This window comes from Nicotiana sylvestris, chromosome 12 (genome assembly GCF_000393655.2).
Source record: "Nicotiana sylvestris chromosome 12, ASM39365v2, whole genome shotgun sequence".
In the NCBI taxonomy this organism is placed as follows: domain Eukaryota; kingdom Viridiplantae; phylum Streptophyta; class Magnoliopsida; order Solanales; family Solanaceae; genus Nicotiana; species Nicotiana sylvestris.
This window is the reverse complement of record NC_091068.1, coordinates 1,068,158-1,212,336: the sequence shown is the minus strand read 5'-3', so window position 1 is coordinate 1,212,336 and position 144,179 is coordinate 1,068,158. Positions and strand designations below refer to the sequence as shown.

Sequence of the window (144,179 nt, the reverse complement as noted above, 5' to 3'; positions counted from 1 at the left end):
AGGATCATCATCTGACCTTTGCACTTGTTTTGTCGTCCAACAGTTTTGCATGTGACGATATGTGCATCTGTAGTAACTTCTGCAAAACATATGCGAACTTGGTATCAGAACATAGGACTGGTAGGCAGGGGCAGAGCTAGAAGCCCGGCTACGGGTTCGGTCAAACCTTGTAGCTTTTGCTCAAACATAGCATTTGTGTTAAAAAATTCATTAAATAAGTACACATAAGCATATAATTGTTTTTAGTGCATTTTATATATAGAACATGAGAAGAAATTGACTTATTACCTAGGATATTTAGCACCAAGAATGTCTTTCTGACCATACTTTCTCCAGCTATATCCATCATCAGTAGGACCTTCAAATCCAGTCTCGGCGCTGACTTTGACTTGTTCAGTCCATGTGGGCTGTGATTTTCTGCAACATACATCAAGAACCAGGTTAAGTTGACCTATTCGCAGTTTCATTTTATATGACGCTGTTTGACTGGATGCGACATAACAAAAGTACCCTTAAAACTTGTGAGTCTAAACATGTGATGATATTTCTGTGGCTATAGGAGCATGTCCTAAAGAGTAAAACGAGAAGTGTAAAGTTAAAGAGTTTCTAAGTACAGAAAAGTGGAGTATCATGTTTTATAACGGAATTTGATCTACCTCTTTTTCGAAATATTTATGAGCTCCTGTTGATCTTTGAAACTCCTTTTCTTGTCATCACTCCTAGGACTTCCATCAACTGAAACCGAAGATTCGATCGCGCCACATGTTTGTGGCAGAGGCTGTGGAGATTGAACGGCCGATCCACTGCATTTGAGAATTAACAGAGATTGCTCATAAGAAGAAAGTATCTTCTGCAGAAGCAATTCTTGATTTTCAGAAATTGAAGGCATTGACCTCAAGTAAGCTCTAAGTTGCTTTGTGTGTTCAATACCTTGAGTTAGCTCATTGATAAGTGTATTGTATTCCCAATTGAAAGCACAATCCATTTTAAAAGAAGGAATTGGAAAAGAAAAAGGGGAGCTATTATGTAGCGTAGAAAAGTGGACGCGGCCCCAAGTTTCCCAACAACAGCTTAGCTTAGTAGCTCAACTCTTTCTACTGACGAGGCGTGTTGAGTTTCTTAGTAAGTGGACTCGAACTTGAAGTATACAGGGTTACAGGGAATTTAGACACGATGTGAACCTACTTATGAGTGGAATGTCAGTGACAAGCAAATTACGGTGGCAAGCATTACTTAGGGAAAACACGATGTGAATCTATTTATGAGTGGAATGTCGATGACAAGCAAATTACTCGGGGAAACGAGCACAATCTTGGAATATGGAAAAAAATTTGTTTTTTTGTGGGATTTAGTAACTTATTTATGAAATTTGATGGAGAAGTTGGGTGCATGAGATGGTGGATTTTGTAGGAGATGAGTAATGAAAACAAGAAGATAGTAACATTTGAATTTAAAAGGGAAGGATATATAATGTAAATAATGAGAAGTGAACAAAAAAGGCATGTGGAAAAAAGGGAGAGTTGACTGCTAAAAACGAGTTTTTCTACGTGGAATGGTCGTTGGTCAAATAAGAAAGTCCAAATGTTGAGTGCTGACCAATTCAAACTAACAGTACCTATTAGTTCTCTTCCACTTATCTCAAACGAGTATAGACTATACTTCTTTTCTTTTTTTTTTAATTTTTTATCTGGTACTCACATTGGGGTCCGACTAATCCGGATTCGCGCCGGAAAGTCCCACATTAGGGCCACTTATCTCAAACGAGTATAGACTATACTTTTTTTTTATTTCTCACCCGGTATTCGGTACCCACATTGGGGCCTGACTAATCCGGATTCGCGCCGGGAAGTCCCACATTGGGGGATAAAGCGCTCCCTAACAAAGGCGACTCCATACGCAGGGGTTCGAACTCGAGACCTCTGGTTAAAGACGAAGGAGTACTTACCACTCCAGCACTATACTTTGTGATAAGATACTCAGAGCTAAAATTTTCGTTAATGGGAGTCAAAGTATAAAGGAAATACTCGAAGACGTCTATTCACAATTTGAGTCGTAACATTATAAATTTAAATTCTCATCAAATAAATTTCCTAGAGATTGAAATTATACTTATATCAGTATTTAAAGATGTGACGGCATAAGGTACAGGTTATCTATTCAAAGGCAAGAAGCTCCACAATTTTTTGTAAATTTTTAATATTTCTATAAAATATCTATCTCTCTCTCTCTCTCTATATATATATATATATATATATATATTGTACATGTGGAATAAATACGAATCAAACTCTCTTACGACATTAGCACGATGCATTCCTTGCGTAACGCTGTGAATCTAGAAACAGAGAAAAGTCCATTATATTGGCTGACCAATTCAAACCTCCCTTTTTGTCTATGATTTGGCCATTGTGACATTAATGATTGAGAAAATTAAATCTTGATATTTTGCTTTCCAAAGAGAAATAAAGCAACAATGGGTAGAAATCAAGCTGAGAGAATGAAACTTCAACATCTCTTAGCTACATGCAAAAAAAAATGTTAGAAGACAAAGGCATTGTCATTTAAAATGAGACTCTTGACTAAAGGCTAAATTAGCAAAATCATTAGCTATTGAATTAACCTCCTCGTTAGAGGTGGACTTATGCGTAGTATTGAGGGGTCACTAAACCCCGTAAAATTTCTCGTGTTTTGGTATGTTAGGGCCAAAAAACTAAAATACAGGCCAATTTTTAAACTTTTGTGTGTTATCACGTCATTTGCATGAATCCGGGATACCAGATCCGAATCGCCTAAAATTTAAGGGCGATAAAAAATGACCTATTAAATTATAGTTATGGCTTCAGCATGATCGTTTCTTATTTATTTGGCATTTTAGGGCAAAAAAACTGGAATGGGGCTCGATTTTCAAATTTTCTTGTGCATAGTCCACGTCATCTGCACGAAGTCGGGCTACCGAATGCGAATCACCTATATCTTGCGGGGCCATAAAAAAGACATAATGAACAATAGTCATGATTTCGGCATGACCGTTCCTCTTTTTTGGCATTTTAAGGTCAAACAACTGGAATTCGAGTCGATTTTCAAATTTTCGTGTGCAATAATCCATGCCAACTGCATGAATTCGGACTACCGGATTCGAATCACCTAAAATTATGGGGGGCCATAAAATGACCTAATGAACAATAATCATGGCTTCAACATGACTGTTCCTCATTTTTTTGGTATTTTAGGGCAAAAAAATTGGAATTCTGGTTGATTTCCAATTTTTCGTGTGCTATAGTCCATGCCAACTACATGAATACGGGCTACAGGATCCGAATCACCTACATAACGACCCGACCGACCGTTTTGAGTATTACAACCCCGATCCCCCATTTACTGCTCAACTTATGCATTACACTTGGTATGTGACTTGCCGGGGTAATTGATTCTAGTTCGATGAGGTTTCCGAATGAATTGAGACACTTAGTCTCAATGATGAAAGCTTAAAGATGAAATAAATGACCGGATGGTGAAATATGTATAAACGACCCCGGAATAGAATTTTGATAATTTCAATAGCTTTGTATGGTGATTTTGGACTTAGGAGCGTGTCCGAAAAATTATTTGGAAGTCCGTAGTTAAATTAGGCTTGAAATGGTGAAAATAAAAAATTTAAGTTTGGAAGTTTGACCAGGGAGTTGACTTTTTGATATCGGGATCAAAATCTAATTCTGAAAATTTGAATAGCTCCGTTATGTCATTTATGACTTATGTGCAAAATTTGAGGTCAATCAGACTTGATTTTATATGTTTCGACATCGAATGTAGAAATTGAAATTTCTTAGTTTCATTAAGCTTGAATTGGGGTGTGATTCGTGGTTTTAGCATTGTTTGATGTGATTTGAGATTTCGACTAAGTTTCTATGATGTTATAGGATTTGTTGGTGTATTTGATTGAGGTCCCGGAGGCCTCGAGTGAGTTTCGGATGGTTAACGGATCAAAGTTTGGACTTGAAGTTTGCTGAAATGTAGTGTTCTGGTTTCCTTATAAGCGATTGCGTGGGAAGTCCCACGATCGCGTAGGCTTATGATGGCAACTGGAAAATTGTGATATGCGATCGCGTAGATTTGACAGGGTTTTGCTATGCGAACACGTGACTAAGGCCACGTTCGCGTAGTGAAAACGAGGCAAAAGCTGGCCAAGCGCTTAACCCTTAGCGATCGTGGATAATTCCGCGATCGCGTAGGTCTGGAAAGTTGGTTATTCGCGATCGTGTGCATTCATCCGCGATCGCATAGTGTTAAATTCTAGGCAGCCTTCTTTTGTTCTTCACGATCGCGTGCCTTTGGCCGCGATCGTAAGAAGAAAAGCATGGGCAGAAAGTTTAAGTTCTAAAAATAGGACTTCATCCTATTTTTCATTTTTGACGATTTGGAGCTCGGGGAGAGGCGATTTTCGGGAGATTTTCAAGAAAAATATCGGGATAAGTGTTCTTAACTCACTTTTGGTTAAATTACCTGAATCCATCGTTGTTTTTAACATTTAATTGATGAATTAAGTTGGAAACTTGTGGAAACACTTAAGGTTAAGATTGAGGATTTGAGGACTGAATTGTTGTCGGAATTAAGTAATTTTGGTATGGTTAGACTCGTCATTGAATAGACGTTCACATTTTATAACTTTTATCGGATTCCGAGATGTGGGGCCATTGTCAATTTTTCGGTTGAATTTTGGATTTTCTTGGAAAATGTAATATTTTTCATATGGAGTTGATTCCTATAATTTTTGTTGACTGTATCAAATTATTTTGGCTAGATTCGAGCCATTCGGAGTCGAATAATCGAAGAAAAGGCCTACTAGTGAATTAAATTGACGCAAATCGAGATAAGTGATTTGTCTAACCTTGTGTAGGGGAAATTCCCCTTAGGATTGGTATTATTATGATAATTGTAATATGTTGAAGGCTATGTATGCGAGGTGACTAGTGTGTACACGGGCTAAATATGGAAAATTCTAGCTTTAAATTGTGTATCTCTCTGTCGCATATTGATTAATTTATTTATTCAAGTTATATTCATCGTCGTTATTCTATTTTTACATGTCTACATGTCTTATCTCTTAATTGAAACTTGTACAACATGTTTAATTGAATTACATGCTTATTTGATCTTGTACTCATTATTTAACTGTAGGAATCTTTGCTTGAAATTTGTTATCCTTGAAATATCATTGTTCAATCGTTCTATTTTAGTTTTTGCGACATATTTACTTTTGGTACTGCGATGCGGTACCTCGAGAGATCCCCCTGTTGAGCATATTTACTTTTGGAGGCAGTACCTTAGGAGATCCCCCTGTTGAGCATAATTACTTTTGGGACTATGAGGCGGTATCTCGGGAGATCCCCCCTGTTGACCATATTTACTTTCGGGACTACGAGGCGGTACCTCGGGAGATCCCCCTGTCTTGCATATTTATTTTTGGGACTACAAGATGGTATCTCGGGAGCGCCACATGTTGTTTATTCCTATGTGCTGTGTTATTACTTTTCTGTAATTTCTCACTTACAAATTCTCAGTCTTTTCATTATAATATTATATCTTCTGCCTTGTTTCTTATTCCAGTATGATCCTGACCTCGTCACTACTTTACCGAGGTTAGGCTTGGCACTTACTAGATAATGTTGTGGTGTATTCATACTACGCTTCTGCACATCTTTTTTGTGCAGATCCAGGTACTCCCTAGTAGACCAGGTATTAGTGAGCTAGTCCGTGCGTGGAGACTTCAAGGTACATATTTCAGTGTCCGCAGACCTCGGAGTCCCCCTCTATCTTTACTATGTTGTTTCTCTATCCCCATTAGACTCTGATATATAGATATATTCGGTACTACTTCTTAAAAACTTGTGACTTGTAATTTACCGGATTTTGGGAACTTCTATATGTATTGAGTTGTTGGGTTTTAAGAGTATTTATTGTTATTTTAATTTATTCCACATCTTGAGAGGCTTACCTAGTCTTAGGAACTAGGTGCACTCATAATATCCTAGAGAGGAAAATTTAGATCATGACAAGTTGGTATCAGAGCTCTAGGTTCATAGGTGTTATGAGTCACAAGTAGGTTTAGTAGAGTCTCGCGGATCAATACAGAGACGTCCATACTTATTTTCGGGGGGGATATAAAATTGTTAGGAAAATATCACTTCTTTGATTCCTTATCGTGCGAAATTATTGACTTCGAAATTCTAAACTATTGTCTTTTTATTCTCTCACAGATGGTGAGGACACACACAACTGGATCCGATGATCAGACACCTGAGCCCCTTGTTGGAGCCGCGAGAGGCCGGGGTCGGGGCAGAGGCCGAATTAGAGGCCGAGGACGACCACGTGATGCAACCAGAGCACCTGCACGAGCTGCTACAGAGGAGCCACCAATAGCTCTAGTTGGAGAGCAGGCACATGATACGCCTGTTACTACCCCTACACTTTAGGAGACTTTTGCCCAGGTTTTGAGCATGTTTAACACTCTAGCTCAAGCATGATTGATTTCACTTGCTCTTGTCACATTTCAGGCCGGAGGAGGAGCACCTACTCTCGCCGCCCATACCCCAGAGCCGCGGGTTTAGGTTGATCATGTTCTAGGGGTCATACCAGTGCAGTCAGTCGTCCCGGTATAGCCCGAGATTAGAGAAGCAGTTTTTGAAGAGGAGCAACTCAGGCTCGAGGGGTACAATAGGTACCACCCTTCTACTTTCAGTGGCTTAGCGTCAGAGGATGCCTAGGGATTTCTTGAGGAGTGCCACCATATCCTCTATACCATGGGTAATATGGAGACTAGTGGGGGTTGTTTTCACTGTATTCCAGCTTAGGGGAGCGACTTATCAGTGGTGGCATGAATACGAATTGGATAGTCCTACCGAGGCAGCTTCACTCACTTGGACTTAGTTCTCAGATATGTTCTTGAGGGAGTATGTTGCCCAGAGTCTCAGAGATGCATGGCACACAAAGTTTGAGCTAGTGTTTTGGATAGCGTGCGGCGACAAATAGCGACGAGAGCTCGCTTCACTGAGGCGAGAGGCGTGCAGCGAAGCACTCACCTTTTTTATGTGAAGCGACAATTTATACAAAAACATAAAATATTATATACATATAACTAAAAACTCAATAACAATAATATATTAATAAATATATCATTCAAAAATTATTTGAAACAAAAATTAATTCTACTCTATAAGACTATAAGTCTATAATTGAAAAAACAGAGCAACAAATCAGAGCAAACAACAGATATAGAGCAAAGAAAAATAGAGCAAAGAAAGAAAGAAAGAAAGAAAGAAACAACAGAGCTACTGCCTCTACTCGATGTCCAAAAATATAACCCAAAAATAAAATAAAGCTCTGGTCGAGAAACAGAGCAGAGAAAGAAAGAAAGAAGAAGAAAGAAACAACAGAGCTACTGCCTCTGCTCGATGTCCAAAAATAGGACCGAAAAATAAAATAAAGCTCTGGTCGAGAAACAGATCAGAGAAAGAAAGAAAGAAAGAAGAAGAAAAATAGAGCTGAAAGAGATGATGGAAGAAAGAAAAACAAAGCTGAAAGAGAAGAAAAACAGAGCTAAAATAAGAAGAAAACAACGATCACTGAAGAAAGAAGAAGAAAAAGAAAAAAGAAGAAGACAACAATAGTGGTCGACCAAAGCTGAAATAGAAGAAGAAGAAAGGAGAAGAAGAAGAAGAAGAAAAGAAAAGAAAAGAAAGTAACATACCTGAAGTGGTCGTTGATGGCTGATGATGGAAGAAGAAGAAGAAGATGTGAAACCCAAGCCCTAATTTTGTCGCTGAAGGAGAAGAAGTGATCGCTGCTCGTAAGAAGTGAAACCCAAGCCCTAATTTTGGGTTTTAGTAAAAATCACTGCCTTTTCTTGAGTTATTTTCAAATAGCGACGCCTCGCATCGCCTCCCACATTGCAAAGCCTCTCGCTACATAGGCAGAGGCGCTCGCTTTTCTTCCTCGCATCGCAACAGCCCAAAAATGGCGACACTGTCTCGCTAGCGTTACTAAATGCTTTTAGCGCTGTAGCGCCCGCTATTTATAGCATTGGTTTGAGCAATTGCGCCAGGGTTCTATGACTATCTCGGAGTATGCAATCCGGTTCAGTGATATAACCAGGCATACACCAGCCTTTGTTGCTACGGTTAGAGAGAGGGTTCGTCGATTTATCAATGAGCTCAACCCTAATATCAAATACAGTATGGCCCAAGGGTTGGAGATGGATATCACATACCAGTAGGTAGGGAAAATCACTAGGAGATAGGAGGGCATGCGGGTCCAGGAAATAGAAGAGAGGGTGGCTAAGAGGCATTGAGATTCCGGCATATATAACAGTTCCCGTGCCCCAACTGCAACCTGTCATGATAGAGGTTATGTGAGTCATCCTATACATTTAGCACTTCCAGCTTCCAGCGGTATTCCGGCTATTCCTAGACCTCAGGTTCCTTATTATGCACCGCCATTATCTAGTGTACCTTCTGCACGGGGTGCTTTTAGTGGTCAGTTCAGCCGATTAGGCCCGAGCCAGTCTCAGCAGCCACGTCCTCCGAGGGCCTTTTTTGAGTGTGGTGACATTCAACATATGATAAGCGATTGCCCCAAACTTAGGAGGGGTGCACCTCCACAGATTTCTCAGGCCCCACGTATTCCATAAGGCCCTCAAGCTTCTTAGACCATAGTTATTGTACCGGTTTCCGCTCTACCTGCACAGCCAGCTCGAGGTGGAGGTCGGGCAAGTAGAGGCCGCCTTAGAAGGGGAGGCTAGACCTGATATTATGCTCTTCCAGCTAGGATTGAGGCAATTGCATCTAACTCAGTTATCACATGAATTATTCCGGTTTGCCATAGAAATGCATCAGCCTTATTTGATTCGGGCTCCACCTATTCCTATGTATTATCTTATTTTGCTCCATATTTGGGAGTATCTTGTGATTCTCTAAGTTCTCCTGTATATGTGTCTACACCAGTGAGAGATTCCATTATTGTTTACCGTGTGTATCGGTCGTGTTTAAATATTATTAAAGATTTTAAGACTAGAGCCGATCTATTGTTACTTAGTATGGTAGATTTTGATATTATTTTGGCCATGGACTGGTTGTCGCCCTATCATGCTATTCTCGATTGTCATGCTAAGACTGTGATGCTGGATATGACAGGTATACCATGTTTATTATGGAGAGGTGCCTTAGATTATGTTCTCAGCAGAGTAATTTCATATTTAAAGTCCCAACGAATGGTTGAGAAGGGGTGTTTATCATATTTGGCTTTTGTGAGAGATGTTGATGCTGAGACTCCTACTGTTGACTCTGTTCTGGTAGTGCGAGACTTTTCGGATTTGTTTCATGCAGATCTGCTGATATGCCACCCGACAGGGATATTGACTTTGGCATTGATTTGTTACCGGGCATTCAACCCATTTCTTTTCCACCATATCGTATGGCCCCAGCAGAACTGAAAGAATTAAAGGAGTAATTGCAAGAACTGCTTGATAAGGGTTTTATTTGGCCCAGTGTATCACCTTAGGGTTCCCTACTCTTGTTTGTAAAGAATAAATATGGCTCTACGCGTATGTGTATTGATTATCGACAACTGAACAAGGTTACAGTGAAGAACAAGTACCCATTGCCTCGCATTGATGGCCTATTTGATCAACTACAAGGTTCCAAAATGTTCTCAGAAATTGATTTGCGGTTAGGGTATCATCAGTTGAAGATTCGGGAGCCAGATATTCCAAAGACTGCTTTCAGGACTCGGTATGGTCATTACGAGTTCCTTGTAATGTCATTTGGGCTGAGCGATGCCCCAACAATATATATGCACCTGATGAACATTATATTTCAGCCTTATCTTGACTCATTCGTCATTGTCTTTATTAACGACATTATGGTGTACTCCCGGAGCCAAAAGGATCATGAACAGCATTTGAGGACTGTACTTCCGACTTTGAGAGAAAAAAAGTTATATGCAAAATTTCCAAAGTGTGAATTCTAGCTTGATTCAGTGGGATTTTTGGGTCATATAGTATCGAACAAGGGGATCCAGGTGGATCCGAAGAAAATTGAAGCAGTGCAGAGTTGGCCTAGACCCTCATCAGCTACTGAGATATGTAGTTTCCTGTGTTTGGCAGGGTATTATCGCCAATTTGTAGAGGGTTTCTCTTCTATTGCTTCACCTATGACCAGATTGAACCAGAAGGGTAATCCGTTCAGGTGGACCGAGGAGTGTGAGGAGAGCTTTCAAAAGCTCAAGACAACTTTGACTACATCCCAAATATTGGTATTGACTACAGGTTCGGGGTCTTATACTGTATACTGTGATGCGTCGCGTATTGGTCTCGGTGTGGTGTTGATGCAGGACGGAAGGGTGATTGCCTATGCATCTAGACAGCTGAAGGTGCATGAGAAGAACCATCATGTCCACGACCTTGAGTTAGTAGTTATTGCTCATGCCTTGAAGATTTAGCAGCATTATTTGTACGGTGTCCATTGTGAGGTCTATATCGACCATCAGAGTCTACAACATCTGTTCAAACAGAAGGATCTTAATTTGCGATAGCGGAGGTGGTTAGGGTTACTCAAAAATTATGATATTACCATCTTGTATCATCCGGGGAAGGCCAATATGGTGGCCGATGCTTTGAGTCGAAAGGCGGAGAGTTTGGGCAGTTTAGCATATTTACCGGTAGTAGAGAGGCCATTAGCATTGGAGGTTCAGGCCTTAGCCAACCAATTTCTTAGATTGGATGTCTCGGAGCCCAGTTGAGTTCTGGCATGTGTGGTTTCTCAATCCTCCTTATATGACCGCATCAGAGAACGCCAGTATGATGATCCCCATTTTCTTGTCCTAAAGACACAGTTCAGCACGGTGATGCCATAGATATTATTTCTGGGTTAATGGGGTAGTGAGGATGCATGGTCGGATTTATGTTCCCAATGTAGATGGTCTGTGTGAGTTGATTCTCCAGGAAGCTCACTGTTTGCGGTATTCCTTTTATCTGAGCGCTACAAAGATGTATCAGGACTTGAGGGAGCACTATTGGTGGAGAAAAATGAAGAAAGATATAGTTAGGTTTGTAGCTCGGTGTTTAAATTGTCAACAAGTGAAGTATGAGCATTAGAGACCGGGCGGATTGCTTCAGAGACTTGAAATTTCAAAGTGGAAGTGGGAGCGTATTACCATGGACATTGTAGTTGGACTCCCATGGACTTTGAGGAGGTTTGATGTTGTTTCGGTGATTGTAGATCAGTTGACCAAGTCCGACATTTTATTCCAGTCAGTACTACTTATTTTGCGGAGCGGTTGGCTGAGATTTTATCCGCGAGATTGTTTGCCTTCATGGTGTGTCGGTATCCATCATCTTAGATCTGGGCATGCAGTTTACCTCATAGTTTTAAAGAGCGGTGCATTGAGAATTGGGCGCACAGGTTCAATTGAGTACAACATTCTATCCTCAGATAGACCGATAGTCCGAGCGCACTATTCAGATATTGGAGGATATGCTCCGTGTTTGTGTGATGGTGTTTGGGGGTTCTTGGGATCAGTTTCTGCCACTCATGCAGTTTTCTTACAATGACAACTACCAATCGAGCATTCAGATGGCTCCGTATGAGGCTTTATATGGGAGACGGTGTCGGTCTCTGGTGGGTTGGTTCGAGTCGGGTGAGGCTAGGCTATTGGATACTTTCTTGGTGTAGGATACTTTGGAAAAGGTTAAATTGATTCAGGATTGACTTTGCACGGTGCAGTCTAGATAGAAAAGTTATACCGACCGGAAGGTCCGTGATGTTTCTTACATGGTTGGGGAGAAGGTTCTGCTCAATGTTTCACCCATGAAAGGTGTGTTGAGGTTTGGGAAGAAAGGCACGTTGAGTCCTAGGTATATTGGGCCTTTTGAAATACTTAAGAAGATTGGAGAGGTGGCTTATGAACTTGCTTTGCCACCTAGTCTATCGGGTGTTCATCCAGTGTTTCATGTATTTATGCTCCAAAAGTATGTCGGAGATCCGTCTCACGTCTTGGATTTTCGCACAGTTGATAACCAGGGATTTTGATACATTTTATACTCCTTCTTGCTTATGTTTCGATTAGAAATTTGTACAAAATAGTCCCAAAAGGCTCACAAGTTATGCTTGATTGCAGGTTTGATCCACAAAGTGACAAGATGTCAAAGATCAGCTCAAAAAAGAGTGAAACTTGCACAAGTACCAAGACAAGACAAAGCTCAGGCAAAACAGGCCCAATGAGGCCGCACACCATTCTGTGCGGTCCGCACAAGTGAGGTTCAGAGAGATTGATTTCTATGACAACAGGCAATGCGGCTGCATGAGATTTAATGCGGTCCGCATTGGAGTCACTGCGGCCACACTCGATTTAGTGCGGTCCGCAGAACCAAGGATCAGAGAAGTGCCAATTCGGAGATTAAAGCTAATGCGGTCCGCGCTCCATTTCATGCGGACCGCACTAGAAGCCACCACAGCCGCACTCTATTCTGTGCGGTCCGCATTGCTCGAGTTCAGAGATTTGGATTTTCAAGTTCAAAGCCCTAGTGCGGCCGCACGTGATTTTGTGCGGTCCGCACTAGCCCCGCCGGGGTATTTTTGTCCAGATTTTTTAGCTTAGTATAAATAGCTTCTTTTCCCATTTTAGGTCATCAGATAGATTTTGTACTGAGCTGCGCTCGTGACTTCGATAGTTTTGGCTATTTTGAGCAATTTTAGCTTCATTTCAACATTGAATCTTCTAGTTTATCTTAGCAATTAATTAATATGAGTTTTCCTTCATCTATTTTTTGGTTTTCTTCTCTAATTATGAGTAGCTAGACCCATAAGCTAGGGTTGTGGCTCAACCTTAGTGTGGGTAATTGATGGGTCTTGTATTTTGATGCTTGATTGTCTATGGGTGTTTGATATTTGGACTAATGTCATGTTTAATTGCTGAATTAGTGGTTACAAACACTAGTTTGTGTCTAGCTGACTTTGGCTCTTCTTGAGAAAGAGAGTCTAAGTCTCTGAAATTGATCCAACAAGGAATTAGGGCGTACTCAAGAGATTGATACCCCAATTAAAGGGTTAAACCTAGAGATAGTAATACCCGACTTGAACCTTGATTGCTTGTGCAAATTTGCATACCCAATTGGTCTTGAGAAAGTCAATTCGCGCAAAATCACTCGAACCACCGAGAGGTGTAGAGTGGGTAAAATCGTGCAACGGTTATATCATACTCCCCAAATATGTTAATCATGCCTTAGACTCAAGTACCCGTCAATTGACCACCAAGGCGAAAGTCACTACCCTAGTACCTTTTAACCATTTGAACAACTCGCAATAGTTTACTCTTAGCTTCTTCTAGTTTAATTTAGCATTGTAGTTTGATAAAATTAGAAGTAAAACAAAAACCCAAAAAATATTTAGAAGTGTAATTTGGAACACATACACAACTCTCAATTAGATAGAAACTCAACTCCAATTTCTAGCTCCCTGTGGAAATCGACCCCGACCTTAATTGGGTAAAAGTTGCTTCGACCCTTTCTCGCTACTCAATAGTAGTGCAGGGTTGGCCTCGATCAACTTTTTGGCGCCGTTGCCGAGGAGCTAACGGTTTTGGCTATCTATTTAACTAGTTTTGTGTATTGTTCTTCTTTCCTTCTTTGTTACGAATTTGTGTGTGTCACAACTTCAGGTACCAAATGGCAGCAAACAACACCAATGACCCTCTTGGAAATGTGATTACGGGGGATGAGGTAGATGACGTCGGAGATGATGAGGTGCCTCTGGTACCTAAAGGACAACGCAAAGTCCTCCAGGCCAATGCTAATGAAAATGACAATATTCCAGACCCTCCTCCGCCACCTCCAAGAGTGGCTCCTAGAGTGCTTCCGAACTAAGGCTATGCAAGTGCTATTGTTCCACTTCGAATCCGGGCGAGCAATTTTCAAATAACCAATGTGATGTTGACCTTACTAGAGCAGCGTGGGTATTTCTCGTGCGCTGTAAATCAAAATGCTTACAAACATCTCAAGGGGTTCATAGATACATGTTGGGGGAGTAAGCAAACTAACGTGTTCGAGGATGCTCTCCGGTTGAGACTCTTCCCATTTTCACTTAGAGGGAAAGCACTTGATTGGCTTGAGTGACTTCCTAACCATTCCATCACTACTTGGGATGAGTTGGCAGATAAGTTCATTGCAGAAATTTCTCACCGGGGCATATGGCTACATTGAGAGATGAGATCTTGGCGTTCAAGCAAGAGCCCACAAAACCTTTGCATGAGATTTGGGAGCGTTATAGAACAATGGTGAAGGAATGCCCCAACAATGATATGACCGAGGCGATGATCCAACAGACTTTCTACAGGGGTATTAACACCACAAACCAATGCATAGTGAACCAACTTACTGGGGGCAACTTCATGAAGCTGTCTTATGATGAGGCTTGTGACATTTTTGACGAGATGGCTAACACTTCTTCCGCTTGGCAAAGTAGAGCCAATGTGCCCCAGGGTGACCCCACGGTTATTCATTTGCATAAGGATTTACATGATCATGGGTAGGCTATAGCTGAGTTGACAATTATAATGAACCAACTAGCAAAGGCACAGTTGCAACAAGTTCAAAATCCTCGCCAAGTGAATGCCATGGAGGGTGTTAACATGCTTGTCAACAAAAGAAGACAAAGAGGTCAACAGAACCAAGGGAATTCAGAGCAATTTGACAATGATTGTGGTGGATTTCAAAATGATGGTTATGATGAACAAAATGAAGAGGAGCAATACGTGAAATTATCAAGGCCAAAGAGGCAATTCTTCCAACCAACAACAATGGAGACCCCAAGACAATTGGGGTAATCAACAACAAGGCAATGGTAATTGGGGGAACAACAACCAAAACAACAACTGGGGAAATCAGAACAACAATCAAAACAACCAAGGAAATTGGAATGGTAATAACAACAATTGGGGTAGTAATAACAGTCAAGGTGGATGGAACAATGGAAACCAAGGAAACCGAGGGCAAGGCTTTCAAGGCCCCCAATGTACCAACAGCCGAACAATCCACCCCCATTTCCATCTTAAGGTCCTAGTTCTTCAAGCAATGATATGGGTAGAATTGAAATGATGTTCGAATAGATGATGAAAAAGAATGCGGACTCGGATGCTCAGTTGGCTTCCCACAATACCTCTATCAGAAACTTGGAGGTGCAGTTAGGCCAAATCTCATAGTCTTTAAATACTCGCCCTAAGGGTGCTCTACCAAGTGATACGGTAGTGAACCCTAAGGGTGGGAACAATCATGTTATGGCGGTAACAACAAGAAGTGGGAGAGGCGGTGATGTGCATGCCTCCAAACAAAAGCAAATTGTGGATGATGATGTTGAGTTTCAAGAAGATGAAGTTCCTTTGGTTGTTGAAAATGTGATTGATGAAAATGTGAATGAAGAATTGTGGATTGATATTCAATATGTCGAGGTGGAAACTCAAAATGATGTGAACCCATCTAGGGAATACATAATAGACATGTCGGAGTTGGTTGTGCCTAAAGCTAAGGCTCTTTTGCCAAGGCCACCTCCGCCTTATCCTCAAAGGCTCGCAAAGCAGAAAAATGAAAATCAGTTTAAAAAGTTCATTGACATAATGAAGAGCTTATCCATCAATGTGCCTTTGGTGGAGGCTCTTGAACAAATGTCAGGCTATGCTAAATTCATGAGGGACTTGGTAACAAAGAAGCGGTTTATGGATTGTGAAACTATAAAGATGACTCACCAAGTTAGTGAAATAGTACATTCAATGGCCCCGAAGCTTGAAGATCCCGGTGCTTTCACCATTCCTTGCACCATTGGGAGTGCAGATTTTGCTAAAGCTCTATGTGATTTGGGGGCTAGTATCAATTTGATGCCTTATTCCGTTTTCAAGCCTTTCGGTATTGGGCAGCCGAGGCCAACTTCCATGAGATTACAAATGGCAGATAGAACGATGAAGATACTATTGGGTATTATTGATGATGTGCTTGTCCGGGTGGACAAATTTATCTTTCCAGCTGACTTTGTGATCTTGGATTGTGAGGTCGATTATGAAGTTCCTATCATTTTGGGGAGAGCTTTCCTTGTTACGGGGAAGGCCTTAGTTGATGTGGAAGCAGGGGAACTCACCTTCCGGGTGGGTGACGAGAAAGTGGTCTTTCATGTGTGCAAATCAATGAAGCAGCCCAACAGTACCGAGGTGTGCTCTTTTGTAGACCTCGTCACAGCAGTGATAATTGATTACACCAGTGCATTGATCAATGTAGAGGACTCGTTAGAGGCCGTATTATTGAATCTTGATATTAATGAGGATGCAAGCCGAGTGGAGTGCGTGAATGCTTTACATGGAATGAGCTCTTACTCTTATGAGCCTAGGAAATTATCTTTGGACCTCGAGAATAGAAAGACTCCACCAACAAAACCTTCAATTGAGGAGCCTCCAGTGTTGGAGTTGAAACCACAACCTCCATACATCAGGTATGAGTTCTTAGGCACAAATTCTACTTTGCCAGTTATTCTTTCCTCTTGTCTTACTAACATGCAGGTTGATGCCACATTGGCGGTGCTTCAAAAGCAAAAAAAGGCAATTGGATGGACTTTAGCTAATATTCAGCGAATAAGCCCCACATTCTGTATGCACAAGATTATTCTGGAAGATGATGCAAAGTTCTCCTTGGAGCATCAAAGGAGGTTGAACGAGGCAATGCAAGAAGTTGTAAAAAGGAGGTGATCAAGTGGTTGGATGTCGGGGTTGTGTACCCCATCTCTGATAGCTCGTGGACTTCACCGGTGCAATGTGTACCGAAGAAGGCTGGCATGACCGTGGTTGCAAATTCACTAAATGAGTTGATTCCTACTAGAACTGTCACCGGTTGGAGGGTATGCATGGATTACCGCAAGTTGAATAATGTGACCTGGAAGGATCACTTTCCGTTGCCTTTTCTTGATCAGATGTTAGACCGACTCGCTGGGCGTGCCTTCTACTATTTCTTGGATGGGTATTCTGGGTACAACCAAATCTTGATTGCTCTGAAAGATCAGAGAAAGACCACATTCACTTGTCCATATGGCACCTTTGCCTTTTCTAGGATGCCTTTTGGGTTGTGTAATGCACCGGCTACATTTCAATGGTGTATGATGGCCATTTTCACCGATATGGTGGAACATATTTTGGAGGTATTCATGGACGACTTTAGTGTTGTGGGGGACTCATTTGATGAATGCTTGAAGAATCTTGATAAAGTTTTGGCCCGTTGTGAAGAAACTAATCTTGTTCTCAATTGGGAAAAATGCCACTTTATGGTGGAAGAGGGCATAGTTCTTGGGCATAAAATTTCAAAGCATGGTATTGAGGTAGACAAAGCAAAAATTGATGTGATTTTAAGGCTCCCTCCCCTTACATTTGTCAAGGGAGTCCGAAGTTTTCTTGGGCATGCAGGGTTCTACCGAAGATTTATCAAAGACTTTTCGAAGGTGGTGAATCCCTTGTGCAAGTTGTTGGAAAAATATGCTAAGTTCGTGTTTGATGAAAAATGTATGCAAGCCTTTGAACTTATCAAGCATAAGTTGACCACCACTCCTATCATTACCGCACCTAATTGGAGCTTGCCCTTTGAGCTCATGTGTGATGCGAGCAATGTTGCGGTTGGGGCAGTTTTGGGTCAAAGAGTGAACAAATATTTCATCCGGTGTACTATGCGAGCAAGACAATGAATGATGCTCAAGTGAACTACACGGTGATCGAGAAAGAACTTTTGGCTATTGTGTTCGCAATGGAAAAATTCTGTCCGTATCTTATGGGTGCTAAGGTTATTATTCATACCGACCATGCCGCACTCCGGTACTTAATGACGAAGAAGGATTCCAAAGCTAGACTGATGCGATGGGTCTTGTTACTTCAAGAGTTTGATTTGGAAATTGTGGACCGAAAGGGTAGTGAGAACCAAGTGGCGGACCACTTGTCCCGCTTGGAGGAAGAGGGGAGGCCTCGTGAAGGCCTAGAGATAAATGATTCATTTCCCGACGAACAACTCCTGTCGGTGTCGATGAATGATATGCCATGGTTTGCCGATGTTGCTAATTTCCTTGTGACTGGTATAATCTCGTGTGAGCTCTCTTCTAACCAAAGGAAGAAGCTCAAGCGAGATAGTTTGGATTTCTATTGGGATGAGCTATACTTGTTCAAGATTTGCGCGGATGGTGTGATCCGAAGGTGTGTCCCGGAGGAAAAGCAATTGAGTACCTTGGAGGCTTGTCATTCCTCTCCCTATGGTGGCCATCATGGCGGGGCGAGGACGGCTTCCAAAGTTCTTAGTTGTGGGTTTTATTGGCCAACTTTGTACAAAGATGCAAGTGAACTTGTGAAGAGGTGTGATGAATGTCAAAGAGCGGGTGGAATTTCGAAGAAAGAAGAGATGCCTCTCAATACCATTCTTGAGGTTGATATTTTTGATGTGTGGGGCAATGATTTTATGGGCCCGTTTCTTAGCTCGTGTGGGAACACATACATTCTTGTGGATGTGGACTATGTTTCAAAGTGGGTTGAAGCCGTGGCTCTTCCCAACAATGAGGCCCGGAGTGTTGTTGCATTTCTCAAGAAGAGCATTTTTACAAGGTTTGGTATTCCTCGTGCAATCATAAGTGATGGGGGGTCTTATTTTTGCAATAGAGCTTTTGACACTTTGTTTGCAAAGTATTGTGTCAATCACAAAGTTTCTAGTCCATATCATCCTCAAGCAAGTGGTCAAGTTGAAGTCTCCAACAGGGAAATCAAAAGCATATTATCAAAGACGGTCAATGCAAATAGGACTGACTGGTCAAAGAAGTTGGATGCCGCTCTATGGGCTTATAGGACTACTTACAAGACTCTGATTGGTATGTCTCCATATCGGTTGGTGTTTGGAAAAGCTTGCCATCTACCGGTCGAGTTAGAGCACAATGCCATGTGGGATTTGAGGAAGCTAAATCTTGAATGGGATGTTGCAGCCAATCTTCGTGTGAAGCAGCTCAATGAACTTGATGAATTCAGATTCTATGCCTACTCCAGTTCGTCCTTGTACAAGGACAAGATGAACTACCTTCATGATAAATATGCTCGTAGTAAGGAGTTCAAAATAGGTGATTTGGTTCTCTTGTTCAACTCTCGGTTACGTCTGTTTCTGGGAAAGCTTAAGTCTAAATAGAGTGGACCTTTTGAAGTGGTGTGTGTGATCCTGTTTGGTGCACTTGATTTAAAGAACAAAAATGGGGAAGTTTTCGGAGTGAATGGGCATAGGGTCAAACACTACTTGGGAAAAATTGATGACAGCCACGTGGTGGCACTTCTTCATCTCAAATGATTTGATGGTAACCTGCATCGTGCCACGACGTTAAATCAGGCACTCCTTGGGAGGCAACCCATGTGTTTTTCTTCTTGTTTTTATTTGATTTTCATTGTAGTATAGGATTTATTTTTGGACTAACTGGTTGTGAGATGCTATAAGATTGTGTTGATGTAGTGCAGGACATAGTGGAAAAAGTGTTCAGGTCTCTGAAGTTTTCAATGCGGACCGCACTGATGAAGGACGAAAAGTCCAGCTCTCTGAAGTTTGCCACCGCGGCCGCATTACATTTTGTGCGGTCCGCGGTGGACCACTGCGGCCACACGGCATTTTGTGCGGACCGCAGTAGGTTGCCTTCTCAAACTTGAAAAATGCTATGTGGTGCGGACCACAATCCATTTTGTGCGGTCCGCATTGAGTTGGTAAGCTGGGCCCCAGGTCCTTTTCTATAAATAGGGCCTGAGGTCCTCCTTTTACACTTTTCGACTCTTTGCTCTCAGAACTCATAAAAGCACTGTCCATCTTTCCTTTTGCTCGTAATTCACTGTTTGGACTCGTTTACCTTCAGTTCATCTAACATCTGGTACCATTAACTTCTTTTTAATTGTTTAATTTTGTTAATTTCTTTTAATTTTTATTTTTCTTGCTTCCCTTCTGTTCTGCCCGTACTTCTTTGATTGGTAAAATTAGGTTACTTAATTTCTTGATTATAGTAGGATTAGGTAGTTAGAAACACTGGGCAAACACATAGGAACCTTTCTCAGGTGTAAAATTAGACTTAAAATTAAAATACATTGAACCCTAAGTTAGTGTTGCTTCTGGGCACTCAGTGCGGACCGTAGTCGATTCTGTGCGGTCCGCGGTGCTTTAGTGCGGTCCGCAATGGCATTTTGTGCGGACCGCAGATGAGTGTCTGTAATCTGATCTTCAGGGACTGCGGCCGTACTACATTTTGTGCGGTTCACATTGGTCCTTGTGCGTCCGCACTACATTTTGTGCAGTCTGCATTGCCTAGATACAGAGAGTGGTTAGTCTGAACCCCACCTCTATGCGGACCGCATTGCTATTTTGTGTGGTCCGCATTAGCCTTTGTGCGACTGCACTCCATTTTGTGCGGTCCGCACTGTCTGCAACCTTTTCTGCAACTCTGATCTTACTTACTTGTACTGATACTAACAAGCTTAATGGATGTTGTTTGCAGACAATGGTGAAACAAAGAGGCAAGGGCTCTAAACAATCAGGCAGAGGAGAATCCTCCCGGGGAGGGAAACAGAAAATGATAAGCTGACTCCTCAAGCCCGACAAAACATTAAAAACATGAGGAAGATGATTAAAGATGCTGATAGGGCCATTGACATGTCTGGGAGTGAGTACGAGCCCTCCCGGGAGATATCTTCAGACTCTCTGCCAGAATACATCCCTGACTGGCCGAAGTGGAACAGGCTAAGAGACACTCCTCCACCTTCCCCCGCTGCCCAAGCATCAGTAAATGTATCTTCTGGGTCGTCTAAGGGCTCAACTGAAGGCAGTGGGGATGAATACTCCACATCTCCCACAGCTTCATTATCCGGAGAGAGTGCAGTAGGAGAAGGGGGTGAGCTCCATGTTGGTGGGGTAGAACGAACTAGAATCCTGGAGGTGTGGCAAGACCGGTTTGTGAGCGAGGTAGCTTATCACAAATTTAGGGAATGATGGCCGGTGAGGAAGTTGATCCTGGAGAGGAGCTTTGTTGATAGAGACGTATTACCTCACAACCCTAATGTGAGAAGGCAGTTTAGAGAGAGAGTGGGCTGGGAGTATTTCTTAAGCAACTGTGAGGATGCAAACGAGCACCTGGTCAGGGAATTCTATACCAATGTTGCCCACATCAAAAATGGCACAAAAGTGACCAAGGTGCGAAATTTGAAGGTGTTTTTTGACTGGAAAACAATAATAATTACCTCGGCTTTGATGAGGAGGATGAGGCACTGTATATGGAAAAGATTGAACTGGGAGAGGAGGTTTGTCCCTGGTTGGCACAATATCTAGCAATCTCAGGTACCACCCCCGATTGGCTAAATGCGGGAGTGAAAATTTTGAGAAGAAGTCTGAATTTTGAAGCCAAAGGGTGGGAAACATTTGTGTGCAGCAGATTGGACCCCACGACTCATGACAACTCCCTCCCTCTTCATCGGGCAGTTTTGGTGGCATCGATCATGGTGAGGTACCCGATTAATGTCGAAAAGGTAATGTCTCGGGTAATTACGTAGGTAGTTAGTAAGGGTGACAGAAACTACCCCTTCCCCAGCTTCTTGACCATGTACTTCAGGGACCTCAAAGTTGAAAAGAGGCCATTTGATGTTAAAGTGAAAGAAAAGGCCCCATTTTCATGGTACAGTATGCATGGTGATGACAACCCAAAGAGCAAGAACTTCAAGGGAACAACTACTGCTCCAACTGGCCAGTCTGAAGAGCCAATTGTGGTAGTGGCTCCTACTCAGCCTGCTTCCACCTCCGCAGACATTCCTCCTGGTCCATCCACTTCAGCAGATCCCGAGATATACCCTCTTCCCAAGCCTACCCAGTGACTGCACATCGACTGAGCTAGGCTCTTCTCAGCATCAACAACTGAATGCAGACAGCTTTATCTAAGTTGTCTATCCTCACTACTACAGTGGAACCTCAGTCGACACCTCCGCCTCCGCCTCCACCTCTGTAGGTCTCGCAGTCTATCGAGGATGCCCTCAAGGAGATTCTGGCTAACCAGAAGAAAATCCTTGACACCCAAAAAGTGCTCACGGATGCTGTTGATTCACACATCAAGGCTCTCAAGGAGCTTGCTAAGGAGCACAAGAAGTTGAGGAAGACGCGGGCTTCCAAGGAGTCCGTAAAGGAGCTGAGGGCTGAGGTTGATAGGATGAAGGCAGATCATCTGCCTTTGGACTTATTGCTACAGGACCCGGTGCCAATTGCTCATCCTCAGCCTGAGTAGTCCTAGAGGCCTCCCTAGAGGAAGAAGATGATTCTCCGAGCAGACGATGCAGTCATCCAGTTGGCAGACCCACCGGGGACCTCCTCCAGTCAGCCACATGATGCACCTCAGGAGCCTGTCCAGGTCCAGGCCTAGGTCCCAACAGTAGATCAGCAGGCCATAGGGAACCAGTTTGAGGTTCCCGAGCATATTGAGGACCCAGGGACCACTCAGGAGCCCATGCAGATAGACGGGCCATAGGGAGTCTCTATATCCTTTTCCCCTTTTCTTTTTGGTGCTTATTTGGTTTAGTTGGCATTGGGGACAATGCCAGCTTTCATTTGAAGGGGTAGGCCCTACTTTTATGGATTTGGATTATTGTATATATTTGACAGTTTTTATGCTTTCTTTATTTTTCATCTTTGGATTGTATATAATTTTAAAATTTCGTTACATTTCTCATACTTTTATTTTACTTTGGGTCTGTATATAAAGTTATGTTACATTGTACATATTTATCCCATCTATTGTATATTTAATTAAATCCCCTCTTGTAAATATTCATTTTACTTTCCGCATTTTTCCTTTCCGTAACTCCTTATTTATGTTCGTAGCTTCTTATTTTGAATGTTTGCAATAAGCCTTTAGTTTTCTTAATGCCACGGTTCTTTCCAAAGGTGGAGTTTGTGTGAATCGGGTGGATCTTCCCAATGATGGATGACGTGACAACCCTCTTAAGGGTTTGGGTCCATCTTTCTTTTTGCTTTTAGTAGTTAGTAGTTAAGGGTACCTCAAGCACAACTTCACTTGGGCCTAGCACATTTGCCTTTGATCTCATGGTCAAAAATAAATTGTTGTGTTTAGGATGGTGAAAGTCGTGACCTTGAGTCTCTTTTGTTGACCGATAATCATCAAGTGGTTTTTCGGGACCATTGTGTGCTCAAATCTTATCTAAGTTCGTTGTGGGCCCCCGACTCTATGTATTTAGTGATCCTGTAGCTTGTGTGGTAAGAAATCGCATTGCATGTCCAAGTCCCGAGCCATTGGTCTAGAACTTGCCCTGAATATTTGTTAAGGCGAAATCCTAAGTGAACTTTGACTTGAGACATAATTATAGGCTCTCCTTGGTCCAAATGATAGCTTAAACACTTCCATAACCTACCAATGATAAGATCCCTAGTCAACCCTTTTGATCCTTAGATCTTTTTCCTTCAAAGAACCATGATACAAGCCTTTACCCGTTCTAAAAGATACCCTCTCTTGGCACCCGATCTTTCCTTTAGCACATGGCAAAAGTATAAGTTTAGGGGAGACGAGGATGGCAACAAAGTGGTCAAAAGGTACAAAATGAAGAAAAGGAAAAGCAATAAAAAAGAAAGAAAAGCAAAAAGACAAAAGAATGCTCAAAGTAGAATTGAATAAAAAGGGATTCAAGAAAAGCAAAGAATGAAAGGTGTGGAAAGTTGAGAAAGGAGAAAAGATTTGAAATGCATAAGAAAGAGTGATAGTGTGTCTCTCTAACCCCTTAGAAAGAAGTGAAAAGACTAAAAAAGTCAAATGAATTTGAGCCAAAATGAAACAAAAGAAGTGCTTAAGGGAAGGTGGAACCAACTTAGACCAAACATTACCTACCCTAAACCAGAAAGCCTTCACTATGTCTCCACAAAAGCCCTATATGATCTTGAGTTGAATGAAACTTACATTAGTGGTGACTCACATAAAAGGCAAGCATATGGTACTTAGAGCTAGACTTGTGACTCACATTAGAGTGATTTTCTATTAACCTCGTTCTGAGTGCAACTATTCTAAAGTTGAGGTTTGCTTAGGGAGAGTAGAGGATGTGTGAGTTTGGGTTTCACGATGACCAAAGTAATAGAAAGAGTTATTTGATGTGTTGATTCAACTCTTGATGCTCATGTGTCGCACTTAATCCATGGTGTTTAAAAGGGTAAACTTTGTTAATAATTCATTTGTATTAAGGACAATTGTTAGTCCCAATTAATGCTAGATGAAGTCACTTTAGGACAACTGAATTTTCCTAGATTTTCCCTTAAGGGGTGACTCTTATTTTGTTTGCTTGAGGATAAGCAAAAGCTTAAGTTTGGGGGAGTTGATAACCAGGGATTTTGATACATTTTATACTCTTTCTTGCTTATGTTTTGATTAGAAATTTGTACAAAATAGTCCCAAAAGTCTCACTAGTTGTGCTTGATTGCAGGTTTGATCAACAAAGTGATAAAATGTCAAAGATCAGCTCAAAAAGGAGTAAAACTTGCACAAGTACCAAGACAAGACAAAGCTCAGGCAAAATAGGCCCAATGAGGCCGCACACCATTTTGTGTGGTCCGCACAAGTAAGGTTCAGAGAGGTTAATTTCTAGGACAACAGGCAATGCGGCTGCATGAGATTTAATGTGGTCTGCATTGGAGTCACTGTGGCCGCACTCAATTTAGTGCGGTCCGTAGAACCAAGGATCAGAGAAGTGCCAGTTTGAAGATTAAAGCCAATGCGGTCCGCGCTCTATTTCATGTGGACCGCACTAGAAGCCACCGCATCCACACTCTATTCTGTGGGGTCCGTATTGCTCGAGTTCAGAGAGTTGGATTTTCAAGTTCAGAGCCCTAGTGCGGTCGCACGTGATTTTGTGCGGTCCGCACTAGCCCCGTCGGGGTATTTTTGTCCAGATTTTTTAGCTTAGTATAAATAGTTTTTTTCCCATTTTTAGGTCATCAGATAGATTTTGTACTGAGCTGCGCTCGTGATTTCAATAGTTTTGGCTATTTTGAGCAATTTTAGATTTATTTCAACATTGAATCTTCTAGTTTATCTTAGCAATTAATTAATATGAGTTTTTCTTCATCTATTTCTTGGATTTCTTCTCTAATTATGAGTAGCTAGACCCATAAGCTAGGGTTGTGACTCAACCCTAGTGTGGGTAATTGATGGGTCTTGTATTTTGATGCTTGATTGTCTATGAGTGTTTGATATTTGGACTAATGTCATGTTTAATTGCTGAATTAGTGGTTGCAAACACTAGTTTGTGTCTAGCTGACTTTGGCTCTTCTTGAGAAAGAAAGTCTAAGTCTCTGAAATTGATCCAACAAGGAATTGGGGCGTACTCAAGAGATTGATACCCCAATTAAAGGGTTAAACCTAGAGATAGTAATACCCGACTTGAACCTTGATTGCTTGTGCAAATTTGCATACCCAATTGGTCTTGAGAAAGTCAATTTGGGCAAAATCACTCGTACCACCAAGAGGTGTAGAGTGGATAAAATCGTGCAACGGTTATATCATACTCCCAAAATATATCAATCATGCCTTAGACTCAAGTACCCGTCAATTGACCACCCAGGCAAAAGTCACTACCCTAATGCCTTTTAACCATTTGAACAACTCGCTATAGTTTACTCTTAGCTTCTTCTAGTTTAATTTAGCATTGTAGTTTGATAAAATTAGAAGTAACACAAAAACCCAAAAAATGTTTAGAAGTGTAATTTGGAACACATACACAACTCTCAATTAGATAGAAACTCAACTCCAACTTCTAGCTCCCTATGGAAATCGATCCCGACCTTAATCAGGTAAAAGCTGCTTCAACCCTCTCTCACTACTCAATAGTAGTGCAAGGTTGGCCTCAATTAATAGTGCAGTTGGATGGTAATTTGACTAATGATGTGGAGCCAATGGCCATTTTAGACCGACAGATTCAAAAGTTGATATCAAAGAATATAGCTTCAGTGAAGGTGCAATGGAGAGGCCAGTCAGCCGGAGAAGCTACCTTGGAGACTGAGCGGGAGATATGGAGAAATATCCACACCAATTTGAGATTCCAGGTATGATTCTAAACCCATTCGAGGACGAACATTTGTTTAAGAAGGGGAGAATGTAACGATCCGGCCGGTCATTTTGAGTATTACAGCCGTGTTCCCCCATTTACTGCTCAATTTATCCTTTACGGTTATTATGTGAATTGCTGGGGTAATTGGTTCAAGTCCTATGAGGTTTCAGAATGAATTGAGACACTTAGTCTCAAGGATGAAATCTTAAGCCGATTTAAATGGCTGGATATTGAAATATGTGTAAACGACCCTAGAATAGAATTTTGATGATTCCAACAGCTCCGTATGGTTATTTTGGACTTAGGAGCGTGTCCTATGGGTGTTTAACGGGTGGACCGGGCCAGGCCGGATAGGGAATTTTAGTACCCGTACGGGTTATGGTCCGGGCCGGTTATGGGTTGGGGCCTACCGGGTTTAATGGGTTCGGGTTCATTTGGGTAAAAATTGAATCGTAAGGGTTACGGGTTGATGGGGCCGGTCCGGTCCGGGTTTCGTGTTATTTTTAATTTTTTTGTATTTTGTATAACTATTGCAAGTTATATTAATACAAAGTAAAAATATAAAGAATACAAGGAAGATGGGAAAAAATTTCACTTATAAATTGCAAGTGCTACATTTATTTCAAAATTTAAACTTATAAATTGAAAGGTTTACATTTAACAACAAGTAAATTAACCAAAAAAGAGTAAATTCAAAGGTTTTGCATTAATTTAGTAAGTTCTTCATAATCTATATGAACTGAATGACCTTCTTCTGGAGTGTTAAATTCGGATGGGTTACCATGTGTTAATATATCTCCAAGTTCCTCGTCTTCTGGCCTATCAACCTCTTCACGCCCTTGATTTCTTCGTTCCGATCTAATCCAATCTCTGAAACATACTAAAACTTCCAAAGCATTGCTTCCCAATGAGTGACGGGTGTCTCCAAGTTGTTGTCTTGCTTGGATAAATGCACTCTCTGATGCAATAGTTGAAATTGGCACATTCAGCACATCCCGAGCCATAGCGAAAAGAACAGGAAATTGCTTTCCATTCTCATGCCACCATCCCAACGGTGAAAATTCCTTTGTGCGAGGCTCTTTTTTCTTTTACAAGTAGAATTGAAGTTCATCAATGCTCCTGTTACTGGTTTGAGTGTTAGACAATGTAGAAAAAATATTAAAACTATCAAGGCCTTCTTCATCATCTATAGTAGCAGAAGTGGTACAATGTATAGTGGGATTAACATTGCCTACAGTAAGAGCAGCATCATCAATTAAATTTGCATAATAATTATATAATTGTTGTAAATATTCATTTAGCTTGTTCATACAAGTATATAAATCTGGGGTTTCAGTTGGTCCAATCTCCATATAAGTATATAAAGCATTTCATCAAGAGGTGGTTTCAAATGCAGTTTTAATATTGAAATTGCGGCATTATTATTAGAAGCATTATCAAAAGACATACACAATACTTTTTGCTTGAGATTATAAAATTCAACAACTTCACAACAGTACTACTTATAAACGTAGCAGTATGACTCTGATCTTCATCATATTTAAAAGCGATAATACGTTTTTGCATAAAAGTAGTATCATATATCCAATGACATGTAATTGTCAAATAATCATTTCCATTAACAACATGGCCAATATAAGAAGTTAGAGAAACTTTACAAGGAAGGTGGCTAAACAAATAATGTATGTATGTTTGATATTGTCCATGAAGTCTAAAGATATTAGATCTACAAGTACTTCTAGGGATACCTTTAAATAAAGGATTGTAAATCCTTTGAATATACATAATAAGATATGATGAAGAAGCAAAAGAAAAAGGTAGACAACCCAAAGCAATCATTTTTGCTAACTTCTTACGATCCTTCATTTTATCATATTTCACAAGACCTCCATTAGTAGGGTTTAGAGTTGATTGATTTCCATCTCCATCAGATCCCTATTCTATAGGATGCTCCATTCTCATCTGTCTACTAAGTGTCCCAGTCCCCCTAATTGTCCTCCAGTCTTATGTTTAAAAGTATCATTACAAAGTTTGCATTTAACTCTATCATTATTCGGTATGTCTTCAAAAAAATTCCAAACCTTACTTCTTTTTCTACTATTACTAGTCGGGGCCACAGGTGGTCTACTAGTAGCACCACGACCACCACCCCTGCTAGCAGCTCCAACACTACTAGGTGTAAGTGGTATCTCATCTTCCATTTCTAATTCATTATCTTCTATACCAAAATCTTCCTGGAATTGTTCATAATCTATATTATTATCAGGTAATGTTTCATGAAGGAGAGGTATTTAAATTACTACGAGATGCTGAAGCTGAAGTATTACCTCTTTTTTTATTTTCCCGATTAGTAACCTTGTTACAAACTATTTTTGCAGCATTAAACATATTGTAAAAATTTAACTACTAGCAACAAATAAATATGCAAATAAAACAGTAAATAAGAGAAAGAGTTGGAGGGAGTGCACCGAATTCAGCAATAAATTGAGCTCTTGATGATTTCGCAACTCCAATGTTACCACGAAGAAACGTCAATTGTTCCAATTTTGAAGTTCAATTGTTCAAACTTCAAATAAATACTACGATAAATTAAATTCCAAAAAATAGCCAAATAGTTGATTTCACTTTAATAGGTGAAGAATGAAGATTGAAGAATGAGAGAATATGAGAATTGAGTGAAGAAATGAGGAGGGAGGGGGAGGGGGGGGGTATTTATAGTTTTTCAAAGGGGGTTAATTTTAAAAAAAAACCCAAAATTGGGCTATTTGTGCAATTCAGCTTTTGGGCAATGGCCATATTCTGAAAGGGACCATTGCCGACGGTTAGAAATCTGGGCCCAATTTTTTTTATAAAAATTTTACCGTTAAACTGGTCGGGGCGCCCCGGGCCGGGCCGATTAATCGGTTGAAGAACATTGTTCATTGACCGGGTTTGATCGGTTCGGGTAACCGGCAGTTTGAAGGTAAATGGTGCAAACCGCCCTACACCCTTAGCCCAGCCCAACCCAGCCCCCTTCTACCAGTTTGGGTCGATTTCGGTTTTAACCGGTCTGGGCCAGTCTGGAACCGGGATGACCCGGCGCGTTTAACACCCTTAGCGTGTCCGGAAAATTATTTGGAAGTTCGTAGTTAAATTAGGCTTGAAATGGTGGAAATAGGAAATTTAAGTTTGGAAGTTTGACCGGGGAGTTGACTTTTTGATATCGGGATCGAAATCTGATTCTATAAATTTGAATAGATCTGTTATGCCATTTATGACTTGTGTGCAAAATTTGAGGTCAATCAGACTTGATTTGATAGGTTTCAGAATCAAATGTAGAAATTGAAATTTCTTAGTTTCATTAAACTTGAATTGGGGTGTGATTCGTGATTTTAGAATTGTTTGATGTGATTTGAGTTTTCGACTAAGTTCGTATGATGCTATATGACTTGTTGTGTGTATTTTATTGAGGTCCCAGGGACCTTGGGGTGAGTTTCAGATGGTTAACGGATTAAATTTTTGACTTGAAGTTTGCTGAAATCTGGTGTTCTGGTTTCCTTATATGCGACCGCTTGGGAATTCCCGTGATGCATAGGCTTATTTTGGCAGCTGGAAAATTGTTCTATGCAATAGCATGAGCAAGTCCACGATCGTGTAGGTTTGATAGGGTTGTGCTACGCGAACGAGTGGCTAAGGCTGCGTTCGCGAAGAGAAAACGAGGCAAAAGTTGGCCACGTGCTTAACCCTTCGCGTGGATAATTCCGCGATCGCATAGGTCTGGAAAGCTGGTTATCCGTTCCGCAATTTGTAGTGTTAAATTCTGGGAAGCCTTATTTTGTTCTTCACGATTGCGTGTCTTTGGCCGCGATCACATAGAAGAAAAGCCTGGGCAGAAAGTTTAAGTTCTGAAAATGGGACTTCGTCCCATTTTTCATTTTTGATGATTTGGAGCTCGGGTAGACAAAATATTCGGGAGATTTTCAAGGAATACATCGAGATAAATATTCTTAATTTAATTTTGGTTAAATTACACGAATCCATCGTTGTTTTAAACCTTTAATTGATGAATTAAGTTGGAATGTTGTGGAAATCCTTAAGGTTAAGATTGAGGATTTGAGGGCCGAATTGTTGTTGAAATTGAGTAATTTTTATATGGTTAGACTCGTCATTGAATGGGCATTCATATTTTGTAACTTTTGTTTGATTCCAAGACGTGGGCCTCACTGCTGATTTTTGGGTTGAATTTCAGATTTTATTGGAAAATGTAATATTTTTAATATGGAATTGATTCTTATAATTTATGTTGACTGTATCGAATTCTTTTTGCTAGATTCGAGTCATTCGGAGTCGGATAATCGAGGAAAAGGCCTACTAGTAGATTAAATTGACGCGGGTCGAAGTAAGTGACTTGTCTAACCTTGTGTGGGGGAAATTCCCTTTAGGATTGGTATTATTATGATAATTGTAATGTGTTGAAGGCCGTGTATGCGAGGTGACGAGTGTGTACATGGGCTAAATATGAAAAATTCTGGCTTTAAATTATGTATCCCTCTGTCGCATATTGATTAGTTTATTTATTCAAGTTATATTTATCATCGTTATTCTATTTTTGCGTGTATACATGTCTTATCTCTTAATTGAAACTTTTATAACATGTTTAATTGAATTTCCTGCTTATTTAATCTTTTACTCATCATTTAACCGTAGGAATCTTTGATTAAAATTTTCTATCCCTGAAATATCATTGTTTAATCGTTCTGTTTTAGTTTTCGCGACATATTTACTTTTGGGACTATGAGGTGGTAACTCGAGAGATCCCCCTATTGAGCATATTTACTTTTAGGACTACGAGGCGGTACCTCGGGAGATCCACCTGTTTTGCATATTTATTTTTGGGACTACGAGACGGTATCTCGGGAGCGTCCCCTGTTGTTTGTTCCTATGTGTTGTGTTATTACTTTTCTGTAATTTCTCACTTATAAATTCTCAGTCTTTTCATTATACTATTATATCTTCTGCCTTGTTTCTTATTATTCCAAAAGGGTCATGACCTGACCTCGTCACTACTCTACCGAGGTTAGGCTTGGGACTTACTAGGTACCGTTGTGGTGTACTCATACTACGCTTCTGCACATCTTTTTGTGCAGATCCAGGTGCTCCCTATCAGACCAGGTATCAGTGAGCTAGTTCGTGCATGGAGACTTCAAGGTACATCTGCCAGCGTCTGCAGACCTCAGAGTCCCCCTCTATCTTTACTATGTTGTTTCTTTATCTTCATTTGACTATGATGTATAGAGATATTCGGTACTACTTCTTTAGAGCTTGTGACTTGTAGTTTACCGGGTTTAGGAACTTCTATATGTACTAGTGATTTGGTTTTAAGAGTAATTATTGTTATTTTAAATTGTTTCGCATCTTGATAGGCTTACCTAAAGAACAATAGCCATGGATTTGGCACTCGTTTTAGGTCATTTAGGGCCAAATGACTGGAATTCAAGTCGATTTCTAAATTTTTGTGTGCTATAGTAGTCCATGCCATCTACATGAATTTGGGCTACCAGATCTGAATCATCTAAAATTTTGTGCGACCATCAAAAATGGCCTAATAAATAATAGTCATAGTTTCGACATGATCGTTCCTCGTTTTTGGGTATTTTAGGGCCAAACAACTAGAATTCGAGTTGATTTCTAAATTTTCGTATGCTATAGTCCATGCCATCTGCAAGATCGAGGTTACAGGATCAAAATCGTCTAAAATCTTGCAGGGCCATAAAAAATTACGTAATGAACAATAATCATGGTTTTGTCATGATTGTTCCTCTTTTTTGGCATTTTAGGGCCAAAAAACTAGAATTTGAACCGGTTTCTAAATTTTTGTGTGTTATAGTACACGCAATCTGCATGAATCAGGGCTATCGGATCCTAATCGTCTAAAATTTTACGGGGCCATAAAAAATGACCTAATGAACATTGGTCATGGCTTAGGCATGACCGTTCCTCTTTTTAGGCATTTTAGGGCAGATAAAAGGAATTCCAGCCGATTTTCAAATTTTTCATGGGTTATAATAGCCCAAACCATTCACATGAATCCGGGCTACCGGATCCAAATCAAATAAAATTTTGGGGGACCATAAAAAAACTTAATGAACAATAGCCATGGCTTCGTCATGGCCGTTATTTATTTTTTGTCATTTTAGGGACAAAAATTGAAATTCGAGCCGAATTTCAAATTTTCGTGTGCTATAGACCACAACATTTGCATGAATCCAGGCTACCAGATCCAAATTGCATAAAATTATGCGGGGCCACAGAAAATAAACTAAAAAAAATAATCATGGTTTCGGCATGACCGTTTCTCATTTTTTGGCATTTTAGGGCCAAAAAACTAGAATTCGGGTCGATTTCGAAATTTTCGTGCGCTACAGTCTATGCCATCTGCATGAATCTGGCCTATCTGATCCAAATCGCCTAAAATTTAGCGGGACATAACAAATGATCTAATGAACAACAGTCATGGTTTCGGCATGACCATTCCTTTTTTTTTGGCATTTTTGGGCAAAAAACTGGAATTCAAGCCTATTTCTAAATTTTTGTGTGCTATATTCCACGACATCCACATGAACCTGGGCTATCGAATCTGAATCGCCTAAAATTATTTGGGGCTATAAAAAGTGATCTAATACAATAGTCATGAATTCGGCATAGCCGGTCCTCATTTATGTGTGTTATAGTACACGCCATCTGCATGAATCCGGGCTACCGGATTCTAATTGTCTAAAATTTTGCGTGGCCATAAAAAATGATCTAATGAACATTGTTCATGGCTTCAGCATGACCGTTCCTCTTTTTAGGCATTTTAGGGAAAATAAAAGGAATTCCAGCGGATTTTCAAACTTTTCATGGGTTATAATAGTCCACACCATTCGCATGAATCCGGGCTACCGAATCCAAATCGAATAAAATTTTGGGGGACCATAAAAAAAACTTAATGAACAATAGCCATGGCTTCGGCATGTCCGTTCTTCGTTTTTTGTCATTTTACGGCCAAAAATTGAAATTCGAGTCGATTTTCAAATTTTCGTGTGCTATAGATCACAACATTTGCATGAATCCAGGCTACCAGATCCGAATTGTATAAAATTATGCGGGACCACAGAAAATAAACTAAAGAAAAATAGTCATGATTTCGGCATGACCGTTCCTCATTTTTTGGCATTTTAGGGCCAAAAAACTAGAATTCGGGTCGATTTCGAAATTTTCGTGCACTACAGTCCATGCCATCTGCATGAATCTGGCCTATCTAATCCGAATCGCCTAAAATTTAGCGGGACATAACAAATAATCTAATGAACAACAGTCATGGTTTCGGCATGACCATTCCTCCTTTTTTGGCATTTTAGGGCAAAAAAATGAAATTCGAGCCAATTTCTAAATTTTTGTGTGTTATATTCCACGACATCCACATGAACCTGGGCTACTGAATCCGAATTGCCTAAAATTATTTGGGGCTATAAAAAGTGATCTAATACAATAGTCATGAATTCGGCATAGCCGGTCTTCATTTTTTACATTTTAGGGCCAAAATACGGGAATTCGGATGGACTTTTAAATTTTTGTATACTGTGGTCCACTCCATCTGCATGAATTCGGGCTACCGGATCTGAACCGCCTAAAATTTTGTGGGGACAAAAAAAATAATCTAATCAACAATAGTCACGGCTTCGCCATGACCGTTCCTCATTTTTTTGGCATTTTAGAACCAAAAAAGTGAAATTCGGGCCAGTTTCTAAATCTTTTGTATGCGCCTACTCCATTTACACAAATCCGGGCTACCGGATCCGAATCTCCTAATAATTTAGGGGGCCATAAAATATGACCTAATGAACAATTGTCATGGATTCGGCATGACCGTTTCTCCTTTTTGGCATTTAGGGCCAAAACTAGAATTCGAGCCGATTTCAAAAAATTTGTGTGCTATAGTCCATGCTTTCTGCATGAACCGGACTACTAAATTCGAATTGCCTACATTTTTGTGGGGTTATCAAAAATGACCTAATGAACAATAGTAATGACTTCTACATGACTGTTCCTCAATTTTAGCATTTTAGGGCCAAAATTACAAGCCGACTTCCAAATGTTCATGTGCTATTGCCCATGCCATCAGTATGAATCCAGAATACCGCATCCGAATCACCTAAATATTTGGAGGGCCATAAAAGATGACCTAATAAACAATTGTTAAGACTTTGGCATGACCATTCCTCATTTTTTTTTGGCATTTTAGGGCAAAAAACTAGAATTCAAGCTAATTTCCAAATTTTCGTGTGCTAGTCCATGCCATTTGCATGAATCTGGGTTACGAATCCAAATCACCTAACATTTTGAGGGGCCATCCAAAATGACCTAATAAATAATAGTCATGGATTCGGCATAACCTTTCCTCATTTTGGCATTTTAGGGCCAAAAAACTGAAATTGGGGTCGATTTCTAAATTTTTTGTGTGTTATAGTCCACGACATCTGCAGGCTATCAGGTCTGAATTGCCTAAAATTTTGTGGGTCATAAAAATGACCTAATGAACATAGTCATGACTTCGGCATGACCGTTTCTCATTTTTTAATATTTTCGGGCCAAATGACCTAAAATGCAAAAACAATAAGTAACGGTCATGCTGAGGTGGTGAATATCATTCTTTAGGTCAGTTTTGATTGTCCGACAAAATTTTAAGCAATCTTTGTCAGGTCGTCCGGCCTCATTCATAGGGCATGGGCTATAAAACAAAAAAATTTAGAAATCGGGCGGAGATCCAGTTTTTATGGCCCTAAAATGCCAAAGAACAGCTAACGGTCATGGCAAGTAGTGACTATTGTTCCTTAGGTGTGGGCTATAGCACACAAAAATCTAAAAATCGGACGAAATTCCACTTTTATGGCCCTAAAATGCCAAAAATGAGTAACAGTCATGGCGAGGCAATGACTATTATTTTTAGGTAGTTTTTAATGGGCTGACAAAATTTTAGGCGGGCCAGGTCCACTTGTCCGGGCCCATGCATTGGGCGTGAGCAATAGCATACGAAAATTTGAGAATCAGGCGTAATTCCAATTTTACGGTCATAAAATAAAAAAAATGGGTAACGATTATGACGGGGCGATGACTATTGTTCCCTTGGTTGTTTTTGATAATCTAGCAAAATTTTGGGAATCACGCGGAATTTTAGTTTTATTGCCCTAAAATGCAAAAAATGAGTAACGGTCATGACGAGGCAGTGACTATTGCTCCTTAGGATGTTTTTATGTGACGAAAATTTTTTAGGCGATCCGTGTTACACCTCATTTTTTTGTACATGAAAGTACGTCGTAAGTCAATTGATGTAAGCTCGGAAATGAGATACTTTTTGAAAGTATATAAAGTGATTTAATGATGTTACGCCCGTTTTCGCAAGCCTTTAAGAGTTAGCATTTAGGGACAAATGTTTCGGGGGGGGGAGTTGGACGTTACACCCCGTACTTCAGATGTCACTATCATTATAAGATTAATTAATGTAAGCTCAAAAAGGACGGAATCCTTCTACAAGGATAAGAAAGGTTTATCGAAGACTTAAGTAAGCTAAGATGAATATGAGACTTGTTAATCATGATTTAAATGAGTTTAAAGCCATAATATGACAATTATATGATGTTTGGATATAAAATATAAAGTTTGGGAAAAATCGGATTTAACTTACAGAAAATCGAGTTAAGATTTGCCTTGTAACGAGCCTTTTTCAGAAATTAAATTAGTAAGCTTTATGATTTCACTTTGGGACATATATCATACCAAAATGAAGGTATTGAAATCTAGTTTCCAATGGTCTAAACCATTTATTCAGACGATATCGGTGTAGAGAAATATGGATTTTTAAGGCTATATATATATATATATATGTGTGTGTGTGTGTGTGTGTGCGCGCGCGCTATTATGGCTAGAAAATGGGGAAGATAACTTTATTATGATATTGTTTCTGTTTTTATGCATGTATATATGTTGATCAAGTGAATTGATGAAAGAAACATATGAAACTTTAGATTGGAAGTGAAGATTAGCTTAAGTCTCCTCTATGGTGTTGTATTGCCATTGAGGGATGTTATAAGCTAAATATAACTTGGATTTCGACTTGAAGCTACTGTAGGAGGTATGTATATTGTGTTCTTGTATGTGCTTAAGGTTATCTTGACATTTATTAAGTTAAATGGATGGACTAGACATGAACTAGTGAATAAAGTTGCTAATTGAGGATAATTGGAGTTGTGGATCATTTTCTTTATTATAAATATATAGTATAAGGCTGGAATCATTGATGAATGATTTTATTATAATGTTAATGATACTGTTAAGTTAAAGTAAGAAGTATATAAGGGGTGATACGGGGTGTATGGAATTCAATTGGAGCTTGTCGTTCGTCGTGAAGTAGTTGTGATCGGTTGTTGTTATATGGCGTCTTCTTATTGATAATTATGTGTTGCTGGATTTCTCTGGTCATTTTAGTTGGTATATGTTATTGGAGGAGGCTCTTGTTATAGGGAGATACTACCCAAATTTACATAAACGAGCTACTAGTTTAAGTTGCACACTTAGCCTTTACTCAACATTGATTTTGAATCTCCTTATGCTATGGTAGATTGAGTTCGGTTTTTTTGAAGAATTTCTTGGAAGGTATTAAGGACTCAATGGAGTTAAGGTATGTTAAGGATATCTCTTCTTATCTTTTGTCATGATCCAGATGATACAAACGAAACGAGGAAACGCGAAACTTTCACAAAAGACTTTATTCTCAGAAGTATTGAGGGTGCCTATGTTCTTGATTCCCCATGTGACCTAGTATTATATCATCTGTTCATGGGTCTCAGAAAATGCGTAAGTTGATAAATTTTATTTCATGATATTAATTGAAGGCATAATGATCTTATAACATCCCGAAAGATCTTATTGACTTACTTTTTATGCATTGCATTCATTTTGTACATGCGCATTGACCCATGACCAGATGGCATTATATACACTTATATTATATGTATATGGGATATGAAAAAAGGTTATGGTTCTATACACACACTACCACCTGATCAGTTGGTATACATTGATGATTACACCCACAGTGGCCAAGATAATATGATGGGATGCCCTTAGAGGCTTGATGATGTTATGTACGCATATACCTATGCATGGTATGCCATTTATCCGCATATGCATGATATCACAAATGTTTCATGATTCACAGATATATTAGACTTACAGGTTGAGTTCCTTACTCCATGTTTCTTCCATGTCTTTTATATACTTCTTTCATGCCTTACACGATGCATTTCATGCCCGCAAGTCCCGATAGAAAGGCTGACAATCCTCCAAGTAGGCTATTAGCTCAGCGGAAGGTGTTGGCGCACTCCATTTGCTCCAGAGTTGCCGATTTGGTCAGCATGATTTGGACATGTATTGATTGGTATGGCGGGGCCTTGTCCCTACCTTTATGACATTTATGTAATCTTAAAGGATTGTAGACAAATGTCATGTATATGGATACTTGTATGGCCTTGTCCACCTATGTTTTGAGTATACAAATGATCATGTCGGACTTATAGGCCCGTATGTCACATGTATAAGTTTCTGTATCATGTTGGATTGTCCTATGTCTAGTATTCTCTTTTGTTTTATTCTGGTTATCTCATGACGCCCCTTTTAGCCCATTTACCCATTATGGTATGATAAGAATGACATGTTACATTTTCACTCAGTTGAGTAAGGCATCGGGTTCCCGTCGCAGCCCTGCAGTTTCAGTCGTGACAAAAATTATTTCAGAGTAGTTCTGTCCTAGGGAGTCTACAAGTCGTGTCTAGTAGAGTCTTGTTTATAGGTGTGTTGCACATCACACTTATAAGCAGGAGGCTAAAGGGCATTTAGGACTGTCACTCTTTCTTCTTACTCTAGATTGTGTGGTAGAGCTCAATTGTAAGAGTTCAAACTCCTAAATTTTATATTATTTGTAATACAACGATACCTACATCCAGAAAGATAGTAGGTAAGAGATTGAATGTGGTTGTGGAAAAGTTGAGTGATAGGAACTCAATTTTGCATCATGCTTATGATGAGTAAATGTGAGGTCTTCAGCAGATCATGTATGTACTAAGATGTGTAAGCTTCTTGATAAGGAGCCCCAAGGCAGGAATATATATCCACTCATTTTTTTAAAAAGAATAAAAGAATCGGAAGGTAGACAAAAGTTTCAGTAAGTAAAAGAAGCAAGATGAAGAAGGGTATAAGGTACCTTGTTACTGAAGATTATCAGTATTTACAATTCAGGCAGAGAGATATAAGCATTTTGAGTTATCTTCAATAGTAACATAGGTATATACAATTGACCATACCCATCTCAAATATGCCATACGGGAGCCAACAAATATAGTTTAAGAGGTTAGAGTAACCCAAAAATGGTGGATGGATTGTTATCATTAGCTAACATTTCTAAAGGATAGTGCAAAATATGGTAATAGTTCTCCTTACGAAACATCCAGATGGTGCACTCTAGAATTGTATAGTCAGATATGAATACTAGAATGTTCAGAAATTTCATAAGATAGGTAGTGGAATCCTAGAAGGAATAAATATTTAACTTAGTATGACTCCCGCCCCTAGAAAAAAAAAATATTAGGCGACCCGAAGAGCCAGTAAGATGAAGCAAGGGGAGCTAAAAGCTAAAGAATATTTTGTTGAAGTTTTCAGAATAAGATGATGGACAAAAATATTAGCTGGATAATAAGAAGAGAGTTAATGAAGCATTATGAGTAAGATGTGATAAATGGGTGATAACGATAAATCAAAATATGACAGGATGACATAGACTATAGTCAAGTGAAGGCAAAGACAGGAGGAGACATACCTTGAAACAATACAAGAATATAAGCCATAAAGTCATATCCTCATTTCGAAAAACAAGTTGTCACCTCTAATGTGATTACCATAAGGAAAAGGTAGACCCCGGAGTAATAGAAATCAGTATGGGCTAGTGAACAAGATACACTAAACATGAATTAAGGATGAAAAGATTTTTTAATAGTCGACATCATGAGAATTTTAGAGATCTCATTCCGACAATAATAGAATGGACAACAAAAGAATAACCTTTAAAGTTCATTCAGGAAGACGCTTCTTTAAAGCAAGCATGCTGAGCAAAGTTAAGCTTAAGGGACTAAGTGTGCCAGTTACACTACGTATTACCCTTGTGCGTAAGAAATTAAATTATCCCTGGTATAGAAGGGTTACCACAAGGCGAGTAAGATGTCAATGAAGATGTGAACAAAAAGGCCAAAGATGAAGAGGGAACTATGGAACAATAAAGGAAGAATGCGGTAAAAAGGTGAAAGGAATGAGATTGCATTTATTCAGATCCTACATATATGATATGACTAGAACATTATGCAAGCATGACACCGGGGAGAGGTAGTATGGGTTCTGCACCCGATGATATTGATAAATAAGTGGGAATAAACACTTGATACATAAGGAGCCAGTACGAGAGGTAAGTTAAGACAAAGGACATAACCCAAGAGGGGTTACGCAAAATATAAATATGAGAATGGACCAATGAGTAGTCTGTAGTTGATTCAGGAAGAGCCTAGTTATGGCTAGACAGGAGGTCAGAGATAAATAAACAGATCATGCAAGATAAACATATGAAAGTCCAACATAGGGAATTCAGTCTTGCAGATACAAGATCACAATCGATGAAAATTTTTCAGATAGAAGTTGGGGTAGTTAAAGGTACCGTTTAAGTTTTACGAAAATAAAAGAGAGTGCCACTAAGTAGACAATCAAAATTTGAGTTCAAAAGTAACCCTACGAGCACAAAGGCACTGAGGTATATAACTAAGGATATTTGTAGGCGAGCAAGAACAATGAAAATCCCTTCGGGTATACAATATAACAAGCTCTCAACTTTACAAGAGCCAGAAGGTCTCCTTAATGTAATGGCCCGACCGGTAGTTTTGAGTATTACAACCTTTTTCCCCATTAATTGCTCATTTTGTGTTAAAGTTGTTATATGACTTGCCGGGGTAATTGGTTTGGGTTCGTTGAGGTTTCAGAATGAATTGAGACAGTCTCAAAGATGAAAGCTTAAGTTGAAATAATTGACCAGATGATGAAATATGTGTAAACGACCTCGTAATGGAATTTTGATTGTTTCAATAGCTCTGTATGGTGATTTCAGACTTAGGAGTGTGTCCGGATATTTACTTTGAAGTCAGTAGTTAAATTAGGCTTGAAATGACGAAAATAAGAAGTTTAAGTTTGAAAGCTTGATCGGGGAGTTGAATATTTGATATAGGGGTCGAAACCCGATTTTGGAAATTAGAATAGCTTCGTGATGTCATTTATGACTTATGTGCAAAATTTGAGGTCAATCCAAATTGATTTGATAGGTTTCGGCATCGAAGGTAAAAAGTTGGAATTCGTTAGTTTTCGTTAAACTTGAATTGGGGTGTGATTCGTATTTTTAGCATTGTTTGATGTGATTTGAGGTTTTGACTAAGTTCGTATGATATTTTAGGATTTGTTGGTATATTTGGTTGCAGTCCTGAGGGCCTCGGGTGGAATCCGGATGGTTAACGGATCAAAAATTGGGCTTAAGGGAAATGTGAAATTTTGGTCTTCTGGTGCAATCGCACCCGCGGATTTTTGGCCGTTGGTGCAAGCTCGCAGAAGCGAGTTTGTCATCAAAGAAGCGTGAGGTCCGCAGAAGTGGACTATGCCTCACAGAAGTGCAATCGCAGAAGCGACACACGCATCGCAGAAGCGGAAACTAGGACGGGGCAGCCTCGTCACAGAAGCGGACGCTTCATTGCAGAAGCGGACTTCTCTTCCGTAGAAGTGAAGGGAGTTACAGAAGAGGTTGCTTCACCGCAATAGCGATACCGCAAATGCGACTAAAATTCCCACAGAAGCGGGAACCCCTGGATAGTACAAAAAACATAGGGGTTCCGAGCTTTTGCCATTTTTGGGCATTTCCAACACGGATTAAGGCAATTTTTGAGCGAGAATTCACGGAAAAATTTGAGGTAAGTCACTTGTGATCATTTCTATTCCTTAATATTGAATTCATCGAATAATTTGACTAGATTACGTGTTTTTGATGTGTAAATCGGGATTTTGGACCTAGGGATTTGAAAGTAAGATTTGAGGATTTGAAGGTCGAGTTGATGTCGGTATTTAGTAAAATTTGTATGGCTGAACTCGTGGTTGAATGGGCGTTCATATTTTGTAACTTTTGTCGGGTTCCGATACGTGGGCCCCACGGGCGATTTTTGAGTGCAATTTTGAATTTTTATTGGAAAATGTAGAATGTCTTATGGAATTAATTCCCATAACAAGTATTGAATGAATCAAATTTATTGTGACTATATTCGAGGCGTTCGAAGGCCGATTCGCGAGGTAAGGGCATATCAAAATAAAGAATTACGCGGTTTGAGTAAGTAATAATTCTAATTTTGATTATGAGGGTATGAAACCCCCAGACTTTGTGTTATGTGGTCAATTTTGAGGTGACGCACATGCTAGATGACGGCCGTGTGGGCGTGCACCATAGAAATTATGACTTGGTCAAATTCCATGGAGCGGTGTAGTCAAATAATCTTGACATTGTCCATGTACTTTCATGTGTTAAAGAAAATGAGCTGAGAATCATGCTAAAAATCATGTTGAGGCTATATCTCAGTATTATTGAGACCCACAGAGATTATATTGTTGTCGAATTATTTGTTTAAATTGAAATTTCATACTCAGTCATATTCCTTATTTGCATATCATATCTCAGTCTCCGTCACTATTTATTGATACATTATATCATTTCTGTTGGGACTGAATTTCATGATTATTGAGAGCCCAAGAGACTAGAGAGATTTATGATTGAGTGAGGCCGAGGGCCTGATTGTGAGATATTGATACTATAGCACGTGAGTTGTCCGTGCAACACGTGAGTTTTCTGTGCAGATCAAGATATTATACTATAGCACGTGAGTTGTCCGTGCAACACGTAAGTTATCCGTGCAGATTATAGCTCTTGGGCTGAAGGAACCCCTCCGAAATTTGTACATCCCCAGTGAGCGCAAGTACCTACTAAGTGTGAGTCCGAGTGTAGAGCGAGTGGAAGGACTGAGCGACAGTTACTCTGAGAGGATGCATTGATTTCATTGTTGTTGTACTACAGTTGTCATATATCCCTGTTTTGGAAATTTTTTAAGAGATATTATCTTCTGTTCAGTCGAACTTGATATGAAATTACTGTTTGGGCCTTAATTGTTGAACTTGCAAGCATGCCTACTTTCTTATGTTGGAAATTGTTGTAATTGGACTTAGCCGTGAAACTCGTTACTATATTCAATTCTTATTTAGTATTGTTACTTGCTGAGTTGGTTGTACTCATACTACACCCTGCACCTCATGTGCAGATCCAGGTGCTTCCGGATATGGAGACTGTTAGATCTCAGAGTGTTATTAGTTGGAGACTATCAAGGTAGTTGTTTGGCATCCGCTGACCTTGACTCTCTTCCCTTCAGTTAATGCATTGTTCTATATTTTCAGAAAGTGTCTTTATCAGTCGGACTTTGTTATCACTTAGATGCTCATGTACTCAATGACACAGGGTTTTGGGAGTGTATTTGTATTAGTATTTACGACATTTTCTATTAAATCTAACTATTATGTTTTCAAACTTAAAAGATTATTGTGATTTATTGAGGTTATCGGCTTGCCTAGTATTGAGATAAGCATCATCACGACATGTGGGATTTTAGGTCGTGACACATAAGTACTACAAAGAAAGACTAGCTGAGGAAATAAGGAAGGAGGCTTCAACTTAAGCATAGTGACATAAAGAAGAAATGGTCTTGTAACAACAGTCTCACAACAACATTGTATGCACTCCATAAAAAAGTGGAAACCTATCGTGGCTAATGAACAGGAAGAAGAAAAAAATCAAAAGGTGATATTCAAGATCATATAGGTTGCACGGAATTCCAATATATGTGGGCACTAAGATAAGCCAAGTAATCATGTAACAAGTGGCAGAATGACCAGGAAAAGTCATTGCTTACATTTAAAGACAAATGACAACGCACAAAAGCAAATCTATGGTGCTAGCTATTTAAAGGAAGATTGCGATTAGTATAAATATATATGTGTAGGTCGCAAGCTAAAGTATTATAGAGAGATAAAGTTTTAGGTAGATAGGAGTAAGGATATGTAAAGGAGAGTGAGAAGGTGACGAGAACAGGTAAGGCCTCGAGATTAAGACTATCAAAATAGGAGAGTTGATGGTTTTTATAAGTTATAGAAAGCTCAGTATAGCATTGATGAATGCAAAGGGGTCTAAGAATAGTATCATTTAGAAGAGATGGAATGCCCTAGTAGTAGAATAAGGGTTTAATAGTGATAGATAAGAGGATGACGTTTAGGCCTTTGATTGAGTAACAATTTTGAGAAAAAAAATGTCATGAATTGCATGGGATTAGAACCTATATGATGAATCATGTTGGGATGCTATGAAATAAGGTTATTGAAGTATAGCATCATCTGTAGGTGGATCAGGAAAATCACTTTAGATGTTCCCTGATGAGGCGTGAGATCTGGTAATAGTGGATTACGTAAGAGGCCTTAAGTTATCAGTGGAAGATATACATCAACATTAAGATGAATCAATGACAGATGGATAAAAATTCCAAAGTATGAGAGGAGGTTGTGATTCCATTCTTTAGATGAACAATAATAAGAAGCATTAAAGGACTTAGATTTATACATATAATAAATCGAAGTAAGAGTTAGGGTATAGTATAACCTACCTATATATATGGTAAAGCTAAAAGGATAGATAACCAAGGCTATGAAACAAGATATATCAATAGTCGTAAGTTCGAGAAAGTACCAAGAGAAGGACTTCAATACATCTATAGATTCCTAGAGGGACAACTTTTCATAGTTCTGTATATGTTCACAAAGTGAGGCCTAGAGATTGGCTAAAATCCGGGTCCGGTCTCCCACGCCTATGCAGAGAGCGCGGGCGATATCATACGAAAATCTGGGAATCGGGCAGAATTCCAATTTAATGGCCCTAAAGCGCCAAAAATAGAGTAACGATCATGCAATGCGGTGAATATTGTTCCTTAGGTCATTTTTTATGGTCTGGCAAAATTTTAGGCGATCCAGATCCGATCGTCCGGGCCCATGAGAAGGTGTGGGCTATAGCACACATAAATCTGGGAATTGGACAAAATTTCAGTTTTATGGCCCTAAAATACCAAAAACTAGTAACAGTCATAGAGATATAGAGACAAAATTTCAGTTTTAGGTCATTTTTATGGTCTGAATTTTTTTTAGGCAATCCAGGTCTGGTATTCAGGACCATACAGAAGGCGTGAGTTATAGCACATGAAAATCTGTGAATTTGGCAGAATTCCAGTTTTATGGCCCTAAAATGCCAAAAATGAGTAACAGTCATGGTGAGGCGGTGACTATTGTTCCTTAGGTCATTTTTTATGGTCCAAAAAGTTTTTAGGCGAAATGAGTCTGGCCACATCGGCCCATGCATAAGGCGTGGGCAAGCACATAAAAATCTGAAAATTGGGTAGAATTGCAGTTATATGGCCCTAAAGTGCGAAAAACGAGTAACAGTCATGGAGAGGCAGTGACTATTGTTCCTTAGGGTCATTTTTTATGGTCCAAAAAAATTTAAGGCGAATCGAGTCTGGTCGCCCGAGCCCATGCAGAAGACGTAGGCTAAAGAACACGAAAATTTGGGAATCGAAAAAATTACTAGTGTTATGGCCCTAAAACGCCAAAAAAAGAGTAACGATCAAGGTGTTATTCTTCCTTAAGTCATTTTTTATAGTACGACAAAAATTTAAATGATTCGGGTCCGGTCACCCAGGTTCATGCAGAAGACATGGGCTACAGCACACGAAAATTTAGGAATCGGGCGAAATTCTAGTTATGTAGCCCTAAAATGCCAAAAACGAGTAACGGTCATGGAGAGGCAATGACTATTATTCCTTAGGTCATTGTTCATGGTCTGTCAAAATTTTACATGATCCGAGTCTGGTCGCCCAGTCCCATACAAAAGGCGTAAGTTATAGCACACGAATGTGGTGAATCAATTAGATTTCTAGTTTTATGGCCCTAAAACGCCAAAAAGGAGTAAAGGTCATGGCGATGAGGTGATAATTGTTCCTTATGTCGTTTTTGATGGTCTGGCAAAAGTTTAGGTGATCTAGTCTAGTCGCCCTAGTCTATACAAAAGGAGTGGGCTATAGCACACGAAAATCTAGGAATCATGCAAAAATTCCAATTTTATGGCCCTAAAATACCAAAAAATATATAACGGTCGTGGAGAGACAATGAATATTTCTCCTTAGGTCATTTTTTATGGTCTACCAAAATTTTAGGCGATCTGAATTCGGTTGCCCGGGCACATGCAGAAGGTGTGTGCTATAGAATACGAAAATCTGAGAATCGAGCGAAAATTCAATTTTTATGGCCCTTAAACATCAAAAAAGGTCATGGAGAGGCGGTGACTATTGTTCCTTAAGTCGATTTTGATGTCCGAAAAAATTAAAGGCAATCTGGGTTAGGTCGCCCGAGCCTATGTAGAGAGCATGGGCTATAACATACGAAAATTTGAGAATCAGATGGAATTCAAGTTTTATGGCCATAAAATACCAACAAAAAAATGTGTATCCGTCATGGCGAGGTGGTGACTATTGTTCTTTAGGTTGTTTTTGATGGTCTGAAAAATTTTTAGGCGATCCGAATTCGGTTACCCGGGCCTATGCAGAAGGCGTTGGCTATAGCGCACAAAAATTTAGAAATCGTTCGAAATTCCAGTTTTATGGCAATAAAATGCCAAAAAATGAGTAACGGTTATGATGAGGTGGTGACTATAGTTCCTTAGATCAATTTTATGGTCTTGCAAAATTTTAGGCGATCCGTGTCAGATTGCCTTTGTCCATGTAGAACGTGTGGGCTATATCATACGAAAATTTGAGAATCGAGCGAAATACCAGTTTTATAGCCCTGAAACGACAAAAAATAAGTAATGATCATAGCAAGGCATTAGTATTATTATTGTCGCACCTCCTTTTTCCCGAGGGATATGGAGTTTTTTCAATTTAAGTGACATTATTGAAATGTGATTTTTTTTTTTTTAAGAGTCGCCACTCAGAATTATTGAATTACGATGTTCCGAGTTACCATTTATTTTAAATGCCAAATCAAGGAAATTTGACTCTAAATTATGGTCCACGAGCACAAACGGCCGAGTAATGATTCTGTTAACCCGGGAGAAGGTGTTAGACATTCCCGGGTTTCGTGGTTCTAGCACAATCACTTTAATAATTATACCTGGCTTAACTAATTTTGGATATTTTATGTTCTAGGAAACTTTATGCATTTTTGTCTTAAACAGCTTTTAATTTCTTGATTATTCGTAATTATAGGATTATCTTGAAGCGAGTTACGCGTACGTGTACTCATTTTGTTTGGCGCATTAAAAATCATATCACGCATGCGTGTACACAATTGATAGCACTTTTATTATTATTAAGATTGTTCAGTGAAAGTCGCGCGAACGAGTACCTTGAATTATTTGTGAACTCATAATTGTGTCGCGCGATGATTTGATTAATTTAGAGCACACTTGAAATATACTACCGTGTTCATGAATTATTTTTTCTAAACTAATTTGAAAATTGTTGTAAAGTCAAGAGTTATAAAATGTATTTGTGTAGAACTAGAAGTATGGAATTTAATTACTAGAATTATTTACAAAATTAATTACTTTACTAAGTTATGAAAAGTATTTGCAATCATGCATTATGGAAGACATATGAGCTAGCTTATGAATTTTACTACCATGGGCCATAGTACTTAAACAATTCGACCCAAAAATTCCTGAAGGCCCCATTTTTCTAATTTTAAAGTCAGAAAATTCCATGGCCATTCTTCCTTAACATCAAAATTATTATAAAAATAGCACGGTCTAGACAGATTTCGGACTGGCCATTTAAAAATAGCTAGCGTTTGTAAAGTCATTAAAAAATAGTCACTATTTTGCTGTAACATGGACTGGTCCAGCATAATATACTGGAGATCGTTGCACCTGTGTATGAACTTCCAGCATATTATGCTGGAACTCCAGCACGCGGAAAATTCCAGCATAATATACTGGAGATTGGAGTATCTGTGTATGAATTTTCAGCATATTCTGCTGGATCGGTATATTATACTAGAACTCCAGTATATTATGTTGGAGTTCCAGTATACTTACACTGGAACTCCATTATAATATGTTGGAGTTCCAGTATACTTATGCCGGAACTCCAGTATATTATGATGGAGTATTTTTCGGATTTTGAACAGTATTTTTGTTCAAATTTATTTTTACATGAAAAGTAGTTAAATTTCGATTACTTTTGAAACTGTGGTTATTTTTGAATTTCTCCCAAAATTATTTCATGGCACATCAACGTTCGCATGGCCAATTCCCTTTATACATTACTGCCTTTTGCACCTTGATTTACTCTAACATGGATTTTTCCTTTTCTAAAATTATATTAAACAAATAATGACAGTGAAAGTTTCATGCCTTACTAATTCATGGAACTAAATATTCTATAAAACTCATCCACCAAAAATAGTTAGAAAATGTTAGAAAAACTAACCAAGAACAGAAAAACTATTATTGTTTATGAATTAAAAGGAAACAAATATATTCTTACGAAAACTTTAAACTAACAAAAAATGACAAACTAATTTATGCCAACTATGAACAAGAAAAGAAACATGCTCAAATAATCGGTAAGTATGAACATAAAATTTTACTCAAATACCCATCATAATAAAAAAAAATCCAAACTTATATATTAATCAAGGATAAAGTAAGAAATGAACCTCGATAGAGCTTCTCACGAAATCGAATGAAATGAAGAAAGGAAATCTGACCAGAGTCTGGCTCGCCGGAGACCTCAACGAAGACGGAGAGACAAAGTCAGAACCTTGTTACGTTTAATAGGATACTTCAAGGGTGTTTTTAGGCTCTAATTTGGGGCATTTTCGAGTCTTAAACGGGGTGATGAATTGCTGGATTTTTCGAAAGAAAGGAAAGAAAGAATGACACGAATAGAAATTCCCTTAGCATAGAAGAAGGAAAAAAATTCTTTCAATTCCCTCCTCTCCTTTTTTCTCTCCTCTTTCTCCTCACATTTTTTCTTCTATTTATAGAAAAAAATTCGGAATTATTTCAGATTTTTTTTTTAAATTAATTTTTTTTAATTAAAAGATTCCCACTTCCCATTTTTCTTCTTTTTTTTTTAAGAAAAATATTCCCCACCTTCCTTTACTTTTATTTTTTAATTTCCCACTTTTTTACTTTTCTTTTTTTATTTTCCAATTATTTTACTTTTCTTTTTTTAATTTCCACTTTCTTTTACTTTGTTTTTAAAATTTTCACCTACCTTTACTTTTATTTAATTTTCATTTTTCAAATTTTCACATTCTTTTACTCTCTTTTTTTTTATTTTCCACTTTCTTTTAATTTTTTTTTAAACAATTTCCACCTTGCTTTTACTTTTATTTTTTAATTCCATACTTCTACTTTTCCTATTTTTTATTCCCATCCGAAAATTTAAAAAGACTATTTGTTTTGGGTTTTTAATTTACTTTATTGTAAAATAAAGATAAAAATAATATTAATAGCAATAATTATTTTTTAAATTATTGTTAATTTTTACCCTATATAAAAATGGTTTTAAAAATCTAAAAAATATATATAAAATTTCTAAAAATATTTACATAGTAGAAGGTGATAAAAAGTTAAATATAGTAAAAAATTAGGTGCTCACAGATGCCCTTTTTCGCTTGAAAACATAAAGAGTTTTAAGGCAAAGGCTAGGTGAGCCATGTGATTAAATTTTTGACCAAACTGTTATTCAAAAGGAAAAGAAATAAAAGATAGGGAGCAACCGAGTCCTAGTTTTGGACAACCCACATATCCCGAGTTATAAGAGAATCAGGTTGCGTGTAGTTCAAGGAGAATGGTGGAATGATGAGTTGAGGAGTCGAGTGAGATTCCGTCGAAACTCCGGTCTGCGGTCCTGCTATTATATCAAAATAAAAAAAGAAACTAAACAAGCCTATCAGTTATGGATTACAAGATGCATATCCATGAGTCTTCTGAAACTTGATCTTGAGTTTTGACTGGTTCTTCATGCAGACTCTGATTTTAACATTGATGTTCGCTAGCTGTAGGTGTTAGTTCATTGTTCTATAGCTTCTTCTAATTAAAACGGGACTCCAATGCTCGTGTCTTCAGTCATGTCTTGAGCATTCTACATCTTTTCATCTGCTTTTGCATTTTGGATTCACTAATTTTTTCTTTTCTTTTATTTTGAATTGAGACTTCTTCTTTTGGTCATCTTGAACCCTGTGCCTCGAGGTACAACCTACTCAGACACCAAAACAAGCAAACAAACGAGATTTTTCTGCCCCATTTTGCACTAGAAAAAATTCATGAGTTATTGTAACAAAATTCTAAACTACTTCTTTATTGAAAGCAATAAAATATCGGGAATGATGTACCCCAAAAAGATCACGATATTTTTTTTGTACTTTTTTTGGATGGTGTTCCTTTATTGTCAAAAAGATGTCTCAACTAAGGATTGGTGTGTCGTATGTTGGAAACATATGGCCAGAGAATGGTATACCCTATATTGGAAATGATATCAAAGAGTGGTGTACCCTGAGTTTAAGATTAGATCAACTATGGAGTGATGTACCCTATGTTGAAACATAGTTAAGGATTGGTGTACCATATATTGGTACGAAGATCAGGGAGTGGTGTACCCTGCATTTAAACTCACATCAACTAGGGAGTACATTATATTGGAAAATGGAGACTAGGGAATGGAGACCCTATGTCTAAAATAAAATCAACTAGGAATGGATACCCTATGTTAGGAAAGAGACTAGGGAGTGGAGATCCGATATCTGAAATAAAATCAACTAGAGAGTGGAGACCTTATGTTGGAAAAGAGACTAGGGAGAGGAGATCTTATATCTGAAATAACCTCAACTAGGGAGTGGAGACCCTATATTAGAAAAGGATACTAGGGAGTGGAGACTCTAATGTCTAAAAATAACATCAACTAGGGAGTGTAGACCCTATGTTGGAAAAATAATAGTAGGGAGTGGAGACCCTATGTCTAATATAACATCAACTAGGGAGTGAAGATCCTATGTTGGAAAAGAGACTAGGGAGTGGAGACCCTATGTCTAAAATAAAATCAACTAGGGAGTGGAGACCCTATGTTAAAAAAGGAGACTAGGGAGTGAAGACCCTATGTCTAAAAATAAAATCAACTAAGGAGTGGAGATCCTATATTGGAAAAGGAGACTAGGAGTGAAAACCCTATGTCTAAAATAACATTAACTAGGGAGTAAAGACCATATGTTAGAGAAGAGACTAGAGAGTGGAGACTCTATGTCAAAAATAAAATCAACCAGGGAGTGCCGACCCTATGTTGGAAAAGAGACTAGGGAGTGCAGACCATATATTTAAAATAACATCAACTAGGGAGTCAAGACCCTATGTTAGAGAAGAGACTGGGGAGTAGAGACCCTATGTCTAAAAGTACATCAACTAGGGAGTGGAGATCTTATGTTGGAAAAGTGACTAGGGAGTGAAGACTCTATGTCTAAAATAAAAATCAACTAGGGAGTGGAGACCCTACGTTAGGAAAGAGACTAGGGAGTGGATACCCTATGTCTAAAATAAAATCAACTAAGGAGTGAAGACCTTATGTTAGAAAAGTGACTAGGGAGTGGAGACCCTATGTCTAAAATAAAATCGACTAGGGAGAGGAGACCCAATGTTGGTAAAGAGACTAGGGTGTTGAGACCCTATGTCTAAAATAACATCAACTAGGGAGTGGAAACCCTATGTTGGGAAAGTGACTAGGGAGTGGAGACCCTATGTTGGAGAAGAGACTAGGGATTGGAGACCCTATGTCTAAAATAACATTAACTAGGGAGTAAAGACCCTATGTGGGAAAAGTGACTAGGGAGTAAAGACCTTATGTCTAAAATAAAAATCAACTAGGGAGTGGAGACCCTTTGTCTAAAATAAAATCAAATAGGTAGTGGAGACCCTATGTTGGAAAAGTGACTAGGGAATGGAGACCCTATGTCTAAGATAAAATCAACCAGGGAGTAGAGACCCTATGTTGGAAAATGCAGCTAGGGATTGGAGACCTTATACTACCATGATTTTGAACTTTCTTTCTTTTCTTTCTTCTTTTTATTAAGAGCATCAATAAAATGCAGGGAAGAAATTTTGAAGGAGTCTTCCCTTTTTGTAGTTGTTGCTCCAGAAGAGCTGTTTCTAGCTCCCATACAGTTGTTTCTTTGTTGCAGCTGCTTCTTGTAAGGTTGCTTTTGGATTGCACCTTCTTCCTATTTTTCAAACAAAGAATAATTGTTAGTTTGAAATGGTGGTTGGTTTTGTGGCCTTGAGTGTTTCAGTCACTTGATCTCGGCCGGCTCCTTTGATGATAATTTCAACTACAACTGATTGTCTCCTGAATACCGAGTGCACTTCTCATCCCAGAGAACCTTTGGATTTTCCAAACTTTTTCAGGACGGTTGGTCACGTAGGACTTAACCTTTTTATTTTGCCTTTGTAGGCCTTTCACTTTTGACTTCTTTCTTCCAATTTTAATTTTAGAGCATTAGGGAATCCTTGGTTTTCAAACCTTGCCAAGACGGTTAGCCACGTGGGACAACCTTTTCAACTTCATTTCGCCCTTGTAGGCACTTCAATTTGATTTTCTTCTTTCGAGAGTTTTTGATTTCGACGCATCGACCGCCATGGCCAGTCGGGGGTCGACTTGATGCCCCTACCGAGGTTGGGTTCCTCTTTTTATTTTATTAGCTTGTATCAAACGAAAGCCCTGTAAATCAGTCTTGCCATCCCTTCTTTGTCTTAGTTTCGAAATAGAGTTAGACCGAAAGGGATTCAAAGAAAAACAAATAATGAAATGGACAAAGAATTAAGACAAAAGGTGTCCCTTTCAGGGAGCGGAAAGAAGGACTTATCTGGGAGTATATAACTTCAATGAACATGACTTGCCTTTTGGACTGGATGCCTGATCAATGTAAACCGTCCGACTCTCAGAAATTCATCACAACTTTTGCCTCGAAATCGAGAAATCTTGCCCAGTACTGTGTCGATGCCAATGGCTGTGAGGACCCTCTTTATCGATTAGTGGCGCCTTTTGTGGGTTTTCACCAGCTGACCTCTCTCATTTCTCTTCTCACCATCACCTTATAGTACTCTTTGCGAGTTTTCACTAACAAGACTCTCATTTTTTAATTTTCTATTCAACAACGCCTTACGGTGCCCGTAAGGATTTTCACCAATAAAACTCTCTCATTTATTTATCTCATTTGGTTGTATCATATCCAAGTGATTGTAAATGAGAACCAACCAAACACACCAATAAGTGAGAACCAGCAATCTCACAAGGCCAAAAATGGAACCAAACTTGATCCGAATTATACCCAAGGCCCCCAGGACCTCAACCAAATATACCAATAAGTCCTAAATCATCCTACGAACACGCTCGAAATATTAAATCACATCAAACAACACTAGAACCATGAATCACACCTCGATTCAAGCCTAAGGAATTTATGAACTCCGAATTTCAAAACTAATGTTGATTCATACCAAAATTACTCCGATTGACTTCAAATTTTGCACACAAGTCATAAATAACATTACGTAGCTATTCCAACTTCTGGAATCGGATTTCGACCCCGATATCAATAAAGTCAACTCTCGGTCAAGTTTCCAAACCTTCCATTTTCCAACTTTTGCTAATTCACGCCGAAACAATCTACGGACCTCCAAATCAACATTCGGACACATTCCTAAGTCTAAAATTACCATACGGAGCTATTGGAGTCGTCAAAACTCTATTCCGCGGTCGTCTACATAAAAGTCAAACTATGGTCAACTCTCACTATTTAAACCTTCAACTAGGGACTATGTGTCCCATTTCACTCCAAAACCAAAACCAAATACCCCGGCAAATTCTGAAACCACAATATAACATAAAAGAAGTAATAAACAGGGGATCAGGGCTAAAATACTCATAACGACCAACCGGGTCGTTATAGGTCGGTTCTTACATCTATTTAACCTCATATGCTAATTAATCTGATATTCGTCTCGTTTTGAGCTCTTGTGATAGTAAGCAAGCACAATAATACAAGCCCAGCCAAGCCGTCTGTAGTTTGATAAAATTCATGAATATTCAATTACCTGTTGCAAGAATATACTTGAATTCACTCAGCAGCTTGATGTCAAATGACTAGAAGTTCAGCCCTGGAAACGCAGTAAACCATTGTTACAAATATCATAGCTAGTTCCTAATCTGTGGATAGTTAGTTCAACGACAACAACAAACTCACTGTAATCTTACAAGTAGAGTCTAGACATGGTAGAGTGTACGCAGATTTTACCGCCGCTTGTAAGGGTAGAGAGGATGTTTCCGATAAACTTTCAGCTCAAAGAAAGATGAAAAAGAAGCAATAGCAGCAAGCAGTAGCAACAACACGATAATAGATTAACGGTAGCTAGTTCTGTTGCTAAATTTTACAATCATGTTTATACTAATAGAGTAACTTCATCGACCTCAATAGAGTAACTTGGTGATAACATCCAAACTATTCGTCCTTTTGGAGAGTGTTAGTCGTTTTGGTCCAAATGGAAAAATCAAATCTAGCTCCAAATGATCCGTTGAACTCAGCCCCAACTGAAGAACTTGTTGTGGAAGTGTTGGCCGAGTCTATATCAGTGCGATCTGAGTCTGAATGGTGCAAGTTGAGAAATATTCCAGTATCACTAAGGTATGATTCTGAATGTTGCAAATTGTGAACTATTCCAAAACTATTCATTTGGCTGTTGCTTGAGACTGAGAAGTAGTTTGATTTAGGGGTTGTAGGAGAGACAAAAGAGTTACCTATTAGTTTGTCATCAGAATGGGAATTCAAGAAATGTTGATTTCTGTCTGTTAAAGAGAATGTTGGTTGTAGTATAGAACTAGTAGCTTGTTGACAAGTATGGTAGCCTTTGCATGTGATCTTAAATACATAAGGATCATCATCTGACCTTTGTATATATTTTGTTGCTTGACAGTTTTGCTTGTACTTATGTGCACAATTGTAGTAACTTCTGCAAAACATATGTAAAGTTGGCCTTAGCATATGGGGACTTTGTTTTCTAAAATTCCTAGAGAAGTATATACTCTTGATTTCTTAATAATGTACAATAATAGCAACAACAATAATAATATATCCAGTGTAATTTTACAAGTGGGGTCTGGAGAGGGGTGAGAGTATGCAACCTTACCCCTACCTTGTATAGGTAGAGAGACTATTTTTGATAGACATTCGACTCAAAGCAAGTATGCATAGTCAGAATAGTACGGAGAAAGGATATGTAGTAGTGGAAGAGTCAAAGTAGCAGTAACAACAGCAAGATAACGGCAAAACCGAAACAAATACAACATTATCAAATAATAATATAACTCTAACAATAAAAAAAATACGAGAATAAAAATACTACTGCTGGGATGAAAAGAAAGACGTTCGACTCCCTACTACCCTGTCCCATGTTTTCTTAATAATGTACTGCTTGTAATTAGTAAAGCAGAATGACCAAAAGAGGATCCGAACTTTTTGATATTTAAGAGTTGAAAAGAAGATAAACATCATCATCATTATTAGTGCATATAATATTTAGAACATGAAAAGTTCCACTTTAAAGATATATAGTCTTTATAACAACATCATTATATAACAGTCATTTACTATAAAAGCTAAGTTTCTTTTGGAATCAATTTTCATGTTATGTTATAATATATGATTTTTATAACAACATTTCGCTATAACAACCAAAATGATCTGGAACAAACGAGCTTGTTATAAAAAGCTTTGATTGTATATGTAAGGTTACAGACCCCTTAATCAGGGGCGGATCTATGTACATGGTTCGGGGTGGTACGCCACCCGCAAGTTTCGGCGAAAACTTTATGTATATATGTAAATATGTATAACAAATAGGATATATATTTAAAGTGCCACCCCATAAAACAAAAGTGGCAAAGGTGCCAATGGCAAAGGTTTGCCTTAATTTAAAATGTAAATTATTTAGTGGAATATTGAAATAAAATGAACTTTAATATAGCAGAAACGATATAAAGGATTGTACAACCTATAGTTTTTATGTGAAATTGAATTATTACCTTGGATATTTAGCTCCAAAAGTATTTTTATGTCCATACTTTCTCCAGCTATATCCATCATCAATAGGACCTTCAGATCCACTCTCTGCGCTGACTCTGACTTGTTCAGTCCACGTGGGCTTTGACTTTTTGCTACACCCATTCAAGAACCATGTCAGTTTACCTAGAAAAATTAATTAATACTTTCTCTATTTCATTTCATATATATATATATATATATATATATATATATAACGGTGTTTAATTAGATATGAAATTCAAGAAATAAAGGACTTTTGGCACATAGTAAAAATATTCTTTAAGACTTGTTCTTTTAAACATGTCATGGAATTTCTTTGGCGATAACATCATTTCATTAAGGGGGCGTCAACAAATTATGCAGGAATTAATAATGTGAGATTGAAATACAGAGATTAGCACAAAGATTATATATTTCTTTTTAGATGTTTAGTAAATGTTTTATTGCAATTTAGTTTACAATGTATAATTTAAATATGTGCTTACTTTTTAAATAAAATAAAAAGTTTCTTTCTATTAGGAGGGTTAATTTTGTCATTTATTGTGTTTAATCGCATTCATATTTCATATTCCATATTCTATCTCACTTAAAATAATATATAAATTCCCGAATAACTTTTGTCCTGTATTATTTGTGAGAAAATCAAAAGTAACAATCAGAAATGACCTCTGAGGATAAAATGAGAAACTTAAATTAAAAATTTATTTAATAAAAATATGTCTTTCTTTTTTAAACGGAACGAAAGATAGAATGTCATATATAAAATATAGTATTATATTTACCTCCTCTTTGAATTATCTATGAGGTCCGGATGATGTATGAAACTCCTTTTCATGTCATCATTCCTAGGACTTCCATTGGCAAAAAATGGAGATTCAATTGAACCAATTGTTGATGGTAGAGGCAGTGAGGATTGGAATGTTGAGCCACTCCATTTGAGAATTAACAAAGATTGCTCATAAGAATAAATAATCTTCTGCAAAAGAACCTCTTGAGTTGTTTCAGAAGTGGAAGCTACAGTTCTCAAGTAAGTTCTAAGTTGCTTAGTGTGTTCCATGCCTTGAGTTAGCTCATTGATGAGTGAGTTGTATTCCGGGTTGATAGAAAAGTCCATTTTAAAAAGAAAGATTTGGGTCGGTTTTACTATCAGAATGCCTCTGAGATAGTGGTTGGCCTTTCGAATGCCTTCTTCCCGACTTTTCTGAGAAGCCCTATACGACTATACAGGAGGACAGGGGATGTTCACCTTTGAAAACTTAGCTACTTAAGTCTCTTTCGGTTGGCGTGGTGCTTTGATCTTCTTATTTATATCAAGTCTTAATAATAACAACATACCTAGTGAAATTTTACAAGTGGGGTCTGGAGAAGGCGGGGTGTACGCGGATCTTACTCCTACCTTGTGAGAGGTAGAGAGAGTCTGTTTTCCACAAGATTGTAGGGAATTTAGACACAACGGGAATTTACTTATGAGTAGTATGTCATTGATAAGCAAATTACCAGCAAAAACGAGCACAATCATGGAATGATGAAGAGAGTGATGTAGCTAGTTTATCTAAGGTTCTAGGGTTCCATAAATGTATATGGAAAACGAAAAAACTTGCCTTTTTGTTGGTTCAAAAGCTTAAGAAGATTTTTGGAGTCGTGGAAGCAGCAACTAATGTTTGCATTAGGGTATGCTGTTTACATTACATCTCTTGGAGTTACGACCTTTATCCCGATCCTGCTTGAATATTGGATGCTCTGAGTACCGAATTGCCCTTTTTATAGAGAAGTTGGGTGCATGAAATGATGGATTTTGTAAGAGTTTTTGTAGGAGATTAGTGAGGGAAGCAGAAACTGTTTCAGCGGATCTTGAATATAGAAGGAAGACTTTAAGAGAGTAATATCCCGTTTGGCCAAGTTGTAAAAATCAGCTTATTTTGAGAAGTATTTTTTTTTAAAAGTGCTTTCTCAAAAGTACTTTTGGTGAGAAGCAGTTTGTGTTTGGCTAATTAGTTTGAAAAACACTTCTGAGCAGTAATTAGTGTTTGACCAAGCTTTAAAAAACTGTTCTAAGTGTATTTTTCTCAAAAGTGATTTCGGAGAGAAACTATTTTTTTCTGCTTCTCAAAAATTGCTTTTGTTTCTCCTCAAAATTATTTTTTTTCCTTTCAAAAGCTTGGCTAAACACCTTAATTTTCGATCAAACGTACTTTTGGCAAAAAAAAAAAAAATTAGCCAAACGGGCTATGAGAAGTGAACAAGAAGGCATGTAGACAGAAAAATTGACCAATTCAAAATATTAAATGCTGACCAATTCAACATCTGTCATTCGGCGTCCTTTCCTTCTATTGGTGAGATTAGACCACAGCTGCTTACCCAAGAGCCCGATTGAGTTAGCTTAATTTAAGTTGTTTTTTAATACCAAATACAGATATATAAACACTTTTTAAGCTTGTTTGGAGGGTTGTTACGCATCGTTTCATAATGTATCGTATCGTATTGTATTGTATTGTACTGTACTGTGTCGTTTGATAAATACAATATTTGGATAAATTGTGTCGTTTCCTATCGTTTCATGATATCACGCACTAACAATATGAAGAATAAACTTGTAATATTATAAAGAAATATTATGATACATGATAAAATTACTATATAAAAAGATAGGGTAAATGATAAAATAAAATTATTTAATAATAATAAAGGATGACAGTGAGAGAAAAAGACAAGGTAATGACGCGACCACACTAAATCGATCGTTACATAAAGTGGCACATTTCGTCGTTATGTAATGACGGATTTAACAATACGATACAATAAAATTTAAGTAACAATCAAAACAAACATCGTATTTAAAGTAACAATACGATACAATACATGAATAAATTGAGCTAGTTTTGTAAATGATTAATTATAATGTATAGATAAAAGTGTTGAAGTTGAAACTAAATGATAATATATTTGAATTTGATATATACACACACACTGGGACGGAGCTAGTCAATCGAGTACGGGTTCAGCCGAACCTAGTCGCTTTGGTCCAATCTATATATTTATCTTTAAAAAGTTCGTTGAATATGTACAAATTATTAATTTAGAACCCAGTAACTTAAAAAGACTAGAACTAGGGATGTCAATAGATATTTAAAAACCGACAAAATCATACCACACCGAACCGATTTTTAGATCTCTTTAAATAAAATTGTTGGTTTTTATATAAATGTATAACCATGCTGACAATTAGGATAGGTTTTTTATTTTATGAAAATAAACCGAAAAAATACCGAATCGTACTGAATAAATTTACATGGGAAAATATTTTTATATATTGAGTTTAAAAATAATAAAATATTATTTTTTTCTTGGAGCCTTGGAATTATGAAAACAGTTACAAGCCAACAAGTAAATAAATCCAAAACTCTAATTCCCAAACCTATTATACTATTCCTATTGAACTAAATTATTTTCAGATTATTAACTAGCAAGACACAAGGTATTCTAGCAATTACAAATAGTAAACTACAATTTATTAATTATGTTTCCTTTCGTACGATCTAAATTTATATTTTTTGAATATTTAATCTTTTATAGACTTTATTCTTAAGTCTCAGCTTGCTTAATATCTTCCATTCGTGTGACTTTTGTCTTTGCTTATCTTTCATATTTTCTTAATTCATCAGCTTTTAAATAGTAAAAATATCTAGAGAGTTTTGCAAAATCCTATAAAAGTACGAATGTTATTGCATTCTGCGACTACTAGTGACTTTTAAATGACAAAAATTATCGAAAATTAACCGAATTGTGCCGATACTGATACCGAAGAAAAACAGACATGATTAGTACGGTTTCTAAAAGCCCCCCCCCCCCCCACCTTAAGTGTACTTATCAAGTCAATAAATCATGAATATACAGTCATTTTGCACATAATTTTTTCCACTTAAATAAGATTAAGTTAAAAGAAAATGTAAGAACATTTAACATTCATAGTCAGAATATATTCGCTACCATAGAAATTAAAAAAATGAAATAATTGTTTTAATTCAATTATTAGTCATGAAAGGACTCACTTTAAATTGTTTAATATTACCCATTGAAATACTTTTAATAATATATCTTTGTAACTCTTAAATTAAATGTATTTGATGTATGTATAGGATTCAATTAAATAAATTGCCGATTCTCTTGAATATTACGACCTAAATACTTATTTACAAAATAACATTTTCACTTATTATGAGATTAAGTTAAAAGAAAATGCAAGATCATTTTAAGTTTTAGAAAAACACAGTAACAACTAACAATCATAGTCATGTTATAAATAGAATTTTATTTATGGTGAATGTGTATATATAGAGATATTCTAGGGTTTATTACTTGGTGGCTAAGTCACCCTCTCCCTATAAATAGGTGGTTCTATTCCATTATAAATCATCCCAAAATTCAATAAGAATTTTCTCTCCCTATTTTTCTCTGCTGGGAATGAGCATAATGATTGTCAATTGTTCCATGAACTTCCTTCATAATTTGATTTTAAATACAAGCAAAGACGATAAATTGTGATTGTAACTCTAATGGAGTTTGAAAGAAATTATAACCACCCAAAGTGGTAAAATTTTTATGCCTTGCCCTGATCAAATTCATGTATGATTGTAGGCAAAGAATTAAAAACCTGTCCCATTGAATTTGCTCCATTCTCATTCCCTTAAGAGAATGTGATAGCAGTATGTAATAAGTATGAAAGAAAATAAAATTATTATTATGAATATATCAATGAATGTGTACGTGGCAATAGATTAAATTATAATCGTCATCATGGTGACAATGAGAACAATAAGGATTCTCAAAATAATCCTTCACTTTGTGAAAGTAATATTTGTCATCAATTTGACATGAGATTTTGTAAAACACATATAGATAATTATGGTTCATTCATGATGTGAATGTGACAACATCGGATTTATGAATACATATTCATTTTTGAAAGAATATGAACGTGCTAGTAGTACTGAATATACCACACTCACCTCTAGAAGGAGGTTTGAGATGATGTAAGAAAATAATGTCATTATATGGCATAGATGGCCATTGGTCACGTACTTATTGTACGCCAAAATATTTTGGCATTGTGATTATTAAAAGACAAGGTAATGCAAGAAACAGATCTTGCATATAATTTTGACCTTAACCATAATGGTATAACTTTCTCCTTGAAAGAGATATATGACTATATGGATGTTGATGAATATGTGATAGTATAAAATTAATTGAGAGCTCTGGAAGAGCCAATTACCACTATTTTAGAGAAATAAAATTGATTATCAATAAGATATTGTGTTGTAGTAAGTCTCAAAGAAACTCATTTAGTTTCTAAAGTATTCACGAAAGTCGTTGGTTATATTGAGACTATAAATAAAGGAAAGATTTAATATCTTCTATTACTACAACTGTAGCGGGGTAATATGCATGTGAAAAGTTACCCGCTTTATTTTCCAGTTTGTACTACATAAATAAACGAATACCACAATAAAGTGGATGTTTATTGATATTAAAATCCATATTATAATAAACTTGGAGTTTATCGATAATTGCACATGTCATGGTGTAAATCTAAACTTTATCAATATTGATAATTTATTCAGTTGGCATAATTGGTTTAGCCATGTTAATTTAAGTATGATGTGCAAAAATAAAAGAGAATTCACATGTGTAAATATTAAAGAACTAGAAAGTTTTTTATGAATTCGCTTATGTTGCTTGTTCTCATTAATTAATAGACCAACTAAAATTGAGATTGAATCTCATGAATGCTGGAAATATCAAAGGTGAATATGGGCTCATTCATCTGCCATGTATACCACATAAATTGCATCTATGAGATGGCTACATGTACAATTGTATTAACCCGTAACCTGGTGTTTGCGAGGTAACTTGCTCAATAATTTAATTTAGAGCATATTCCAGATTTTATATTCAAGAAGTTCATCTTGATAAGTTGGTTTACATCGCAGTTGGTTTAGCAAAATAATTTATTGAGTGCCTCTACTTAATAGCTAAATTATTGCTTATGAGAACAAAGTTATCTATATAAGTTTGATGTAGGTTATATACGAAAGTATATTACATTCTCCCCTTACAAGTAGTTCAGGGTCAGGAACCAAATAATACCATATTATTATTATTGATGTGCGGGGTATATTTTGATTAATACCATAACCCACAAAAATGGATTCTCAAAGTTTAGGAAACAAGTTAGTTTTCCTAACATGAGGGGGAGATATGATAAACAATTGAGAAAAAGTTACATGGAATGAATTATTATTTATAGATCTAGATCCTCGAATAAGATAATTGAATAAGATAATATGAACTTGAAGTTCATAAAAAGATAATTAATTTGCAATATACTGCAAAGCATGGTAAACGCATTTGCTAACCCAAAGAAAGTTATATTCTCACTAAAAATGTTTCTATTAGAATAAGTCCTAGAAGGACAAAGTCTATGGTACGCTTAACGCGCATAGACAAATCGGTTTCAAATAAAATTCTTCATAAAGAAGATGAGCAAATGATCAAAATGATCATAATAAAGGAGGCTAGTGATCTAGAAGATCACATGACATAACACTTCAGAAAATCTCATGAGAGGTTCAGGTACCTGAATATATGAATGGGGAGATCTCTATGTTATGTTTATTAGAAAATAAGTGGGTTGGAACTGATATAAAATGTTTGCCGACGACATCTATGATAGGCTAAATATAGATGAGGATCTTAAGTCTGTCGCCTACAAACACCAAAATATTGGCCAAATGGAAGAGACACAATTCGAATAGAAGTGGTTTCATATGAAAGACATATAATTTTGTCTATGCTATTCAAATACTTGAAAGTATAAAGTCAATGATGTGTGCAATCACCTTTATATATCTTATATGTCTAGCATGACACAAAAAACTTGATATTGTCACGACCCAATCCCCGAACCCGATCGTGATGGCGCCTCTCGCGGACACAAGGCCAGCCAGACCAAAACGGAACACCTCTTTTAAACAGTTAATCATCATAAATAGTAGTAACATATAATACAATATTCATAGACTGCGGAATTTAACGATAATAACAGCAGGAACCATCCCGACACATCCCAAACCGGGGTGTCACAAGTCATGAGCTACTACAGAATCTGCTATAGGTCTACAAAGTACGGAATCTGATATAACAGTCTGAAAAAAACATAAATGATAGAGGATAAGAGAGACAAGGGGATGCGGACGTCAACAACTACCTCGTAACTCCAAATCATTGCCTAGCCTGGACGGAATCAGCGCTCAGGTGCGGACTCTACTATACCTGAATTTGCACACACGGTGCAGGGAGTAATGTGAGTACTCCGACTCAGTGAGTAATAATTATAAATAATGGCTAAAAGTATGAAAACACGTAAAGGCACAAAGCAATTCCATATCAAGCAGTAAAATCACTTAAAACAGTAAATCAGTGAAGAAATCAAATGATATTCCTTTTTAAAACAAGTAAAACAGGTAATTAACAAGTAAAAATCCGCCTCTCGAGCACAGTATCAATCGCTCAGCATAGTATCAGCCTCTCGGGCTCACTCTCAATACAGTATCAGCCCCTCAGGCTACCTCACAATCACTCAGCATAATGGCCAGGCATTGTTACCTAACCAAATTGCATCGTACAGTGTCATTGTTACCACTGTTTCAAATCACATGGGTACCCGCGCTCACTGTGGGTGTGCAGACTCCGGAGGGGCCCCTTACGGCCCAAGCGCTATATCAAGCCACCTCGTGGCATCATCACTCAACATATCCTCACATCACTCAAGCCACCGCATGGCATAAATAGTATCTCAGGCCCTCGGCCTCATATCACTCAGCATATCCTCACATATGGCCCTCGTGCTCACTCAGTCCAGAAATCATCATAATCCCCTTGAGCATTAGTAAAACAATAGTTCTTAGCCCAAAACATGATGTAGAAATATCATTTAAGTTTCAAATCTGAGTAAAAGTGGCTGAGTTTGTAAAAAACAGTAGATATAAACATGACTGAGTTCAAATAATAAGTCAAGCAATAAGAAAACAGTTATAAAAATCCCCGAAGGGGTTCAAATAGTTGGCACGAAGCCCAAATATGGCAATCAGCCCAAATCATGATGATAACAAATGAATTTCAGTCAAATATTCGGTAAAATCATCAATCGGGATGGACCAAGTCACAATCCCCAGTAGTGAAAGACCCCACGCTCATCATCCAACGCATATCTTGCCTCAATATAGCAATACGATGTGCAATCCGGGGTTTCAAACCCTCAGGACATCATTTACAACCATTACTCACCTCGAACTAGCTAATTCTCTAGCTCGCGACGCCTTTGCCCCTCGAATTGGCCTCCACGCGCGTCGAATCTATCCAAAATCAGAACGAATACGTCACAATATGATAAGGGAACAAATCCCAAGCCAAAACATTCGAAAAATATCAAAAATCTCGAAATTAGCAAAACCCGAGCCCCGGGACCACGTCTCGGAATCGGGTAAAATTTAAATTTTCAGAATCCTCATACCCTCACGAGTCTAACAATACCAAAATTATCCAATTCGGATACCATTTGGTCCTTCAAATCATCATTTTACATTTTTTAAAAGGTTTTACAATTTTCTTCCCAAATTCCATCTCAAATCACGAATTAAATGATGAATTCAGCGACAAATTCATGTATTCTAGCCAAATCTAAGTTAAAATCACTTACCCCGATGAATTTCTTGAAAAACATTCGAAAAATCGCCAAAATCCGAGCTCTCTAGGTCAAAATATCAAATAAAACCCAAAACCTCGTACTTATATAGAGTACCCTTCTGGTCTTCTCACCGCGGCCCTGCCCATTTTTGTGCGGTCCGCGCGAGTTCAGAGACTGTGAAACTACAAGTCAAATCATGCGGCCGCGTCCCACTTCATGCGGCCCGCGTCTCACTCATGCGGCCGCACCCTATGGTCACGCGGTCCGCGTCAGTGAAGTTCAGAGAAGCTGCCAAACCCATTCATGCGGCCGCACAACATCTTTGTGCGGTCCGCGCCAGTCTTCATGCGGCCGCATACCGTCTTTGTGCGGTCCGCATCACCGCGCGGTCCGCGCGAAGCCTACCGCGGTCGCGCCCCTGCAGTCCTCTTGGACCTGCTACAGCTGCTGCAATTTTTCTGTTATATTTTTCAACTCCCAACTTCCCGTTAGCCATCCGAAATCACCCTGAGTCCTCCCGGGACCTCAATCAAAAGCACCAACGCATCCTAAAACATCCTCCAAGTTCGTTCCAATCCTCAAAACACCTCAGACAACATCAAAACCCTCAAATTTCATCGAATTCAAGCCTAAGAACTCTTGAATTATGCTTTCGATCAAAAAGTCTATCAAATTTTGTCTGAATGACCTGAAATTTTGCACACACATCCCAAATAACACAATGAAACTATTGCAAATCTCGGAATTCCATTCCGATCCCTATATCAAAATCTCGCCTATCAACCGGAATTTGCCAAAATATCAATTTCGCCAATTCAAGCCTAAATCTTCTCTACAACTCCAAAACCCGTTCCGATCGCTCTCCTAAGTCATAAATCACCTCCGAAAGCTAACCGACTCATCGAAACTCACTTCAGAACCTTCTAACACATAAGTCAACATCCGATTGACTTTTCCAACTTAAAACTTCTTAAAAGAGACTAAGTGTCTCATTTCTTACCAAATCCTCTCCGAACTTGAACTAATAAACTCGATCACACAAAACAAGGATAACGAAGTGTAAAGAAGCTGAAATGGGGGAAATGGAGCGGTAACTCATGACGACTGGCTGGGTCGTCACATCCTCCCCAACTTAAACAAACGTTCATCCTTGAACGAGCCAAGAAACATACCTGAAGCCTCAAACAGATGAGGATATCCGCTCCGTATCTCCCGCTCGGTCTCCCAGGTAGCCTCCTCCACGGGCTGACCTCTCCACTGCACCTTCACTGAAGCTATATCCTTTGACCTCAACTTCCGAACCTGGCGACCCAAAATAGCTACTGGCTCCACATCAAAGGTCAAATCATCATCCAACTGAACCGTGTTGTAGTCCAAAACATGAGACGGATCCCCACTATACTTCCGGAGCATAGAAACATGAAATATAGGATGCACACTCGACAGGCTGGGTGGCAAAGCAAGCTCATAAGCCACCTCCCCAATCCTCTGAAGCACCTTGAAAGTCCCAATTAACCGAGGACTCAACTTGCCTTTCTTCCCAAATCTCATAACACCCTTCATGGGCGATACCTTCAGCAAGACCTTCTCACCGGCCATGTAGGACACATCTCGAACCTTCCGGTCCGCATAACTCTTCTGACATGACTGCGTTGTTCGAAGCCTCTCCTGAATCACCTTCACCTTCTCTAAGGCATCCTAAACCAAATCTGTCCCCAATAGTCTAGCCTCGTCGGGCTCGAACCAACCAACCGGAGATCTACACCGCCTCCCGTACAAAGCCTCATATGGAGCCATCTGAATACTCGACTGGTAGCTGTTGTTATAAGCAAACTCTGCAAGTGGTAGAAACGTATCCCATGAACCTCCAAAGTCAATAACACAAGCACACAACATGTCCTCCAATATTTGAATAGTACGCTCGAACTGTCCGTCCGTCTAAGGATGAAACATTGTGATCAACTCTACCTGAGTACCCAACTCTCTCTGCACGGCTCTCCAAAACTGCAAATTAAACTGAGTACCTCTATCTGAGATGATGGAGACAGGAACGCCATGCAACCGAACAATCTCCCGGATATAAATCCCTGCCAACCGCTCTGACGAATAGGTAGTACACACAGGAATGAAGTGCGCAGACTTGGTCAGCTGATCCACAATCACCCAAATAGCATCGAACTTCTTCAAAGTCCGAGGAAGTCCAACCACAAAGTCCATAGTGATTCTTTCCCATTCCACTCGGGAATAACCATCTGCTGAAACAAGTCACTCGGTCTCTAATGCTCATACTTCACCTGCTGACAGTTGAGACACCGAGCTACAAATCCCACAATATCTTTCTTCATTCTTCTCCACCAAGAGTACTGCCTCAAATCCTGATACATCTTCGCGGCACCCGGATGAATGGAATACCGCGAGCTATGGGCCTCCTCCGGAATCAGCTCTCTAAGCCCATCCACATTGGGCACACAAATCCGGCCCTGCATCCTCAACACACCATCATCACCGACGGTCATATCTTTGGCATTATCATGCTGGACTATGTCCCTAAGGACAAGCAAATGCGGATCATCATATTGGCGCTCTCTGATGCGATCATATAAAGAAGACCGAGAAACCACACAAGCCAACACCCGACTAGGCTCCAAAATATCCAACCTCACAAACCGATTGGCCAAGGCCTGAACATCAACCGCAAGAGGTCTCTCCCCAACTGGAATATATGCCAAACTCCCCATACTCATTGCCTTTCAGCTCAAAGCATCGTCCACCACATTGGCCTTTCCCGGATGGTACAATATAGTGATATCATAATCCTTAAGCAACTCCAACCATCTCCGCTGCCTCAAATTAAGATCCTTTTGTTTGAACAAATGCTGAAGACTGCGATGATCAGTGAAACACCTCACAAGATACGCCATACAAGTAATGCCTCCAAATCTTCAATGCGTGAACTATGGCAGCCAACTCCAAATCATGAACGGGGTAGTTCTTCTCATGGGGCTTCAACTGCCGAGAAGCATAAGCAATAACTCTACCCTCCTTCATCAACACACAACCAATCCCAACTCTTGAAGCATCACAATACACAGTATATGAACCTGAAGCTGATGGCAAAACCAACACTGGAGTTGTGGTCAAGGCTGTCTTGAGCTTCTGAAAGCTCTCCTCATACTCGTCCGACCATATGAATGGAGCACCATAATAGCCTGCTAACCCAAGAAAGCTACGAATCTCTGTGGCTGAGGACGGTCTGGGCCAACTCTAAACCGCCTCTATCTTCTTCGGATCAACCTGTATACCCTCGTTGGACACCACGTGCCCCAAGAAAGCCACTAAACTGAGCCAAAACTCACACTTGGAGAATTTTGCTTAAAGTTTCTCCTCCTTCAGTCTCTGCAACACAACTCTCAAATGCTCCGCGTGCTCCTCCTGACTACGCGAGTACACCAGAATATCATCAATGAATACAATAACGAATGAATCTAGATAAGGCCGAAATACACTGTTCATCAAATGCATGAATGTTGCTGGGGCATTGGTTAGCCCGAAGGACATAACAAGAAACTCATAATGACCATATCTGGTCCTGAAAGTAGTCTTAAGAATATCTGAATCCCTGATCTTCAACTGGTGATAACCCAAACGGAGATCAATCTTGGAGAACACCCTCGCTCCCTGAAGCTGATCAAATAAATCATCAATGCGAGGCAAAGGATATTTGTTCTTGATTGTTACTTTGTTCAATTGCCTATAATCAATGCACAATCTCATCGTGCCATCCTTCTTCTTCACAAACAAAACCGGTGCACCCCAAAGGGACAAACTAGGCCGAATGAACCCCTTATCTAAGAGTTCCTGAAGCTGTTCTTTCAATTCTTTCAACTCTGCTGGTGCCATACGATATGGCGGAATAAAAATGGGTTGAGTGCCCGGCACCATATCAATACCAAAATCAATATCCCTGTCCGGTGGCATGCCCGGCAGGTCTGCAGGAAAAACATCGGGAAAATCCCTCACAACTGGGACAGAATCAATACTAGGAGTCTCAGCTCCAACATCCCTCACAAATGCTAGATATGAAAGGCAACCCTTCCTAACCATACGTTGGGCCTTCAAGAAAGAGATCACTCTGCTAGGGGTATAATCAGTCACACCACGCCACTCGATCCACGGTACACCCAGCATAGACAAAGTGACTGTCTTAGCATGACTGTCTAGAATAGCACGACACGGAGATAGCCAATCCATGTCCAAAATGACATCAAAATCCACCATGCTCAATAGCAATAGATCTACTCGGGTCTCCAGACCCCCAATAGTCACCACACATAACCGGTACACACAGCCTACAACAATAGTATCGCCCACTAGGGTAGACACATGAACAGGTAAAGCAAGAAACTCGCGGGGCGTACCCAAATAACGAGCAAAGTATGATGACATATAAGAAAAGGTGGAACCGGGATCAAATAATACAGAGGCATCTCTGTGGTAGACTGAAATACCTGTAATGACAGCATCTGAAGCCATAACATCTGGCCTGCCAGGAAATGCATAGAAACGGGCCTGACCGCCCCCTGATCGACCTCCTCCTCTGGGGCGACCCCTAGCTGCATGACCTCCACCCCTAGCTGGATAGGCGGGTGGTGAGGTAACTGGAGTAGTAGTCGAGGGTTGACCTTTCTACTGATATGAACTAGCCATACGACGAGGACACTGCCTCCACACATGTCCAAACTCTCCACATTCATAACAACTCCCAGGTGCTAGATAAGGGGACTGAAGGGAACCTCTCACACCGGAGTGACCAGCTGATGCAGTCGGCATAAAAAATCCCTGAGCTGACGGGGCACGAGATGAACTCTGGGCTGGAAGGGCACTGAGTGATGACTGGCCCCGCTGAGATCCATGATGACCATGACTCGAAGATGCCCCGCGATACTCTAGGCGGGCTGACTGAGCATGTCTGAAAGAACGGCCTCTACCATGCTGAAACTGGCCCCTCGAAGAAGCACCACTATAACTGCCAGATCCTCGAGGCTTCTTGGCCTCCCTCTCCTCTCGATCCTAATGGCGAACCGTCTCAATCTCGCAAGCAATATCGACCACCTCCTCGAACGTAGCACCCAACACCCTCTCTCGGGTCATAAGAATATGGAGGTGATAGTTAAGGCCATCAACAAATCTCCTGATCCTCTCACGATCTGTTGGAACCATCTAAATGGCATGACAAGCCAACTCAGAAAACCTTGACTCATACTGTGACACAGTCATATCCCCCTATCGCAACCACTCAAACTGTCTACGCAGCTCTTCTCTGCGGGACTGCAGCACATACTTCTCCAAGAAGAGAGTAGAGAACTGTTGCCAAATACGGGGCGCTGCTCCAACCGGCCTATGCCTCTCATATGCCTCCCACCATGTGAAGGCAGCCCCAGTAAACTGAAAGGTAGTAAATGCCACACCACTAGTCTCAAGAATCCCTGTTGTACAGAGCATCCGCTGACACTTATCAAGAAAACCCTGGGCATCCTCACCCTCGGCACCACTGAATGACGGAGGCTGGAGTCTACCAAACCTCTCAAGACGATGCTGCTCATCATCCAGCATAACTGGCACAATAAACTCCTGAGCTGGTGTAATCGGCTGAGCTGGAGGTGCCCCCGGTGTCTGTAGTCCCTGCACTACTTGCTCAGGTGTGCGAGCAGCGGGGGTCTGATTGCCTCCTCCGGCCTGTGAAGTAGTTGCTGATGTAGTGGCTGAAACTACCTAAGCCAGGCCAATGCAAACTGATAAGATCTGTGCCAAGGCCTCTTGAAGACCCGGAACCACGATAGGCGCAACTGGTGCCTGAACTGGTGCTGCTGGAGCATCCATAGTTAGAGCTTGATCTGGAGCTGGGGCAGCCGGGGCATCAACAGGTGTTGCCCTCGCTGCTCTACCTCTGCCACGTCCACGACCGCGTCCACGACCTCTGGTGGCCTCAGTGGGTGGCACTGGTGGTCGCCCACCTCGTCCGGTAGTTCGCGTCCTCACTATCTGTGAGAGAATGGAATATCAGAAGTTTAGTACTCGGACCAACAAGTTCGCACGACAAGAGTTTCAAGAATATGAAATTTTTCCTAAAGGTTCTGCACCCTCTCGAGGATAAATACAGACGTCTCCGTACCGATCCGCGAGACTCTACTAAACCTGCTCATGATGCGTGAGACCTAAGTAACCTAGACTCTGATACAAACTTGTCACGACCCAATCCCCAAACCCGGTCGTGATGGCGCCTCTCGCGGAGACAAGGCCAGCCAGACCAAAATGGAACACCTCTTTTAAATAGTTAATCATCATAAACAGTAGTAACATATAATATAATATTCATAGACTGCGGAATTTAACGATAATAACAGCAGGAACCATCCCGACACATCCCAAACCGGAGTATCACAAGTCATGAGCTACTACAGAATTTGCTATAGGTCTACAAAGTACGGAATATGACACAACAGTCTGAAGAAAACATAAATGATAGAGGATAAGAGAGACAAGGGGCTGCGGACGTCAACAGCTACCTCGTAACTCCAAATCATTGCCTAGCCTGGACGGAATCAGCGCTCAGGTGCGGACTCTGCTATACCTGAATTTGCACACACGGTGCAGGGAGTAATATGAGTACTCCGACTCAGTGAGTAATAATTATAAATAATGGCTGAAAGTATGAAAACACGTAAAGGCACAAAGCAATTCCATATCAAGCAGTAAAATCACTTAAAGTAGTAAATCAGTGAAGAAATCAAATGATATTCCTTTTTAAAACAAGTAAAACAGGTAATTAACAAGTAGAAATCCGCCTCTCGAGCACAGTATCTATCGCTCGACATAGTATCAGCCTCTCGGGCTCACTTTCAGTACAGTAGCAGCCCCTCGGGCTACCTCACAATCACTCAACATAATGGTCAGCCATTGTTACCTGACCAAATTGCATCGTACAGTGTCATTGTTACCACTGTTTCAAATCACATGGGTACCCGCGCTCACTGTGGGTGTACAGACTCCGGAGGGGCCCCTTACGGCCCAAGCGCTATATCAAGCCACCTCGTGGCATCATCACTCAGCATATCCTCACATCACTCAAGCCACCGCATGGCATAAATAGTATCTCAGGCCAAAACATGATGTAGAAATATCATTTAAGTTTCAAATCTGAGTAAAATTGGCTGAGTTTGTAAAACAGTAATTATCAACAGGACTGAATTCAAATAATAAGTCAAGCAGTAAGGAAACAGTTATAAAAATCCCCGAAGGGGTTCAAATAGTTGGCACGAAGCCTAAATATGTCAATCAACCCAAATCAGGATGATAACAAATGAATTTCAGTCAAATATTCGGTAAAATCATCAATCGGGATGGACCAAGTCATAATCCCCAGTAGTGAATGACCCCATGCTCATCATCCAACGCGTATCTTTCCTCAATATAGCATGATGTGCAATCCGGGGTTTCAAACCCTCAGGACATCATTTACAACCATTACTCACCTCGAACTGGCTAATTCTCTAGCTCGCGACGCCTTTGCCCCTCGAATTGGCCTCCACGCGCGTCGAATCTATCCAAAATCAGAACGAATATGTCACAATATGCTAAGGGAACAAAGCCCAAGCGAAAACATTCGAAAAATATCAAAAATCTCGAAATTAGCAAAACTCGAGCCCTGGGCCCACGTCTCAGAATCTGGTAAAATTTACGTTTTTAGAATCCTCATACCCTCATGAGTCTAACCATATCAAAATTATCCGATTCCGATACCATTTGGTCCTTCAAATCATCATTTTACATTTTTGAAAAGTTTCACAATTTTCTTCCCAAATTCCATCTCAAATCACGAATTAAATGATGAATTCAGTGATAGATTCATGTATTATAGCCAAATCTGAGTTAAAATCACTTACTCCAATGAATTTCTTGAAAAACCTTCGAAACATCACCAAAATCCGAGCTCTCTAGGTCAAAATATCAAATAAAACCCAAAACCTCGTATTTATATAGAGTATCCTTCAGGTCTTCTCACCACGGTCGCGCCCATTTTTGTGCGGTCCGCGCGAGTTCAGAGACTGTGAAACTACAAGTCAACTCATGCGGACGCGTCCAACTTCATGCGGCCCGCATCTCACTCATGCGGCCGCACCCTATGATCACGCGGTCCGCGTCAGTGAAGTTCAGAGAAGTTGCCAAACCCATTCATGCGACCGCACAACAACTTTGTGAGGTCCGCGCCAGTCTTCATGCGGCCGCATTTCGTCTTTGTGCGGTCCGCATCACCGCGCGGTCCGTGCGAAGCCTACCGCGGCCGCGTCCCTGCAGTCCTCTTGGACCTGCTACAGCTGCTGCAATTTTTCTATTATATTTTTCAACTCCCAACTTCCCGTTAGCCATCCGAAATCACCCCGAGTCCCCCCGGGACCTCAACCAAAAGCACCAACGCATCCTAAAACATCCTCCAAACTCATTCCAATCCTCAAAACACCTCAAACAACATCAAAATCCTCAAATTTCATCGAATTCAAGCCTAAGAACTCCAAGAACTCTTGAATTATGCTTTTGATCAAAAAGTCTATCAAATTTCGTCCGAATGACCTGAAATTTTGCACACACATCCCAAATGACACAATGAAGCTACTGCAACTCTCGGAATTCCATTCCGACCCCTATATCAAAATCTAGCCTATCAACCAGAATTTGCCTAAATATCAATTTCGCCAATTCAAGTCTAAATCTTCTCTACAACTCCAAAATCAATTCCGCTCGCGCTCCTAAGTCACAAATCAGCTCCCAAAGCTAACTGAACCATCGGAACTCACTTCCAAGCCTTCTAACACATAAGTCAATATCCGGTTGACTTTTCCAACTTAAGCCTTCTTAAAAGAGACTAAGTGTCTCATTTCTTACCAAATCCTCTCCGAACTCGAACTAATAAACTCGATCACATAAAACACGGATAACGAAGCATAAAGAAGCTGAAATAGGGGAAATAGAGCGGTAACTCATGAGACGACTGGTCGGGTCGTCACAGATATGTATCTAATTAAAGTCTATTATATGACTTATATGACTTAAACTTATATGACAATCCTTGAAGGTTTAAATCGCTTGAAGCATATTCAATTCTTGGTCGTGAAGTACCATATCCTAAGTGCTATTTGCGCACATATGTATCTTGCTATAACTATAAGAATGATAATGTGATAGCGAGAATTTTCAAGGTGCAACATATTCATTGGAGTTAATATGGTTGATTTATTCACCAAATCTCTGCCGACATCAACCTTCAAGAAGCTAGTGCACAAGATGGGAATGCGAAGGCTCAAGGATGTGAATTGATGCTCTCATCAGGCGGAGTTAATACGCGTTGTACTCTTTTTTCCTCACAAGGTTTTGTCTCACTGAGTTTTCCTTGTAAGGTTTTTAATGAGGCAACCAAAAGACGTATTGTCAGATATGTGTACTATTTTTCCTTCTCTAGAATTTTTTTCCCACTGGGTTTTATTTTAGTTAAGGTTTTAACGAGGCACATTATCTGTTGAATAGAAATTCAAAGGGGAGTGTTATAAATAGAATTTTATTTATGGTATATATCTATATTTAGAGAGATTCTAGGGTTTATTACTTGGTGGCTAAGTCACCTTCTCCCTATAAATAGATGGTTCTATTCCATTGTAAATCATCCCAAAATTCAATAAGAATTATCTCTCCCTACTTTTCTCTACAACTAGTATTATCACCCGCGCGAATGCGCCGACACTAACCATGTTAATATATTTGAGTTATTTGGATTATATGAAAATAATCTTAAAACTTAAATTTTCTCTATTAAATATAGATAATCAATGGATATTAATTAAGAAACACTACATGAAAAAGATTAACCATTTCTCCAATTCTAGATATAATTCTATTTTCTTTTTTGATACTTTTCTCGCCGGTGTCATTGGATCCTAAAATTAGTCGGGAAGAAAAATAATAACTCATATCTATGACAAAACAATCAAATATTGAGACTATGGAGGACTATTTGGATACGGCTTGACTCTTTTATTACTACTTGAACTCTTATTTTGTGTGTTGATATCTTTCAAAAATTATTTCTATTTAAAAATTTCAGTTTCTAAAACATTACTTTTAAATAATAATTTATTTTATAATAATGTAAGTGAAAATATTAGCCTTAATTCAAAACTCATTTAAGTTGGCTATCTAAAAAATTAAAAAATTATTTAGCCAGTAAATTTGTTTTCCAGTATGACTCCATTTTGATATTTGACATTAACCATATTAAATATCCGTGTTATTTGAATGATATGTAAATAACCTTAAATTTTAAACCTTCTAGATAATCGTTAGATATCAATTACGAAACAGTACATGAAAAAAGACTAACATTTTCTCAAATCTCGTAGTGATAATTTTATTTTTGCATCATTCTCATTAGTGTCATTGGAACCTAAAAATAGCCAAAAAGTGAAATAATAACTCGTATTTATGTCAAAGCACAAAGGTTGACACAATATGAACGATTCTTTGATTACGACATGACTCTTTTATTGCGACTTGAACTCTTATTTGGTATGTTGTTATCTTTTAAAAAATATTTTTATTTTGATATATATATTATCTTTATAATGATGCAAGTGAAGACATTATCCTTAATTTAAAATTTACTTTAGTCGGCTATCTAAGAATTTAAATGATTCTTTAGCCGGTGAAATTTTATTTCAATATAATGTCGTTTTGAGTTTATCGATATCTCTAGCCACAGATTTTATAGAGGTGGATCTAGGGTGTATACTTTATGAATTCAATTTTTAAGGTTTTAGCATTGAATTCATTATATTTTTAGAGTTATGTGTTCATATCTACTATTTTTATAATTTTAAGAATTTTTTACATATAAATTTTTGCTCAGTGTGAAAAGTTATGGGTTCAATTGAACCTGTTGTCAACACTCTACATCTGCCTCTGCCTATATATATATACAAATTTTTTGTTCTTTGAATCATTAAATGTTAAATTAGTTGACTGTTATTATATAACATTGCATATATTGCCTTGAAATTGCCAAGTAGTTTTTTTTTCGACACCATACTTAGCTTAATCTCAATGCAAACTACTCAGATTGCATTTATATTCAAATTCAGATATCATATCAATTTGTTAGTAATAGTAATTTTTTAAAAATGATACACAATGTAAATTAAAAAAATATTCTAAGATATCCTTGTCTTATAATCTATGTAATTAAGTTGAAAAAAATATTTAAAATCGATGATATTAACTTCCAAATTTTTTATACTTAACATAGATGAAACAGAAGAAGAAATTCGGTGCCATCTCTTATTTCTGGTTTTTAGATTTCTCATACATTTTTTCTATATTTATTTTCTTTTATCTTATTTTTTATGTCTTTCTTTTTTCTTTTTTCTTTTTTATTTACAAAAAATAATTTATTTCTCTATAAAAGGAAGAGTTTAAATAGAAATTGTCTACAAGAACTTTATTTATATTTTTAGTCTTTAGTTGAAATTCTTCATATTTTTCTTTTGCCTTTATATAATCAACCAAAATAAGTGCTCGCTTTACCACTTAAATGAAAAAATTGAAGAATGTGTAATTTATATATAATCCATATATAATATATGTATAATCGTGTGTTGCTAGTATATCATCTATGGATATTAGTAATAAAAAGTAAATAATAAATCTGGCTAGATATTTATGTAAATATTCCATAAGATTTTGATTTCTTAATTTTATCCATGATATGACTTCTATTATAATAATTTAAAAATTCTATTAAAATTCAAAAATATCTTATCCTTTTATTTTTAAAATTACATAATATTTTAAAAGATAATCCCATTTTGAAATAATTTGTTTACATTTTAAAAAAATATTTCATATCAAACCGATTTTTTTAAAATATACTTTTGTTACAAATGAAAATTGCTATAGAAACTATCAATAAGAAACCGATGTCCCTCTTGTTGAATTCGAGAAAAATAAATTTAAATAATCTAGTGATTCAAAACTGATATTCTTCAACAAAAAAATATTAAACCCTTGCAATGTTGGCTTGGTTGCAGGTAAATGAAGAGCTTTTAGCTTATACCCTTCAATTTTTAGTAGGTGCTAAATTAAAATTTATGATAGCAAATGTATAGCCAAAATTTTGTTATTTGTTCGATGTCCATTTATACAAATTGACTCTTCAAACAAACGTTTTTCAAAAAGCAAAAAAAAATAATATTTTTGAATATTGACTGATTTTTGAATATTGAGTGATGTTTCTTTCTCCAACATATAGTTTTACTTCATTATATATGTAAGTAAATTTTTATTTGATTTTTAAACTCTTTTTTGTTATATGGATAACCATAGACGTGTACCCTATATGTTACATCTATTTTAAAAGAAATTCAATTTATTCAAATCTAGCTATATTATTTTAAAGAACTATAATTATAGGATTTTAAATGTGAAAGAGTTTTATAGTTATATGGAATAGTTTTTTTTCACAGGCGTAGTAGTATTTAAATAATAAGAAAAGATAACAAAAGTTCCTAGCATGATTGCATATGATCATTAACCAAATTAAGTATAACAACTTGACCACAATGCAATTATTGTAACGACTCGACCGGTCATTTTGAGTTTTTGCACTTTGCTCGCCAATTCTCGGGCATGACTTGCCCCGTGTGATGTATTATGACTTATGTAAATTGTTGGTTTTGGTTTTCAGGGTAATCAGAATGAACTTGGAAGAACAGTTCCCAGTTTGAAGCTCAAAATTTGAAAGGTTTAACCAATAATTGACTTGCTTGTATATGATCTCGGATCGAATTTTTTATGATTTGGTTAGCTCCATTAGGTGATTTAGCACTTAGGAGCGTGATCAGAATGCATTTTGGAAGTCCGTGGAAGATTTAGGCTTGAATTGGCGTTTTCCTGGTTAATAGATGAGATTTTGATATAGAGATCGGAATTAAATTCCGGAAGTTGCAGTAGTTCCGTTGTGTCATTTGGGGTGTATGTATGTGCGCAAAATTTCAGGTCATTCGGACGTGGTTTGGTTGGGTTTTTGATCAAAAGCGTATTTCGTAAATTTTTAGAAACTTAGGCTTGAATCCGAGGTGTTTTGGTTGATTTGATGTGGTTTGAAGTGTTTTAATGATCGGAACAAGTTCGAATAAGGTATTAGGATATGTTTGTACTTTTGGTTGAAGTCCCGGGGGCCACGGGGTAATTTTAGATGGTTATCGGAGAGGTTGGAGTTTTATTGCAGCAGCTGATATTGTTGCTTCTAGTATTTTTGCATCTGCGAATTGGGTACCAAAAATGCGGTGCCGCAGATGCGGGTGGTTTATCTCAGAAGCGAAAAGGGTCAGATGTGCGGCGACCGCAGAAGCGGTATGGTGATCGCATCGGCGATGTCGCAGATGCAGAAGTTTTGTCGCAGAACCGGTGTGGGCTAAGTAAGTGAATTCCGCAGAAGTGGAGGTTTAGACCGCAAATGCGGTACTGCAGAAGAGGATCTTTGACCGCGGATGCGGAAAGGCCTGGGCAGACCATATATGTTATTTCATTTCGCGAGTTTGAGTTATTCCACCATTGTTGACTTCGACCTTGGAGCTTTTTGGGCGATTTTGAAGAGAGAAATTAAGAGACTTCGTTAAGGTAAGAATTTTTGGACCTAAGAACACATTTCTATGGTAGTATTTCATGGATTAAGATTGAAATTAAAGGAATTAAAGGGCTAAAAATAGAGGGTTAGGGCTTAAGATTAAAAGGCCTTAAATTGAGGATTTGCGGAGTCATTTGAACTCCGATTTTGGTATTCTTGATATGCATGGACTCGTGGGGAGATGATGAATCTATTGATGTAAAATTTTCTGAGTTTCGAGAAGTAGGCCCAGGGCTCGGGTTTTGCTAATATCGAGATTTGTGCCCTTTATTGATCGTTTTCGCTTGGGCTTTGTTCCCTTAGCATATTTTGATGTTCTCATTTTGATTTTGGATAGATTCGATGCGTGTGGAGGCCGATTTGAGGAGCAAAGGCGTCGCGGCTAGAGTTTGAATCGGATCGAGGTAAGTAATGATTGTAAATACTGTCCTGAGGGTTTGAAACCCCAAATTATACATTATTATGTTATTTTGAGGTGGCACACACGCAAGATGACGAGCGTGGAGTTGTGCACCATTGGGGATTGTGACTTGGTCCATCCCGTACGATTGTTAAGTCGCGTATTTGATTTGAAACCTTATGATATTCCATGTTCTAGAGATTGATATTATGTTTTGGGTTGTATGCCATGTTTGGGGCCTTGTGCCGACCTGTTGAGACCCTTAAGGGCATTTTTACTATTTTTTTCCTCACTCTATTTGTTTTGAAAGCATATCCTTAGTCATGTTTTTACCTGGTTATTGTTTAAATCTAGTTTTATCACTATATTTCTTAAAAAAATGTGAACACTGTTTGGGTTGGGTTCCCTGTTTTACTGATGGTCCGAGTGATCGTGAGTTGATGACTGAGATAGACCGAGGGTATGATTATGAGGTTGATGACTGAGATAGACTGAGAGTCTAATTGTGAGGTTAATGACTGAGAGAGCCCGAGGGCCTGGTTGTGAGGATTATATTTCTATGGATCGGGCTGCACGCCACAGCAATATATATATATATATATATATAGATCGGGCTGCACGCCGCAGCGATATAGCACTTGGGCTGTAGGAGCCCCTCCGGAGTCTGCACACCCCCAGTGAGCGCCGTCGACGAGATATATGGATGGGGCTGCACGCCGCAGTTGTTACTATATGGTACCTATTGAGCGTGAGTGCTGAGTGTAAGTACTGATTGGTAAGAGTTGAGTCACGAGTGACTGAGAGGCTAGCCCGAGGGGCGATAGATATATATACATGCACCTGAGTGATGCTTTTCCTGAGAGGCATGTTTATGAACTTATTGATTTTTACTCCTCTTTAAGTAAGTTTCTATCGAATATGTTGATTTATTGACTGCATTCACTCATCTTTATACGAGCCTCTGTCGAAAATGTTGAATAAATATTTTTAAACAACTTTCATTTAAGTTGGGGTTTATGAGATGTTCAGAACTTAATCACTGATTTGGCTTTTTGTTATTTCTACTGAGGTTTTCTTGTTATGAGGTATTTATGACTCCTGCTTTGCCCGAGGGGCCGATTATGGTTTTTATCTCCTTTATTAAAAATGGTATTGAACCCCTACCGAAACCGTTGGAAGGTATTTTAAATGATTTTTACCAAAAGTTGGATTTTAAACGAGACGATTGACTCGTACTCTGATTTGAAAGCTTGTTGTACTTATTAAGTTTAACATAAATATGGATTCATTGTTTCCTACTGCTCAGTATTTATTTACTCTTATTAATTACTGGGATGGAGTACTCACATTACTCCCTGCACCTCGTGTGTAGATTCAGATATTTTGGCACCCGGTAGCGGGTGTTGGTTGCTCAGACACGGAGTCATCAGGGTTTGCAAGGTGGTTGCACGACGTTTGCAGCACTGCTTCCTTCCTCTCATTTCATTTCTGTACTTAGTACATTTTGACCGTTTTTGTAGTATTCAGACCTTGGTAGATGCTCATGGCTAGTGACACCCTGATGTCGGGCTTGTATGTTATTTCCGCACTATTCATTCAGACTTATGTTATGAGATATTGTTTAATTAAAGGCTTAAAAATGACTTTTAATGATTAAAAGGTTAATATGGGTGTTGTGTCGGCTGGCCTTGTCTTCACGAGAGGCACCATCACGACCGGGTCGGTTTGGGGTCGTGACAAGTTGGTATTAGAGCCTAGGTTACATAGGTCTCACGAGTCATGAGCAGGTTATTAGAGTCTCGTTGATCGGTACGGAAACGTCTGTATTTATCCTCGAGAGACTGTAGAACCTTTAGGAAAAACTTCACGTTCTTGAATTTTTATCGTGCGTTCTTTGATTCAGCTAGAATGTAACTCTTTGAATTTCTATGCGCGCATGAGCGCTCAGTATCGGATGTGCATCGATGTCTTGTGATTCCCTGATCGAGGGGCGAGATGTGATCTCTGTGAGTTGATGTTGGTCCAGTCTAGAGGACTAGATGTCGGATCTTTGCCTATGGCTTGAGCACTGAGGTGCTGATCGTGTGAGCAAGTATTTTTGAACTTATATGTTCGTTATTGCCCATATTAGTGGAAATAACGGCTGGATGGCTATGTGATGAGTATGTTAGTACTGCGAGGTATCCATATGATTTGGAAGCGACGAGAAAGGTCTGCCGGAGGTAGAAGAACTATTAGGTGCTAGAATTCCATCTGGATTCGGGGTATAGCCCCGAGTTATGGGCATGTGAAGAATCTTTTCATATTTCCTAGTAGGAGTGAAGTAAATTTCATGTTGCGGTATGAGTTCAGACTCAGGAAGACTGAGTAACTGCGTAAAGTTCATTACGGTGGAAGGCATGCGGAAAGGTTAGTTCGAGGTGAAGCAGGTGGGTTATCTCCTGCGGAGTGTTCGGAAGTTGGTGCGATCTTATGTTGTTTGTTGGAAGATCTCATTTGCAAGTGCAAGATATGTGTTGTAATTTAAATTGGGTCACTTAAGAGAGTGAGTGTAACTGTTGCGAGAGTGAATGCGAGACTTGCAGGAGATTTAAAGTACTAGATGATCTGTGTTTTCACAAGCTTACAGAGGATTTGAGTTTAATCTCACTATGGTATTATAGCGGCAATAGAGTATATGTGTTATGAGTTATGAGTGTGTTTTGATCTTTGGCTTCGAGCCAAGTGGGGGAGTCTGCTTTTGATTAGTTGATTGCATGATTATGTGCTATGTTGGTTCCAATTTGAGACATTCGGGTGAATTGGTTATGGCCTACGGAGGTTGAGACCAATGATGGCTCGAGTAGAGGAGAATTTTGACGAAGGTTATATTATGTTTCATAGGTGTGTGAGAATCACGGGATGTCTTGAATTGTTGTTGGCAAGAATGCTTGGTATATAGAGCACGAAGTTGCTTGGTTGTACTAGAATGAGTGTACAGTTTGCGGTGTGAGAGTGCAAATGAGGCACGGGTTATTTGGTTCGTTTGGTCAAGTTAATTTCAGTTTGCATAGAGTGAATAGCTCTCGAGAATGGTTCTAATGGGTTCAAGATTTTACATGTATCAGTTGGGTATCTTCAAGTGGTATAGGTGGCTAGAATCGAAGCTTTCATTGGAGGATGTCAAGACTTGTGGTAATTTCTATATCAATTATGGAGTTCTATGTATCAGTATCAGGAAGGTAAAGGTAACGGATTTAGATTCGCAGGAAGTCTCTTCAGAGTAAAGCGTTTGAATGTGGTGCTCCCGGGAATAATTGGGAAAGTATTTAGCGGCTTATGAGCTTGAGATGATGTGGCTTTACACTTGGGTCCCGTGTGGTAAGTCTGGGTTAAGGAATTGTGATGTTATAGAAAGAATGAGTATCAAGTTGAAGGTAAATTAGAAAGGAATTCGGATATGGGATAGCTTGGTAGTAGGCCGAGTTGGTATGGTAAGGATATGATTAGTTATTTGGATGCTTACGAGATAATGGGTTTCTACAGTTGTTTCGCGGCAATCCTCTAGGGTTTTAGTGACCTGCGCAGCTCGGTCGAGTTAGAAGGATCCAGTCCTGATGATTTAGATTTGTGCAAATGGGATTTGGAGAATTCTAGATGTTTTGCACCACAAATAGAGAGGTATATTTTTCCTATTTGTGTGAGGAGCATGGGAGGTATAGTGGTTTTCTTCTAGATGGGATCAATGGAAGGTTCTTGGTTAGTTGAGTGCATAGTTGATTGGGGCTCAGAAGGGATATGAAGTTCTCGCGGTTATCCTAGAGTGGTACGATTGTTGCGGTATGTTGTGTAGGATTGAGATTGGCATGTGTGAGGTCACGGTTCAGATTTGAATGGAGGGTCATAAATTCTTAGGCAGCACGGGCAGTTTCAGATAATTAGAGAAATAAGCTTTAGATGATTTGAGAAATGATCTTTAGATGATTAAGGAAATGGTAATGCTAATTGAGGTGATTGGACAAGGGTATATGTTTCAGAGAGAGGCAATGTAATTAAGTTGATGGTACTTTGGTAGTATTGCAGCACTTCTTGTCAGATCGGCTACTGATATCGAGTTTGCTTGGCAGCACAGAAGAATCTTAGAGTATCTCTCGTGGAATGATCGAGTACTAGAGGTGAGTTATATATGCGAGTGGCAGAATTGGGATCAAATATGGTAATTCGTGTGTTTTATGGACTTGGAGACTGGAAGTTCTCATATACAGGTTAGCTCGTGGTTGTGGATGGCAAAATGTGGGTAAGTTAGTCAAATGTTATTATGTGCTATGACTTAGTCATTGTGAACCTTCGAAGGATTATTTATCTGTTGTGGGTAACTAGACTTGATGTGTGGTCCATTGGTAGACCTATATGGATATGTGTCCGACATCGAGACGGCTTTGTTGACTTTGAGTTGTTGTAGGCGAGGGATGTGTTGATTCAGTTGTTATTGAGCTTATTAGTAATCTGGGGAGATCTATGAGTTACCTTTCTATGTTGCGAGACGTTATGATCTGTTGGTTATAGGCACCTATGGTGCGGTTCTATCGGAGTTTTATAGTGAAAGTCGAGCGGGAAGAGTAATTGGGTGTTGTTCGGTGAATGGCATATCAGTTATGTCCTATCGGGTTTGCGTGGTGTATGTTATTTGTTTCATCGTGGGTGTAATGATTTGTGTTGGTTCCAGACATCAAATTGTGCGTGGTTGTCAATTTCGAGCATAGTGACTTGAGGAGTGTCATGTGGAGCAGTGTTTGGATAGGATCGCGCGTTGCAGCAAAGCTGTGTGGAGATATGACCTTGCAGGTTAGATTCATGTATTCTATTTCTATGATGTGAGACGGTTTCTCAGCCTTGTGTTGTGATGGCACTGGTGAGCTTGAGGGATAGCTCTTTCGTTAGAGTCATTTTCATGATTTGAGTATGTTCGGACCGTTACTTATTGGTGCGCGTATTATGCAAGTTGTGGCTTAGGCCTGTATTGATGTGTCATGTCACCAGAGTAGTGTGTTGGATCAGAAGAGATCGTTGGGATCATTAATGAATACGAACAGATTCGATTTCAACATGTTGGAAGGATAATATCGAGGGTTGGCTCGGAAATTTGCTATGGTAATTGCTAAGGAAAAGTGACTTCATGAATAGTTGATCTGAGAAATGGTTATGGCTTACTGCGTGTTTTAATTATCATTGGCAGTATATAAAAGTGTTGGAACGAAACTTTAGTTGATAAGAGGCTTTCTACCGATATTCGGGTGTTGTGTGAAGCTGTTGTGAATGGAAGTTATCGCTACATGCGTTTGAGTTATATTGTATATCATATAATTGCACCTGAGGTTGCAGGTATGGGTTATTACAGCTGATTCGGACTTATTCAGAGTATAGATGTGAGATTCTGATATTGTGGATGATTTCAGAAGTGGAAATATGGTTCCAAGGTTAATGGGCTAGGTTGGACTGTGAAATTTCAGTTACATTGTGTCATCGGACTTAACGAGATAGGGTGATGTGGGATCACCCCCGGGTATATGTTCATGGTAAGGTTATTCAGCGATTGGTTGGCTATTTGAAAGGTTTGACCAATAATTGACTTCCTTGTATATGATCTCGGATTGGAATTTTTATGATTTAGTTAGCTCCGTTAGGTGATTTGGGACTTAGGAGCGTCATCGGAATGCATTTTGAAAGTCCGTGGAAGGTTTAGGCTTGAATTGGTGAAATTGAGATTTTGGCGTTTTCCTGGTTAATAGATAAGATTTTGATATAGAGATCGGAATGAAATTCTGGAAGTTGCAGTAGTTCCGTTATGTCATTAGGGGTGTGTGTGTGCGCAAAATTTTAGGCCATTCGTATGTAGTTTGGTTGGGTTTTTGATCAAAAGCGTATTTCGGAAATTTTTAGAAACTTAGGCTTGAATCCGAGGTGTGTTGGTTGATTTGATGTGATTTGAAGTGTTTTGATGATTGGAACAAGTTCGAATAAGGTATTAGGATATGTTTGTGCTTTTGGTTGAGGTCCCGGGGGCCTCGGGGTAATTTCGGATGGTTATCGGAGAGGTTGGAATTTTATTGCAACAGCTGATATTGCTGCTTCTGATATTTTTGCAACTGCGGATTGGATACGCACATGCGGCGCCGCAGATGCGGGTGGTTTATCGCAGAAGCGAAAAAGGTCAGATGTGCGGCGACCTCAGAAGCGGTATGGTGACCGCATCGGCGATGTCGCAGATGCGGAAGTTTTGCCGCAGAAGCGGTGTGGGCTGAGTAAGTGAATTACACAGAAGCTGAGGTTTAGACCGCAAATGCGGTACTCCAGAAGTGGATCTTTGACCGCAGATGCGGAAAGTCCTGGGCAGACCATATATGTTATTTCATTTCGCGAGTTTGAGTTATTCTACCATTGTTGACTTCGACCTTGGAGCTTTTTGGGCGATTTTGAAGAGAGAAATCAAGAGACTTCGTTAAGGTAAGAATTTTTGGACCTAAAAACACATTTCTATGGTAGTATTTCATGGATTAAGACTGAAATTAAAGGAATTAAATGGCTAAAAACAGAGGATTAAGGCTTGAGTTTAAGAGGCCTTAAATTGACAATTTGAGGGGTCATTTGAACTCCGATTTTGGTATTCTTGATATGCATGGACTCGTGGGTAGATGAGGAATCTATTGATGTAAAAGTTTCTGAGTTTCGAGAAGTGGGACCGGGGCCCGAGTTTTGCTAATTTTGGGATTTGTGCCCTTTATTGATCGTTTTTGCTTAGGCTTTGTTTCTTTAGCATATTTTGATGTTCTTGTTCTGATTTGTATAGATTCGATGCGCGTGGAGGCCGATTTGAGGAGCAAAGGAGTCATGGGCCAGAGTTTGAACCGGATCAAGGTAAGTAATGATTGTAAATACTGTCCTGAGGGTTTGAAACTCCGGATTATACATTATTGTGTTATTTTGAGGTGACGCACACGCTAGATGACGAGCGTGGAGTTGTGAACCGTTGGGGATTGTGACTTGGTCCGTCCCATACTATTGTTAAGTCGTGTATTTGATTTGAAACCTTATGATATTCCATGTTCTAGAGATTGATATTATATTTCGGGTTGTATGCCATGTTTAGGGCCTTATGCCGACCTGTTGAGACCCTTAAGGGCATTTTTACTATTTGTTTTCCTCACTCTATTTGTTTTGAAAACATATGCTCAGTCATGTTTTTACCTAATTATTGTTTAAATCTTGTTTTATCACTACATTTCTTAAAAAATGTGAAAACTGTTTGGGCGGGGTTCCCTGTTTTACTGATAGTCCAAGTGATCGTGAGTTGATGACTGAGATAGACCGAGGGTATGATTGTGAGGTTGATGACTGACATAGACTGAGAGTCTGATTGTGAGGTTAATGACTGAGAGAGGCCGAGGGCCTGGTTGTGAGGATTATATTTCTATGGATCGGGCTGCACGCCGCAGCAATAGATATATATATATATATATATATATATATATATATATATATATATATATATATATACTAATTCATCTCTTTTTCTGGTATTTCGCAAAGGAGGTGGATAGGATCAGCGAAAGAAGTGGCGAGGGCAGAAGAAAGGGTTTTCAATTCAAGGTTCCCGCTCCTGAAAATGGGTATTAAACTGCACGCCGCAGCGATATAGCGCTTGGGCTGTAGAAGCCCCTCCGGAGTCTGCACACCCCCAGTGAGCACCGTCGACGAGATATATGGATCGGGCTGCACGCCGCAACGATATATGGATCGGGTTGTGCACCACATCAGTTACTATATGGTACCTGTAAGCACGTGATTTTTGCCCTATATGAGAATTACTCCCAAAAAATTCAAAAATAAAATAATTTTTCTTGGTGTGCAATTTTTGTGATATTTTGTGATATTTTGTGTAACTATTTGTATGTTTGTCTATGCATGTTTATTTGTTAAATTAATAAAAAATACAAAATATGTCGCATTTTGCATGTAGGATTTAATTCTACAATTGTTAGTAATTAAATTTGTTTACAAAAATTAAAAATTACAAAAATAGGCATCTTTTGCATTTTTAGCATTTAATGTCCAAATGAACAATTTTATGCTTAATTATTACTTAATTGTGCGTTAATTATTATTGGAAGTTAATTTGCGCTTTTATAACTTAATTTAGTTCTTAATAATAATTTAAGTACTTTTATAATTTAGTTTTAGAAAAATAAAAGAAGAAAAGAGAACAAAAATACAAAGAAAAATCGGATTGGGCCACTTCTTCAATTTCAAACCACAGGCCCAAATAATTGCCCAACTTTCCCCATGACCCGGTCCGTTTCAAACCGGGTCGACCCGGTCCGCTCCATTAACCCAACACCCCATCTTCATTTTTGTCCAACACAAAACAAAACCAAAAAAATAAAAAATAAAAGGTGAATTATCACTATTAATAGTTTTATTTTTTGTTTTTTTTATATATAAAAAAAATCCGAAAATATTTTATTTTATTTTTATTTTTATTTTTTTTAAAAAAATAAATATATATATATATATATAATAATTTCGGGAATGATTTAAAAAAAATAAGAAAAGGGAAGTATTGAATAAAAAAAATATAAAAGTAAAAATAGGTGAAATTCTCTTCTTCTTTTTTAAAAAAAAAGTAAAAGAATGTAGAAAAATTTAAAAAATAAAAAGTTTTTGGAAATTTTTAAAAAATTTAAAAGTAAAAGAAGGTTGGAATTAAAAAATAAATATATAGGTATCTGAAAATTTAAAAAATTTAAAGTAATTGAAAGTAGCATTTTTGAAAGAAAAAGAAAAGATAGTGGTTTGTTTTTTAAAGAAAAGTTAAATAAAGTGAGATTCTCTTTTAAAAAAAATAAAAAGTGGGATTTTAAATAATATAAAGTAATTAAAGTTGTAATTTTAAAAATAAAAGTAAATAAAGGTGGGATTTCTTTTTCTAAAAAAATAAAAGCAATTTGTAAGTGGGATTTCTTTTAATTAAAAAAATAAGTTCGCAACTTGTTCTTGTTGCCTTGCTTTCTTGTCGGCTTGTGTTTCCTCCGGTGCTTTTCTTTCGTGAATTTGGGGATGACACTGGCCCTTTGCTTTTCTGAATACCAGTTTTCATCATTTTGTTCGGTCCGCTGGGGACATGGCTTCCTTCATTAAGCTTTTTGGCGGTTCCTCTGGGGATACGGCTCTCTTCATCAGATCTGTTATGCTGGGCATAATTTAATGTTCACATGCCGCTTCTTTCAAGACGCGTCTTTTCTTCCTTTTGACTCATGCGCTTGAACTTGTGCTGGGACCTCTTGTTGCAACCTTCTGCTTTCCGGTGCTGGGGATTTTTATTGTTTCCTGCTGGGGATTCCTGTTGTAACCTTCTACCTTCCAGTGGGTTACTGATTTCAAGATCTGCAGTATAAGACTCAAAAGTATTCCTCTCGTTATACAGGTGGGTGCCTGAATGCAAAAATATGAAATGTATGCCCGCATTATACTGGTGGGCGACCTAGAACATGAATGTATTCCCGCATTATACTGGTGGGCGACCTAGAACAGAAATGAAAAGACAGAAATGTGTTCCCGCATTATACTAGTGGGCGACCTAGAACAAAAATGTATTCCCGCATTATACTGGTGGGCGACCTAGAATAGAAATGTATTCCCGCATTATATTGGTGGGCGACCTAGAACATGAAATGTATTCCCGCATTATACTGGTGGGAGACCTAGAACAGAAATGTATTCCCGCATTATACTGGTGGGTGACCTAGAACATGAATGTATTCCCGCATTATACTGGTGAGCGACCTAGAACAGAAATGTATTCCCGCGTTATACTGGTGGGCGACCTAGAACATGAAATGTATTCTCGCATTATACTGGTGGGCGACCTAGAACATGAATGTATTCCCGCATTATACTAGTGGGCGACCTAGAACATGAAATGTATTCCCGCATTATACTGGTGGGTGACCTAGAAGATGAATGTATTCCCGCATTATACTGGTGGGCGACCTAGAACAGAAATGTATTCCCGCATTATACTGGTGGGTGACCTAGAACATGAAAGGTATTCCCGCATTATACTGGTGGGCGACCTAGAACATGAATGTATTCCCGCATTATACTGGTGGGCGACCTAGAACATGAAATGTATTCCCGCATTATACTGGTGGGCGACCTAGAACAGAAATGTATTCCCGCATTATGCTGGTGGGCGACCTAGAACATGAAATGTATTCCCGCATTATACTGGTGGGCGACCTAGAACATGAAAATATTCCCGCATTTTACTGGTGGGCGACCTAGAACAGAAAGTATTCCCGCATTTTACTGGTGGGCGACCTAGAACAGAAAGTATTCCCGCATTTTACTGGTGGGCGACCTAGAACAGAAAGTATTCCCGCATTTTACTGGTGGGCGACCTAGAACAGAAAGTATTCCCGCATTTTACTGGTGGGCGACCTAGAACAGAAAGTATTCCCGCATTTTACTGGTGGGCGACCTAGAACAGAAAGTATTCCCGCATTTTACTGGTGGGCGACCTAGAACATGAATGTATTCCCGCATTTTACTGGTGGGCGACCTAGAACAGAAAGTATTCCCGCATTTTACTGGTGGGCGACCTAGAACATGAATGTATTCCCGCATTTTACTGGTGGGCGACCTAGAACAGAAAGTATTCCCGCATTATACTGGTGGGCGACCTAGAACATGAATGTATTCCCGCATTTTACTGGTGGGCGTCCTAGAACAGAAAGTATTCCCGCATTATACTGGTGGGCGACCTAGAACATGAATGTATTCCCGCATTTTACTGGTGGGCGACCTAGAACAGAAATGTAAAGACTGAAAAGTATGCCTCTGTTATATGGGCGGGCTCCCAACTTCAACTCTTGAAATGTAAACGCCATTCCTCTCTTCAGGCGGGCTCCTGATTTCAACAACTTTGAAAATAAATGCCATTCCTTTCTTGGCGAGATTTCAACAACTTTTAAAATAAAATGCCATTCCTTTCTTTAGGTTGGCGAGATTTAAACAACTTTAAAAATAAACGCCATTCCTCTCTTCGGGCGGGATCCTGATTTCAACAACTTTTAAAACAAACGCCATTCCTCTCTTCAGGCGGGCTCCTGATTTCAACAACTTTGAAAATAAAATGTCATTCCTTTCTTTAGGTTGGCGAGATTTCAACAACTTTTAAAACAAACGCCATTCATCTCTTCAGGCGGGCTCCTGATTTCAACAACTTTGAAAATAAAATGTCATTCCTTTCTTTAGGTTGACGAGATTTCAACAATTTTTAAAAATAAAACGCCTTTCTTCTCTTCAGGCGGACTCCTGATTTCAACAACAACTTAGGAGAAAATGTCTCTCCTATGGGTAAAAGTAAACTTAGGAGGAAATGCGTCTCCCATGGGTAAAAGTAAACTTAGGAGGAAATGCATCTCCTATGGGTAAAATGAACTTAGGAAGTGCTTCTCCTATCGGTAAAACTAAACTTAGGAAGTGCGTCTCCTATTAATGAAATCTTTAACTTAGGAAGTGCATCTCCTATGGGTAAAATAAACTTAGGAAATGCGTCTCCTATGGGTAAAACTTAGGAAGTGCGTCTCCTATTGGCAAAACTTAGGAAGTGCGTCTCCTATTGGCAAAACTAGACCTAGGAAGTGCGTCTCCTATTGGTAAAGGAGTGGAATGTATTCCCTTGTTATACAGGTGGGCGCTTAAAATATGAAATAGACAGACAAAAAAGTATTCCTCTCGTTATTCAGGTGGGCGCCTGTTTTCAACCACAACTTTGAGAATAAAATCCTATTTGAGGGCGGATGAACCCAACGTATCCTATTTGAGGGCGTATGAACCCAACGTATACAATTCGAGGGCGGATGAACCCAACGTATCCTATTTGAGGGCGGATGAACCCGACATATCCTACTCGAGGGCGGATGAACCCGATATATCCTGTTCGAGGGCGGATGAACCCGACATATCCTGTTCGAGGGCGGATGAACCCGACATATCCTGTTCGAGGGCAGATGAACCCGACATATCCTGTTCGAGGGCGGATGAACCCGACATATCCTGTTCGAGGGCGGATGAACCCGACATATCCTGTTCGAGGGCGGATGAACCCGACATATCCTATTCGAGGGCGGATGAACCCGACATATCCTATTCGAGGGCGGATGAACCCGACATATCCTATTCGAGGGCGGATGAACCCGACATATCCTATTCGAGGGCGGATGAACCCGACATATCCTGTTCGAGGGCGGATGAACCCGACATATCCTGTTCGAGGGCGGATGAACCCGACATATCCTGTTCGAGGGCGGATGAACCCGACATATCCTGTTCGAGGGCGGATGAACCCGACATATCCTATTCGAGGGCGGATGAACCCGAAATATCCTATTCGAGGGCGGATGAACCCGACATATCCTATTCGAGGGCGGATGAACCCGACATATCCTATTCGAGGGCGGATGAACCAGACATATCCTGTTCGAGGGCGGATGAACCAGACATATCCTGTTCGAGGGCGGATGAACCCGACATATCCTGTTCGAGGGCGGATGAACCCGACATATCCTGTTCGAGGGCGGATGAACCCGACATATCCTGTTTGAGGGCGGATGAACCCGACATATCCTATTCGAGGGCGGATGAACCCGACATATCCTATTCGAGGGCGGATGAACCCGACATATCCTATTCGAGGGCGGATGAACCCGACATATCCTGTTCGAGGGCGGATGAACCCGACATATCTTGTTCGAGGGCGGATGAACCCGACATATCCTGTTCGAGGGCGGATGAACCCAACATATCCTGTTTGAGGGCGGATGAACCCGACATATCCTGTTCGAGGGCTGATGAACCTGACATATCCTGTTCGAGGGCGGATGAACCCGACATATCCTATTTGAGGGCGGATGAACCCGACATATCCTATTCGAGGGCGGATGAACCCGACATATCCTATTCAAGGGCGGATGAACCCGACATATCCTATTCGAGGGCGGATGAACCCGACATATCCTATTCGAGGGCGGATGAACCCGACATATCCTGTTCGAGGGCGGATGAACCCGACATATCCTGTTCGAGGGCGGATGAACCCGACATATCCTGTTCGAGGGCGGATGAACCCGACATATCCTGTTCGAGGGCGGATGAACCCGACATATCCTGTTCGAGGGCGGATGAACCCGACATATCCTGTTCGAGGGCGGATGAACCCGACATATCCTGTTCGAGGGCGGATGAACCCGACATATCCTGTTCGAGGGCGGATGAACCCGACATATCCTGTTCGAGGGCGGATGAACCCGACATATCCTATTCGAGGGCGGATGAACCCGAAATATCCTATTCGAGGGCGGATGAACCCAACATATCCTATTCGAGGGCGGATGAATCCGACATATCCTATACGAGGGAGGATGAACCCGAAATATCCTTAAAACTTGAAAATGTCTTCCCTCGAAAACTTGCTGGGAATTATTTTGCTGGGGATGAATTTTCCCATTCTTCCTTCCCCATTATGGGTTGTCCGACCCCCTTGAAATTTGGTCGAAAATCTGTCGAGGATGCTTCTACATCTCGATGATCCGCTGGGGATAACACTGCTGAAGATAACTCTGCTGAGTAAATATGTTATCTTACTTCTTCTAGAACTACTTCCTTTTGAGTAGGATGTTTCATTCCCCTGCAAACTACTTCCCTTTTTTTTCTTTCTTTCTTTTTTTTTTTTTTAGCTTCTTCCTTCGAAGACTAACTCCCTTAAGACTCGTTTTGCCTTTCCCCGAAAAGAACCGCTGAGGATACCGATTTTCACCAAACTTGTGTTGGACTCCTCGAAACTGCTAGGGATAACAATGTTGGGGAATTATTTACTTACCTGTTGGGGGGATAAAATGTTATCCACTGGGGATAACGCTGTCGAGGATAACACTGCTGGGGGATTCTAATTCCTTCAGAACTAGTGTTTCACTCTTCGGAAGGCTGTTGGGAATGATACTGGCCTTCTGCTTTTTCTGAGCTCAAGTTTCATCCCTTTGTTCTGTCTGCTGGGGAACGACTTCCTCTATTGAAACTTATTATGTTGGGGGCAACATTGGTTCTAAGACCATTTCCCTTGAGATTGGTGTTATCTTTATCCTTCCCCGAATGGGTACCTGACTTCCAGAAAATTTTCTAAATGGAAGGAAAATTTTCTACCCCAGTTTGATAATATCCCTTGTGCATGCATTTCTGGCATCAATGCCATTTCATTTACCTGTTTCAAATCAAACAAAATTTGTTAGTTTAAAACGCGGTGGTTGGTTGTGATACTCCTACTGGGATGGCTTTTCCCTTTCTCCTTCCTTGCTCTGCGTTCAACAACTTGTTGGGGATGATATTATTTGTTGGGGATAATCCCTTCCTGCTGGGGATATCCCTCTTTTTTTGTGGCAAAGCTCGGAAACTGGCATTTCCCCGACCTTTTAGTCTAGTATGAATTTCCCGAATCCTGCTCACTGCTTTCCTTGCTTTGTTCACGGGCCTTTTGCTGGGGATATATATTTTTGACACTGGCCTTGCGCTTGTTCCTTGCTGACTATACCACTTGGATGTACTAGTCAGATCTCATCTTGCATGATTGGAAAGTTGATGGCATATTTTGAAGTCAATTCACACTTGTTCTGACCAAATAGACTCTATTGGGGATTTTTCTATAAAAGGAAAAAGATAAAAGGGAACAGAATAAAAAGACAAAGGAAAAAATGACTCTTTAACAAAAGAAACTATAAATAAAAACCTATCAATTGTAGATACCGACTCTAATGGTCATGACATGCGCATGTGGCCTATCCTCTACCACCAATCATCTTTCAAGATCTTCAATTGGCAATTCCCCATATGATTCTCAATCTTATTCGACTTGTAGTGCCCAAAAGGGTTTTCACTATCAAGTCTCTCTCATTTTGGTTTTTCTCTCAGCTTTCATCGCCTTATGGTGTCCGTGAAGATTTTCACCGATAAGACTCTCTCATTTGTATCACTCTCCAGCTGGGGATTTGGAGTGTTGTCGGTATGACTCTTTCTGTTGGAGATTAGAGTCATTTCTGCTGTGGAACAGAATGTTGTGTTCGTCGGTGAGACTCTTCATTTGTCTGACTTGGCATCTTTTGAAGACTGATCAGAAGGTCTTTCTTTGGACCGTAATGTGGGTTTTGGATAGGGTTAGAAAGAAAGGGTATTAAAGGCTCAAAAATGCATCGATTTTGGGTTATTAATTACAACCTTCGGAACTAGATTTATTTACCACAAACGCAACATTTGCCCCAGTTTCTTGCTTGGGGATATTTTAATTGATTTTTTTTTCATTTTTCAAAACTATGACCGAGCCGTGAAGCGCCTACGTATCCTCTTTGAGAAATCAGGTCAAACGTAGTTCCCAATTCCTCTTTTTTCTTGTGACTTTCTTTTCACTCATTTCTTATCTTTCTTTTCTTTTTTCTTTTGCTCTTTTTTTTTCTTGCTTTTTTTTTGTTTTTTGTTGTTTTGCTATTCTCTTTTTTTTATCTTCCATGTTCGCATCTTCTAGTCGTTGCTACTGATTCCGAATGAGGGGTATGAAAGAAAATAAACAAGGCTCAAAAGGGGTAACGAAGGATAAAGTGTTTAGGTAGCAGAACAAAATGCCTTCGTCATTCCAGTCTTCAAAACATGCCAAGTGCAAACAACACAATTGAACATAGATTTATAGTCTCTTCCGATGGTGCTGGACTTTGACAATTATGTTAAACATTTTATTTTTCCTTTGTCATTTCTAAAGCACCGTTGGGCGACACTCTCATTATCATGCCAATTTGGTGAATCTTGCTTTTAACGGTTTTCTTTATATTTTACTTGCCCCAATTCCATATGACTCAAGCTCTGAATAATCTCAACCGTCCTTATTTCCTTTAAATGGTCCGATCGTCTTTCCAGGGTTTTATTATTAACTTTTAAGGTTAGGCCCAAACTGTGTGCGCATGTCATGTCACTAGAATCGGCACTGAACAGAAATGATAAAAGGACTAGACAAAGAGATGACTGGAAATAATCAAAGACCGGATTTTGCATTGGACTACCGGTGAAATGGTTAAAAAAATAAACCGGAATAAAATCCTAGACAACCTGGACAAAATTTAAACAAACCGCTATGACAAAACGGAAAGATAAGCAGAAAGATATTGACACAAAACAATATCTGAATTACAATCCTAATAATCCGAACAACAGAAATGACAACAAAATAAACCACCACAAGCTTCTCTCTTTCTAACCAAGGAACGGAGCGTCCTCCCACTTTATCAAAACTAGCATCTTAGCCACCAGCTTCAATATCATCAACCTCCGTCAACAAGTTCCCAATAGGATTCGAGTGCTTCTGTTATCAGGCCTGATCCCCGCAGAGTGTGTATCGTGAGGTGCAAGTAAAGGATTCTGGGTGTCATTGTCCGACTTACCACAAACCAACCACCTTAACTTTATTTGCGAAACAAACAGGTTAGTAAAGAAAAATACTTTTTGGATTATATATATATATATATATATATATATATATATATAAAATATATATATATATATATATATATATATATATATATATATATATTTTGGAACAAATAATAAAACCACGTTCAACGCACGACTCGTTTTATTTTTATTTTTTGGAATTTTTATAAACAAATAAAAATCTATTTTAAAAATAAGACTCTTTTTCATTTTCATTTTCATGACAAACTATTTTTTTTCTATATGTTTTTTTGAAAAACAAACAGAACAACAACTTTTTTTTTCTTCTATTTTTCTTTTGCTTTTAATAAAACAGACTAATAAGACATTTTTCATTTTCTCAAAATTTCGGCAGAGTTTTGACAGTATTTGGGTATTGGGTTTTTTTTCAAAAATAAACAATCAATTCCCTAACCGCTATTTCTTTTTTTTTCCTTTTTTTTTTCAATTTCACAATATTCCTGATATTCAAAAATCGGTCAACACACAAGTCCGAATCGAATAAATGCGCAAGTAGCAGCAAGTAAGATGCATCAGGATAGTCATTTTCATTTTTGGTGCACCTGTCCTAGACAGACCCAACCCCTGTGTTGAGCCTCCAAAGTCAAATGCACGTGATGCAAACAAACGTTCCTACTAGGGATCCGGCATGAAGCTGAGTTATTCTAAGTTCATAACCTGGGTATTTGTTCTAGACTGTGTACCCGAGCGGAAAACTCGAGTCGAGGAGGGGGCTACGTACCGGGGACCCGCGGGGTCGTCCGGCTTTGTAACTTGTCCGGCCTCTTTCTTATTTCAAGGTATGACACTAACAGAATAGGGAGTCTCGACCAGCGAGCTTCTCCCCGGAGGTAAGAAGAGAAGGGTTTCGGCACAGTTTATATACAGTTCAAATAATATCAAAGCGGTAAAAGCATCATTTAGCACATTAGGCATGTATCATGTAACAAAATCAGATAAAACCAAATATAACAATTCATCTAAGCTCGAATTTCTAACCCAGAACCAGTGGTTCTGGGAAAAATTCCCCAGCAGAGTCGCCAGAGCTGTCACACCTCCTTTTTCCGTACCCGCGAGGGTACAAGGGAGTTTTTTCCAATTAAAGGACAATCGAAACGGGATTTGTTTATTTATTTCAGAGTCGTCACTTGGGAGATTTAGGGTGTCCCAAGTCACCAATTTTAATCCCGAATCGAGGAAAAGAATGACTCCATATTACAGTCTGCGCACCAGAAATTCGGATAAGGAATTCTGTTAACCCGGGAGAAGGTGTTAGGCATTCCCGAGTTCCGTGGTTCTAGCACGGTCGCTCAACTGTCATATTTGGCTTGATTATCTGATTTAATACAAATATGAACTTATGTGCAAATTTTAACTTTTTACCGCTTTCATAATTATTATTATTATTTTTTACAAGGAATTGCAACGTTGTGAAAATGTATCTCGAACCGCGTTACAATCAATGTACCCGTGGTCGTCGACACACTTTGACTCCGTTGAGATTTGGATTTGGGTCACATCAATGTGCACCCGAGTTTAAGAAAATTAAATTATTAAAGGCGCGCCTAAAGCGACTAGCGTATCATCTACTTTGGGTAGGGCCGTGGAATTTTGCTAAACGGTCCATCCCGAAGTCTAAGCAATATAAAGCAAATATTTACTGAGGGCCCCGCAATTTTGTATTTTTATTTGGCGAGGCTCATCTCATTCTTATTTTTAAAGATAAACCTATAGTGACTACATTTCTTCTATTAAGTTTGTCTCTAAAAATAAAAGAAAATTTCTCAATTAATTACATGCTGAAAAAAAATAACTTATTAGTTATTAGTTTACGGCTAATGTGAATGGAAATGACATTAGCCTGATTAATATTTCATTTCGCTTCAAGCTGAGAGTGTACAAATGTGTACCTGGAAATGACAGTACAAGAAGAAGAAGATCAGCAAAGTAGTATGTAACACAGCAACATACAGCAGCAGAAAGCCCAACACAGTAGCTTCAACACCTCAGTCCAGAAATCCCAGCAACACGGAGAAAACTAGTAAAAATGGAGAAGACAAATAGTGCGGAAATCTCTCTTTATTTTTTTCTTTCTAGATTTGAACTCTCTATGGTGTTCTTCCGCTCTCAATATTTCAGAAAATTTGTTTCTATCTTTTTTACACTCTCCAAAATGAATTCTGTCCCTGTATATTCAGTGTATCCAGAATGTATATCGGGTGTATACTTCTCACTCCGCCCCCTCTTTTTTTCTTCTCTCTATCTAGTTTTTCCTCTCTTTTTTTCCACCCTTCTTCCTAAATTTTCTCTTCTATTTATAGCAAAATTTTCGAAATTTTCAGATTTGTTTTTTATTATTTTATTATTTTTTTAATTAAAAGAAATCCCACTTACAAATTGCTTTTATTTTTTTAGAAAAAGAAATCCCACCTTTATTTACTTTTATTTTTAAAATTCCAACTTTAATTACTTTATCTTATTTAAAATCTCACTTTTTATATTTTTTTAAAAGAGAATCTCACTTTATTTAACTTTTCTTTAAAAAACAAACCACTATCTTTTCTTTTTCTTTCAAAAATGCTACTTTCAATTACTTTAAATTTTTTAAATTTTCAGATACCTTTATATTTATTAATGAGTAATGGGCTTGCATATGTATAACTTCTTCATCTAATAATTTTAGTTTAAATTAATCAAATACTAGTTAATTTGTTTTTGATATTATGGTGTGTCAATCTCATGTTCCAGTATTATTGAATAATAGAATATAGAATGAAAGCAATTTTTCTTTGTACAAACTCGATCGTAATTTTCCATTCACATTAGCCGTAAACTAATAACTAAGAAGTTATTTTGTTTTTCAGCATGTAATTAATTGAGAAATTTTTTTTTATTTTTAGAGACAAACTTAATAGAAGAAATGTAGTCACTATAGGTTTATCTTTAAAAAGAAGAATGAGATGAGTCTCGCCAAATAAAAATACAAAATTGCAGGGCCCTCAGTAAATATTTGTTTTCAAATTGCTTAGATTTCGGGATGGACCGTTTAGCAAAATTCCACGGTCCTACCCAAAATAAATACGCTAGTCGCTTTAGGCGCGCCTTTAATAATTTAATTTCCTTAAACTCGGGTGCACATTGATGTGACCCAAATCCAAATCTCAACGGAGTCAAAGTGTGTCGACGACCACGGGTACATTGATTGTAACGCGGTTCGAGATACATTTTCACAACGTTGCAATTCCTTGTAAAAAATAATAATAATAATTATGAAAGCGGTAAAAAGTTAAAATTTGCACATAAGTTCATATTTGTATTAAATCAGATAATCAAGCCAAATATGACAGTTGAGCGACCGTGCTAGAACCACGGAACTCGGGAATGCCTAACACCTTCTCCCGGGTTAACAGAATTCCTTATCCGGATTTCTGGTGCGCAGACTGTAATATGGAGTCATTCTTTTCCTCGATTCGGGATTAAAATTGGTGACTTGTGACACCCTAAATCTCCCAAGTGGCGACTCTAAAATAAATAAACAAATCTCGTTTCGATTGTCCTTTAATTGGAAAAAACTCCCTTGTACCCTCGCGGGTACAGAAAAAGGAGGTGTGACAGTACCTATTGAGCATGAGTGCTGAGTGTAAGTACTGATTGGTAAGAGTTGAGTCACGAGTGACTGAGAGGCTAGCCCGAGGGGCGATAGATATATATACATGTACCTGAGTGATGCTTTGCCTAAGAGGCCTGTTTATGAACTTATTGATTTTTACTCCTCTTTAAATGAGTTTCTATCGAATATGTTGATTTATTGACTGCTTTCACTCATCTTTATACCGAGCCTCTGTCAAAAACGTTGAATAAATATTTTTAAACAACTTTCATTTAAGCTGGGGTTTATGAGATGTTCAGAACTTAATCACTTATTTGGCTTTTTGTTATTTCTACTGAGGTTTTCTTGTTATGAGGTATTTATGACTCCTATTTTGCCCGAGGAGCCGATTATGGTTTTCATCTCCTTTATTAAAAATGGTATTGAACCCCTACCGAAACCGTTGGAAGGTATTTTAAATAATTTTTACCAAAAGTTGGATTTTAAACGAAACGATTGACTCGTACTCTGATTTGAAAGCCTGTTGTACTTATTGAGTTTAACATAAATGTGGATTCATTGTTTCCTATTGGTCAGTCTTTATTTACTCTTATTACTTATTGGGTTGGAGTACTCACATTACTCCCTGCACCTCGTGTGCAGATTCAGGTATTCCGGAATCCGGTAGCGGGTATTGGTTGCTCAGATGCGGAGTCATCAAGGATAGCAAGGTGGTTGCACGACGTTTGCAGCACTGCTTCCTTCCTCTCATTTCATTTCTGTACTTAGTACATTTTGACTATTTTTTTATAGTATTCAGACCTTGGTAGATGCTCATGGCTAGTGACACCCCGATGTCGGGCTTGCATGTTATTTCCGCACTATTCATTCAGACTTATGTTATGAGATATTGTTTAATTAAAGGCTTAAAAATGACTCTTAATGATTAAAGGGTTAATATGGGTGTTGTGTCGGCTGGCCTTGTCTTTACGAGAGGCGCCATCACGACCGGGCCGGTTTGGGGTCGTGACAATTATATATGGTAACTTTCTTGCTTTAATATATATATATATATATATATATATATATATATATATATATATATATACTTTTGTTACACTTGAAAATTGCTATAGAAACTATCAATTAGAAACCGATGTCCCTCTTGTTGAATGTGTATAGCCAAATTTTGTTATTTGTTTGACGTCCATCTATACAAATTGACTCTTCAAACAAACGTTTTTCAAAAAGGAAAAAATAATTTTTTTGAATATTGACTGATTTTTGAGTGATGCTTCTTTCTCTGGCATGTAGGTTTAGTTCATTATATAAGTAAGAAAACTTTTATTCGATTTCTAAACTCTTTTTTGTTATCTGGATAACCATAGACGTGTACCCTATATGTTACATTTATTTTAAAAGAAATTCGATTCATTCAAATCTAGCTATATTGTTTTAAAGAACTATAATTATAGGGTTTTAAATGTGAAAGAGTTTTATATTTATATGGAATAGTTTATTTTTTCACAGGCGCAGTAGTATTTATCAGAAAAGATAACAAAAATTCCTAGCATGATTGCATATGATCATTAACCGAATTAAGTATGATAACTTGACCAAAAAAAAGATAATTTCTTTTTTATTTTAATTCAAATCTAAAAACTTTATCTATAAATTCAATATATATATATATATATATATATATATATATATATATATATATATATATATATATAACAAGTCAGAATTTATTAGCTAAAATAGAAATTTAAAATAAAAGTAATCATTTGTCAGGAAAGGATTAAGGAGTCACTTTAAAGTTTTAAATTGTTTAATATCAACCACTGAAATATTTTATTAACGTTTCCTTTTTAACTCTTAAATTAATTGTATTTGGTGTATTTATATAATAATAGGATTAAATCAAATAAACTTCAAAACTACCCGACTGCCCCACCTTATATATATATATATATATATATAGCAAACCGAGCCAATTTTTTTCCAACATTTTTTACCTTTTAACCATGGCGAAAATCTCCGTCGCCGTACTTTTCCTCTTATTTACGCTTTCCTTTGCTCGTATTCCTGTAAGTCAACCGGAAAATGACGTCATGCACCTCAAACTCCCTTCAGAAAATGACGTCATCCGCCCCGAACATCTTAATACTCTACAGGAATTCGAGGATTCGGCGCCTATTCTTAGCCTTCCTAAAAACGCCGATAACGAAGAGACTCACTCCGTCCATACGTTGCCGTTGACCTTAGTCAAATTCCGGCTCCGATCTAACCTACCGTTCCGCCTATGTCGCCACCATTTCCACCACCGGGATCCGGTATCACGGCGTCAGATCCCTTACGGTAATGACAAAATACTCTCTTCCGGCAAAAACATTGACTTTGATAAGTTTGCATACCGTGTCGGCGTGCGTGAACTTCCATCGGATCGGGTCAATTTTCACCACTACCATCACGATAACGAAGACGATGATCACAAAGAGGAGAAGATCTCGAAGTTTCTCGACAAGCGCGAGAAGCTTGGTAAGATCTCGAAGTTTCTAGACGATGATCGCGTGAAGTTTGGTAAAAAGAAATTGAAACGTCAAAATCAATTCCAGGCTCATCGATTTGATAAAGATGATGATATTGAGGATGACAAAAGATCAAAGCTTGATGCTAAGTATTATGGTGAAGACCAATTTAGCTTTGATAGAATGAAATTGAGGAAGCATTTTCATTATCGCGATGCTGCTGAAGAAGAAGAAGAAGAAAAAGCTAAGTGGCATAAGAGGGGAAAAAAGAAAGGTGGATTCATGAGAAGTATTCGCAAGTTTTTGCATCACTACTTCGATTGAAGGTAGAAAGAAAGGATAGCCGGTTTATAAAGTATCTCGTATTTATGCAGCGTCAAAGAAAATGTCGTATCTCGTATTTATGTAGGGTTAGAGAAAATGCTGCATGATATATACATTACCGCCTAATACAAGTATTAGTAACTACTTTGATTGAAGCCTTTGTAAAATAACTTTGCTTTTATGTTGTATGATAGAATGTTTTTATGAGTTATATATGTATTTCTTGTGTTTTTTGTTTTGTTTTGGATGATGTTGTTCCTTTGTTGTTTGTAAATAACTTTGCATCCATGTGAGATGTAGTAGGAAGTGTTCTAATTATTACTATTATTATATGAATACGTTTTGGAATATGTTGTCATGTGATTGACAGCGAGGTATGTGATTGACAGCAAGGTGCACAAAGTATTCTGTATTCATACATGGTCTGGGGAAGTATCGTACTTCTTGGGGTGTAATGTAGACAGCTTATTCTAATACAAACGTTAGTGGTTGTTACCTATAAATAAGACAACTTTACCATTGCTCTAAAACTCCTTTCAATATGTTGTCATGTGATTGTAGTACATAATTGAGGTCTTGGCATACAGAGAATAATTTTGTTAAGCATACTAGAATAAGATTCCTAATTTTGTTGTTAATAAAGGTAATCATAAGCTTGAGTCGACCTTCAAATAGAATATCCGTTGTCTCTTTACTAGCTATTTGTTGTTGTCTCTTTACTAGCTATCGTACCTCTAGGGGTGTAACGTAGATAGCTTACCCTAATGCAAGCATTAGTGGTTCCTTCCGTAGCTTGAACTTGTAACCTATAGATTACACGGAGACAATTTTATCGGTGCTCCAAGACTCCCCTTCAATATGTTGGCATGTGATTGTAATACAGGTCTTGGCTTATACAGAACAATTTTGTTTAATATACTTGAATAAGATTCCGAATTTTGTTGTTAATAAATGTAATCATAAGCTTGAGTCGGCATTCAAATAGAATAACGGTTGTTGTCTCTTTACTAGCTATCTGTTGCTGTCTCTTTACTAGCTATCCTCTGCTACATAATTCGGTGTCAGTTGAATAGTTGTTGTGATGCTCTGTAGGAAGGTAATGACATTGTTGATGCATCGAACGCCATGTCCTGGTTGGCTCTTTGGGAAGGAAAGGGAGTGATTGGTATGAAGTAGAGCAAAAGAGGGGATTCAGGTTCTATCGCAGGGTTTTGATCTAGTGGTAAGAGCGCAACTTTTGATCTATGGATTAGGCGCACGTCACATGTTTGAACCATGTTACCAAAGCAAAACATGTCATGTACAAAAGCATGATATGTAAGTTGAGAAGGGTAGAGGGGCGGCCACCAAGGCTTATTATCCACCGAATTTGGCACTTTGTATGAGGAGATTTAGGTTCTATTAAAAGGATTAGATTTGCTTCTTGTTTTCGCTCCTTTGTTCTATATGAGCTTTTTGCAAACAAAACCACTAGAAGGTTGACGAATTCATTGAATCCTGAATCGGATGGTTATGCCATGGCTAGGGCCACCACAAGTAATGGCATATTCATCCCACCACTCTGAGTACGCCTTATCCTCCCCAGACCCCACTTGGTGGGATTTTACCGGGAGAAATTTAAAAATAGCCAGATTTATAACTGGTCGTTCAAAAATAGCCCGATTTCAAAATAATCGAAATTTAGCCACTTTTCATGTAAAGATAAATCTGAGCGAAAACATTGTTCAAAACCCAGAAAATACGCCAGTATATTATGCTGGAGTTCCAGCATAAGTATACTTGAACTCCAGCATATTATACTGGAGTTCCAGGATAAGTATGTTGGAACTCCAGCATAATATGATGGAGTTCCAGCATAAGTACACTAGAACTCCAGCATAATATATTGGAGTTCCAGCAAGTATACCGGTCCAGCATAATATATTGGAGTTTGGAGCACCCGGTGCTCCAGTCTCCAGTATATTATACTGGAGCCATCAAAGTACACCGGTCCAGCATATACACAGGTGCACCGAACTCCAGTATATTATGTTGGACCGGTCTCTGTTGCAGCAAAATAGTGGCTATTTTTCATTGATTTGGTAAATGCTGACTATTTTTGAATGACTAGTTCGAAAACTGGCTATAGCGTGCTATTTTTACGATTTTACCGGATTGTTGTTGATAAAGTCCATTACAAGGTCCAACAGACCGGCCCAGAAAAGGTTAGATAATTAACTGTCCAATCCATTAACTCCTTTTTCTAGCAGTCTTGAAATGTCTTTGAGAGCAAACTGCATTTGTGTCAAAATTTGTTCTTGAATGAGGAGAGATTTGAGAGATACAGAAAATGATGCCTTATGAGTATATATACAAGCTTATCTTCAATTATTTACTCTAATCATTTTCATTTCACCAAGTTTTTAGTGAAGTAAAGGTGATACTTTTGCACTGAATTGTTAATTGCTCAATTCCGGTAAAAATTGTAGTTTTGAACTTTTCTGTACACATTTCTTTTTTATTTTATAGCTCAATCAAACAAATTCTAGAATATGTATACGATTAGCTATTTATTACTTTTAGATACAAGTTTATGATAACTTATACAGGCTACACGTGCAACCCATGTACCTACTGGTGAGTGTGTGCGTGCATATATATCGTGGATAGTCCTCTACCAAAATGAGTTAATTAACCATTTATTAAATTCAGAAACAAGTTAGTGATAACTTATACGGGGTATACGTGTAATGCACATATCTAGTGATCAGTGTGTTCTTGCATATATATCGTGGATCGACCTCCACCAAAAAGAGCTAATTAATTATTCATTGCATTTATATACAAGTTTGTGCTAACTTGCACGGTTTACACATGCAACGCACATACCTAGTAACATACCTAGTAACTAGTGTGTTAGCGCATATATATCGTGGATCACCCTCTACCAAAAAAGAACTAATTAACTATTTATTACATTTATATACAAGTTTGTGATAATTTACACGGGCTACATGTGCAACACATGTACCTAGTAACTAGTGTGTGAGCGCATATATATCATGGATCGCCCTCTACCCAAAAAAAACTAATTAACTATTTATTACATTTATATACAAATTTGTGATAATTTATACGGGCTACATGTGTAACACATGTACCTAGTAACTAGTGTGTGAGCGCATATATATCATGGATCATATATATCATGGATCGCCCTCTACCCAAAAAAACTAATTAACTATTTATTACATTTATATACAAGTTTGTGATAATTTACACGGGCTACACGTGCAACACACGTACCTAGTAACTAGTGTGTGAGCGCATATATATCATGGATCATATATATCATGGATCGCCCTCTACCCAAAAAAACTAATTAACTATTTATTACATTTATATACAAGTTTGTGATAATTTACACGGGCTACACGTGCAACACACGTACCTAGTAACTAGTGTGTGAGCGCATATATATCATGGATCATATATATCATGGATCGCCCTCTACCCAAAAAAACTAATTAACTATTTATTACATTTATATACAAGTTTGTGATAATTTACACGAGCTACATGTGCAACACATATACCTAGTGACTAGTGTGTCAGCGCACATATATCGTGGATCTTCCTCTACCAAAAAAAAAAAGCAAGATAAGCTAATAGGTTTTGTGCACTTTAGGGAAGATGATGAATAGCTAGACAAATAATTGAAGTAACATTATCAAACAGTGACAAGTCTAAGAAATGAGGGATGCCCCAAAAATTCTTTAAGCTGCTGTTATATTATAAGTCAGACAAGCTATACTGTGGCATCACCATCACCTATTTTGCAATTGGTGGATAACATTTATTCACAACAAAACTTGGGACCATTTCTTCTTCTTCTTCTTCTTTTTTCTTTGGATTTATTAGACTACTATTCAGAGATATATACATCAACAAAAGGAAAAGGAGAACAAAATATATGTATGTTAGAAGATAATTCTTATATCTCAATGATAAAAATATAACATATTCATTATCATTTACTACTCATGATTAATAGATATTATTATAATATTATAACTGATCTTTTATTAACATTCATACAAAACAATCTTTGATTAGCTATTAATGGCTTTTGAATTCTTTTGTTCAAATTATTATTATCTGTTAGTAATAGCCTTGAATGGCTTTGGAAGTTATAAAATGTTAAGATTTGTTTTGTAACATCTTTTCTTATTAATTCTTTAGTTTTTAATGCCATATATGTTGGAGCATTTTAGCTAGCCATATGATGAGATGGTTGTTCTTATCTATAAATTCTCAAGTTCTTTTTACTTTCAAGAGTGTGAAAAAGTAATCTGTTAATTTTCTTCTTTGTGCTGGGTTTTATTTTATTCAATCTTTGTTGTTTCTGCTCCTAGTTTATACTAGAAGAGCTTGTTGAATCCTGGAGGATACGCCTAATTTTATTTATCACGATGTAGGCGAAATATCCTTAAGGACAGTGTCTTTGACACGCCTCAAGCTAAACTTTTATTCTCCATAATCATCTAATATTTTCCAGCAATGTATAAGTGCGGCTTATCGATCAATAAAATGAGTGAAAATCATGGAAATGAAGGCTCAATCCCACATTGGAAAGATGTGGCGTTGTTCTTCTTTACACTTACTTTCAAAAAACAATTCGTCCTTCCGTAAAATAATTTTCTTCTAATATCACACGTAATAAGTGAAATTAGTAATCTGAACAATAAGACAAATATCCTTTTATAGATTAAATTGTGCTTATGGTGTAACAACTATATTGCATCGCCAGTAGATATAAGTTAAATCCACATTGGATTTGTTAAGACATGTGAGTCGTATAGAAGACACAAATAATGTGTATAGTCGACCTTAACTAATTTGGGACTAAAGAATTATTGATTGATTGAATGATAAAAAAGGAATGTGAACTTTCTCTTTATGAAAGATCATTCCTTTCCAAACTAAGAAGTAGGGTAATATACACTAGGGTTTAAAAAATTCAAACTTTATTAGAATAAGCAAATTCCCAAATAATTTGATACATTAAAACTGGTAATGAACAGCTAATAATATTCTTTGTTCATCCCATAGAGAAACAAAAGTCAGACCAAGAGAGACTGGTAGTGTTCAACTTGAACAAAGATAGGGCATCCCGGTGCACTAAGCTCCCGCTATGCGGAGGGGAGGTCCGGGGAAGGGTCGAACCACAAGAGTCTATTGTGTGCAACTTTACCCTATATTTTTGCAAAAGACTGTTTCCATGGCTCGAATATATGACGTCCTGATCACATGGCAATAACTTTACCAGTTACGCCAAAACTTCCATTCAACTTTGACAAAAGATACCAAAACTAAATAACTACACATTCTTCAAAATTAACCATTTACATTGCAAACAACATAAAATGGTCTCCACTAGATCTCAAGATGAGATTCTAAATAAGTCGAAGGTTCAAGTCACGTGAAGAGCAAGTCGATATAACTTCTAATTAGCCAAAATCGACCATATCAACTCAGGATCAAAAGATGGCACTCTTGCAAGAGAACAATCTTCAAACTCCAATTCCATCATTGGCTTTTCGAACTGATGTGTGATGCTAGTGATATGATCGTCGTTCTTGGGCCCCACGTAGGGGTCATCAAGAACAGAACAAGGCGAATTCTCACTTTTCCACAATCCATCTTCAGTACTACTTTGTGAAATCACATCACTATTACTCCAACTTTCATTACAAACAATTGAAGAAGAACAAGATGATGAATCCAAATCCACATTTTTTTCAACTTTTTTATCACTTTCAACTATTTTCTTGGCACCCTTTTTAGCTCTTTCCCTTTTAACCTTCTGGCAAATAGCTTGAATTTTAGCATCCACAGAACTCTTCACAGCATTCATCGTTGTACTATCTCCAAATCCTAACTTGCTCGTATCATCGCGAATATTTGGAAAATTTAATCGTGCATAATCGCCTCGAAGTTTATATGCAGCTCTATCATAAGCATATGCTGCAGCCTCAGCAGTTTCATAAGTTCCAAGCCAAACTCTCATTCTATTTTGAGGTAGTCTTATTTCAGCCACCCATTTTCCCCAATGCCTTTGTCTCACTCCTCTATATAACTTTTTTTTACTTGGACAAACATAATTCTTTGAATATAAAGAAGTATTTTGATGTGGGGTTTGAGTTGAAGTTGTTGGAATTGTAACATTTGTTCTATTTTCTTCCCAAAATTTTTGTAACAAATCTTTTTGTCTAAGGTAGACCGAAGAACCTAAATTGTCTGGAACTAAGGCGTAGTTGTTATTGTTGTAGACGGAAGAACCTAGAGGCTCGAAAACATTTTTAGTAGCCATTTGATTATTTGATTCTTGGCAATCAGAAAAAATTGTTTGGGACTGAGACGTAATAGTTGTTGTTTGTTGTTGTTGGCAATGAGAAAAGATTGAGTCTAATGTATTGGTACTACTTGTTAATAGAATTTGAGATAGAGAAGATCTAATTTGAGCAGCCTCATCATATGTGTAAGACATGGTTTCTTGAATTTTTCTCATGGTTTCTTGAACTCTATAAAAAAAATTCAAGAAATTAAGTTCCTATGAGAGACAAGTAAGGTATGAGAAAATAGAAACAAAATGGGAAAAAGGGGTACTATAAAAATTGCCCCTTTTCTTGAAAATTAACAAAAAATAAGGTTGAAGAAACTAAAAGAGAGAAAATATGAAGATAAGTTAAAAGTTGGGACTTGAGTATGAAGATTTTTTGAGTTTGATATTTGTGGTGTTGTGGCTAAGTTTGGTCTCTTCTTTGGTCTATTTATAGCTGCAGAGTAAAGGATCTTTTTCCAAAAGGCCCTTAACTTTTTTTTTTTCAAAAGTTCATATTTATGATTTACCTTTTCACTTTATCTTTTTTAACAATCTCTATATTGCCCATCAAGGCAGTCCGGTGCACATTCATATAGGGTTCGGGAAAGGCCTGCATCCAAGATGTGTCATGTAGACACTCTAACCTAATGCAAGCATTAGTGGCTGCTTTTACAGCTCGAACCTATGACTTATAGGTCACACGAGACAACTATATCGTTGCTCCAAGGTTACCTTCTATCTCTATATTGCCCATGCAATAACTAAAAAGTGGATCCATGTTTTACTCAAAGAATGGTTCAAAATTACTTCTTTTTTCGTCTCAATTGATGTCGGTACTCGCATTGGGCCCAACTATTTCGGATTCGCGTCTTGTAAGGCTTACTAAAGGAGTAAGTGTTTCCTATCAGAATTTTGTTATTTCGATGGCTCAAAAGAAATCTAGATCATTCTCGATTTTTTCCATGCAACGCGAATCCGGATCACAACCCTAATATTGATATCGGACATTTGATGGGAACCAAAAAAAAAAATTCTCGGACAACAAACGATAATAATGAAGACAATGTTGAAAAAAAGCAGACAGGCGCATAAAGCATTCCATGTTCAAACATGGTTTGGGGGAAGGGTTGCATCTCAAGGGATGTAATATAGACAGTCTACTATAATACAAGTATTAATAGTTGATTCCACGACTTAAAGTCGTGACCTATACTCGTGACCTATAGGTCACATGGAGACAATTTTATAGCTGTTGTAGGCTCAATGAAGACAATGTTGAACAAGAAAGAAAAATATCTCAACCAGAAGTTTGTACAATCCCTCATAAACAGGCTGTAAATGAGTGCAGAGTTTGAAAAGAAACTTTAGAAGTTAGAAGAAATCACATTCATAATTCACAAATCATAGCTGGTGGTTTGACTATTTGACTCTGCCAAATGGTTAGTATTCTCCGTGTGGACCCCAAATAGAGTGGACCCCAATTTATTGATGAGATACAAAACGCTACTTTATGTATTTACTATTGTAGCAGTAATGAGTAATGACTCTACCCAAAAGATGTGATGCACTGGATGAGACTGCTCATTCCTTAATTATAGGTCTCGGGTTCGAGCCCTGAGTATGGAAAAATCCTTGGTAGGAAGCGTTTTCCCCGAATGAGACCCTATGCGGTGCGAATCTGAATATAGTCGGGCTCAAATGCGGATACCGAACACCGAGTGAAAAACCAAAAAAATTAGTAATGACTCATAAAAGGACTTTTGCACAGTTGAGCTTCTCTTCTTTACATCTCCTGCTTTGTGGCAGGAGAAATCTGCTTTCATTTTTTTTTAAATAATTATTTGATATTTGAAACTCACTTAATTAACGCCACATAAGATCTATATAAGGAAAAGCGCTCTTTTTTAAATTTTCATGGTTTAAATTCGAGATCTCTAGATGAGAATGAAAGAATTCCATATGACGATATGCTTCCACTTCTTTGAGGTCTTTCTTTATTTCTTCCTTTTCTACAATTTAACTTTATATTTTTCAGCTTCTTTGCATGGCTGGGAGATGAACTTGGGAGTCTAATTCAATAGATGGAAAGTATCACTATATATTCCTTTTAAAATCATCTGATATTCGAAATTTACTAGTCCGACTAATCAAAATTTGAATTGTAAATGGCCCACTAAAAGATGGTGCCCTGCTAAGGATGTTTTTACTTTTAAAACTCGAACTCAAAACTTCTGATTAAGATCTCACCCACCACATTATACCACGACAGTAAAAAATAATCACTATGTGTTCTACTTTGAAATATACACATGTAATTTGAGCCATTTCACCTAGGAATTATGTAGAAAAAGGTTCTCTTTGCTTCTTCTTTTTTTTATAGTGTGGGAGGATTCACATCATAGGTCAGGGGTTCAAGCAGTAGAATCAGTCATTGATGTTTACATCACGGTAAGTTGACTACATCATACTCTTTAGGTGCGGTCTTTTCTCATACCCTATGTTAACGTAGAATGTTTTGTGCATTGGATTGTCTTTTTAGTGAGGGAGGATTAAAACAAGGCCAAATACACAGATAGACCATTAAATTTGGCCCAATTTTTTATTTTGGCCCTCCAATCCTATTTCTTTTGTTCCACTTTAACACAATTTTTTTTATCCCAGGTAAAAATGCAGCGCGTGCAAATACCCAGCTGCTACCTCCACTCCTACCCCACTGCCCCCACCCCCTGCAAATTTTTTAATTATTATTTTTTCGTTTTTCTGCCCCCCTCCCGGGGAAAAAATATTTTTTATATATATTTTCAGTAATAACTACGGGTTCAACTGAACCCATAACTTTTGATGCGGAGTAAAAATTTGTATGTAAAAATTCATTAAAATTGCAAAAATAATAGATATGAACCCATAACTTTAAAAATATAATGGGTTCAATGTTAAAAACATTAAAATTGAATCCATAGGATTTAAATCCTGGATTCGCCTCTGCGTTGGGAGTATGAAATTTGGCTTAAAAAATGACTCTCACGCGCCTACAAGGGTGAGACAAACCACACATGGAATCTAGTCAGCTTTTGTGTTGAAGTGGAACAAAAGAAATGGACTGGAATGCCAAAATAGAACAAGACTGAGTTAAAGTGCTAAAATGAAAAATCGGGCCAAGTTTAATGGCTTGTCTATATATTTGGCCTTAAAACAAAGTTTTTAAATGGAGAACCTTTAAATTATACTCTATCAAGAAGATAAAAATTCACAAGTGTAATGAAAATGTGGAAAATGAGCACAATGATAATAAGCAAAATAAAGTAATAAAGACAAGCCATATGCTAAACTCCCTATATTTCAAAATTCCACCAAATTTGGATATTGTCTCAGTGCATGCACATATACAGCAAGTAAAATTGCATATTACTCAATAATATGAAAAAAGTCAAAAGTAGCAACATCCCATTTTCATGAATAATAATAATAGCTAGACTAGGTTTTCTACAAAATAACATATCATTCATTGGAAATTTGAACCCACACATTCTCTTTTGCACGAAATTAAACACATATCTAAGAAAACATAACATCCAAGATCTTTTCAATACTTTTTAATCGGTGAGAACAATCAATAACGGAGCCAGAAATTTGAGTAGGGGAATTCGGAAAAAAAAGTTATAAATTCACACCTAAAAATGAACTCATGTCAAAGAAATTTATTACGTAGTTTATATATATCAAAAAGTTCATTTTTATCCCTTTTGCATTGTGTTCTAGCGAAGAAAATTCAACTGAACCTCTCTCACCAACCTTTATGAGTTCGTGCCGAACCTGGTCTCCATCTTCGAACTTCTCGTTCGATGAGACCGCAGGTCTCGCTGTTTTCGTTTTCTAGGTCACGTCTTAACACGATGTCGTGGTTCAAATCCTATAGAGCGTGATTTTCTTCTTTTTAGATCGAATTTACTATATAACATTACTTACAATTACCTTATAATTAGTTATAAATACTTTCTTAAATACATAACTCATACCGAAACATAAAATGAAAAGAAAATAAACAAGTTGTTGAAGACCAATTCTTCTAGTATGGATTAGGGGTGTTTATCGGGTGGATTAGGCGGATATTTACGTTGAATGGTTTGGCTTATCAGTTATCGGTTTATAAATTTAGTAATCCGCTAACCAGCCAATAAGACATCGGGCAGATTAGTATGATTATCGATTATCGGACGGTTATCGAGCGATTTATCAGCTAAATCAAATAGATAATAAAAAAGAAGTAGAGAATTAGAGATAACAGAAAATTTGGAGCAAAGCATCACATCTGCTCGGTGCTCGCCTCTCTCTAGTCGAACATTTATATAATCCAGACATAAATACATATTAAAAAAATATTTTTTCAACTATTATTTTGAGATCAGATATACAGTGTCATTTTCCCAAGACTGTTATCAATGTTGGGGCCCAAATATTCATTAAAGACGTAAAGTTAGCATTGAAAATGAAATGAATGGCTATCTGTAGACAGGGCTCGTGTAGCTATGGGCCCACATATCTTACATTTATGGCCCAAAAAGCTTTTCTCTGTATTTGCATGTGATCCAGACCTAACTCCTCTCTTCCAATTTACAAAAGTCAAAATCCAAATTTGTACCCTTTGCATCTTTTGGCTATCATTGTAACCCCTTCCCCCCCCACCAAACCCCCCCCCCCCCATTTTCTAAAAAATAATAGCTCTACACACAAAAAAGAAAAATTAAAATGAACTTAAGAGTGTCGATGTGTCTCTACTTCTATAAGGTAGGGGTAAAATCTACGTACACACTACCTTTTCCAAACCTCACCATGTGAAATTATACTGGGTATGTTGTTGTTATTGTTGTTGTTGTTAAGAGTATCGATGTGACTGTATTTTTTCTAAGTCGAGGATCTATTGGAAACATCATATTTACCCTTACAACGTGAGGGTAAAGTCTGTATACATACTATCCTCCACAGACGTTATTTTTGATAATTCACTGAGTTTGTTATCGTTATTGTTGAACTTGAGAGTACCTAGTCACTACAATAGATGATACTACAACTTTATTTTTGACATGTCAAGGGAATTGTGCAAGGTGGGGGAGGAGGTGTTTGAGGGTGAGGTTATTAAATGGACTTAAGTTTATCTTACTCTCATCCCGTCTCAATTTGTGTGACACTCTTTCTTTTTTAATTAATTTTAAAAAAAATTACATATTTTTATTTATAGTAACAATTTAATTTTAAAATATTTATTTTATATTTAATGATATGATTTATAGCCACAAATATTTTTTATTTTAGATTATAAATTTTGAATTTTTTTTATTCTTTTCTTAAACTCTGTATTGGCCAACGGCGAGGAATTCTTAAATAACTTACTCCCTCAGTTCCAGTTTATGTGAACCTATTTCCTTTTTGGTCTGTTCCAAAAAGAATGACTCTTTTCTAAATTTGGTAACAATTTAGCTTAAACTTACAATTCTACCCTTAATGAGAAGCATTTATAATCATACAAATACTCTAAGCCCCTTTTTGACTTGTTTAGGACCACAAATTCCAAAAATCTTCATTTTTTTCTTAAACTTCGTGCCTAGTCAAATAGGTTCACATAAATTAGAACGGATGGAGTATAAAAGACTCGCCTAGCAAAAAGGTGAAGTTTGGCAGTATTAGAGGGGTTGGGTCATATTTGTAGTTAGGGGTGTTCATAAAAATCCGAAAAACCGAACCAAATCGATCAAAAAAATCGATACTTTTTGGTTTGGTTTGGTTTTGGTTTTGAATTTTAAAAACCGATCAAATTTGGTTTGGTTGGCTTTAATCATAAATAAACCGAACCAAACCGACTATAGGAGTAGCTATTTCAAATTTATTATTACACCTATATATATGTATATTATTATACAAAGTTTCAAAAAAATTAAGGTAAATGTTAATAGGATGCACTTTTAATATAGTTCTTTACCTTTGCATTCTAGTAAAATTGGTAGTTTTCTTTTGTTTAGTGTAAGAATCCATTTCGTGTTAAAAATAACATATTTTTAATTGAGTCCTTAAATTATTCATCACTATTTGATTCAATTATCATCAATATATTTTGGTAAATAATAGATTTCTCAAAGGGCAATTAATTTGATAGTGTTACATTGAAAATGTGGTCGCAGGAATATGTGTTTGGTAGTATATGTCTTATATTTAAGAAAAAACCGACAAATAACCGAAATAACCGAAAAAACAGAAAAACCGACATAAACCGAATCGAGAAAAAACCAACTTAATTTGTTTGGTTTGATTCTAATATTTGAAAAACCAACTTACTTGATTTGATTTCTTTTTATGAAAAAATTGATCCAAACCGAACAATGAACGCCTCTATTAGTAGCAACTCAGCAGCGAGCAGACGCCGACTAAAAAGACTGGTTGGTCCAAAACTTTTCTCATATCCACCTGGATTATCGACACGTCACTACTCCACTTTTATCTAAAACACCAAAAAAAAATTGTTCAAAAAAGAAATAATAATATCTTAGTATTATATGATGCTATGATGATGTAATTATAACGTCATTATTAGTACACACGAAAGATTCTTAAGTATTTATCAAAAAGTGATTTTTGGAAAACTTTTCAAGATAGAGGAGTAATGTTTCTACTTAATTACATGAACTATAGTATCACTAATTTAATTTCTTGTTAATAACATATATCATAAGACGAACAATGTTATATAGGAATGAATGTTGAACTTATAATGCCCAACACGTTTACAAGATAAGTGGTTAAAATAGCACGGTCTAGCCAGTTTTCGGATTGGTTATTCAAAAATAGCCAGTGTTTACCAAGTCAATAAAAAATAGCCACTATTTTACTGCAATAGAGACCGGTCCAGCATAATATACTGGAGTTCGGTGCACCTGTGTATGAACTTCCAACATATTATGCTGGACCGGTATACTTTACTGGCTCCAGTATAATATACTGGAGACTGAAGCACCGGTGCTCCAAACTCCAGTATATTATGTTGGACCGGTATATTATACTGAAACTCTAGTATATTATGCTGGAGTATTTTTCCGAATTTTGAACAGTGTTTTCGTTCAGATTTATCTTTACATGAAAAATGGCTAAATTTCGATTACCTTTGAAATTGTGACTATTTCTGAATGACCACTTGTAAATCTAGCTATTTTTGAATATCTCCTAGATAAGTATTGCTTCTTGCAAGGACATAAATGGTGAAATGAATTAAAAACTGAACTGATCAAAGATTCTCATTTGTAATCACGGGCGGAGCTAGCCTATTAAATAAGGATTCATCCGAACTCATTATCTTTGTTTAAAATTTTATATTTGTATTAAAAAATCTAGTAAATATAATCGGTCTTTTAAATTTGATGATCTGTAAGTCCTGTGGCAAATTCAAAATCCACAAATTTTAAATACTAGTTTCGTCTATGTTTGTAATCGAGTTTCTTGGAATAAAAAGATGCTAACAAGTAGGGGCGGGGCTAGAGTTTCGACACCGGATTCGGCCGAACTCAATAACTTTAGTCCAAATTATAGTCTTAAAAAATTCATTGAATATTACAAATTCTTATTTTAGAACCGACTAACATAAAAAGATAAAAATCCTAAATCCTGTAACTTCAAATTCTGGCTCCGCTTCTGCAAACAACGGTGTCACTATTGAGTAGCTATCCCAAATTAACTCTTATATATGTTACTTTCGGATAGGCATATTACAAATTTGTAGTCCTTCTCAATATTCAAACCTTTTCAAATGTCCGTTCCGTATTGGAAAGGACAAATTTTCCAAAATTAAACTTTTCTTCTAGCAAATATTGCCTAAAATAAATAATTGCATGCAATTAGCATCTATACTTTTGATATATTCAAAACGTGATTTGAAATTGTTTATACCACATTACTATATCTTGTTTCGATTTTTTAGTATGTAAAATAAAATTGTTCCAAACGTGGTACTCTGAAGCAATTTTTTAATAAATTAGTTTCATTATTACGAGTTCTAATAAAGCAAAAAAAAAAATGCATAAATATATAAACTTCTTCATTTATCAATATATGGTCCCGCTTATCAATATATGGTCCCGATAAGAGGGGTTGCTCTAATGGTAAGCAACCCCCACTTCCAACCGAGAGGTTGTGAGTTCGAGTCTTCCCAAGAGCAAGGTGGGAAGTTTTTGGAGGGAAGGATGCCGGGGGTCTATTTGGAAACAATATTCATGTTGTTTTCTTATTTATGGTCTTGTCTCCCTTAAACATCCATAGGTGTACTTTTATAACAATAACAACAAAAATTTCATTCTAATTTTGCAAATGGGATATGGGAAGGCGCAAAGATATGTGTGGCCAAAGGTGGTCAGCCGAAAATCATTCGAGGAAAAAATTATATTGCGTATAAGATAAAATATTAATTATTATTACTAAAAAAAATAGAATTTGAACACCCTTGCATAGCCCACTGGCAAAGGGTGTTCAAAATTTGAACCCTTATTGATTTTTCCGGCTTCGTCACTGGGTATGGGGAATGTATTGTATACACAACCTTATCCTTACCTTGAGAAGGTAGAGAGGTTGTTCCGATAGATTCGGATCAAGTAAAGAAGAAAAGAAGTAATAAACAACAAGCAGTAACAACAGTAAAATACCAAAGTGAAAGAAACAATAAGTAATAATAGAAATATAAGAATAAGAAAATACAAGACTAACGCTAATATTACCGCTGGTATTTTTATTAAATTGATATTATCATGAAGAAATAGAAAGAAAGAAACTAAGACATCAAATCTTATAAGATCACATTGCTTTTGGCAGATTGCCATCAACTCCATCAAAGGTCCCCTTACAAACTCCACCACAAGATCATACATTTTTTTGTTTTTGGTCTTTTATTTTGTTTTTAATTTTCTGCAATATGTTATGTATGAAAATGTACTTTTTCAGATATATTTTGCTCTCCCAAACTGAATTCAGGACCTTGAAATCATTTCCAAAAAACAGAAGCGGAGTTAGAATTTGAAATTATCTTAACCTAAATAAACGTACTTTTCGCACTTAAGTATTCCTTACAAATTAGAGATTTAGGTAAAAACTGCATGCTTAATACATACATGAAACAGAAAATTATATTATGTATATATACAATAGCCGGACATAACATAAAATAAATTTCAATTAAAAATATAATTAGTAAGTAAAGTCTATTCTCATATATTCATGATCTTAGATTTTTATTATTACCTAGTATTTTTCTTACTTCGATTTTATTATTATCTTGTTGTTATTATCGCTTCTTTTCTCGTGGCTTCTTTACTATTGTATTTTCTTTTCATTATTGCTGAGTTTATGCGTTCTTGAACCGAGGGTCTACGGAAACAGTTTCTCCACCTACACAAAATAGGGCCGTAGGGATAAGATTTGCGTATGCATTACCCTTACAAATTATACTTATGGGATTATACTGAATTTTTGTTCACGGCGCGTATCAAAATTAGAACAAAAACAACATGAAGTTAAAAAATGTAGCCCTTGGACCAAAATAGAAGAAGGGATGACTAAATTGTTCAATCAAAGATCGATTCAAGGGGTCACTATTTTTCTAATCTTTTTTTATGTAGATGAGTTGTCAATTCTTCTTGGAATATTTTTGAAAAAGGTATATTTTGGACCCAAGCCACTATGGTCGGTTTGAAATATTTATCATTTTCTAAACTTTGAAACCGACCATTTTTGTCTTGTCATTTACAGACCTTTTTGCCACTCTAAATTGTTTGTCATTACTAAACCCGGGTCGCTCGGATTTCACGAGTGAATCGAAAGTTAAATCTACGTGGGATTTCACCAGAATCGCTTTAGCTATCCTCTTTGTCTGGTTTTAAATTTCAGTTCGACTAGGAAGAGTGCGCCACGTTAATGTATTTTCAATATCAATACTCAAAATTGAGTGTCGATGGGCGATGAGCACATTGAACTATCCATATGGCTAACCAGTTCTAGTGGCTACTCACTTTTTCTTACAATATTAATAATTGATTTGATTAGTACTTAACTTGTTGCAGCAAATTAGATTAGATTGAAGTCATTAATATTCATTAAAAACTATTACACCGACTTAGAAAATAAGTTAAATGAATACAAGTTATATACATATTATGCTTAACCAAATAGTTAAATGATACTATGTATTTTCACTTTGAATTTTACGATTTAATAAGAGTTAAATTACTTCGTTTAGTGTAAATACCGAGTACAACTGAACTTTTAACTAAACAGTAAGTGTTTATAGAATGATGAGGCAAAAAAGGTAGAATGTGGACACCGATATATACAACTTTTCAAACATTATTCCCTTAAGGGTTAATTGGCAATTAGTGTAGAAATTAGAAGATCAGATAGCCAACTAATGACAAATTGTTTCCACCCGATGTTCGGTATCCATTTTGGAGTCCGACTAAACTGAAATCATACTGAAAATTCTACTTTAAATGGTAAAGTGTTGCCTACCCGGGGCGGCTCGATATTCAGGTCTCGAATTTGAGACTTCTGATTAAAAAATATGGAAGAGTACTTACTGTTCCACCATAACTTTTAGTGACAACTAACCACAAATTGCATTGTCATTAATTTTTGGTCTTAAACTCTAAAATAATACTACTACTTTTATTTTTTCACTTGATAATTTGATGAGCTTGAAATACCAGTAAATAAAAAGGATGAAAAGAAAAATAAATAAAAGAAGAGCTCAGAAGCACAGATTTTCATCCCATATCAGAAAGTTGTGAAGACCCAAGTATCACAGTATGTTCAATAATATCACAGCTCAGAGTGCACCAGCCGGGAATCGAACCCGGGTCTGTACCGTGGCAGGGTACTATTCTACCACTAGACCACTGGTGCTTTGTTGTCCTATGATAACATTAAACTCATTTAGTTAGTTATTTCTTTTGAACTTGAAGACATAAATACTATAAACTCCGAAGCAAGCGGGCTTCGCCAGGAGTAGCCTCCTGAGTTAGCCGGCTAGCTTCTTTCTGGCTAAGGTCAAACAATTTTTTGACCCGTCCAATATAATCCACAGAAATGGCTTACACAAATGACTAATGAATGGATCCCTTCAAGCACATCGGTACATATCTATCTGTATCGGGTGTTTATACCAAACCAATAAATATATGATACATATCTTCACAAATATAAGTATCACTAAATCATAATTAATTAATACATATACTCACTTAATTTATTATTTAACCATAGTAAGTTAGTAGATATTGATATAAATATCTTGTGCATATAAGTTTTTACCAAAGACATCCAATAGAATAATGAAATAATCAGTAGGAGTACCAGATTTTTAAAAAATCCCTGAAATTGCATTTTCAGCTTTAAACTAAAGCAATCCAATAAAAAAATATCTTCCCTTGCATTACAGGATAATCCAGTTTGCTAAAACAATATCTCATCCTCTTTGAGTGATATGTACAGTACAAAAACAAAACCAAAAAAAAGTGGAGTTAAAAAGAAAAGCTGCTAGTTTCAGCCTTGCAAGTTCATTTAGCATCCTTGTACATGGTTTCAATCACATCCTGCACAAAGTAAAAAATGAAATCAGACAATAACATATAAACAAACAACAGAATTATCACAGGATTTAACTTATATATACAATTGCAGGAAGGGATCCTTGGAGTAACGGTAAGTTGTCTTCATGTGACCATAGGTCACGGGTTCGAGCCATAGAAATAGCTATTAATTACTTAATGCTTGCATTTGGGTAGGTTGTCTACATCATATCCCTGGGTGTACGGTCCTTCTACAGACCCTGAGTGAATGCGCGATTCTTTGTGCATTGGACTACCACATTTTTATAATTGCACTATCCAGTGGCGGAGCCACCCTTATCCAAGGGGTGGCCGCCAGAGAATTACACATATGTAGCTAGGTAAATCTTTATTTTTTTTGTGTATATATACTATATGGCGAATTCCCCTTACTTCTTCATGTGTTTACTTTTTTGTATTTTGATTTCCTTTAGTGAAAAATCCTTGACTCCGACACCTGCACTATCATTGTAATTTAACATGTTGTAGTAGATTGCCTGCTTTTTCTTCGAGTTAACTAATATCACAATATGGGGCAGCTAACATTAATTATCTTTTAGCCAATCTGATGGTGTTCAAATTCTTTTACATAGTCAAATTATAGAAGTTGAGCTCATTATCAAATTTGCAGAGTGCCAACAGTAGGTGCAAATGAAGCTCCATTGAGCAAAATGCATAAACACATTGCACATAAAAGGACTCAAAGTTGACAGATTGTAACATGGAAAATGCTAAGAACAGTCTTTGGTTGTTCCATGTCAACTACAGGTTAAAGTTACTGAAGTTTCTTTCCTTTTTAAAACCTGAGCCGAAGAACACAAAATATATCCTTGTTCATATGTCTACTCCTTTTCCTAATTCCATTAAGATTATATTATTAGCTACGCGGAGGAGCATGCAACGGTATACAAAGGCCCTATGAAGACCTGGATGTTGAAAAGAGTAATCATTCTTCTTGGACGCGACAGAACAAATAAAATCACAGCAAAACAAAGAGGAAATGGAAATATTTGCACATGGACCAATCTTCACATTAACATTTACCAGGAGATTAAAGAGAATTTACCTTGTAGTATTTGAGTAACTGTGGTCTTTTCTTCTTAAATGTTGGAGTCAGAAGGTCGCGTTCCATGTCAAATGGCACCGGATCAAGGTGTAGAGCTTTTATGAACTCAAAGCCCTTCAGCTGCAAAGAAAAAAAAAAGGCATATTCACATATCCTTTTCTGCAAAGGCAACCCGAGCACCTTTCACTATGCAACGCCCTGTGATGAGAACTAACCTTCTTCTCTTTTGCAGCTTTTGTGAGCTCCCCTAGTATGTGTTCTTTCACCTTTGGATTTTCACATAGGGAATTAAAATCCCCAGAGAGGCCATTCTGTTTAGCCCATTTTTCAACCTCTTGTTTGTTTGGGTTAACAACAGCAACAAGGAAAGACTCATAGCTGCTTCCATATATCCATATCTAGAGCCAATCAAGAAAAAAGAAAAATCAGCATCGTAAAGTCTAAAATGGTTAGCTGTGTTACTAGTAGGCAGAAGATGCAGCACGGGCTGATGAGGCTCATCGAACTCGACTTATTAGAGATAATGATGGCTTTAATCTCTAAAGAGCATAAATAAAAACTAGATTTACCAATATACTCTATTCTATATGAATATTCATTACATTATGCAGAATACATTTTATCAACACTGTGTGGTGGCTTAACACTTATACAATATGCTCTATTCTATATTAATAGTCATTTCATTATGCCCAACCGGAATACTAACTCTTAGAATATCATGTTGCCAAGATTGGCAAAGCTAAGAGAATTTTACAGAAAGCAGTGGCATTAAGTTTGACTCAGGAGACAATTTATCAGCTTTTAGGATTAAATATTGCTGCCTATACGAATAATGCTTCTTTCTTTTAACAGTCCACACAGATATATCATAGGCAGTGAACATAGCAGATGAAAATGTTCTACCTTATTTGTTCAAAATAAATTGCACATATGAAATCACCAAATTGCTATTATTTGTTCAGAAAATAAATTGCACATATGAAATCACCAAATTGCTATAGTTAAGAGGTCAATGTATCTAAGGGGATCACTTACCGAGTCAATAACAGGATTATTGCCATATATATTCTCCAAATTTTCGACTGCAACATATTCACCTTGTGATAGCTTGAAAATGTTCTTCTTGCGATCAATTATCTTCAAGCTACCATTTGGTTGCCACTCACCAATATCCCCTGAAAAAGGTTTTTTGGAGATGAATCCAATTAAAGCTTTTTAACGAGTGGGACATTTATCAGCACAAGTGAAAAAAAGAAAGCAGAAAAACCTGTGTGAAACCACCCATCAATCATGACTTCTTTCGTGAGGTCCTCACGCTTGTAATAACCAGAAAACACAGTGTCACCCCTCACGCATATTTCTCCACGTGGCGTGCTTGAAAGAGCGTCATATTCCATTTCAGGAACGGACTCCAAACACACATCCACATTGGGCACAGGAGGACCAACCGTACCAAGCATATCAAATTGGTTGGGTAGTGATACAAATGTACCAGCACAAGTTTCAGTCAGACCTAAAAGTAAATCCTGAATCATCAGCTTTGGCAAGAATACACAGTAGCAAATCATCAGGAAGGCCGATTCAATTACTTAAGCAATAAAAAGAAACCTATTTCAGCTGAAACCTAAACTACCAAGCCAGATCAGTTTCTGTAAAACTATAAATAGAAGTTCTCTGCCAAATAGTTCAAAAGATTTACCTATTTCAGCAATAGTCAACACTCAAACATAACAACTAAAATGATGTCGCTGACTAGTTCATAAACCATGAGATTTATCTTATCTTTTTTACAAACAATAAAATAAAAACAGATTAAGGCCATTGAGATTTTTCGGGGTGGAGCAAGACAATAAGCTTAACACCATCGATGGAATTAACATGAGAATTGAGATAAAATACCATATCCTTGAAGAACATGAGCACATGCTACAACTCGCAGAAAAGCTTCCACATGAGATGAGAGGGGTGCTGCTCCAGATAATATAAGACGCACTTTGCCTCCTAACCCATCTTTTACCTAAGTAATCAGCAAAAGCAATTAAAGTTACATATTTACTGGTACAAAGCAAAAAGAGAAGATATAGTAGCTTCTACTGGAGTATTTCCACCACCTTACTGAAAACAACTTTGTCGGAAATTGGAGATGCTTCGTGATATTTACACCCACTCTTCAAATATTGAAGTTTGCTGCAGAATTTCAAAAAAATGTAGGTATGATTATATAAGCTCCAACAGAAAATATCTCAAATAAGATCCAATATTCATTCTTAACCAAAAACTGAAACTAAATTTCTTCTCAACTATACAGAATCCAACAAATTGCAATTCTATGGAAAATCGAATACAAATGAAAAAGCTCGTGTTGACTTGCAGTAAGAATCTCAAAGTCTGGAAGTAGAAGAGAAGTGCTAGAATTGTACAAAAGTACAGGTGTAAATCCCAGAATGTGAAACACCCATATATTTTGGCCAGGTAAGTAAACATGGAATGGTCAAATATCAAAAGGCACTATCATCAGATGCATCTTTTTCCAACCACAGATACAGTACCTTTCTTGGCAGCAGATGGGATGATTAAATTTTTTCCATTCATTCCCATCCAATCAAAAAAGACGTTTTTTGAACATTTTTGCTTTTTTCGATCATCATAAAAACAATTGAAGCACCTTAGAAAGGCCAGAAGTCATAGCTTAAGACATTGATGTTTGCATCAACAAAAAGTTGTTATCTCCTAAATACTCTAACTGAAATGAGAAACATGGAACAGAACTTACCGAGCATATGCAATATTGAACAGTGTGCTCCTTAGCCGACCCCCTGAAGAAATTTTCTGTTGCAAACCTGAGAATGTTCATTGCAACTAGTCAAACGCACCGAGAATTTTAAGGCAGAAATGTACCAAGTCAAAAGTACACCAATAGAGAGAAGATAATTCCACAGTATTTATTTATTTAATGTCTACACACTTTCTGCAGTAAGTCACATCTAAACTGCAATGATACAGTAAGTCACATCTAAACTGCAATGATACTCCAGTTTCATGAGAAAGGGAGGTATATATTAGTGATTGGGAGAAAGAGTTTGATACTTTAGATGAATTAATATTAGGGAGCAGTAAGATATTACCTGAATATATTCTGTCTAATACCCGAGGTACTGCGCAGAAGACAGTTGGTTTCAGCTCTCCAATGTCTTCAGTTAGTAACTTGACATCCTGCAAACATGATAAGAAATGCATAAGATAAGCTCTGTCACCATTTTCATAGAAGATGTGGAGATCTTACCCCTCGCCAAAATCCAATTGAGGCGCCATGACTAATGAAACATTCTTCAATCACCCGATCAAAGATATGTGCCAAGGGAAGATATGAGAGATATACATCATTCACGTTCAACTGCAATACGAAAACGTTAGATCAAAGAAACACATTTTCAAAATGGAGACTACAACTCTGGCTATCCTTTACTTTGAAACACATGAAAATAAAAGACATATATCTCACCGCCTCATGTACACTCTCAAGAAAACACTTCACTCCAGCTATAAGAGTAACAATGCTATTATTCGAAATCATCACACCCTTGGGTTCTCCAGTTGTTCCACTAGTATACATTATTGTGCAAATATCAGTCTTCTTTTTCACTGGAAGATCATACTGATTTTTGCTTCCCTGCACATATTGAGAAGTGTGATGTTTAAAAATGAATATCGAAGTCATATAAGTGTGATGTCCAAAAAAGATAGGGAAGGGAAGGGGTGCATCAATCATTATATTCCAAAGAGAATATACTTGTCCTTTGAAAAGAGAAGTCTTACTAATTGTAGAAACTCATCCCAGGAAAAGAGAGCCGCTCCAAACTTTTCAACCTCTTCCTTTTGTTGAGGAGTGACTTCCCCGAAACTCACAACCGCTGGTGATTAAGAATAGGCCACAATTTCCCATTTAAGATGACATATTTCACACTTCTGAAAAATGAAACTAAATAACAATTGACTTACTCTTCAAGTACTTCGCTGCATTTGGAAATGTTTTCAAAAGCTGAAGAGGAATAAAAACACATTTTAGTAAGAACCACATCCCTGAATGTTCAAAAGCATAGCTCCAAATTCAAAATAAAAAGCTTCTGAGACAACAATCTTTCTTGAAACATTCTAGTCATTGTCCTGTTTATTTGAACACTTTATTTCTGAAAGCTATACTAATCCAAAGATCTACGAAAAATGATGTCCAAGTCTGAAATATTTATATCTTTTTAAAACAGCATAGAAGTTCAAGCAGATCATTCTTTGTCCTGCACAGGCGAGTTAATCTCACTTCCCAGTAGAAAGTCATGTATATGTAGCTTGGGGATCAACATGCTTATGGAATCCAAGACTTGATGTTTGAATAGTTAATATTAGACTATCTATTTAAAGTTGACCTCCTAGGATACTATGTCTATACCTCGGGAACCTTTTTCTCCTCAACAAAAGCAATTGAAACCTCAGCATGGGAAATGATAAATTCCACTGCACCAGCACCTGAAGACATAAAAAAGATTATCATTATATACTAGTTATTACATCAGCATGACAGAAAATAAAAAATAAATAGGCATATGACTGGTAAATGTGATAGCCTCTTGGTAGTCAAACTGCACATTCACGCATCTCATTTGAACGAGCCCAGAACATTTCTATTATTCATAAGAGTAACACCAAGGATGATTAAGTCTATTCACAAGGAAGAGCACAGAGACACTATTGTCACATAAGAAGAATGCATACCTAAAGTGTCGTACAGAGGGACACAGTAGAGTCCATGAGCATTGCATGCCTGCATGAATAAGTCAGAGTCAATAAGAATTACAGACAAGGTTTAATTTCTAACACCTATCCGAGCAAACAATAGATGTTATAACCAACAATAGCAGAAATAGTGAGCAGCGAAGATAGGAACCCAGAAAGATTGAAAGTGGACTTGGAAATAAGAACAGTAAGAGAAGCATCCTGTAATCAAAGGCAAGTGTTCATTCAAAAGAGCTTAGGATTTAAAGCAAAAAGGAAAAAAGAATGACTTTGACATTCAGATGCCAAATATTTTCACGAGCATCTTCAGAATCGAAAAGATAGCCAGCTGAACACTGGTTAATAAATGTACAATCCAAAGGTTGTCATGCTATATGGGGAGTGTTGGCCAATTAAGAATTCACATGTGCAGAAGATGAAAGTAGCAGAAATGAGGATGTTGAGATGGATGAGTGGGTATACCAGGAGAGATAAGATTAGGAATGAAGCTATTCAGGACAAAGTGGGAGTGACCTCCGTGGAGGACAAGATGCGGGAGTCGAGGCTGAGATGGTTCGGGCACGTAAAGAGGAGAAGCATTGATGCTTTGAGATGTGAGAGGCTGGACATGGCGTGTTTGAGAAGAGGCCGAGGTAGACCAAGGAAGTATTGGGGAGAGGTGATTAGGTATGATATTGTGCGGCTTCAGCTTACTGAGGATATGACCCTTGATAGAAAGGTATGGAGGTCGAGGATTAGGGTAAAAGGTTAGTAGGTAGTTGTAAGTTTCTCCTTTTCTTACCAGTTACTTTAGTAGCACTCGGGTTCCTGCATATTCTTAAGTAGATCGTTACTTTGTCATGTGATTTAGTTCGCTTTTGTTATCGTATTTCCTATTGTTAGAGTTTAGTACTACTAATTCTCCCCCCCCCCCCTTCCCTTTTCTCTCTCTTCTTCTTCTTCCCCCTTTTCTTCTTCCTCTTCGTCTCACTCTTTCTAAGCCGAAGTCTATTGGAAACAGCCTTTCTACCTTTACTAGATAGGGATAAGGTCTGCGTACGCACTGCCTTCCCCAGACCCCACTTGTGGGAATACACTAGGTTTGTTGTTGTTGTTATAATATAGATAGATGTCCATGTGTAAGCATTAATTTATAAAAACAACAGTTTTACCAATAAAACATGACCAAGAAGAACACTAATAGAAGTTTTCTCTCACAGATGTACATTCTCAATGTAGACAACTAGGAAAAAAGAAAAAATCAAAAAGAAGAAGAAGAACATGAATCGCTTCATACACAAAATAAACAACAGAAAGGGTCAATACCTCCATGCTTATAATCCACTCAGGGCAGTTGGCACCATAAATACCACATTTTCCTCCCTAAATCAGAAGTCAAATTGACAGGAGATAAGGGAACTGATTGAAAGTATGAACAATCAAGGGATGAACAAAACTAAACAGGCTACAGAAATCGATAAGTGGAACTATCAAAAATAAACAGAGGATAAAGAGAGTTGGAAACTTACTTGTTCCACACCACAGTTCCGGATGGCATTTCCTACTTTTATGACAATGTCATATACTTCTTTGTAAGTCATCCACACATACTTTCCAGGCTGAAAATACGAGCAACAATTACAAGAATCAGCTAACATGAATTCAGAAAACTAAATTCTTTTGAAAGTAGGAGTTAAAACTAATGTGTAGTAAAACATACCTTTCCATCCACAAACTTACGACGGCCAAGCATTCGGTTGTTGGGATATTTCTCCACTGACATACTGTGATATAGACAAGAAAACATCTATAAATTCCAACATTACACAGTAAACTTTTACAAGCATCATCAATCTGGAAACTACTCATTCCTCACCAAACATAAAATAAACACTTCCTCTGGCTCAGTTTATATGACACTCTTTCTACTCACGGATGTATGTTCCAAAGTGTTTGACGTCCTTCCATTTTATAGAACTTTCACAATTTCAAGAATTGAAATCATTATACTAATCGAATTCTCATTTTTTTCTTGTGATATTTTCTCTATCAAATAACTAGTCAACTACTACTATTTTAATACTCCTATTTACTTTCACTATACGAATATAATATATACGTCAAAGTGACATCTCAAATTCCACATCCACTTAGTATATAAAATAAAATGGTGATTACATAATTAAGTACAAAAAAACTCAAAAATCAATCTGGGAACTACACTAATCAAATGTATAAAACTAAAAGACTACACCTTTTGTTGCGAACTGATAAAATAATTTCAAACGTAGATATTAAAATTTAGTCAATCAAATCATAACATGAAATCCACAGCAGTTTAATCAAAATTTTGCAGAAAATTATCATTTTTGGAAAAATACGGTTTTGTTACCGGAAAATATCCCAACAGCTATCTAAGCCTTCGACCGGAGGTGGAAACCCGTCCTTAGCGAATAAACTCCGATAAACCGGTCCGACTGACGGTTTTCCATCTTTGGCTGGCTTCGCCGGTTCAACCTCAATTATAAACCTCTCCCCCATCTCCGATCCCTCAATAATTCTCACAAACTGTCAAATATATATAGCTTTTCACGTGCAATTCCTCCAATAAATAGAAGAAGATTGCAAAATGTAGGTGCACGGATTAATTAAAACATATACAAATTTTAATAAATTTGTGTCAAATTTGTGAGGATTTTGGCGAAATGAGATTGTTTTTTACGTGAAAATGTAGCTGTTTCAATGGAGAAAGGGAAGTTTCGAGCCGGAAAATGGATTCTGTTATCAGAATTACGGGTCTCACGGAAAGTTTTTCAGTATTTTGTGCGATATATATAACTGTATGTACAGTATATATTCCTCCCATGCAGTTTTAAATTTAATATTTGACGTACCAAATTATTAAAGTTACCTAAGTTTTTAAGTAATATATGCCCAGTGACACTTATTATAACTTGGGGAGTCAAAGAGGTTTTTTTATTAATTAATACCATTTTTTAAAATTTTTGTCTAAATGTTTTGAATTGATAATTATATATCGCGATGTATGATTCTTCTCAATTATAGCCGTTTCAAATTTGTACTACCTCCCAACATATTTCATCCACGTCAAAGTGCGCACTCGAAGAGTTTGAGTGCGCACTTTGACGCACCAATAACAACAACAACAACAACCTAGTATAATCCCACTTAGTGGGGTCTGGGAAGGGTAGTGTGTACGCAGACCTTACCCCTACCCTAGGGTAGAAAGCCTGTTTCCAAATAGACCTCCGGCATTCTTCCCTCCAAGAACTTCTCACCTTGCTCTTGGGGAGACTCGAACTCACAACCTCTCGGTTGGAAGTGGGGGTTGCTTGCCTATAACGGAGCTATAATATAGCTAGTGGGTGCTCAAGCACCCATTATATCTTACCTAAATGCTATATTTTTATAATGTAATAGTAGGGCAGTCCGGTACATTAAGTTTTCGCTATGCGCAGGGTACAAAGAAAGGCCGGACCGTAAAGGTTTATTGTACACAGGAAGCTACTAATAATATACAAAAGATATATTAGCCGAGCACCCAATTCCAACATAGCATTTTGAGATTTAAGACAGTTGAGCACTCATGACTTAAAAATTCTAGATCCGCCACTAGTACACGCATTAGCTCCGGTGAGAGGCAATTTTGATCATTAGGCTCAAGAGGAACAGCCAAATTTACCAGTTGGGATAGACTCCCAATAGTAGCATTCATCAACATAAATGAAAAGAAAGACTAAAGGAGAAAAATAATTACAGAAAACAAAGAATTTACACAACATATGGGGGTGATCATACTCCAAGTTATCCCTTAATGAGCATAATTAACTTTGAGTATTAGTGATTTAACAAAACCAATCGTTGTTTTAGCCTTAATGGGTCTTTATAGGTCTGTATAATTAAAATTTATAACAAAGACTTAATTTCATTAAGATGCTTTCATATTCATTATTAACTGCCGCCACCACCTACCATTATCAACTACCACTACCACCACCCCTACTACCACCACGCCACCATCATCCTCAATCATAACAGCCGCCATGATCGGCCATCACCACCATCATTCACACGCACAATCAACACTCATCCACCTCAACTACCACAACTAATCAGCTCATCACCATCAACAACCACAGACGGCACTGCTCATAATTATAACCTACCACCACCTTCCTCTGTCACACTACTACCACCACCCGTCATTATTAACTATCACCACTCACCATCATCATCCTCAATCATAATCGCCACCACTACCAATCACTACTAGCTACTAGCATGAACCACCATCATCAACCAAAACTACCACCAACTACCGCCTCTAGTCGGCATTCACTCGTTCGCCATCACCACTAACAACTATCATATTTTAAAAAATTATATATTTTAATGATAGAATATTACATTAGTTGGTATTTCATTTGAATTTTATGTTTATTAATTTTCAAATGAAGATAAATTTTATACATTCAGATGTTAAAAATCAAACAGTCTTAATTATTTAGTATTCAGATCTTAATACACATCTTAAGATATTCAGATGTGTATTCAAATTCAGATGTCTTAATCTTAATACACTTCTTGATATTCAGATTCAGACGTCTTAATCTTTAGAAAAACAAATGTATTGAATGTTGATATACTAGTGATAGTTAAAACCATTATCATCCTTGCTTTTGTCAATAAAGGAAATGTACCATATGATGACTTCTATTACTGCTAGAAAGTGCAATTTATCACCAAGAAGCAAACTCAATAGCATAAACAAGTTTCAATAGACTAGTGAAAAATAATTATAACTTGTGGTTGCAAGTCATAATTGATTTGCTTATTACAGCAAACTACTGACATCTAGTGCTGCAGTATTCTGGTCATCGTTACAAAATTTCTCGACTATAATCTTTTCTCGAATGCCTATATTCGTATGAAAAATGAGAAGAAAAAAAACAAAATAAGAAAAAATCCACTTAGTATCTCTATGACGTACTTTGAAATAAATTACATACTCTGCTCCCTCCCCTACCCTATAATTCTCAAGAATCATAAACTAAGTGAAAAATAAGCTTATGTTCCAATTATTTCAATGGTGTATAAGCGCGACTAATAACCTATAACTAGCCATCTGCTACATCAAATTTTGTCCTTCAATCAACGACGTTCATCGTCTCTTCTTGTTCTTTCTTCTTTTTACTTGTTTCTCTGAACGTTCGATCCTTTGACCAAGAACAGAAGACGACGATGATGATGATGATGATAGACTTTGACTTGTGGGTTTTGATGCCTCGGGAAGTGATGATTGAGCGTGCTTTTGTGCTACTAAGTGCTCTTGTGCTGCAGCAAATTTCTTGAGAGTATCGAAAAACGAGAGTCCCGGTTTTTGTTCAGATGGAGGACTTACAGGTACTATAGGAACGCGCAGTAACTTCTTAACTGCAGGATTTTTAATCACTGGCACACAAAGAAGACACAAGATGAAAAGTGGAAACATGTTAACGCATGAATGCTTGTGCAGGAAATGAACCACAATACTAACCTAATCCGTAGGAGAGTGAAAAAAGATTTGAGGTCATCCAATAACAGAATACTGCCTGCGAAGGAAAAAAAAACAACCACCAGTGATCGACATAGCACTACAACAAATGAAAGAATAACCAACCAAGAACTCAAATCAACTCCAAGCAAAAGCACATACCACGAGCGCATAGCATTTACAAGGATTACAAAGCACATAAAGGCTAACTATAGGTTCACAGAGGCGCGGAGCCAGAAGCTCGGCTACGTGTTCAATCGAACCTAGTAGCTTTTGCTTAAACAGTGCATTTGTATTAAGAAATTCATTAAATATGTACAAATTTTAAATTTAGAACCCAGTTATTAGCACTTGAAGTTGTCGTTCCAAAATTCAGAATCCATAAAGTTGAAATTCTAGCTCCGCCTCTGGGTTCACATGGTCCAACACGAACAACAATTGTGTTAAACATGATAGACACCCAAAATAAATTAGCCGTGTCTCGATTGTGACTTTTGACATGCAAAACGCTTATGATACGATCATTTAACACCTTCTAGAAGAGAGAGCCAGCTGATAAAGGAAGAACCTTTGGGTGCACCAATCCCATATTCTAATACCTTGTGTAAGGTAAATATAGTGAAGTTATCTTTGAGCAATTGAGAAGTTAAGAATGCTTATAACTTGACCTATAAAAAAGGGCAGCCCGGTGCACTAAACTCTCCCTATACGCGGGGTTTAGCGAAGGGTCGGACCACGAGGGTCAATTGTAGGCAGTCTTACCTTGCATTTCTGCCAGAGGTTGTTTCCACGGCTCGAACCCGTGACCTCCTGATTAAAGAGAACTAAATGCCGCCATGCTTCTCTTAAGCACGAAAGTTATGAAAGAAATGTTTAAGGATATCTTCAACAATCAAAAACCAAAAAGATAATGCATGTATTCAATCAGGAAACCCAGAAAAAAGAAGATGATAACAGTTAGACACAAGGCCAATTTGAAGTGAAAGCACATCATGTACTTTGATGTAGAAAAGTTCTACCTCAGATTCTTCACAACGTAAATAGAAAAGGATAGATACATGCTAAATCATTATGCAAGAGTTGGTTTGGATTATGTACCTTAGGAAAACCAGCAGTAAATGGGATAGTTAACGCAGCAAAGGCTCGTGAGACATTTTTTATAGTTTTAGCATGAGCATTTCCTTCCATTCCTTCTTGAGCATTGCACTGAGAAAGAACAAACTCCGGTTAACAAAAATTGTCAGAAATTACATTGGTGTGAAGATATCTAGATAGAGACAGCAGGATTTGTTGGAGAATATTAAAAGGTATAGTAGATGAAGGCACCATACACCGAAATGAACAAAAGGACAACTCACCTCCACCGTTATCCAGAATGTTAATGCAGTCAAAACAGGGAAGATGTACATACTATCTGGAGTAGTTAGATCAGTAAACCAAAGCACTCCTCCCTGTTTGAAAGAAGGGACTTTTTCCACCATGTTTGAAATCTGCATTTTAGGCGATAAATTTTACTTTTTAGCAATGAATATGGTACGGGGAGGGGGGAAAAGGACATTATAGATAGCAGAAAGAGGATAAACTTACAGCCATAAAGAAACTGACAAAGATTGGCCCCTGTATTAGAATTCCTTTTAAGGGAGTGAAGGGTGAAACTCCATATCTGCAAGAATGTCATAGAGTGAAAAGACATCCATCATATCGAAACATTTCAGTAAATTATGAGTCCAATTATATGTTGAGCATACATAAGATAATTAAGGACTCCAATGAAACGGTGGATTTGCATTTTAGCTCTTCCCCAAACAAGTCATACATATGATTTAATGAGAAGTTGCTTACTCCTTCATTGCTGCTTTCATTTTTTCTTGACCTTCAGCGACAGCTGCCGGAGCCATACCCTAGTAAAAAGGTAAGAAGTTTAACCAGGTAATTCTTGCACACTAGCTTAATTAGAAGAAAAAATATCATGAGCGTTTTATATAGTTTGTCACACACAGTGGAACTTGTCACAACAGTGGCGGAGCCACGTTTAACTAAGGGGTGCAACTGACACCCCTTAGCCGGAAAATTGCACTGTATTGCTAGGTAAAAGATATTGTTTTTATGCATGTATATACTATATGTTGAATCACCTTGGCTTTTCCGTGTGTTTAATTCTTTATTTTTTAACACCCCTCAGTGAAAATTCTGGCTCCACCGTTGGTCACAAAGAGTGCTGAGATAGAGAACTAAACTAGTATGGACGCGTTGATATATTGCCTAAATTTGATAGATATACAATCTATTTGGAATTAGTAACTAGAGATGATAATACAGAGGGTTAGAGTATAAGAATCTTGTACTAAAGCAGAATGGCAATGTGTAATAATAAGTAAATTTTAAAGCACTACTTAACATCCTCCAACAGGATGACATAAAACTAATAGATGTTTCATAGCTAAAAGTTATTACAACAAGGCCAAATAATGTATGTCAATGGCGAATGGAAGAGAATCATATCAAACTTACCCTATCTTGCATCTCTTGGTTAATCGCATCCAACTTTGGCTTCACAAGCTGCAAAAGACATGCATGTTAATAAATGGATGATTTATGAAATTTCATCAGAAAAGAAAAAGGATGAATTGCGAAGAAAAACCAAAATTAGCAAAGACGGACTTTAACTTAACGGGAAACAACTATAAATCTCTCTCCTTATTCTTTTTCTTTTTTTGCATTGGGCTTGTGTAAGGGATGCAGAACGAGAGATTAGATTCTGACAAATCGTTTGGTTACTTCAACATTTTCGAAAAGTATATAAAAGTTTATAAAAAGCGCCGTGTCCGCCCAAGTGAACTTCGCATATCGGGTGCCACATCAAATTAAGGATAAGGGTTGTGGTAGGTAGACAACCAATGTAAAAATAGTCAAACCTCAATAAGAATTGAATGAAACGCCTGAACAGTGTAGAATTAATATAGAGGATTCAGCCAACCAACCCAACTAATTTCAGGTTGAGGCGTAGTTAATTGATTGATAGGAAATTTATAGGAGCTTGCATTCTAAAGGTAAACATGTCTTAGATGATATTCAACAACTTTAGCAAGATACAATAAATGAATTTATAAAGAGATAAGGACCAATCCCCATGGGGGGGGGGGGGGGGGGAGTCATACTGGAAGGCCGAAGAAAGAAAACGCTCATCAAGATAAAATCATCTACAAACAACATTATGAAACAAACGTCCACTTTGAAATAGATGTTGCAACATCCCGTTATTACTTCCTCAAGTTTCAGAAGAAATAATGTTTGGCAATGAAGTGCTTAGCCTAAAGGGGAGTCTTGGAGCAACGTTAAAGCTATCTCCTTGTGACCTATAGGCCACGGTTTCGAGCCCTGAAATCAGTCAGTGAAGCTTGGGTAGGCTGCCTGCATCACACCTTCTTGCCTTCTCGGCTCTTGGGGTGCGGCCTTCCCGTTCCTTGCGTACATGGAATGCTCCGCGCACCAAACTGCCCTTTTTTTCTTATAAACTAGTATTAGTGTACGTGCGTTGCACGTGTGCATCACATTAATCAATATAAAATGTATACAAATTATCAAAAAATAGCAATGGAGTTAAAACTAAACGCAATATATGTTTAAATGATGAAAAAGATAATATTACATTGATATAATATATAACTGAATTCAACATTTTCCGAGTGAAGTTAGTGTAATGAATTCTATAGTATTTATAGCTATAAATATTTTATTATATTAGATACAAATATGCTATGTTGTTATATCTCATCCAACATCTCTTTGTAAACTTTACGTTCATAATGTCGTTATACAAAAAAATAGTTCTTCATTCAATGTTAATCAAAATTATAGCCAAATGAACCTCTTCTTGTGTAAAAAAAGTTGCCTGAATTCTTATTGATTTAAGTCTAAATTTACTTCATGCAATAGTCAATACCATCCTAAACTCACTCCGGATGTACTCTGCTAATAACAATTTTGAAATTTCAAGAGTTCACAATGTTGAGGTCAATTTCTTAAAATTATCAGAGGGTGAGGGGGTGGGGGATGACAAATTTATAGTTATTTCAAGGGTTCCAAATACATTAATTTAACTTAGGTTTAAAATATTAACTATAGTTGCACATTCACATAGTATGGTGGTAGCTTAATTTATTTCTAAATTAACACCATATTAGTTCAGACTTCTAGAAATTTAAAGTTAAGATTAAATCAAAACTCTTAAAAATTTAACAGGAAAAAGCGAATATACATTGCTGATGGATGTTCCATATTTTAGGCAACCAATTATTGGCAATTTGGAGGAAAAAAATACTATTATATACCTTAGAGGCTAAGAATTAAAAAAACTTTAATGGTCACGTACTAAACTCCAAAAGGATATTTATAAAAACTGGTCAAATAAGGAAAAATAATAATAAAGTAAATTTGAATAAACTGGTCAAAAACTTGAATTTGAAGACCTAATATTAGGATCTTCTTAAATAAAATTTTAGTTGATTTTGAAGTCCTAAATATTCGAAAAATAATTAAATGACTATTTTGTTTGGTGTGAAATTAATTTTTAAAGGATAAAAAAAGGCGAACGATATTTCGATAGGGACTTTATAGTATAAATATAGATGAATTTAGGCTTGTATAATTTTTTTATTCTTAAATATGATATTGAATAATTATTTTGGGTGCTTAATTGAACATGAATTAATTACTTTATATGATTAAATAAGAATACTTAAAATACATATTTAATTATTCACATTGAAATAAATTTACTTAGAAGTTACTGTATTAAATAATTTTAATTTAATGTATGTGATTTTATGTCTCCATTTTTTAATTTTTAATTAGTAATTAATTGAAGTCGCCATCGTTCTCATCTTGATTTTATACGTATTGCACAAAGGATGTATTGTCTATTAGTACAATTTACATAAGGTAAAATATTTATTGATTTTAAATTCCTAAATATTAGTACTTCCTACCTATTTTAACTGGGAAAGATTTAATATCAAAAATTTTAGTTGATTTCAAAATCCTAAACATTAGGAAACAAACCAAAGTTACAAATTTGTCCATTGTAAAAGTTATTTTTAAGGTAAAAGATGGACGACATTTACAATTTTCTGGCCGTGCAATATAATATATATATATATATATATATATTATCCAAGAGAAATAATTTGGTACATGTTTTTTTTTCTTTTTCCGATTCAGACCCTCGTCCTCCCTTTCTTTTAGCCAAACGTATATTAAAAAAAACCCCTAAGTAAAAGGATTGAATGTAATGTATTACAGTCAAACCTCTCCATAATAGCCTCATTTGTTCCGAAATTTTTTGGCTGATATAGTGAAGTGTCGTTATAGAGGACATATATTATAACATAATATAATATTCGGTTCTGAGAATAACGCAGCTTTTATAGTGAATGACTATTATATAAGGATGTTGTTAGAGAAAGGTTTGATTGTATAACCTAATATATATGAATACTTAACGAAACTTTTGCCTAAAATATTTATAGAAAATTTAATTGGTTAATGTTTAAAAAAAAGACTCCTATTGCTAAAAGGATTCCAAAGTGCTCATGCTTTTCCTAATATAACTTTAGGAATTGAAAGTGTTCCATCAAAGGTTTTTACATGCAGACGAAGCGTACAAAACATTGTGCTTTTCCGAAGCTATTTTATTTTTATTTTTTTACATATATGTTATATTATATAGCTCAAATAAGGAAGGATTTGGTACACAATCTTTAATTGATTTTTTTTTTTACATATATGTTATATTATATAGCTCAAATAAGGAAGGATTTGGTACACAATCTTTAATTGATTTTGGAGTCCTAAATATTAGGGAATGAATTAAAACTATTCCTAAATATTAAAAAATAATTAAATTACTATTTTATCCAGTGTAAAATTAAATTTTTAAGGGTAAAAAAGGCGAACGACATTTCGCTAAGGGATTTCGTGCTTTTAATATAGTATAGATAAAATGCTTAGCCTGAGCTTGACTTAACTTGAGTCAAACTTTCTAGTTGGCATATTTTTTGATAAAGTAATAATATTATTTGATTAGGGACAATTACAATATACAAGCAATATAATAAAAAGTAGAGAACCTACATCAAGCTGTGTAGTTTATAATCGACTTAATCTTGGGGCAACCAATTTGAGCTTCACCTATATCATGATTGCTCAGTACATTTTCAATACAATTTCTAAAATTATTGTACATCATATTAAGATATCAAGCACATCCATTACAATTCTGGAAAATGTCAATGCACGTTAACAAAGACCAAAGACATTCTCCCCGGTGGCCCTCTGCTGTGGTGTTTGGGAGCAAGCCAAATCATACTTTAAGTTTGAAAATTGGTGGCTGAATTCTGAAGGTTTTGATAACAGAATAAAGAACTGGTGGACAACTTTTGAATTCTCAGGAAGACCAGACTACATTTTAGCTTGCAAACCAAAAGCCCTCAAAGGCAAGCTAAAAGAATGGAGCAGAAGTTGTAAGCGAAATCTGGGAATGCAAAAATCTAAACTGATGAGCCAATTGGCAGAATTTGATACAATACAGCAAGCAAGAGCTTTGACAGAGGGGGAGTCAGTGAGGAAGGCAGCTGCCCTCATGGATTTTGAGGAGCATCTCAAGAATGAAGAAAGTGCATGGAGACAGAAATCTAGGTCCCTGTGGCTCAAAGAAGGGGATAGAAATACAAAATTTTTTCATCGCACTGCCAATGCACACAAAAGGTACAATAATATTGATCAATTGGTGATCCAAGATGAAACAGTGGAGGAGCCAAGCAGAATAAAGAATGAGATCATTGAATTCCATAAGAAGTTAAACACAGAACCTGAAGAGTGGAGACCTGCCGCCAATTTTGACAACTGCCCCACTATCTCAGATTTGGAGAAGGAATTTCTACAAAGCAAATTTGAGGAGCAAGAAGTTCTGAGCTGTCTGAAGAAGTGTGCTAGTGACAAGGCCCCAGGCCCTGATGGTTACACAATGGGTTTTTACATTAAGTGTTGGGATATTGTGAAGCAGGACATCATGAAGGCTTTCAACAATTTTCATTCTCAAGAGATGTTTGAGAAGAGCTTCAATGCAACATACGTAGCACTGATTCCAAAGAAGACAGGTGTTAAAGAACTGAGAGAATATCTGGCCAATCAGCCTGATAGGGAGTTTCTACAAGCTGCTCTCAAAAGTTTTGACCAAAAGACTGAAGAGGTTGGTAGACAAACTAGTAGATGCTCAACCGATGGCTTTTATCAAAGGAAGACAAATAATGGATGCAGTGTTGATAGCCAATGAAGCAGTGGACTCAAGAATCAAAAAGAAAAAATCAGGAATTCTATGCAAACTAGATATAGAGAAGGCCTATGATCATGTCAACTGGAGTTTTTTGTTGAAAATGCTAGAACAGATGGGTTTTGGACAGAAATGGATCAATTGGATGAAATTATGTATCTCTACTGTCAGATTTTCCATCCTCATAAATGGATCTTCTGAAGGTTTCTTCCCTGCCAATAGAGGTCTAAGACAAGGTGACCCCTTATCTCCCTTCCTATTCATCATTGCCATGGAAGGTCTAAACAACATGGTTAAGACAACAAATATCAATAGATGAGTCAAAGGCTTTGAGGTTGATAGGAATGGTGCTAATAGTCTAGAGATCACACATCTCCAATATGCCGATGATACTCTAGTCTTCTGTGACGCTGAAGAGGAGCAGCTTAGATATTTGAGGATCATCTTGGTTTTGTTTGAAGGAATTTCAGGACTTCACATCAACTGGAGAAAGAGCCATATTTACCCCATCAATGAAGTCCACAATATGGAGCAACTGTCACTGGTATTGGGAGGAGAAGTAGGGTCTCTACCTTCCATCTATCTGGGGATGCCTCTGGGTGCAAGATCTAAATCCAAAGAGATTTAGAATTCAGTTATTGAAAAATGTGAGAAGAAGTTGTCAAGATGAAAGCTCAATATTTATCAATGGGGGGAAGGCTAGTCTTAATCAACTCAGTTTTAGATTCACTTCCCACTTACATGATGTCCTTGTTCCCAATTCCAGCTGGAATTATACATAGATTGGACAAACTCAGAAGATCCTTCCTTTGGCAAGGGAATAAGGAGAAAAAGGCCTTCCATTTGGTCAAATGACCAAATGGAAATCCATCACAGTGATGAAAAGGCAAGGTGGTCTGGGAATCAGAAACTTGAAGAATCAAAGCAAGGCGCTCAAAATGAAATGGCTATGGAGGTATTCTCAAGAACCCCAAACCTTATGGAGCAAAGTGATCAAACCAAAGTATGGGGAGGAAAATAACTGGGTGTCAAAGGAAGTGCATCATATGGAGTTAGTGTGTGGGAACTGTGGCCTACAATGAAGAATCACACTTTCATAAGAGTGAACAATGGAAGGAAAGCTTCATTCTGGAATGATAACTGGTTGGGGCATGGATGCCTAAAGGAACTCTACCATGATATGTTTGGTTTGGCACAAAACCAACAGAAGACAGTAGCTGAGATGTGGAGTTCTCAAGGATGGGAACTAATTCTTAGAAGGCAGTTGAATGACTGGGAGATAGCAAGATTAACTGACCTTTATAACAAGCTGGAGACATTTAAAGGAATACAGGAAGGGGTGGACTTACTTTGGTGGCAGAGGCATGACAGAGGGGTCTATCAGGTGAAGGCAGCATATAAGATTTTGAATCAAAATAACCCACAGATAAGAGATTGGCCATGGAAGCATATATGGAAAACTAAGATTCCCTCTAAGGTAGCTTATTTCACTTGGCTACTAGCAAAGGAGGCTGTATTAACTCAAGATAATCTCATAAAGAGAGGAATCTCTTTGTGCTCAAGATGTCTTCTATGTGGGGAAAGTGTTGAGACAGTTAGCCATCTATTTCTACACTGCAAGATAACAAACCAACTATGAAAATTTTTTATTAATCTTAGGGGTATTTCATGTACAATGCCCCATAGGATCAATGAAGTTCTTTTTAGTTGGGAAGAAGCTGGAGCTGAAGCAACCAACAGATATAGATGGAGGATTGTCCCAGCATGCATCTGGTGAACAGTTTGGAAGGAAAGGAATGCTAGATGTTTTGAAGACAGAAGTAACTCAGTACAGAAGATCAAACTCAATTGTATTCTTCTTTTTTGTTTTTGGTGTAAACAAATTTACACAGAAGATACATTGTCAATCATAGACATATTAGGATCTTGCTAGGATTGCACACTAGCAAATCTAGTTAGCTTTTACCTGTAAATATGGTTTCCAGTTGTACTGATTTTATAATATATTCAAATGTTATCATTTCAAAAAAGAACCAAAGACATTCAAAGATTAAGAATTTATGTAGCAACTCTGCATGCTAAAATATTACTGTTTTTTTTTTCTTCTTTTTTTAAGCTGGAGAAGAAGTTAACATAGTTAGGGCTACGAGAAGAGAAATCAGCTGTCTCTGCCTGCTTTAGACAACAAAGCAGCATAACCACCTTACTCCGTAGATTTTGCGAAGACAAAATTTTCATTTCGCACAGCATATGTATGTCGAATTGAACCTGTTTAACACAAATTTTGTACTTTCTAGCCAACTTGAACAAGTAACAAGCAAAAGATAATAGTGATCAAGTCGAGCCTGAGCGTTGTTATAGTGTTATCATGAGTTGGTTAAGCTATGCTAAATCCAAGTCAAGCTCGAGCAAGTAGGTTTATGAAACAACTCAAGTTCACGCACACCTGTGGTATCTGTCTGATAAAGACCAGTACATTTTATATGACCATGACAGTAAGGTTAAGATCCATTAGAGAAAAACTTACCGCCAATTTTGAAGTGGCTTTGAGCTGATTAATCATTAATGGAAGGGTTATACATCGAATAAGAATAGTTGTAGCGATTATTGATGCCCACCTGAAATATATTTCCAAAATGAAGTCGTCGGTCATTTCGTGACAATATAAAGCACAAGTTGATTTTAACTCGTGAATGTTACATTAAAACGGCACAACCAAAACAGAGAAACAAACTATGAACTTTAAGGTTTCCTAAGTATTTCAGATGAAACATTTCCTATGTCTGTCAAAATTCCGAAATTAAAAATACATCAAAAGTTACAAAAAGAAAAGAAAAAACTTCAATATATGCAAGGGTTCTCAAGTGTTTAGAATTAAACAGTTCTACAGTAAGAGTTCCAGCAAACATCTGTCCATCTCCCGATTAATAAATGTCCAAAAACTAAATCAATCTAAGTGACATACTATAAATTCAAATATCATCTCAAATTAAACCTCAACGTTTTATTACCCTATCAAGTTCTGGAAACACACATGCACACATTTTTATATAAGAAATACAAGTAAATAGATTCATAAACCATATTATCCCTCTCTTTCTCACCTAAAAATTCAGAGACATATCAAGGATTTGAACATTATGGTTTCGAGTTTGGGATTCAATACCAGAACTTATTTGATTTATTGGGTTTGAAATCAATTATTTCTACTTCTTTAATAAATTTATATAAGATTGAGCCAAAGCTACCCATAACTTACACTCTAGACTGGGAGATTGAAAGCTTGATGGAAATGATAGCCAAAGTGGAGGCTTACAATATTGATGGGAATGCTTCGGACATGATGAGATGGGGCAGTAAGGGTAGTTTCATTGTCAAAGAATGTTATAGGCAACTCATTTCTCGGAATCAAGTTCTTGATGCATGGCCTTGGAAGCTGATATGGAGGACCAAATTACCAGTGAAGGTCATTGGTTTCAACTGGACAGCCCTACATGAAGCTTGCCTAACTCAAGATAATCTCAACAGAAGAGGGTTTCAACTGGTTAATAGATGTTATCTATGCAGGAGGAACCAGGAATCTATCAATCACCTCTTCCTGCACTGTCCAGTAGCCATTGATATATGGAACATGTTCTATAGTATTTTTGGGATAAGTTGGGTCATGCCATAAAATCTGAGAGATGCGTACTTGAGTTGGAGTCTTTGGCCAGTTGATAATTCCATCAAAAAGATCTGGATTATGATACCTGCAGTTATTTTTTGGTGTTTATGGAATGAGAGAAACAAAAGATGTTTTGATGGCATCTCAACTCCAAACCACTCTATTAAAGCCAAATGTTTAACCAATCTTTTTTGCTGAACAAAGCTGTCCTCAATAGTTAGTACCGAACACTTTTTGGAGTTTATTAGCTCTCTTGTCCTAGATTGAGACATTGTATAGGGGCTAGCAACTCACTTTTGTTTTTTGTATATCTACTTCTTGTAAGTAGCTTCTTGTACTCTTGCATCTTCTTGATGCCTTTTAATACAACAGTTTATTTCATCAAAAAAAACTTACACTCTACATCTGCCTCTGCCTAAATTTTATCAAAAGAGGAATAACTATACCACACTCTTTCCTTTTTACTACTACATCAATAGAAACAACAAGCAATATACCATGCTATTCTTAACAATCACCAACAACTACAACTACTACTACTACGCCTCAGTCCAAACAAGTTATGTCAGCTATATAAATCCTCATTGACCACGTTACTCCATTCAAACTCATCACATGCCAATATTATGCAAAATAGAAATAAAAAATTAATCTTACCAATCAAATCCAGTAAAAAAATGAACATAATCAATCAAGTACTGCAACGCCTGCACGGGCAAATACGACTCAGCAGCAGCAACTGCCACCTCATTCACTGCTGGAACTTGAGAAGTTACAACCTCGACAGCCTTATCTGCCAGCTCAGCAACTTCACTTATGTACTCTATCTTTTCTGCTCCACCACCACTAACACTACTAGACATATTCCTAGTGAACACTGAACCCAAATTCATACAAATCATGTGTGGGGAAGGGCGAAATCTTCGATGTTGAAATGGGCTTTTGGGCCCATTGAAACTGTTAATTCCTCTTCTCACATAATGGGGCTGTAAAAAAGTGGAAAATCTTGGATTTTTACACATGGGTTCTTGACTTTGTTTATCATCATCATGTGAATAATGAAATGCTGGTGTAACAACTCTTTGTTGCTGATAAAGAAACTTAGCTCTTGTTGTTAAGTTCCTCCTATAAGCCATTTGAATTTGCTTCCTTCAAAAAAAAAAAAAATGAAATTTTTAGCTGCACAAATTAGTACATCAAACACCAAAGATTAAACCTTTATAATTCTTCCCAAATGGGTGTTAGAGTTACTCGATATATGTCCTAGCTCGGACACCACAGTCACAAAAAGTAAGGAAAAAAATTGAATCTTTATAATGATTCAACTATAAAGGGCAGCATGATACACTAAGCTCCCGCTATGCACGAGGTCGGTGAAAGGGCCGGACCACAAGGGTCTATTATGCATTTCTGCAAGAGCTTGTTTGCCAACTTTACCCGGCTCCCCTTCAATCATTCAGCAACTATGATGCAAAGAAAATATCTACAAAGACATAGGAGGATCCAGCATATATGTATAGTTATATATTGTCTTTTAAAAAAATAATTTTTAGCTGAACAAGTTAGTAAATCAAACACCAAAAAAGATTAAACTTTATTATCATTCAGTAACTATGATACAGAGAAAATACCTAAAATTGAAGAATATGAAAGCAATATTCAAAACTAAAATTTCAGATCCCAATTATTTCTATTGACAATTCAAAACATAAAGAAAGACAGCTTACAGTTAATTACAGGAACTGCTAAAATGGGCAGGGTTTTTCGGTTTTTTGGGGGTTTTAGGAGCAAGATGGTGTCAGCCAGTAGAAGTGATAATACAAAAATAGCCCTGGCGCAGACTACCTCTTTATAAGAATTACACTAAACACCCCTGTAATATAACTCAATTATACTCACCCCCTGCATTACAAAATCAAACACTTTAAATTATTTAGTGTAATTAACCTTATCTTCTCTAAATTAAAGTTAAGCTGTAACCAGTTACAATTTGAATATGTAAACAAAATTGGCTAATTTGAATGTGTAACCTATTTTGTGATAAGAGAAAAATATCATGCATAAGTTGAGCTGGAATTTAATTTTTAGTATTAAGAAAAAGGAACAATGAGAAGAAAAAGTTCACTTTTCAAGTTTGCAAAAAAAAAACTATAATGCTGAAAAATTAAAAGTAAAGTGGTTTATGCAACTTTACAAATGATGAAAGTAGTTGTGCACGTAAAAAAAACCAAGACAAACAAATGAAGAAAGAAAAGGGACAACCATAGCTGAAAAGAGGAAACCAAGAAGGAATAAAATCATTAGTAGCAAGTGGACATGTGCTACTTTTGAAAGAAAACTTTGTCACCAAAACCAATTTCAAGACACAAAGTTTAATTTGCCAAGT

The 144,179-nt window shown here is 37.6% G+C and overlaps 5 protein-coding genes, 2 non-coding genes and 1 pseudogene across 8 annotated transcripts in view; 1 reads left to right on the top strand and 7 right to left on the bottom strand.

The window, feature by feature from the left end:
• The window catches only part of LOC104219910 (probable WRKY transcription factor 53), a 2,237-nt gene extending 790 nt beyond the window's left edge, over window positions 1–1,447 (bottom strand). The window contains exons 1-3 of the mRNA XM_009770677.2: window positions 657–1,447; window positions 289–417; window positions 1–79 (exon numbers count right to left, since the gene is read on the bottom strand). The exon at window positions 1–79 is cut by the window's left edge and continues 790 nt beyond it. Of these exons, the coding sequence (XP_009768979.1) occupies window positions 1–79; window positions 289–417; window positions 657–985 (537 nt within the window). The 5' untranslated portion in view covers window positions 986–1,447. The remainder of the gene's footprint in view (window positions 80–288; window positions 418–656) is intronic.
• A 52,439-nt stretch (window positions 1,448–53,886) lies between these two features.
• Window positions 53,887–56,761, bottom strand: LOC104219909 (probable WRKY transcription factor 53; annotated as a pseudogene).
• A 43,636-nt stretch (window positions 56,762–100,397) lies between these two features.
• LOC104234505 (uncharacterized) lies at window positions 100,398–101,626 on the top strand. Its single transcript, XM_009788077.2, has one exon. The coding sequence runs from the start codon at window positions 100,588–100,590 to the stop codon at window positions 101,413–101,415; it is 828 nt and encodes a 275-aa protein (XP_009786379.1). The 5' UTR covers window positions 100,398–100,587; the 3' UTR covers window positions 101,416–101,626.
• Window positions 101,627–106,404: 4,778 nt separating this feature from the next.
• On the bottom strand, window positions 106,405–108,190 carry LOC104234504 (ethylene-responsive transcription factor ERF061-like). The gene has a single exon (XM_009788075.2). The coding sequence runs from the start codon at window positions 107,963–107,965 to the stop codon at window positions 106,901–106,903; it is 1,065 nt and encodes a 354-aa protein (XP_009786377.1). The 5' UTR covers window positions 107,966–108,190; the 3' UTR covers window positions 106,405–106,900.
• A 10,356-nt stretch (window positions 108,191–118,546) lies between these two features.
• LOC138884475 (small nucleolar RNA snoR114) lies at window positions 118,547–118,630 on the bottom strand. Its single transcript, XR_011404666.1, has one exon. It is a non-coding gene; the product is annotated as a small nucleolar RNA snoR114 (small nucleolar RNA).
• A 4-nt stretch (window positions 118,631–118,634) lies between these two features.
• Window positions 118,635–118,705, bottom strand: TRNAG-GCC (transfer RNA glycine (anticodon GCC)). Its single transcript has one exon. It is a non-coding gene; the product is annotated as a tRNA-Gly (tRNA).
• A 507-nt stretch (window positions 118,706–119,212) lies between these two features.
• Window positions 119,213–128,026, bottom strand: LOC104234503 (long chain acyl-CoA synthetase 4-like). Its single transcript, XM_009788074.2, has 19 exons — window positions 127,638–128,026; window positions 126,966–127,029; window positions 126,775–126,864; window positions 126,572–126,628; window positions 125,246–125,294; window positions 124,923–124,999; window positions 124,478–124,517; window positions 124,295–124,389; window positions 123,981–124,148; window positions 123,762–123,872; window positions 123,604–123,691; window positions 123,252–123,318; window positions 122,590–122,665; window positions 122,378–122,495; window positions 121,746–121,991; window positions 121,514–121,653; window positions 120,691–120,873; window positions 120,476–120,595; window positions 119,213–119,394 (listed from the first exon to the last, which is right to left on the bottom strand). The coding sequence occupies exons 1-19, from the start codon at window positions 127,784–127,786 to the stop codon at window positions 119,359–119,361; spliced, it is 1,974 nt and encodes a 657-aa protein (XP_009786376.1). The 5' UTR covers window positions 127,787–128,026; the 3' UTR covers window positions 119,213–119,358.
• A 1,999-nt stretch (window positions 128,027–130,025) lies between these two features.
• LOC104234501 (mitochondrial inner membrane protein OXA1-like) lies at window positions 130,026–143,616 on the bottom strand. Of its 2 annotated transcripts, none has more exons than XM_009788071.2 (10): window positions 143,521–143,616; window positions 142,451–142,942; window positions 140,657–140,747; window positions 133,311–133,358; window positions 132,642–132,700; window positions 132,387–132,462; window positions 132,158–132,289; window positions 131,898–132,005; window positions 130,803–130,857; window positions 130,026–130,717 (listed from the first exon to the last, which is right to left on the bottom strand). In XM_009788071.2, the coding sequence occupies exons 2-10, from the start codon at window positions 142,927–142,929 to the stop codon at window positions 130,428–130,430; spliced, it is 1,338 nt and encodes a 445-aa protein (XP_009786373.1). In that variant the 5' UTR covers window positions 142,930–142,942; window positions 143,521–143,616; the 3' UTR covers window positions 130,026–130,427. The 2 variants fall into 2 exon arrangements, with proteins under 2 accessions (XP_009786373.1, XP_009786375.1); XM_009788073.2 differs by lacking the exon at window positions 143,521–143,616 and adding an exon at window positions 143,425–143,506.
• Between the last annotated feature and the right edge of the window lie 563 nt (window positions 143,617–144,179).

Coding starts and splice junctions, on each gene's coding strand:
- LOC104234505 (XM_009788077.2), top strand. CDS start 100,588: ATGGCGAAAATCTCCGTCGCCGTACTTTTCCTCTTATTTACGCTTTCC.
- LOC104234504 (XM_009788075.2), bottom strand. CDS start 107,965: ATGAGAAAAATTCAAGAAACCATGTCTTACACATATGATGAGGCTGCT.
- LOC104234503 (XM_009788074.2), bottom strand. CDS start 127,786: ATGGGGGAGAGGTTTATAATTGAGGTTGAACCGGCGAAGCCAGCCAAA. Junction 125,295..126,571: donor AGTGGATTATAAGCATGGAG/GTATTGACCCTT, acceptor TTATTCATGCAG/GCATGCAATGCTCATGGACT. Junction 123,873..123,980: donor TTGAGAGTGTACATGAGGCG/GTGAGATATATG, acceptor TTCGTATTGCAG/TTGAACGTGAATGATGTATA.
- LOC104234501 (XM_009788071.2), bottom strand. CDS start 142,929: ATGGCTTATAGGAGGAACTTAACAACAAGAGCTAAGTTTCTTTATCAG. Junction 133,359..140,656: donor AAGCCACTTCAAAATTGGCG/GTAAGTTTTTCT, acceptor TGTCTTTTGCAG/CTTGTGAAGCCAAAGTTGGA. Junction 132,006..132,157: donor CATTCTGGATAACGGTGGAG/GTGAGTTGTCCT, acceptor GTTCTTTCTCAG/TGCAATGCTCAAGAAGGAAT.